Source organism: Eucalyptus grandis, chromosome 5 (genome assembly GCF_016545825.1).
Source record: "Eucalyptus grandis isolate ANBG69807.140 chromosome 5, ASM1654582v1, whole genome shotgun sequence".
Classification (NCBI taxonomy): Eukaryota; Viridiplantae; Streptophyta; class Magnoliopsida; order Myrtales; family Myrtaceae; genus Eucalyptus; species Eucalyptus grandis.
Window position 1 is genome coordinate 9444884 of NC_052616.1, and position 142694 is coordinate 9587577.

At 39.7% G+C, this 142694-nt stretch overlaps 5 protein-coding genes, 4 long non-coding RNA genes and 1 pseudogene across 10 annotated transcripts; 2 read left to right on the forward strand and 8 right to left on the reverse strand.

Moving 5' to 3' along the window:
- Window positions 1-11656: 11656 nt before the first annotated feature.
- Window positions 11657-13471, reverse strand: LOC104443954. Its single transcript, XM_010057514.3, has 3 exons — window positions 13115-13471; window positions 12237-12369; window positions 11657-12138 (listed from the first exon to the last, which is right to left on the reverse strand). Exons 1-3 carry the CDS (start codon window positions 13273-13275, stop codon window positions 12082-12084), a joined length of 351 nt encoding a protein of 116 aa, XP_010055816.2. The 5' UTR covers window positions 13276-13471; the 3' UTR covers window positions 11657-12081.
- A 420-nt stretch (window positions 13472-13891) lies between these two features.
- LOC104443955 (ABC transporter C family member 10) lies at window positions 13892-20707 on the reverse strand. Its single transcript, XM_010057515.3, has 12 exons — window positions 20478-20707; window positions 17925-19873; window positions 17383-17703; window positions 17212-17298; window positions 16448-17035; window positions 16201-16365; window positions 15778-16072; window positions 15331-15545; window positions 14948-15253; window positions 14738-14801; window positions 14413-14652; window positions 13892-14330 (listed from the first exon to the last, which is right to left on the reverse strand). The coding sequence occupies exons 2-12, from the start codon at window positions 19359-19361 to the stop codon at window positions 14206-14208; spliced, it is 3843 nt and encodes a 1280-aa protein (XP_010055817.1). The 5' UTR covers window positions 19362-19873; window positions 20478-20707; the 3' UTR covers window positions 13892-14205.
- A 4145-nt stretch (window positions 20708-24852) lies between these two features.
- Window positions 24853-30343, reverse strand: LOC104443956 (annotated as a pseudogene).
- A 10878-nt stretch (window positions 30344-41221) lies between these two features.
- On the reverse strand, window positions 41222-46822 carry LOC104443961 (ABC transporter C family member 10). The gene is made up of 11 exons (XM_010057524.3): window positions 45169-46822; window positions 44653-44973; window positions 44482-44568; window positions 43699-44286; window positions 43453-43617; window positions 43053-43347; window positions 42598-42812; window positions 42208-42513; window positions 41949-42012; window positions 41627-41866; window positions 41222-41543 (listed from the first exon to the last, which is right to left on the reverse strand). Exons 1-11 carry the CDS (start codon window positions 46597-46599, stop codon window positions 41419-41421), a joined length of 3837 nt encoding a protein of 1278 aa, XP_010055826.3. The 5' UTR covers window positions 46600-46822; the 3' UTR covers window positions 41222-41418.
- A 1820-nt stretch (window positions 46823-48642) lies between these two features.
- Window positions 48643-51331, reverse strand: LOC120293454. Of its 2 annotated transcripts, none has more exons than XR_005551257.1 (2): window positions 51153-51331; window positions 48643-49322 (listed from the first exon to the last, which is right to left on the reverse strand). It is a non-coding gene; the product is annotated as an uncharacterized LOC120293454 (long non-coding RNA). The 2 variants fall into 2 exon arrangements; XR_005551258.1 differs by lacking the exon at window positions 51153-51331 and adding an exon at window positions 49577-49617.
- Window positions 51332-54457: 3126 nt separating this feature from the next.
- LOC120293453 lies at window positions 54458-56868 on the forward strand. The gene is made up of 2 exons (XR_005551256.1): window positions 54458-55472; window positions 56717-56868. It is a non-coding gene; the product is annotated as an uncharacterized LOC120293453 (long non-coding RNA).
- A 24864-nt stretch (window positions 56869-81732) lies between these two features.
- On the reverse strand, window positions 81733-88700 carry LOC104443959 (ABC transporter C family member 10). The gene is given in 15 exon segments (XM_039312789.1): window positions 81733-82108; window positions 82197-82436; window positions 82518-82581; window positions 82783-83088; window positions 83171-83385; window positions 83607-83901; window positions 84033-84197; window positions 84272-84859; window positions 85010-85096; window positions 85182-85502; window positions 85700-86484; window positions 86487-86608; window positions 86643-86760; window positions 86763-87178; window positions 88448-88700. Coding segments are annotated over 14 exon segments (3834 nt in total). The 5' UTR covers window positions 87166-87178; window positions 88448-88700; the 3' UTR covers window positions 81733-81983.
- A 3355-nt stretch (window positions 88701-92055) lies between these two features.
- Window positions 92056-96041, forward strand: LOC104435913. Its single transcript, XR_005551254.1, has 7 exons — window positions 92056-92288; window positions 93105-93323; window positions 93429-93695; window positions 94015-94320; window positions 94434-94700; window positions 94839-95095; window positions 95480-96041. It is a non-coding gene; the product is annotated as an uncharacterized LOC104435913 (long non-coding RNA).
- Window positions 96042-96801: 760 nt separating this feature from the next.
- Window positions 96802-98976, reverse strand: LOC120293452. The gene is made up of 2 exons (XR_005551255.1): window positions 98251-98976; window positions 96802-97136 (listed from the first exon to the last, which is right to left on the reverse strand). It is a non-coding gene; the product is annotated as an uncharacterized LOC120293452 (long non-coding RNA).
- Window positions 98977-120868: 21892 nt separating this feature from the next.
- Window positions 120869-127932, reverse strand: LOC104443958 (ABC transporter C family member 10). Its single transcript, XM_018874017.2, is given in 13 exon segments — window positions 120869-121364; window positions 121453-121692; window positions 121774-121837; window positions 122040-122345; window positions 122428-122642; window positions 122864-123158; window positions 123288-123452; window positions 123527-124114; window positions 124271-124357; window positions 124446-124766; window positions 124962-126127; window positions 126130-126407; window positions 127699-127932. Coding segments are annotated over 12 exon segments (3837 nt in total). The 5' UTR covers window positions 126395-126407; window positions 127699-127932; the 3' UTR covers window positions 120869-121239.
- Between the last annotated feature and the right edge of the window lie 14762 nt (window positions 127933-142694).

The window sequence follows — 142694 nt, forward strand, 5'->3', positions numbered from 1 at the left end:
TCTTGACTTTTATTTTGCAATTTTGTGGGTCTAGGATGTGCTAACATGTCCAAATAATACGTTGGTTGTTGAATTATCTAGAAGATAATCTAGATTAAATAGGTTGTACATGATTTGTCTGATAGAAAATAAGGATGGCGCTAATTCTACACCTTAAATGACTTAATTTACAACTTTTGAACAAATTTTGAGTTTAAGAAACTAAAATTCCCATTTAAGAAATATATCTATACGAAACCCCCTCTCCCATTTCCTCTTCTTTCTAATCCATCAATCTTGAGCCTCCTCTCCTCCATCTTTCTACACCAGATAGTTTGCAAACCAGTTGTCGTCCTTCTGGTATTTGCATGTTGTTTTTTTTTTTTTGTAAGGAAAGAATAAGTATTTGCATGTTGTTTTGTCCTCATCCATAAATAAAATAAAAAATAAAAAAAAATAAAAAAAAAAAAAAACATGAAAATGGCTCAACGAAAAGTAGATTTCATTTGCTTCAAACAATAATTCAATTCTGCTATTGTAGTAAAAGTACATATAATTGAGATATATCCAATCATGGCTTTTGGGAAAGGTGAGGTGAGGATCTTCAAATATGATATACCGTCAAATATGGGCAATGTAATTACACGAATTTAAACATCTGTTTACCATGTTTTCAAACAATTTGATTCATTTGTATATCATGTTCCCCTTTTATCTAAAGTCTCTCCCCCCTCAATACACTCTTGCATAGATGTATTTTCACAACTTTACTTCTTTCATATCTACTAATGCCCATTGAAGAATAATTAATCTATAAGTTTCGTGGGAAGTTGGAAATTTATAGATAAATTGGAGCAATGTAACCATTGGATTCATTTGTGTTTTCCCTCGGTAGAGAAATGGCAATGAAAGAGGACTGGTTTTTATGTGGGCTGGTGTATATTAAGCTATTTCGGGTGGGGAATTAGCACCACCTAAACTATATTATCATCTACAACATAAAATTAAAGAAATATTTCCTCATTATATCCACATTAAGATAACAACATTAGCCGACAAAGGTAATTATATCGACGTTGGTTTAGTATGTATACTCAAGAAAAAAGTATATTAGAACAATAGGATATGAATGTAAGTCAGATTTAAAAAAAAAACATTTATAAAAAAGAAACGGAAAGATAAGAGAAGACAAGATAAGATAAGAGCGAACTAAATGCTATGAGTATGCGCTAGAATTTCACCTCCTCTCACAAGAGTACTCTCTCTATTTTTAAGGTCAAGACTTCAACCAAGTTTCATGTAAGAGATATGAGGGGGGTGCTTGTTTCTTCTTCTTTAAAAAGTAAACAGCTATTTCTTATTTCCCCGTCAAAATTAAAATATTATTTTACCTTAAAAAAAAAAACTATGGAAAAGGCATTCGAATCTACATAGCATTTTAATGCGGTGTTACAATTTCAAGTGCCTTGGACTAAAAGTAAGTGAAAATTCATATGTTACAAGATTTGGTTAAGAAAAAAGTAAAAAGTAAAAATAAGACGAATTTAATGACTTTACTATCTAAAATTTGGACATATCCATCCTTGTTGAAGATAATGTGAATCATCCCAACTTTCATCTACTTCTAAAGTTATATTTAGACTATGTACATTAAATTTCAAAACGCCTTACACTTGTTCATATTGTAAGTCTGAGAAATAATAGAAACTATAGGAGGTGAAGTTGTTCTGTTGAACCTTAGCAAATTGAAACATGGCTCAAAGCATAGTTTTTTATTTTTATGGTGAAGAATGATTTTTTTTTTTTTATGGCGTCTCTTATAATTTTCTTCAGCATTATTAATTCACGAATTTCCTGTAATGCAGTGAATGATTCTGCATGAGGGTGGTGACAAAAGAGATGGTTCTGAAACGAGAAATAATAACAGCAAAGAAGAAAACAAAGAGTAGACATTTCAATCACCCGAATATCATCTCATGGGGACAACTCCTTTGCCCCACACCACAGCCCACTGATATCGCATCGGTACTTGTCTTCCTCTCTGCAATTTGCTGACGATGCTGGTCTCTCTCTCTGATTCGTGCATCTTTTCGCCAGAACGGGGAATATTTTCGGGGTGCTCAAAGCTGATCTCTTCGGCCAGGCTGGGTCTGATGAGAAGTGCTCCGAGGAGAGAAAGACGAAGATCATGGGCGCATGCCGCGCTGGGACAGCACGGGCAGAAGATTAACTCGCGATCTTTCTTTTAGTTTTATGATTACCCAAATAAAAAAGAAAAGGAAAGGAAAGGAAATGCGAAAAATGAAAACGCCAATGAATCATTCGCAGTAAGAACTGCAGTTCGAATGACCATAAGGGTTAGCAACCTAGCGATGTAGCCACGAGCGGACACAAAAATGAGACATGAAAATGGAAAGTAGGGCAAGACAGAACATGTTCTTTCTCTTCAGAATCTTCCCCGATCTGCTCCAATTATTTCCTCATACCCATCATCGTCCATTGGGCTCTTTTTCATGGCACCACTCCCCGCACTGCTCACGGTCACGGTCTGTTTCCTTAATAATTGCACTCTTTTTTTCTCCGAAGAGAATGATGATAGAGAATATCATCAGAGCTGAAAAGAAGTTTGGGAGAAGACGTGAAATAGTATGGTATGGTTTCATAAGCGTCAAAATAGAGAGAATCACGCTAAATTAATATGAATTGCGACGTCTCTCTCTCTCTCTCTCTCTCTCTCTCTCTCTCTCTGCATTTTGGTTTGATTTTTTCTGTTTTTATCAATCAAATAAATATCTCACATATTTTTTTTTATCATTTTTCCTTTGTTATGCCATGATAAGTTTCCTTTGATGCTGAAATTAAACTCTGAATGATTATGTAGTATCTACTCGAAATTCAATGCTATATTTAAATAATTGATTATATGATTTAAAATTATACGTGCAACCATTTATGCTAAAATCTAAAGTTGTTAGAGCATGGCATGGTATTCATTACATATCAGAACAATATGCATTAATAAATTGAGCTACTTGATCAATATCTTGTAAGGATAAGCATTGTTTATATTTGTGAGAATTGAATATAAAAAAAAGGACTCATTGTGAGGACCATGAGGCATGTTAAAGACCTAGGCAGATTATCTAGTGGAACAGGCCATTTTAAGGTATATTCACAAAGCTCAAAGTTTGGAATTCAGCTGGAGATGATTGTGTCTCTACATCAACATAGAAAGTTTTAGATTGTTAAGTGGTCGCTCTCAGTTATAACAAGAATATTTAGCATAAAGCAAAGTCTTTTAATTAAGGGTGCCATCTACTTTGTTGCTAGGTCGAAAACCCTTTTGCACCAATGGGAAATGCATGTGCAATACATGGCGGAAAGGCTATACTAGCTTAGTGATGGGAGCTCGAGCTTTGTCGAGATAGGTTTTGTCAGTTTTGTCCTGGTTGTTTCCACATAAATGGAAACCCTAGGATAATGACACTTCTTTTTTTTCTTGAAACCGTAGGGTATCATCAAGATTTCCCAAATTTTCTCTCGGACAATCGCTTTCCACGTAGCAATGAATTTTCTGGTGTAGCAGCAGTTGTGTTTTCGGACTTTTTGGTGTTCCTTTTCTCTCTCCCTCTTTTTTCTTTTTTCTTTTTTCTTTTTTCTTCATGGTGTTATGGGCCCTTGTCGATTACATCAACTTTTTGAAACTTCGGCCGGGGGTTATTTGAATGGAAGTCCTTCCCTTCCTTCTTTTCATACCACCGAATTTGCAACCTAGATTCACATGTTCCCGCCTCACCCCCACCTCGTCACTCACGTCCCGTCCCGTCCCAACGTTGCCAGTAGATCGGTTGCTCTAAACAAACTGAGGAGCTATTACATGCGTACAGACACATTTATTGTGGAACTTACTGTCTTTAATATATGAATTTCGAGATGCATGAATATGATGTATATAGTAAATTTGTGGTCGAAGTATTGGGATAGAACTAGGATCCTTATGCAACATATATGAAAGAGAATATAAAAGAAATACCCTAAAAAACTGTTTTGACATGTTTCATGGAATGAATTATTATGAAATGATAACCTTGGATTAGGTGTGTTAAATAGATTGTACATGATTTGTAAAGAGTGACTCGAATAAAGCAATTCAAATAATAGGGTTTACTCAATTTATTGATCGAACAAGACGACGCGAGTGAAAACAATGAATAAATATACAATTTGGCTCTAATGACACAATTTATTTGTGAAGAGCAAAGACCTACTTGGAGCAGTGATGCTTTGATTTCAAAACCTAGATTATTAAAATTTTCACAGCTAAATGAAGTTATATATCGTTTGATTTGTCTAACAAAGAAAGACAAAGACACGAGCCCCGATCAACTAGAAAATATAGCTGAATTGAACCCAAAAAAAAGTGTCTGAAAATTTGCAACTTGAAAAACTTGTTGGAAGTCTTGTTCATCTCGCATTGCTTAGATTTTGGCATTAAGTGCACCCTCAACCACACATTCCTGCTGAAACCAGAACCCGACAGCACAATTTATGAACATTTATTTAAGCTAAAGTTACTAGATTTAACAATTAATTATTACGGAATTCATCTTTATTCATCATATACTAGAAAGAGCATATGCCAAGGAAGATAGGATTTTTTAATAATATAACGTGAGGGATAGACGCATATATACATGGCAACAATAATGAAAGAATATGAATAACTCCCGAAATTGTTTATATTATGACAAATCTCTTTGAGATTGATATGTCTTATCTATGACCCTCCTTTCTACCTATATAAAAAGACCATTTCTCTCCATTCTAAGATCCATCATCAACCCAGAAATTTCTTTCTCCATGATCAATCTCCTTCCCTTGGTCTCACTTCATCTCTCTCCACCACCTTGTCTCATCAAAGAAGGAGCTAGAGATTGAGCCAAAGTTTCAAGTTTCACTATGACCTCATATTTTGCAGTTTTTTCCCTTCAATTCTCCCTCGCCTACTCATGTTTGCAGATCGTGTGAGATCTTCAGAAGATACGTGATTCGTCCCGTCCTACTAAGTGATATGGGAGAGTGCGAAAGCTGAATGGGTTAAATTTTTATTCTATCTTAGAGTTTTTCTTCTTTTTAGGGTTTTGCTAAAGAGATTTGGTCGTCGAGATCAAAGAGAGCTTTCTTCGGTCCACACACGGGTGGATTTAGGGTTCAATTGGCTGCCGACTCATTCATCCAAATACTGAGTTTTATTCATGGCGGATGTCAAAGTGCAATGGGGCAAATTATTATTGATTGCTCAGTAAATGAGTGATTGATGCGGGAGACTTGTTGGATCTTAATCTTCCTGTCCTTGGACTGAAGGGAGCTCCCTTTTACATCAAGATCCTTTTTTTTTTTTCCAATAGGATTTCTAGAATTTTTCTTGAGTTTCAAAATCCAAGGGTTTCTTTCTTTTCTGAGAATTTAGACATGGGTCAAACTTTTTCTGTTGCTGCTTTTGTTGAACCGAGGATTGTCGTCATTTTCTTTTCTATTAGGCAAGTTGATCCTAAATCCATCTTTAGAATTCCTGCATCATTGATCTGTTTAATATTCTCCGATCACTAATTAGTGGTTTGTTCGTTTGTTATGTACTTAAGAACTTTCGTGTAGAGTTAGGGTTGCTGATCTTCCTTCCTTTGAAGCAATATGCCCTTTATAACCTTGAATTTTGTCTTTTTAAGTTTGTCAGTCACTGTCAATGGCTAAGCTTTGGAATCATTAGTTTACCTTGTTTAGTGCTGTTATTAGGTGTTTTTAAAAGTCTATATGGCATCATTTTGCTAATTGTAGCAAAAACTTTATTTCCTTTTGAAACCATGTCATAGCCATGGCTTATTGAATGATCAGGTTAGGGTTTGGCAAGTTGGATCCGAGGGAAATTCAGGAACTCTTTATATCAGTACCTATTAACAAATGTTTATTACTGAGCTCGATAAAATCTAACGGTGCGATCCTTTTTTTACTAGCTAATGTTTCATATGAACAGCATCACTTCAGGCACTTTTGGGAACAAGCAATGTCGGAGTCTCTTCACAGCAGTAGAGATGCTTAAATATTCTGGGAACTCAACTCAAATCCTAGTTGATCCGGCTGAAGCAAAAAGGGTGAATGTAATCTCTTATGAGCTCTTGCACTTTACGACAACATGAGACTTCTTGGGCCTTGTTCTTCTCTGCTGCAACAATTCCCCAGACATGTACCTTAAAAAAATAGAAATGCATATATACTCACTGTTCTGGGGCAGTGGAAACAGTTCAATCAAGTTTTTTTTTTTTTTTTTTTATTAATATTAATATTAGCCATGTTGCTAACATGGCGTCAGAACCACAATTTCAAATAATAATGTTTTGTTCTCTGGATAAATACCCCTCTTATATCCATGTTGATATATTCCGGTTCTTCAACTATAATTTCTTTGATATAGTGATTTCACATAGATATCCATGGTGTAAGTCTTAATTACACGAGAGGAGGAGAGAAAACATCTTTGATATACATTGTATAAATTTGCGAACTCACTTTATGACATCTAAGTTTTCAAGAAAACCATCTACAGTAATCGTTGGCAAAAAATAAAAAGATGTCGATTGATGCTGAATTTATTGTGATCCATTAACACAATTCTCCAGTTGTGATGGAAATCGAAGCATTGTTATGACTTGATGGGATTTCTCAAATGCACTAGAAGGCTCGGACACGAATGGTATAAAAGAGTCCACTTCGTTGATAAATCTCTAATTAGAGATCGTAATCCTAGATAAATATTCAGCAGAAATGACCTGATGACAAGAGTTTTCTTTTTTTTGGGCATGATTTGATGATAAAGATTGCCCCCGTGTTATACTCCACAATCCCTTGCACTCCCTCTGACATATTATACGTCACGATATTTACAGCGAGGAGAACTTGCTAGACTCAAGCGCCAATGCTTGAGTACGCCTATTGGACATCGAACCGTAAAGAATCGAATCTAAGCCTCGTGTACTTGAACTCCAAATAAGCAATCTGCTAAACTCCAAAATCACTGCCTGACCAAGGTTAAACTCATGTAAAATTTTGTAGTCAGTTGTTATTAGCATGGTAAACAAAAGGTGCCACAATTTATCATTTTTGTAGGATTCAATTTTTTTACTTCTTTATGAAGCCGTTCTTTTTGTTCATTCTCCAACATGAAGAAAAACGGTGATGGGAGAGATGAGGTTCTGCTTTATAGGGGTGTTCAGGAAACGGACGACACGGACAACAACTTCCCTCGTGTTTTTGGGGTCGAAAGAGGCAGATCACATTCTTATGTTTGATGACTCCAAAATTAAAATTACAGAAATTAAGTCCACGGATTTTTTCTAATATTTTCTTGAATTTATTTTATTAGCTGTATGGATCTTATGTTAAATGCAACGAATCCTCATGACCCTTATTTAATCCAATCATCTTCACTTAACAAAAATATTTTCATTTGAAAGCTGTAACTTTTAAATCATCACTTTACTTCTTCCATTCGAAAGATGTAAATATACTTCCTATGATAAGATATCTCCGTTTCTTGACAAATGAAGATATATCCCTACTTAAATTAGTGTGTATGCTAATGATAAATGCAATGGGAACACAAGACCGTTGTCAAATGTCCCAAACAACAAAAGTTAATCTTAAGTAAGCTATTCGAGATTCAAAACCCTCCTTAATATAGGAGAAAAAAAGCAAGACTTTCTCGAATCATTTGACCATAAATTCTTGTTTAGTTCTCTGTTCCCCTTGTTACATCCTATGTTATTGAGAGACAGAGATAGGAACATGGTTGCCCGCCCCCGCGCACAAACAACACCCCCCTCCAACTTATCTGCAAGCGTACTCCTGCGTCTGTGTAAATATGCATATCTCGGGCTGGTAGCAGCCAGAAAGTGGAAAGCAAATTTTCCTTGGGTTCTCCTTCTTGAATTTTTTCTTTCTTTTATTTTTTTTAATAATCAGCAGATGCAATAAAAGTTTATTGATTCTTGTAGTGGTTGCCAATTGCAATCCATCAATCACCAGTGACAATTGATTGACAGGTGCATATGCCACTCTCCACATGACTGCTGTCTCTCTCTCTCTTTCTCTTCTCCGAAATCGAATCTCATCTGAAGCAAATAGTCCCGCTGCCCGCCCAAAGCACAGGCAAAAATATATAATTTGGGTTGTCTTCTCTCTGTTCTCCTGAGTTGTCTTCCTCGTGATACGGGAATTATTATGAAAGGTATGTAGATTTTTCCGGAGAGTCACTCTCTTTCACTCTCTCTCTCTCTCTCTCTCTAGTTAATTCCGGGATCCAACAGTTTCTGGCAGTTCCAATCAAGAAACCCTAATTAGCCCTTTTATCTTCATGGATGAAGTTGAAGCCTCTTTTAACTTTAGATTGCACCACACTTTCTCTCGTGACTAGCCGAAACCATTGTAGCAGAATTAACTCTTTTATTTGTAGCATGCTCACTTGAATTTTTCTTCAATATCAAGCAAACCCTCGAGAATATGCTTTGCTACATCCGCAAATGGGTGCAAAGATCCACTCCTAGATGTTTTAGATGTTATTACGCGGTTTGGTTGTTTATTCAATATCAATGATTAAAGTTGAGATTTGACGAGTGATTAACAAGCTATAAATAGGAATCATTAGTGGCCTAAAACTTAGATTAGTTTTGCATTTATTCCCTGGGGCCTGGATGTTTCTAAACCACTTGGGGAAATAAATGGAACAACCCAAGTGAGCAAGGGTGAGTTTTTAGTATCGTAAAGTACGGCACTATCTATTTCAATCGGTTATTTCATGAGAAGTATTTGAAAAAAAAAATTCTAAAAAGTAGATAATATTTACCATGGAATGATTAAATTGAGTGGGCAGGAACACAAACAGCCTAGAATAATTGTGATCTGCTCCAGTTAAATAGGTTTGTATGCACATAAATCCCATCTAGCATTGACTATCTTTTAACAATATATCATGCAGTTAATAGTGACCCCTTGGACATTCGGTGTGTAACTTTAAATCATCCGTCGTAACATAAAGCATTGAGAACCTTGACACATGAATTTCTTTTTTTTCTCTCCAGCTTTTTAATATTGGATCAGTTTGCTTAATGGAATCGGCATAATTGATTTCTGCTTAAAGGAGAAGCACTAATGGGGACATTCTGTGGTATGCAGAGGGTCAAGATCACGTAAGCTACCATGACATCCGTTGAGTTTGGGATCCTAAGATGAGGGGAACAGGGGAAGGATTTGGTTGCTACAGGTGCAACCGAGCTGCTTAGCCGGTTATATTGGTTCACGAAGACAATTTACCATTAGCTATATCCAAGATTTTTGTTGGTGAATCTTGATGATCTCATGATCTTGTCTAGTGATCAAGCAATATGTTAAATTACTATTTTGAGTTTGAATTCAAATAGCGATTTGTAAAATTGAATTTGTTTGAAAAAAAAATTTCAAGTAGATTTCAAATTAGATGAATAAGTCCTTTTGTGGAACTCCTTCTAGCTGCACGAAAGGGAAAATAAAAAGTAAAAAGAAGAAGAAAAAAAAAAAAAAGAGCAAAGGTTTCTTCTTTTATCTGCGAGAGCCAAATCCCTGAAGGTTATCCACAGTGGGGCCCAAAGTCAAAGGGCGTGGCTTTAGCCGAAAAAGAAGAGAAGCCCTACAGAGTAGAGGGAGCCGCACAAAGCCAACGAGAAGCAGCGACTTGCCGTACGTGAAGAAAAAGATTCAAGAACACTGCAGTCTTGATTTTCGATCGTACAGGAAGAGCATTGCTTGGGCTTGAACACACGATTATTTTGGTGCTGTGAGTTTACATTATTTATTTATAATCTCTTTAGATTTATGTATTTATCACAAGTTTGCGTTAGTTACTATCTCAATTTAAACATCAAACGATGCATAAATGAGATTTACCCTAAATTTGCAGCTAGATTCAAGCTTCTTTATGTGGTCAATTAGTGCGCCCACCCAAAGCGCACGCAAAAATATATAATTTGGGTTGTGTTCTCTCTGTTTTCTTGTGTCGTCCTTGACATGTGAATTAGTATGAAAGATATGTAGGTCTTAAGGAGAGTCACTCTCTTTCTCTCTCCCTCTCTCTAGCTGATTCCGGGATTCAACAGTTTCTTACTAGTCCAATAAAGAAACCCTCGTTAGCCCTTTTATCTTCATGGATGAAGTTGAAGCCTCTTAGTTTTTTACTTTAGATTGCACCACTCGTCTCTCGTGACTAGCTGAAACCCTCGTAGGAGAATTAACTCTTTTATTTGTAGCATGCTCACTCGAATCTTTCTTCAATACCAAGCAAACCCTTAAGAATATGCTTTGCTACATCGGCAAGTTGGTGCAATAATCCATTCCTAGATGTTTTAGATGTTAAGTGGTCTTCCAGTCGTTTATTCGATGTTACTGATTAAAGTTGAGATTTTGACGAATGATTAACAACCTATAAATTGGAATCGTTAGTGCCATAGAACTTAGATTAGTTTTGCATTTATTCCCTGGGGCCTGGATGTTTCCGAACCACTTGGAGAAATTAAAAAAACAGCCAGGTGAGCAAGGGTGAGTTTTCAGTACCATAGAGTATGACGTTTTGCCTATTTCGGTCAATTATCTCGTGAAAGGTATCATTATTTCAAACAAAGAAATCTGAAAATTGATAACATGTACCATGGCATGATTAAATTGAGTGGACGGGAACATAAACAACCTAGAACAATCGTGAACTTCTCCAATTAAATAGGTTTCTATGCATATAAATCTCATCTAGTGTTGACCATCTTTTAACAATATGATATTCAACCAAATGGTGACCCCTTCGACATGTGACTTTAAATCATCTGTCAAAACATAAAGCATTGAGAATCTTGGCACAGGAATATTTTTTTTCTCCAGCTTTTAATATTGGATCAGTTTGCTTAATGGAATCGGCATAATTCATTTTTCCACGAGAACCACTAATGGAGACACTCTGTGGTATGCAAAGGGTCAAGATCACGTAACCTATCATGACATCCGTTGAGTTGGGATCCTAAGATAAGGGGAACGGGGGAAGGAGCTAGTTGCTATTGGTGCAACCGAGCTGCTTAGCCGGTCGTAATGGTCAACCAAGACAATTACCATCAGCTAAACCCAAGAAGCTACACCCAAGAATTTTGTTGGTGAATCTTGATGATCTAATGATCTTGTCTGGTGATCAAGCAACATATGCGTGATCTGAGCTTAACCTTCAGAAGTGAAATAACAAAAACCAGCATATGGAGTACGTACTCTGTCGCCATCTAAGCGAAGGATAACATCTGTTCCTCATCTCTTCAGATTATGTATTTATTAGAAGCTTGCATTGGTTACAATTACAATTTAAACATCAAATGACGCATAAATGAGATTACCCTAAATTTGCAGTTCAGCTTCCTTATGAGGTTGACCGGTGTGACACGACTTTTCATCATTCAAACCTTAGTACAAAGGGACATCTAAAAACAATTTTATTCACTGTAAACAAGCAAGAGGCATGCTTTTATGCAAGTATGTAGCCAAAATAGCGAATCTTGCAAGCCGAAGAATTGAACAATAAAAGTTTCTCTCAACACCCAGCGCAGAATCTGCAAGTGGGATATAGTGCATTAAGAATCATCATTCATGATATCCATGCCCGCCTTGAAGACCAGAGTTTGAAATCAGCATGTAGAAAAAAGACAGTAATCATTCAACTTAAATGAGAGTAGTTCATTCTCTCTCTAGATAAATGGCTTTTCAATATCACCATCATCTAGCTGAGAAGTTAACTAAAGCTCAGTATAAACACCACTTGATTGCTATCAGGCTCACCGCCGTGTGTTGCAACTACTTCACTCAATGACTTTGGGTGGCAGAGTCTTAAATATGAATTAACAGAAAGTGAGCATTACGGGACAGAAAAGAATAAAAGAACAAGACTTCGGCATCCAATGTCTTCAGAGAAACTGAATGGGCTAGGAGAGCAGCTGTGGAGTCCTGTTGCTCAAACGGTTAATCAATCAGAAATATTCAACTCTGGAACTCTTATGCAGGTTCATGAAGGCCTACCATGTGACCATCTAAGCACCGCATAGCAGCAACCTGAAGACAACCAGAATACACATGCAACTCTTTCAGATTGAAACACTAATGCTCAGGGGTTATATTAATGAAAAAGATTATTAAAGTTGATCTAGTACCTTCCCATGGATCTCATATTTGATGGGACCATCAAGCTCAGCTCCTAATGCCATTAGCTTTGTCACTGTATTGTTGATGTCAGCGACTGTGAACGACAAGAGCGATGAGTATCCCTTCTCCATGACATGATCACTGTAAATTACGCGTCATTATTAGCAGTTGTCTAAAGGGTCGTCAGAAAATGCAGATTTTGTTGTTGTTTGTATAACGCAAGATCAAAACTAAGAACAAAACCCAGATCAAGATGCAACCTTTCAGACCAGCCGAATACCAGAGCTGAACTTGTCAGACCGTCAAGTCTCATTTTGTGATTTCATAAGGCAGATGGCCTCTCAACTAATATTTGAAACTGTTACCTATATACAGGTCAATGAAGAACTCATGCAGAGTTCAACCCAAGTATACCTTTCATATTGCCACATCAAGCACAAAGAGAGGAAAGGCACCACCATAAGTCTACCGTGCATAGAAACCGCCTACCGCAAAATACTAATGAGTCTAGGACCCCTAAATGAATCCATTGTGAATTCACAGATTATGTCTGAGTCCATATGCTAGGACTGGACCCTGCGTGAATTCTACACGGGGCGATCGGCACTAGCTTAATCTAACTTGGATGACCCAAGAGAGACGTATCCGAAATTTCCACTTCCTCAACTCACCTCCCATTGCTCCGAGCCCACGAGCAGAATCATCAGAAACAACCAAGGAGAAAAGGGGGGAAAAGAAATCCAAACTTTACGAGAGGAAACACGAGACAAGCGCCACGGATATCAGCTAAAGACGTAACAAGGACACGGGAACGTCGAGCTAAAGACGACGTTGCGCTCTAATAGACAATTCATCGAACAGGAGGGGGGCGTTCGAGAAGGGTCACCTCGACGCCTGCATCAAGGCGAGCTTGAGAGGGCCCGCCTCGAGCTCGGCCCACCGGAGAGTGCAGACGCTGACGGTGAAATCGAGGCCTTGCGAATAGAAGCGAGCGGCTCTAGGGACGTCCCTGTGAAGCTGGAGTACCCACTTGAACGAGGCCGCCATTTTTTCTCCCTCTCTGGGAAGCTGACCGAGCGGGGCGGGCTGCGCCGTCCTCGTTTTGGCCTGTGCCCGTTCAAATTCGAGACAGCCAAAACGAAATGCGTTTTGGAGTTCCAAAGTTTTGTCTCTACCTTTTGCATTCAACTTCCAAGAAAACCCCGAGTAATTCGACTAGATTTGATGTTACAGCTGGTGCGGCGGAATGGAATGTATTTAGGAAACAGTACGAAAATGAAGTGAATGGTCCCGTTTGTTGGAATGAAAGTTGTTTTCCAAAAATTATTTTCCGATTTTTCGGTATTTGGATGGCCAAAAATTCATGAATTTATTTCACACGTTTTTTATTAATTAAAATTATTAAGTTTAGATTGATTGAAAACGATTTTTCCCTATGATAAAAAGGAAACCACATTTCCCAAACCACCAAATAAATGGAAACTAACCATTTTCCTTTTAATTGCTTTCCATGAAAAATATTTTCCTTTGTCATGAAGTGCACAATGAAAAACGCTCCCGGATCATGATTTTAATATCTTCATTTAGAATGAAATGATACTGTATTTTTAGTGTTTGATTGTAAGAAAAAATGTGGAGCAGGATAGAATATTGATTATAAACGTAAGAGTAACAAGTATAATAAAAATGGATTCATAAGAATCAATATTGTACAAAGTAAAATTCCCCAAAAAATATGGACATTATTGAAGATCAACGATCAAAAAATAGAACGTACCAATCAATGGGAACAAATGCCAAAAACAGAAAATAGGATTTATGCCTATAATGTAACATCGATCTGCTCGGCTTGGTCTTTTTGGCCGAGAATGTAGCAGCAAAATCATCTCCCTACAGCATTTCCGACTGCACTAAACGAAGAAACTGGCCTCAGGCGATGCATTCCGACAATGTACGTCGGCTTCCACAAGATTAACCTCAAAATTTCTCCGAGCAATTACTCGCATTTGACGTTCGAGACCAGTACTCCTTGTAAAGCTGCCCGAACAATGAATCGTCCTTGCCTACCAATTTCATAGGCTCATCATACTCCACCAGTCTCCCTGTCAAATGCAAAGAATGTCATGTATTTCTCACAGTTCCTGTCGGTTCTCGCTGAACAGTTCACAGTAAGTGCAATCGTACCTTCACTTAAAGCCAGCACCATCGTGCAGTCCATGACAGTCGGTATCCGGTGGGCCACAGTTATGACGGTGGAGTCTGCGAATTCCCTTCGTATGGTTCTTTGGAGGATCGAATCGGTCGCATTGTCAATAGACGCGGTGGCTTCGTCCAGGACTAGGATCTGGCTTCTCCTCAGCAACGCGCGTCCTAGGCAAAACAGTTGCCGTTGCCCCATGCTCCAGTTAGATCCGTCCTGTAAGACTGCGCGATTTGAGTTTGGTGTAAACTGTCAAAGAAAGACAATGAGCATAATAAAACAGGATTTGTCGTTAGATTTCGAAGTTACCTAGTGATTCCAGGCCCTTTTCTTTGCCTCGTATGGCCTCCCGGAGCTGACATTTTCCTAGAACCTTTTTCCACAGAAATTCAATCATTCATGAAACATAACAGCAGCTCTCACCAGATTCAACTTATGCACGGCAAGGTTCTATCAAGTGCGGATAATAAAAGAGAGAAGCATACGCCTATCGAATTTTGAGAGACGTGTGGAAATTACCTCCCATATTTCCTGATCGGTGTGTTCGGACAGGGGGTCCAGGTTGTATCGAACTGTCCCGGCAAAAAGTGTCGGATCTTGTGGGATGACCCCGAAACGTGATCTCAGGTCATGAAGTCCGATAGTGGTAATGTCTAGGCCATCAATGATTATTTTCCCATCAGTAGGCTCCACTAGACGGAACAAAGCACTGATGAGAGTCGTCTTTCCGCTACCAGTCCGGCCAACAATCCCAATCTTGTGCCCTCCTTCTATTTTACAGGTTATGTCATGAAGAATGAGGGGAGAATCAGGCCGATACCTGACCTGTTAATGTCTCAATGATCAAACCTAAGTGCGCAACAAGATTTATCAAAAGGTGTGTAAATGGTGCATGTGTCTACCTTCAGATTACAAATCTCGACATTGCCGGAAGAAGGCCAGTCCGTTGCTGGTAGGCTATCTTCGATGACTTCCGGAGCTTCACTTTGAATGTGCATGTACTGCTCTAGCCTTTCTACGGAAACGATCAAATTCGATAGCGAGCACTGGAATTGGACCGAAAAGACCAGGAGGACATTTAAAGATAGACCGTATGCCAACACCATTCCAACGAATCCTGCATCAAATGATAGTGAGACCCTGAACCTGCAAAAATCTTCTAATCTGGAAACCCACTTCCTAGATGATATTGAAGGGGGGAAATGAACACTGTCAATGCATAGCTGCCTTTAGTAGACTTAGACATCAGGTCAAAAAATTGCTGAAGTAAAATGGTACAGGTGCAAGAGCCAAGCTTATAAGGAAAGTCCCGATATGAAGAACTGAATTGAGCTTTTACTGATACGAACCAGAGGAAGAGGACCCGAGATCAAGGAAAGTAATTGAGAGGGCCGACGACGTTAGGACAATAGCGCACAGGACTTCCAGACGTTGAACCAGCCACTCATTGGCTGAAAAGCTGTGAAAATATGGACTCGCGTTCGCATCGATAAGGCGAAGACTTCTTGAAAAGAATCGGTCTTCTTGGCCAAATGCTCTGATTGTCATCGCTCCAGCAATAGACTCAGCTATGTGGCTAGCGAGTGTAGACTTGGTTGTGCCATCGAGTCGCATCAACTCATTGGAAGAAGTGTAGTAGTATTTCTGTAGTACAAGGAAGACAAAATCAATGCTACCTTGGAATTTAAATGATAGGAAAAAGTCTCAGGAGGTAGATGCGCAGAATTTTCCCCATTAAGGAACAACTGATTGATTTGAGGCAGAAGCATTACCTGTATGATCAGGGTAAGATAAATCATGGGTATGACAACAAATAAAACCGGCCATGTAAGAAAAGCAAGTATCAAAAAGCTCGAGTAGGCATTCATTGTGGACCCAAAGGCTAAGGTTAACTTGAAGGCCACATTGATGTCGACGATGCTTAAATCTGAAGAAACCTATAAAATTCAGCAAATCCTGTTATTCATCTCAAACATTTTGATAGCACAGCGCAAATTCAACTTGGGAGCATTGTTTTACCCGGCTGAGTATTCTTCCCAAAGGAGTTGAGTCGTAAAAGGACATGGGCGCTCGAATAAGGGAGTTCAACAACACACAGAATATGGAGATCGATGCGCCGCAACCCAAATAGACTATGAAATATGATCTTAAAAGCAAAAAGAGAGCTACGACAATGCTGATGCCAGTGTAAACAGAGTTCAACTCGATGGCGGTCACACTCGTGGTGTTGACTTCAGAAGCCAACCAATAATTCTGCACGAACAGCCCGACTATAAAGATAATGTGAGAAATAGCCGCCAAGGTGAAAAACAAAAAGCCCTTGCCGTGTTTCAGATACTGCAAGTAGGGCTTTAAACCAATGTCTCCGATCTCTCTTTCCTCCTGCTTAATCAATTGACTTCCCAGAGAGGCCTCAAGTTGTTCCTCAATACATATATTCTGGATCTCCTCCTTCAAATATCCAGGCCTTCCTGATGAAGTGATTCCAATTTGAATTCCAGAACCAGAGGTCGTGTTATGTGCGTTCACAAGGTCCTGAAATTCTTGGCAAGAGGCCATCAACTGATCGTATATGCCAGTGCTTACAATTTGCCCAGATGACATTAACTGTCAGGAAACACAACTGTTCAGGAACACCATGAATCAAATGAGAAAGCTGAAAAATAGCTCTTTCAAGGCAAAGAAATTCAATGGGGATGACATTTTCTTTCTGATGAGCCAAAGATCTAAATTCCCCAGACACCAAATATTAATTTTTTTTTGTAGAATGAGTTACTACTGACCAAGATAGAGTTAAAAGCTGGAAGGAAGTCAACTTGATGCGTAACGAGCAAAACAGTCTTTCCGGACAAAGCTTTCATGACATATTCCTGCAAGATTGAGCAAACATCACATTCATTTAGAACTTTGTCTGAAAACAAATAGAAGTTTCACTGTCCTTGAGAGGAGATCACATTAAATAAGCTAGTCGCTGTATGTGCATCCACGGCGCTGAACGGATCATCCAACAGATACACATCCGCATCCTGATACAGAGCGCGCGCAAGTTGTATCCTTTGCTTCTGCCCACCGCTCAAATTGACGCCTCTCTCCCCTATTTGAGTTTGATCGCCAAAGGGAAACATCTTGATGTCCTCGGCCAGGGAACACTTCTGAATTACTTCTCGATATCTGATAGAGTCCATGGCTGATCCAAATAGGATGTTTTCTTGTATAGTCCCAGTCTGGATCCATGCTGTCTGAGACACATACGCCATCCTACCATCAATGCGAACCTAAACATGGATTGAGGATTACCATTAAGTCTTCAATCAAATTAGTTACTAATAGATTTAATTATGACCTGATAAATTGTACATCGCAACTCACAATAGACATAAGATGAATGCGCCATAACAGGAAATAGTATGATGCTAAAGATCCCGAAAATATTAGTGGGACAGTTACAATGTATAACTAGAAACTTTCTGAAGGAGAAGATTCATTGATGACTTACTATGCCATTGATAAATGGAACTTCTCCAAGAATTGCAGCTAAAAGGGTAGATTTCCCCGACCCAACTTCCCCACATATAGCGACTTTCTCTCCTTTTCTGACTGACAAATCAATGTTCCTCAATGTCTCCTCCGAGGTAGCACTGTCCCAAGAAATTTCACATGCATCCAAGAAAATAGCCATTTCCAGCAACTCATTATGACTCTTATGCTTTGTTGGTTTATTTTCCAATTCAGGTGCTGATAGAAATTCAGCGATCCGAGACAACGAAACCTTAGCCTGGATGAAGGACCCGACCACATCAGGGATCAATCTGACTGGTTCCTGAACGATTCTTAAACTCACCAAGAACATGAAGATGTTGCTTGCACTCAAGGGAATGCTCATGAAGTAGCATGCCCAGAAAGTGATAGCAGGAACTAAAACCGCCAAAGACCAAAATACGACCATATTGTTACCCTGTTGCCACAAAACCGCCGCGATCCACCTCGATTCGTCTTTTCTCAGCTCCTCGATAACTTTCTTGAAGTGCTTCTCCCAGGCATACAACTTCAACACCTTCATATTGGCAAGCACCTCCGCAATCACCTTCAGCCTTTTATCTTGAGCCTCCATGAGCCTTCTTTGGTACTTGAGTTGCAATTTGGCCATCGGAGAAATTAAGGCAACAATCAATAAAAGTACCGCCACAGCGGCCAAAGTTGCGAGCCCCACGGCATAATAAACAATGGCTAATGCAAGGCACAGTTGAAGGCTAGTCGCCCATATTTGGTGAAACCAGTAAGGGAACTCACCAATCCTATAGGCATCTGATGCGACATAATTTACTATCTCCCCTGGAGAGTGAGTCTTTTTCGCTGCGCTGGGGAGCCGCAGTTGCTTCTGACAAATCGCTGCAGATAGAAAAGATCTTATTCGGAGTCCAATCAGTCTTGTTCTAAAAAACCATTGCCTTTCCAATAGAGATTCCAAGCATTTGGCCAAGAACAATGCTCCAGCTAGCACGTAACCCTCATACTTGAAAGCCTCTTCACCTTCGGCCACCATGATGAACGCCTTAAGGAACAAAGGCCCGGTGGAGACAGTCAAGACCTTGATCAAAGCAAAGAACCCGGAAACCAAAATACCTCTCCATTCGCAGTAACATATCACGGACAAGATAGAGTAGGTATCATAGTGGTTCTTCTTCTTTTCTTTGTGCAGTTGCTCCATAAACCTTGAGTAACATGTTTCTGCTCGTTCTTCCAGCCTGAGACGCGGAATATCATCATCTTGAAGGATCTTCTCTTTCCCCAATTTCATTAGTGGATTTAACCACCAAAATGACATCTTGCTGAGAAATCCTGCCTCGGCAAAAGGAGTGACATGATCCTTCTTCACCTTGACCAGCAAAGGTTCATACACAATGCCATTTCTGCGGTCCTCACTATTCTCCATGTAACTGTATCCTCTGAGAGCACAGAAATGCAGGAGGATAGCTCCAGGAAACAATAGAATATGTAAATCCAATGACACGGATGCAGTGGTTTCCTTTATTCACCAAAGGAAAAATAAACAGAGAAATCTTTCATACAATAAGGCTAGTTTCATATAAATCCAAGCCAATGGAATATATGGAACGTGTAGCCTTCCAATGGACACGGTCAAAACTAGCAGCAACCAACTGAACCCTTGGAACAGATAGACTAGCCACTCACGCAGAGGTACAAGAGTAGCTCCCTCATTCAATTTCCTGAAGAACGCTCAGATTCTGAGTGCGGACGAAAGAGTGGAAACTGGTTGTAATTTTCTTTGAAAGTCAAATGACCAAAATGTGGCGGTTACAAGAACGGGGATTGATAATGGATGCAAGTCCGGACCTGCTGCTATGTCCAACTTGACTTAAGCACCGAGAGTCCTTGCAGATACGGTGCAGAATTCTCCCCTGATTGTGCCTCTTTCCTGAAAGACTGCAATTCAGGAACATACTTCAAGACTATTATCATGTCACAGTTAGCAAGTCGCCTTGAATTTTGAATTGCCATATGAAGGCACGAGCGGTGGACAGTGTCTTGTCAACAAATGCCCCCGACGGCACTAACTAGGGTTACTGAAAAAAGTAAGAACATTATCGAGACACATCGAAAGCTCAAATGGTATATTCCATAAGTAATGCATTTCCAGAACATACTTAATGAGGCTTGAAAAGTGCGCCAACGAAACTCTTCATTGATTTCCTCATAATTAGGCGAATAGAAATTTGCCAAGATTATCAATCAAGAAACTAAGACAATAAATGAATCATATCGTTGCGAAAACACCGATACATACATGGACAAGAAACCGCCAAATGAACTATCTGACCAGAAAAAGGAATTGTCAGAAGAAACACCCACGAAAAGCAAAAAATCAAGAAGTTATCCAGATCCCCCGCCCACAAAAACACGCCTTCTCATGCAAATCTTCAGCAACGGCAGCACTCGAAAAGAACGGACAAAGTCTCCACGGACGCAACCCAGATCAAGACTTCAAACAGGAAGAAGGAGAAGAAGAAGGAGAAGAAGAAACACTCACTCCCAAGCTCTAGTCAGCTCATCTTTGCCAAAACAGAGCAGACGAAGGAGGCAGGGGATGACCCTGCTTTAGGCGCAGAAAACAGAGCATCTCTTCTCGCTTGCAGAATATCCCGTCGAGGAGGCTTGACCGAGGCCGCAGAAACAAAAGAGTGACGTTGACTTGCGAAAACGGAAACGCACCGAGGCTCCCCAAATCACGCATGCACAGAGAGAGAGAGAGAGAGAGAGAGAGGCCCACCTGCCTTCATATGATTGCTTGATTTTGCGCTAATATTAAATGCTACATAGATCTTCACGTTAAACAAGGCACGGCAGGTGGCATTAGCAAACGGGGAGGAAAGGTAGTTGGGTCGCCCGTCGGCCTTCTTTGCTTCTTCTTTTCTTCTTGGGGATGGTGCGTGCGTGCGTGCCAGAGAGAGAGAGAGAGAGAGAGAGAGAGCGGAGCGAATAAGGTTCTCTCTCGATCTTGGCCACAGCTAGCTAACAACTAACAAGTTTTCCTTGGATGCGACAACCTGGAACTGCAGGGATGTTTTGTTTCGTGCCGCATATATAGGACCGTCGACGTCTCAATTATTATAATCATTTTTAAAAAATTTGTGATTTTCTTTGTATGTTCTTTTATTTTCTTTTTGCTTGTTTTCTTTGTCATTCTTTCTTCACTCTTTTTACCTTCTATTTTTTTGTCATTCTTTTTTTATTTTGATTGCGTCTGTGAAAGTTCATCTGTTCTTTTCTGAGTGCTACCGTTGCTGAAGACGTGCACGGAAAGCATGTTTTGTGGGCAAAATTACTGAAAAGCTCCTCAACTTATTATATTTAGAAAAAAAAGTCATCAAAAACCCTAAATTTTATCCAAAATGACAAATTTATCCAAAACTCTTTTCTGTAATATGAAAAATCCAAAATTTTACTAACTGTGACACATGTATCCTATTAAGGGCATTTTCATCTTATTTTATATTTTTCCTTCTTCTTTTTTTTTTCATTTTTTCTTCTTTTCTCCCTCCATCGGCCATGGCAAAGGGAAGCCAGACTCAAGGAAGGGCAGCCCTCACTTGGGTGCTCTCACCAGACTAGGCCCTCGCCAGATCCGGCAAGGGCAGCTTTCGCTTGGGCCAAATCTGGTGAGGACAGCCCTCGCCCAATGTTGGCGAGGGTTGCCCTCGCCTGATCTAGTGAGGACCGTCCTCACCTGACATTGAAGAGGGCCGCCCTCACCTATGTTGGGCAAGGGTTGCCCTCGCCAGACTCAAGCCAAGGCGGCCCTCGCCGACATTGGGCGAAGGTCGCCCTCGCTAGATCCAGCCTAGGTGAAGGCCGCCCTCGCCTAGGCTGGCGAGGGCAACACTTAGGCGAGGGAGGCCCTAGCCAGCCCAAGCAAGGGGAACCCTTGCCCAACGCCAGCGAGGGTAGCCCTCACCTAAGTCCAGCTTCCCTCTGCCATGGCTAGCGAAGAGGAGAGAATAAGAAGAAAAAAAGAAAAAGAGTTTTTTTTTTAAAGTACAAGACAAAAATGCCCTATAGTTTAGGGCAAATGTGTCACACGAATATAAGTTTAAGATTTTTTGTGTTACAAATTTTTTTTTTTTTTTTTTTTGAGATTTTTCATGTCACAAAAAAAAAAAGTTTAGAGTAATTTTATCATTTTAGATAAAGTTTAAGATTTTTGGTGGCTTTTTTCCTTATATTTATGCTAATTCAATCTTGAGCATATTATTGTGGCTCATTTTTTTGGACTAATCATTTTGATTTATTTAATCATAATTTTTTAACAATTTACTAATATAGTCCATCATATCAATTTTGGATAGAAATTACTGACGTAAACATCAATTGCCTTATGTAACACACTCGACGATGACATTGATAATTTTTTTCAATTTAATTAATTAATTAATTTCTTCTCTTCTTCTATCTTTCAATTGCCTTATGTAACATAGTTGACAATGACATTAATAATTTCTTTCAATTTAATTCATTAATTAATTTCTTCTCTTCTTCTATCTTTCAATTGCCTTTTGTAACACAGTCGACAATGACATTGATAATTTTTTTCAATTTAATTAATTAATTTATTTCTTCTCTTCTTCTGTCTTTTTTTTTTCTTTTTCCTTTCACAATTTAATTCTATGTTGTTGTGGACTATAAAAGAAATCCACCCATATGCAATTTGAACTATCACATTTAAACGAAATAATGTTACCCATTGGATCAAATTGGTTAAACTAGAAAAAGCAATTGATTAAGTAGATTATTAAATATCGTTACATGATGGTTAGTGATTTCTTATCGAAAAAATTACCAGTTACAAACACGTTGACATGGCAAAAACAAGGTACTTGGAATCCGATTCTCCACGAGCGGAATCCGTTACTTCCCCATTTATGATAAAATATATTGGTGTTTCATATGGGAGGATGAAAAGAACCCCGAAAAAGAATATAAGGAAGAGAAAAGAAATCGACTTGGGTCCAGCCAGAATTTTCAGGCCAGTGAAGTAAGGTCTGGAAGGCAATATTTTAACTGGTCCTAAACCATACCGCACCAGATAGGACCTGGTTTGGATATGCATATAAAGGTCACGAAGAAAAGAGGAATAATAGAAAATTGATCCATAATTAAGAAAAAATGGTTGCTTTTGTAACATTCCAACACGCGACTTGAATATTAAGCATGCGAGAGAAGGCAGCCAAAATGAGTCTTACACTTGATTTGTGCATTGGGAATATAGTTTTGGGTTGAGTAAGTCGTGCATCCTATGGAAAAGAACGGTTTGTGTTGTGATAATTTTATTTTTTTATTTTTTTGGTAAAAATGTTGTGATAATTTCATTCCTATGGAAATCGATTTTATTTTTTTTATATTGCTTTCACTATTAACATTGTCTTAGGCTCCGTTTATTTCGCAAAAAAAAAATGATTTTCAGGAAAATATTTTCTGAATTTTCCAACGTTCGTTTTATGGAAAATGAATTATTTAAGGAAAACATTTTTCATGAAGAGAAAAAATTGTTCTAACTGGGAGAAAATGTTTTCTAGTTTTCAAACTCCTACAAGCCCTCACTTCTTCTTCCTCTTCTTCTTTTATTTAATTTTTTTTTCTCTATTTTCCCTCGATTGGCCATAGGTAAGCACAAGGCTCACTTATTTGAGCACTCACCAAATCAAGAGCACAAGTGTCAAGCTTGAGGATCCCCGATCTAGAGAGAATCAGAGCTCGTCACTCACCTGTGGCCAGCCAAGAAGAAGAGGAGGAAAATAAAGAAAATAAAAATAAAAATAAAAATTTAATATTCTATTTAAAAAAAATAAAAAAATAACCAAAATTGATTTAAACAAAATTAAAAATAGACTTTAAAAATAAAATAAATGAAAAAGAGTGTATGGAAAAAAAAAGATTTTCCTTACTGAATTATGAAAAATATTTTCCACTTTATTTTCAAGTTTCACCCGAATATCGAAAAATAATTACACTGTCCTGAAAATGATTTCCCGAAAAATATTTTCCAAAAACGCCACATTTTCTGCAAAATGAACGGAGCCTTAGTTTAGGTTATGTCTACATCCTGAGTCTAGCATGTAAAGTTGGTTTTCGCTCTAGTAGGATTATGTAAAATAATTGTGTTGGACATAAATTTTAAGATGGTTTTTATAGGACATATATTTTATTTGGACAGATGGATGGGAGTGTAATATCTTATGCATACTATAGGAAATGAATGGTGCGTTTGTTTGATTGAAAAAAAATTTCCATGAATTAGTTTTGCAATCTCACGTATGGATTGTTGAAAATAATTTTTTAATGAAAAATCATTTGCAATTAAAGAAAATATGCACACTCAAAGTTAGAAAAATGAATTTCCTAATCTAAAATTAAAAAAATATATATTTTTCTTGAAATGATTTTTCAAAAAATATTTTCTTTGGCTACCCTTGGCACAGCTTGGTATAATGATAAGCTGGCTAATGAATGGAGATGGATTCCACAAAATATGGAAAAGAGAACAACGAACACGTCAAAGATTGAGTGGATGAAGGCCAAATATTTGGTGGGAGAATGAAAAGGAGAAAATGACTAAGATAAGGGAAAGAATTAAGATACTATGGTGAGCAAATCTAGGGAAGGAATCAATGGGATTTCCCCATTACTCAGCAGTAGGGGTGTCATTGGGTCGGGTCGGGTCAAGTTTTGATATTACTCGACCCGACCCGAATCATAAGGGTCACATATTATGACCCGACCCGAAACACATTAGACCCTAATCGAAAATTTGGGTCGGGTCAGTCAGTTTCTAGGTTTTCCGCTTTTTTTTTTTTTTCACCTCCATTTTCTCTGGGGTTAGTTAAACCCAGCTTTTGCTTTCGCATTCTCTACCCAAACAATTTTGTCAAAATCTTAATAATAGCAGGAACACGAGATCCGGAACCGACGACCTCAACCATATGCACATTCTCAACTGCAAGACCAGCTTTTGCAAGAGCCTTCTACAAAGGTCCTTTTACTCGCTCCAAAATCAGGGCATCGATCTGTTCAAACTCATCCCTCTTGATAAATCTCCTGACATCCTTTTCATCCATCACGCACTCAATATTCAAAGGCACCTCAGGATTTGCACTGAGTACTTTCTTGAGCTTCTCACAGGCAGCCCTAAGCCGAAGACAAGCTCTAGCATTCTAGAAGACATCGATTTTGTATTGCTCCTTAAATTTCTCAACAAAAGAGTAGAACAAAACCTCATCAAAATCTCTGCCACCCAATGATCGATCATAAGAGTGAGCAAGGACTTTCAACTGTCCTTTTATGAAGCTTGCAATGCAGACTTGCATGCTTGTGTCACGGGCCGATTGATTGGGATTGTGACCGCATGGCGACTCGGGCACTTTTGGATCACCCAAACCAAGCCTTGCTCGATCAATCGCACTACACGCTTGCACAACCCGGATCATAGAGAGAGAAAGCTTCTAGAGAGAGGAGCTCTTGAAAGAAAAGAGCTTTGTATTAGCTGAAATGTTGGATGGATACAAATGAGGGGGAGGGCACCCCTTCTTATACTCGAGACCCTCTGATTGATCTAGAATTTATCCGGCGGACGAGATCGCACCGCCTCATCTATCGACACTAATGGCGGCTACTAACCTCCAACATAAATAAGAGCTACCAACTACCAACATAAATGAGAGGGCTTCTCGAATCAATTGAAATGATGGTGTCGCCCGCCCTTGGAAACTTCGGGAAGAAGACTTGGTGGAAATCCGAGTGAGCACGGGAGATCCTCCACGAACGTGTCACGGCCGTCTTCCAGAAACCTCTTGGATCGGCCTACTTTCGGCACGTGACATTCTCCCCCACTCAATCGAGCGACGTCCTCGTCGCTCTCAGCTTGACAAGTGGTCTTCTTGGCACGAGCGTGGGCTTTAGCACGGGCTCGCTTATTTTGATTTCGTTTGGTGCGGACGCCCACGAACGAGGGACCATACCCTTCTATTATCAACTCGGTCTTGGCATGCGACTCCATCTTCAACTTGCGCAAGTACTCAACCTCGGGGAAGAGCGCCTGAATGGGCATAGCATGGGTTGGAGTAGGATCCAACTCTTCCTTTGGCTTCTCCTCGGCTAGCTTGTTTATATGCTTTACGGTCTTCAAGCTCTTGTCGAGGCGTCGAATCATTGCGATGGTCTTGGTGTCGATCACCCCCTTTGATCATGGGAATCATCGACGGTATTTTGGATCAAGGATCATAATACATTTGGTCCTCATGTTGATCATGGCTCTCACGCTATCAAAGAATTGCATTCCCAAAATGAGATCATAATCGTCGAGAGGGATTACCTCGAATGCCATCTTGCCTTTCCATCCGCCAATCTTGATATCCACATCGAGAGTTGCTTTTACGCCATGGAAGTCGACCGAGTTGACGGGTTTGTACGACTTCCCGGATGGTTCCACGTGAAGTTCCAAGGCTTTGGCCACCTCGGTCGACATGAACATGTTCGACACACCAGTGTCAACCAAAGCGTAAAGCATTCGGCCGCACACTTTGACCTCCACGAAGAACATGTCCGTGTTCAGTGTAATTCATTCTTTTTTGAGATGGCGATTGAGCTTGAACGGCGTTGATCATCTTCATAGCTCCAAGCGGATTTGTCTCTCCTCTTCTTTGGGTTCCTCCTCCTCTTCGATGGCAAGGAGGGCGTTGATTCGACCATTCTTCGGGCACTTTTGAGTCCAATGTGGACCTTTGCAGATAAAACAAGGAGAATGCGGGAGTTGATTGAACTTACTCGTTGGGCAGTCCGTCGATTGACCCCGTTGGAAGGCCGGCTTGGAAGACCCTTCTCCCCACATCTTGACACGGCCGCTTTGCTCATGCGCACCTTGGGGAGTGTTTCTTCCCTCGTCGTCGGATCGATCCGACCTCCAATCTCTTGGCCTATTCCTTGGTTCGGTTTTGGTGAGGTCGACGAGCGACTCGGCCACGCTAAGTGCTCTCGCGAGACTCGTCACATCCTTTCGCTTCAACTCAAGTTGAGCCCATGGCTTTAATCCATCCATGAATGCGCCGAGAGCCTCCTCCTCTCCTAGGTTGCAGATTTGGAGTTTGAGCTCCGTGAACTCCTTTGCGTACTCTCGAATCATACCTCTTTGCTCGAGGCGATGGAGCTTGCTACGGGCTTCTTGTTGAGCAAACTCGGGAAGAAGTAGTCACGGAACTCTCTCACGAAGTCATCCCATGTGTCCACGGGATTGGCACCGCATCTAGTCTCATCACACCTATTTCGCCACCAAAGTATTGCGGTATCAGAAAGGAACATTGAAACGGTTCTAACCTTGATCGACTCGTCGTGGATGTTAACGGCGCCAAAGTATTGCTCCATGCTCTAGATGAAGTTGTCCACCTCCTTGGCGGATCGTTCGCCTTTGAATTCCTTGGGCTTTGGCACCTCGATTTTGGGCACCACTTGGGTGGGCATCGCTCCATTGGTGATGCTCAACTTGCATAGGGCAAGCTCGGTCTTGAGCTCTTGGATCTCCGCCTTCATGGCTTCGACCTCTTCTCTACACGGGCTTTCCTCCTCGATCACTTGGACGCGCCCCTTCAAGACATCGATCGATGCTTCAAGGGCTTCATCCTTGTCGTGCAACGGGGCGGTAGCTTCGTTGAGGCCAGTTGTGAAGTCTTCACGGAGCGAGGACTCAACCTCCATGATCCGGTCTCACACATCGTCAAGACCTTCCATGAGTTCGAGCACGGCACTCCGGACCTTCCCGATCTTCTCATTGAACGCAGCTACGACATCCATCAAGGAATCTCTTTTCTTTGTCTTGATGCAAGTCTCCTTGACTTGCACGGCCTCTCCATCCATAGCAGCTTCTTGGCTTGACATTCTCTCGAACAGTTGGTGCTCTTCAATCTCCGGAAGCATAACTCTCATTTGCTATGATATCACTTATCATGGGTTGATCAATTGGGATCGTGACCGCGCGGCGACTCGGGTACTTTTGGATCACCCAAGCCAAGCTTTGCTCGATCAATCACACAACTCGCTCGCACAACCCGGATCGTAGAGAGAGAAAGCTTCTAGAGAGATGAGCTCTGGAAAGAAAGGAGCTTTATAGTAGCTGAAATGTTGGATGGATACAAATGAGGGGGAGGGCACCCCTTCTTATACTCGAGGCCCTCTGATTAGATCCGTTGATCTAGAATTTATTCGGCGGACGAGATCGCACCGCCTCATCTACCGACACTAATGGCGGCTACTAACCACCGACATAAATAAGAGCTACCAACTACCAACATAAATGAGAGGGCTTCTAGAATCATGTGAAATGACGGTGTCGCCCGCCCTTGGAAATTTTGGGAAGAAGACTTGGTGGAAATCCGAGTGAGCACAAGAGATCCTTCATGGACGTGTCACGGCCGTCTTCTAGGAACCTCTTGGATCGGCCTTCTTTTAGCCCGTGACACTTGCATGACCAATATCAACAAACACAACATTAAGTGGGTCAACTTCGGGCAAGTTAGTCTTGTAGATACCATAAGCCAAGGCAGTTGCAGTGGTCTCATGGGTTAACTGAAGAGGGTGTAAGCCTGCAATAGTAGCAGCATCTAGGACTGCTTTTCTCTGAAGGCTGTAAAGTAAACCCCAATTCCAATGCAGCAATCCACTACTGCTGCGTTTAAATTCTTCTCAGCAATACTCTTGAGATTCAAGAACATCATACCAACTACCAAGTACGTGGGTAGGTGTGAATGTCCTTGCTTCTCCAAGATACCTCGCAAGTATCAAAGGATACCCATCAGGCCCCTCAGTGACTTGGAAAGGCAATGACTGTAGATCCCTCTGGAGTTTGGGATATGCGAATTTCTGTCCAATCAATCGCTTAATCTGAGAAATAGAATTCTTGGGGTTCATCATAGTAGAAGCAGCTCCTGCAATCCCAATAAACCGCTGCTTCTCACAAAAGCAAACAATTGCAGGGGTCTCATGTTTGGACTCATCATTGAGCACAACATCGATCCCCCTTTGCCGTGCAACAGCGACAATGCAACTCTCATTCCCAAAGTCAAAACCAACCACACTCATCTTTAGCTTGGAAAACCAATCCAGGCGACAAATACGCCGAACTGGTGCAGTAAAAAGTGTTGATCACCTGATAAATAATAACAGAAGTGAATCAATCTGTTAATTAAGTACAAAATTGAGCAGCAGACCATCTAAATGAATAGTGCAGCATCCACCAGTAAGCAAAACTCAGAGCACAAATATCGTTCAAACTCAAATAACTCCACATAGACATGCCAAGAGTCGGAAACAATCCACTTAATCGAATTACACATTCAACACAAATGCAAAACATCTAAAAGCCAAATCACGCGGGACAATCAACTGGCGTAAACTCCCCACAGTTTCAACAATCTTAATCATCGCAAATTTGCAATACTTTGATAAACCCACCGAGCCGCCTCACCAAATCAGAAAGCCACAAAAGTAAATTCCAACAACGCGGAGCTACCGAAACGCCAAAACAAAATCAGTTCTTTCCCACATCCCATGCAAGCCATCCACGAATCATGACCGCATCCCCCCCAAACCTACTCATTCCCTTCACCATAAGTTATTAAGCAAGTATTAGCACAAGCATCACTAGATTCACCACGGCATCACTTACATTAAGAAGAGCATAAATCGTGTCAGCTACATCAGAAGCCTCGGCCGTGATCCGATGCGCAATGGCCCCGGCAGAAACCCCACCCCGCCTTCAAAGAACCCCAAATCCCTCTCGAGAACTCTTGAACACATCCACGTGAACCCTGTACACAGCGTTCAACGCGGCGTCCCAAAGAAACGTGTGCTGCAGGTAGCTTGACACGGCTCGAGCCAGCACCAAAACCCCCAGCGTGAAGCCCTCACCCCTCAATTTGAAAACATCGGCGCCAGCAAAGTCGGAGGAGAGTTTGCCGATCCGGGGGACGAGCTTGGAGAGAGAGAGAGCGCGGAGAACCGCGCTGCAGAGCCAGCCAAGGAGGTAGGGCTTGAGGGACCGGAGTGGAAGGGATTTGGGAAGGGGAAGGGGAGGGGTTTTCGGGGACGGACGGCGACGATCGACTGATTCGGCGGCGGCTAGGGTTCCAGCGTTGAGATGAGGGGTGGCGACGGTGACGGCGAGGCGGAGGCGCGTCGATCGGAGGAGAGGCCGAACTGGCAGTCATGAGCGTAGGCGACGGAAGCTTCGTTGGAGATCGACGAGGGCGGCAGTGGGATCGACGAGAAGGCGCAGTCGTGGACAGCGGCGGAGTCGACGAGAAAGAGAAGGCACTTGGAGAAGAGAGCGGAGTCAACGAGGGACCGAGGGTATGTGTTTTTGGCCTTGGGTAAAGATGACTTAGATGAGAATATATTTGTGTTTGTTGGTTCGTTGAATTTGGAGTTAACGTGTTCCAGGTCCAATAACGTTTCAATCCTGACTTCACCCAAAACATATTTTTTTGTTTTTGTCGCGACCAAATTTTTTCGGTGCACCACCTAAAATTAGGCTAATGGATTGCTAAGCCTAGACTTAGCTCGGACTCTCCCTAGCCCATACCAACTCGCGACTTAAATTCAAATATCTAGCATGCAAAAAAGAGTGGCCACTAATCAATTTGCGGTAGGTCAATTAGACACCTAAGTAAAATAATGGAAGAATTATCCTACTTCTACGAACTAGAGATCTTGGATACGGGGACTTGATTACATTAGATTTCTCTAATACCCTTTCGGTACCTTATTTTTTTAATTTTGAAAAAAATATTTTGCAAGCAACTTGAATTAATTTTAATTCACTTCCCTAACATGTGAGGTAACCATACGAGTGCGCAAACCACCAATTTAACACCCAAGAAAGCAAATAAAAAAATAATGCAGGACTTACCTTATGGCAACGAAAGCATCTGCAAGGTTAAATTAGAATTCACATCAACAATCCTAAATATGATTTCTAATTAACACGCAATTTCTTTTTTGTTTTCACTTTATTTAATGGGAACCTAATCTATATGCAATGCACGCTAATAATCTAATATGACATGGCAACATGACCTAAATTACATGACATGGCAACATGATCTAAACTATATGACATGAGTAGAGTAAATCCTAAATAAATGCAATAATTAAAGGCAATCTAAATGACCTAATTTTATTGACGGGCAATTTCTAATTAAATGGGCCTAAAAAACTAAATGATGTGCATTTGATATTCTATTCCTAAAAAACATGCAATCTATCCTAGAGAATAAAATGAATCTACTCTAAGACAATTTTTATTTTTCTTTATTTTTCATGAAATTCGAGATTTAAAAAAAAATGCAAAAATGATCTAACTAAATAAAGATTCTATCAAACTTAAATTAAAAATTAGGTCGGACTAAATCCTAATTTAAACTAAGGCATTATCTTACCCTAACAATCTCTAATCTAAGATGCAACCTATCTAAAATTATCTAAACTTACAATAAACCAAAAACTATTATCTAGAATTAAACTATATGGAATTTTATCCTAAAATGCAATGACATGCAAAGAATGCCCTAATTCTAATTTTTCTTTTCCATTTTTTTGTATTTTTGTATTAATTTCTAAATTAAAAATTATCAAATAATTAAACATGCAACCTAAGTTAAAAAGAAACTAGCAACCTAAATTGATTGATTTGATTTTTTTGATTTTTTTTTAAATTTTTGAATTTTAATTTTTTATTCTGAAAATTCGAAATAAAATTCCTATTCTAAATATGCAAACCCTAAAACAAGAAATAATCCTAATTCTAGTCTACATTTTTGGATTTTTTAAAAAAAAAGATTACCTTAGACCACACGACAGCAAATCAAAGCAATATTGATATCCACGAATCATATCTCGCGCATGAGATCGGGTTGACCAATTTTACATAAAATCACGAATCGTATCTCGAGCGTGAGATTTGATTGGTAATTTTTCCATGCGATTGCGAATCGTATTTCGAGCGTGAAATCAAACCATCAATCATATGCATGTTGCGAGATAAAGAAAATTTCCCAATTACTCGAAATTACGAATATCATAGCGTATCGGAAATTTCCATCACGTGCATCAACAGATATTTCAAATAAGGAAACTAAATATTCGGAAATTAAATAAAATGAAATTTTTACCTAATCCGAATATCAATTTCTAAATTTAGACTTAGCGAAGGACGACTCGTGAATCACGATGGAGGCTCGACGTGATGGCGCAAGAACGGCTTGTTGTGGTGGTAACTTCGACTAAGGAACGGCTCTGCACAGTAGCCGGGGCATCACCGACTGCAAGCAGACTTCATTGGTCAATGAGGCAAGGAGAAGATGAGACGTGCATGGCCTGCAAAGAAAAAGAAAGTGGTCTTTCTACTCGTTTTTTTTTTATTGCTTTTTCGTGTCCTTCTCTCTCTTCGCTGGCAGACTTCAAGAGAACAATGATTTGCTGGTGCTACAGGAGGCTTGATGACGCAGCGCGTTGACACGGCGGTAGGGCAGCGTCGGAACAGGACAACGGGTTGTCTCGTGGTGGATCGCAAGTGGCTCGTCAATGTCTTCAATTCCTTGAGGCACGTTGATAGCGAAGGACAAATCAACTGCTCTGTCGCGAACCAGGATAGGGACGGCAAAGCAAGTTTGCTCGGCTTGCCGATTGTTGACGATGGCGACGCCCACGGTGGTCGTAATTTACCGAGACTGGGACTCGCGTTGAGGATCTCCGTGAAGATACTAAAGTTGTTGAAGAATTTGCAAGCGTAATGGGCCCAGTGTGTTTTCGGCTTCCCCTCTAAAAGTTTTCTTCCTGGTTAATGGGTAGTCAAGAGAAAATAAATAAATAAAAGGCTCAAACTGGAGGCATGAATCTGAAGCGATTCATGGGATCATGGCGGTGGCTTGTGATTGAAAGACAGTGGATCAAACGGTGGTGCTCGGTCATGGGAAGTCGGGGCTAGTAAACGGTGCAGGGCCTTCTCGGTTCCGAACAAATCAGCAAGGCAGGGACGACGTCAACGTGTGGCAACAGCTGGACAACTGATCAACGTGTGGTCTCGCGGCAGTAGCGTGGTTGTTTTAGCAGGGGCGGCAGCGGGTCAAGAGAAGCGGCGGCCGCGTCGTCTCACCGGAAGCGCGGCAGGCCCTCGAGACTCGCTGTGGTGTTGCTGGAATCAATGCGGTAGCAGCGGGATTCGCCGGATGAGACACCGGAAAGCTGCGGAGTGGGCGGGGACTGATGTTGCGAATGTTAGTCTTGGAGAAGTGACTTCCGAGATGTGAGAATTGCCGAGAGATAATGCCTCCGATTCACGTGTTTTGATCTCTACAAATCTCCACTCGCTAATGGTGTCTCAAAGCTTCCCTTCCTCTTTTCTTTTGGTTTCTTCTTCTCTGTGCTTCCACCGACTTGTGGCCGTGAAAGACCTCCAGAAATTTTTCTTCTTTTGTATTGTTTTTTATTTTCCCAGAAGAACGAATGAATCCCCCCACCTCCGATTTTCTCCGTATGCGGCTCTCTTATAGGTGAATAACTTGATTTTCATGAATTATTTCACTTCCTTTTTCGGCTCGCGCACGAAAATCTCCTTTCTTATTTTGAGTCAAATAATATATTTACTCAATATATGCTCCACATGCAATATTCCCTCTTGATATTCCATCCTTAAATTTCCAATCTTCAGTAATATATCACTTAACGTATAAATCACATGAATATATGAAATATTTACCGAATATTGGAAGAATAATATGAATCCTTTCTAAAAATACCAAATTGTCAACTTGTAAAATTGAAGCTCATCCCCTGTTGATCGAATGCAAAAGTGATAAACAAATAAATAAGTGCACTTAAAATTATATGCTATGCAAATTTTTATTTTTTTTAGGAGTTAAAAATTAATCCCTAATTTTTTAATGCAATAAATAAATAAATAGGTTGCCAAAATTTAGGTGTCAACAGTTTTATATTTGTTACTCGAATAGTATTAAGACCCGAAATATATATTATACTTGTTTCGTGTTCGGATCGAGTTTTTTTGACACCCCTACAGTAGTATGTCAGCCGAACTCGGCTGTTTGGGGAGGCGCAACCAAGAGTAAAAGCAAAGGGAGATTTGGGGATGCGAATCACACAAAAATGAGGGGGCTAAAATCCGAAATTCGAGTGCATAAGGGGAATTTATTGCACAATATTAAGAAAGAAAAATATTCACAATTAAAGAAGATTCCAAGGGTCCAAACTACTTATCACACGATGTCTTCTCTCAGCAATATAATGATTACTCCTTCCATACTCATCATCACCACAATTATTAAGAATTAAAAGAAAATATCGATCATCTCTGATTTTACCCTTGAAACCAGGAACTAAACCGAAATTTACCAATTCTAACTTTAAAGAATCGGGAACAAGACCAAAGACCCAGGAACCACCTAAAATCGGCCAGTCTTAATGGTTTCTTTTGCTCAACTCTACTTTTTACTAACCCTGAAATTTGGTTAGAGATCCATATCATTCCCCTTGATGATATATCAAACATAACCTCATTAAGTTGTTGGAAAAACATTAAATGATATGAAAAATAAGAATTAGATGGAAATTTGTTGGAAAAGTTGAGAAAATAATAGCAATCGTCTAGGCATGGCAGTACCATCCTTAAGGATAATTCCGCTTTTCAGAATATGAAACTTGTTGCGTAAGATTCTAGCAGCTATCCTCCCAAAGATATAACAAACATTCTTACATTCTCCATATTGGAATATTAGAAGGAATAGGAACAACGTTATGTGTATAATCCAACCAAAAAGAAAAAGAAACAAGGGGAAATTCTCTTGATTCGGAGTATTTTATTTTGGATTTTGTAATTTTATATTTAAACAAAAGGACCATTAAAAGAGCTATTAAGAAAGGGCCATAAAAAATCATTTGGCAATTAATAGATGCAAAGTCGATATAAAACGTTATATATTAATAGCGGATGGAAATCATTACATATTGATGAGGGTGGTAAAAACGTTACAAAATTTTGTAGCTTCCAATATCCAACATGACCGACAAGGTTCAACTGACAAGGTTCATCTTTCATATAGAGAGGGGGGTAAGAACAGTGAAGGTGCAAATAGCCATGATGGTAACAACAACCAAGAGTATGGGGTGGGTGATCCTCATGGTAGTTATGATATTGGGGTCATCCATCAGTGTCGATGCCGGGAGCGGGAGCAAAACTTTTCTAGGCCGGTTGGTTTGTGTTTTGCGCTGTGCCACTTCACATGCATACCTTCCATGTATTGGCAAGTGCACCGATGTCAAATTCCTTCAGGAATAAAGCACTGTGACGTTGGTTGTTTATTGTCAACTTGCCTTAACTATTATCATGGTAATAATCCTCACGTCGAGATCAAAGATATAGTGTAACTTCTTATGAGATCCATAAAACTAAGAAACTCATTGCATAGTCTTGTTCTCTTGCTTGATCTACGTTTCATTGATATATTTTAATTACAAGAGGATGATTGCTTACTAAGAATTATTTTATTTCCTTGGACTTCAATATATAGGCTCTCGTTTAAAATAATTCAATTTCAATTTTGATGTGAGTACCTTTTTAATCCTCTTGTTTTATATTTGAACTCATGAAGACACCGAGAAAGTTAGAGTGGACGTGAAGAAAATTCGAGCTTGTGCAAACTCATGCCATCACGGTTGTCAAAAAACCTATTCATTGCACTCAAGTCATTGAACTTATGTAATGCTTTTGTGGTTTCATTCCTCGACTATTAAAAAATACCTTTTTAATTATTTGCTTGACCATGAGCAAAGCACATTTCTATGAAATTTAATTTTGTGATAAAATGACTACTCTCTATTATTCGGAATTAGATTGTGAGATATAAATACAAAAGAAAAGGTAACCTCTACAAGATATTGAAGTTGGCTTTGTTTTGCCTATTTGGATTTGTGTCAAAACATGACGTATGTCCTCCCATAATCAATGTTTTACAATGTGCATAAAATTATCAATTTCTAGCATGACATGGCATGAGAGTATGACTTGGCAGTGCTGCCAACGAGACAATGAAATGATATGTATAAGCACGTCCCAAGCCAAAAGAGAAAAAGAGAATTATATATATATATATATATATATATATATATATATATATATATAATTTTACGATAAGTTAATTTTACGAATTACGTTTGGGTGGTAATTTCAAATAGGATAAGGATGTCACGGTGGAGAGTATTGATTGTCTTTTAAAAGATATTTTCAAAATGCTATGGGAATTTCTTTGTGGTCCTATCACGGTAGGATTGAGAAAGAATAACGAAGAAAAGAGATTTGGCTGACAAGGACCTCGGATATTGTGTAATACAGGAAAGGAAGGTGGGGGGTTATTGTTTTATTTTTTCTGCAAGATTAATGAAAAGATATTTCAGAAAAAAAGGCAACCCATACGAACGAGAGGAAAAAAAAAAAAAAGATATACGAGCAGGAGGAGAAAATATTAGGTAACTGAAATACTCTACGTGGGAGAAATGGTTTTGATCGACACACGTCGTCTGCGTATTGTCCAAGCCCAACGTTGAAGATATTCAAAATTCAACTCCCCTCTCCTCTGTCTCATGAACGACAATGCTAACGATGCCACCGACACCGTCGCCTCCTGAGCCTCGTCGTCGCCTGTCAAAGCCCCATTGGCGGCTCCAATACATCCCCCGTGTCCGAATGTTATGGTTTTCTATAGATTCTGCTTAGTCGAGTTTAATTTCGTGTTAATGTGAAATTAGTGACCGTGATAGGTTCCCACCGTCACTCTCGAAGCTCCCCCAAGCCGTCGCCTCCCAAGTTCTTGAAGAGCGATGTTGGTTCATCACAGGGGGATTCTTTGCTGGCTTAATCCAAACCATCCCGAGACTGCAAGGGCCAAGGCATAATTTAAGCTAGGTACCACCAATTCAAGTACAACACAAAAATGTGCCTTTCTATTTTTTCAGTCAATTATCACCTTAATTTGTTGAGTTGAGTTCCATGGTCATCAGTTTAATATTCAGATTCGTGAAGAGGGAGTTTTTTTAGTGATGCTGAATTAGATTTATTGTGGAATAGTTTTAGTTCGACAAGCAATGTCTGTCGGTAGATGAATACAGCGTATCACTGTTGGAGCGGGACTTTACTTCTATAATGATATCTTTATCCTTATAAGGATTATGCTTGCTATGAATTTCGGACCTGCTTTCCTAGGGACAACTTTCCATACTGTTGTAAGCTAAGAGATCTAGGCCTTATCACAATTGGATACATCCTGGTCTTTGTCACTGTCTTGCTTTGTGGAAATGGTTTGATTCGCAACCTGGATAGTTTGCCAATTGAACTAGGAATACTGCTTTGATGGTGGTTTCTCGCGTTCTCATCTTCTTCTTCAAGCCAGAGAACACTTCCTCCCTGGTTTCGTTGTTGTGCTCAAGGACCGCCGTGGGTGTAGTTGGAGAATCTTGTCGATGCATCCGGGAGCCTCGTCAGCGCAGCAAGGGTCACACTCTCTCCTCCTTTTTTGTGCTTGGAGCTCACGAGTCGCCGGTTTTCCTCTTGCACAGCTAACTAAAAATCTGCCTGAGGGGGGAATGAGCTCCATGGCCGAGGTTTGCAAGCATATGTAACTGTCATTTAGGGTTAAAAAACTATAGCTAAAGTATGATAAAGTAAAGATAATTATTGTGTTTTTCGGGGGGTTCGTCATTGAGTAGGCTATGGTACTTATAGGGCAAACTAGTAGCAATTGCTTCCTAACTTATCGATGATGCTTGTGCAACTTGTTCATCAAGTAAATAACGGCACCCTATTTTTTTGTGCATTTCTCTCATTTTCGCTCGAACTCCAATGCTAATTTCACTCAAACTTCAAATCCGATGCATTATTCCCACAACTTGACACGTGGCCATTAGTTACCTAGCCATCAACTCTAGAATTTGTTTCTAGAATTCCATCGACACTCGATTCAAGTCCCTTCCATGAATGATGGTTGTCCCAACTTTTACAAGCAAAATGGGGCGTTTTGTTTTTATTATTCCCTCATGCCTAGCACATGATACCGAGGGTAATTTTGGCTGTCAACAGAAGGATAGTAACAGGGAATGACGTGATATTCCTATATATGTGTCTGTATCCGTAGTAACTGTACGTTTTGCAAAATTCTTTCTACTTTATTAAATAGTAATATGTTAAAAAGCGAATCGGGAGACTAGCAATCAATTGAGGAAGTATCACAATTTTTAATACACCAACTATCTTCTTGATGTCCACAAACACAATGGAAATTCTGAAAATCGAAAATCTCATCATTAAACATCTTTAACAAATGCTTTGCACTATTTGTTACCGGGACATTTATTAAATATTTGAGAATACCTACATGCGGTCTCAATATGCAATGCATTAAATTTTGTTGGTGGGAGAAATTCAAAAAAACGAGGCTAATGTAAATTCTAAGTTAGAAAATTTTGCTATAATGCAAAAGAGTAGCTGTTGCTTGTCTAGTTGTTCCTGTAATATGTGATTGTTTAGGTTCATGTCAACGAATTTTTCTGTTGTAGATTAGATGTCACTGTATTGAATTGGAAATGAAGAAAAGATTTGTGGGTTTTTTCCCCTTTCTAACCCTTGTTTTCGTATCAAGGCATCTAAAAATCTCAAGAATAGTAATTACTTTTTAGTTCACTAGAAAAAAAAATTTATAGAAAATGCATACCCTTGTTATTTCCCTGGCTTGCGATGCCGGGAAAAAAAATAAATTTTCTGTAATTATGATCAAATGTACCCATCTACCAATAATATCATAATACTTCAATTTCTACTTGTAAATTTAATATTCATATAGTAATCTCATAAATAGTACTGCTGGATTGATGTGAAAAACAAAATAAATTAAAATAACTTCTATATTAAAAATATGTTGACAACATAAAAGTTCATTTAATAGATTTAATTAGTAATAAAAGGAGGAAATAAGGAAAATAATTAAGTTACATTCACTCTTGTGTTTGAATATATATATATATGCTTCGGCCCGAGTTGTGAGTCAAACCCTCAGCCGTCATTATAATTTGAAAACAATGTTTGTCTTCTGAAAGACTTTATTACATTTTATAGAATAATTATTCAGTGTATTTGTATTAACACTATAATATAATAAACAATTATGTCCATAATTGAAATTAATTCGTTATCCTTAATTAGTATTGATTATTTTTATTATCAACATCTTAAGTGTCCCCCAAACATTGGAATGGCAATCTTGACCATTCTGTTCCTTTGGATTACTTAAGATCAAACACGCCATAATCCTTTGACCGGTCATTCAAAGAGCATCAACAACCTTGTTTTGAATCTCATATTCACATTTAGTTCTAGGTTGTTGTGGGTTATAAAATAAGTCGATCCATATGTAATTTGGACCGTCAAATTGAAACAAAATAATGTAACTCGTTGGATCCGGAAAAATTACCAAAAAAGTCCTAAACCTATTGTAATTGTGCTAATTCAGTCATAAACTTATTTTTTTGATTAATTGAGTCATAAACCTTTATAATTATTCCCGATTAGTCCATCCGGCGAAAATTGGCCGGCTGATACTAACGTGGCAGCCGGTCGGCGCCGGCGAGCTTTTTTTAATAATATTTTATTTTAAAAAAATTTATGAATTTTTTTTTTTTTTTTTTTGCCCCTCGCGGTGGCCGGGCGAGGGGAGCCCTCGCCAAATGCGACGGCGAGCCCCCTCACCAGATCTGGCAAGGGATCGCCTCACCAAATCCGGTAGGGTTTTGGCAAGCCCCCCTCTCCGGATCTAGCGAGGGCTCGCCTCGCGCAGGGGCAATTTTCTTCCCGACCGACGCCGACCTCTCCGCTGTCGCGGGGGACGAGAATCTCAAGGGCCTCTGAGAAGAAACCCTCGCCTCTGCATCGGAGTTCAAGTTAGGCAAAGTGTCCCTCGGCGCAAGGGGCTGCCTCAACCTAGGCCTCTCCGCCTTCGGCTCCTCCCTGTAGCCACCATGAGGCGAGCTCTCACTAGATCCGACGAGGGGGGCTCGCCGAAACCCTGCCGAATTTGGTGAGGCGATCCGGCGGGGCGAGCCCCCGCCGTCGCTCGGCGCGAGCTCTCCTCGCGGTCGCTGCTAGACGAGTTTCGACGCCACTCGCGAGGATGCTTTGCATTCATGCAGATTGCAGGCGCGCGACAACCATCCTAAGCAGCCATTAACCACTCTCTGTTCCGGAGTACAGAGGAAATAAAGACGATTGCCCACCTCGGAGTTTGATCGACGGTTGCCCGCTCGATGTTTGTTTCCTTCATTTTCACTGAGGTGAAAAGATCATGAAAATCAGTGGATACCTTCATCCTTTTCAAGAAAAAGGAAATTTGATTCCCACTAATGCGATAAATTTTGTGATATGATCACATTTTAAAAAGTTATAGAACATAATATGCTTTCGCTATAAATTTTAAGACTTCCGATGCGGATATCTCCGCACATATGATGTGGCAGGCCTCAAAACAAATTACCAACGAGTCAGACTATATTTTGGCCGCCAAACACACCTCTAGATTATGGATACATGGAGTCGAGAACGCACGCTGATCAGCTTGCTCACACCAAGACACGGTCCGAGCGAAGAGGACTGAATTCTCTCTCGAAGCACCAGCGCTATCTCTTCTTCCACGCCACCGTCCCAGACCACTCTGCGACGAAGAAGCTCTCTCTCTCTCTCTCTCTCCGATGGACATTTCATTGACCTTCACTCCCTCCGCCTCACTCAACCGCCACCGCCACCGCCGCCCCTTTCCTTCCCGCCGGGGACGGCGGCTGTGCCAGCACCCGCCGCTTCGCCACTGCGGGATGCTGCTGCACAACGACGGCCGGCGAGCTCCAGACGGCGGCTGGGGTGGGAGCTACCCGGCCTCCGTGCCAGTGCACAAGGTCACCGTCCACGATAGGCAGTGAGGCGTCGTTCACGAGTTTTCCGTCTCCGAGGTGAGAATTCCGTGCGCAGGCGATGATGTAGACGGATCATTGCTTCCTTTCCACGTCTAGCGGTTACGCCGTCACGATCTTGCACGGAGATAATGTGGAGCGAGCGCGTACGAATCGTATGTAGGTTGTCAATCCTAACGTCATCGATCGGACTGAGTTGTGTCACTTCGACTGAGTTCGTCTGCGAGTTTCTTCGTGACATTGTATTCCGAGCTGCTTATTGCTCACCGCAATCGAAAAAGATAGAAAAAGAAAACGCGTGGGAATGTAGCAGCAAAATCATCTCCCTACAGCATTTCCAACGGCACTAAACAAAGAAACTGGCCTCACGCGATGCATTCGGATAATGTGTGTCGGCTTCCGCAAGCTTCATCTCAAAGGCTCGCAGGGTAATTACTCGCATTCGACGTTCGAGACCAGTACTCCTTGTGCAGCTGCCCAAACAACGAATCTTCCTTGCCTACCAATTTCATAGGCTCATCATACTCTACCAATCTCCCTGTTAAATGCAAAGGATGTCATGTATTTCTCAATAGTTCTCGTCAGTTCTCGCTAAACAGTTCTTTGGAAGTTTATCTTTACCATCGCTTATTGCCAACACCATCGTGCAGTCCATGACGGTCAGTATCCGGTGGGCCACGGTTATGACGGTGGAGTCTGTGAATTCCCTTCGTATGGTTCTCTGGAGGATTGAATCGGTCGCGTTGTCAATGGATGCAGTGGCTTCATCCAGGACTAGTATCCGGCTTCGCCTCAGCAAAGCTCGTCCTAGGCAAAACAATTGCCGTTGCCCCATGCTCCAGTTAGATCCATCCTGTACGACTGCATTTTGAGTTTGCATGAACTGTTAATGATCGACAATGAGCATAATTAAACAGGTTTTGTAGTTCAATTTTGTGGTTACCTAAAGAGTCCAGGCCCTTCTCTTTGCCTTGTATGGCCTCCCAGAGCTGACATTTTCCTAGAACCTTTTCCACAGAAATTCAATCAATCATGGAACATAGTCCTTCCTTTTGCAGGAGGTAATAGTCATACAAGATTTAGCTTAGGATCTCTCGTTAGATTGAAGTTATGTATGGCGTGTCTCTTTTTATAATGCGGATACGTTAAGTAAACGAGAGTAACATGCGCCAATAAAACTTTGAAAGACATTCGGAAATTACCTCCCATATTTCCTCATCAGTGTGCTCCGACAAGGGGTCCAGGTTGTATCGAACTGTCCCGCCAAAAAGCGTTGGATCTTGCGGAATGACCCCAAAATGTGATCTCAGGTCATGAAGTCCGATAGTGGTAATGTCTACGCCATCAACTATTATTTTCCCATCGGTAGGCTCCACTAGACGGAACAAAGCGCTGATGAGTGTCGTCTTTCCACTACCAGTCCGGCCAACGATCCCAATCTTGTGCCCTCCTTTCATTTTACAGGTTATCCCATGAAGAACAAGGGGAGAATCGGGCCGATACCTGACCTGTTAATGTCTTGATGATCAAACCTAAGTGCGCTACAAGGTAAGTCCTAAATAGAAAGGTGTGTAATTAGCGCACGCGTCTACCTTCAGATTACAAATCTCAACATTGCCGGAAGAAGGCCAGTCCACCGCTGGTAGGCTATCTTCGATCACTTCCGGAGCTTCACTTTGAATGTGCATGTACTGCTCTAGCCTTTCTACGGAAATAATCAAATTCGATATTGAGCACTGGAATTGGACCGAAAAGACCAGGAAGACATTTAAAGATAGACCATATGCCAGCGCCATTCCAACGTATCCTGCATCAAATGATAGTGAGGCTTGGCACCAGCTAAAATCTTCTAAGCTGGAAACCCACTTCCTAGATGATATTGAAGAGGGAAATGAACCAACATGTCGATGCACATAGCTGTCTTTAGTAGAGTTAGAAATCGGGTCCAAAAGTGCCAAAGTAAAATGATAACAGGTATAAGAGCCAAGCTTCTAGGGAAAGTCCCCATATGAAGAACTGAATTGAGATACTGAATTAAGATACGAACCAGAGGAAGAGGACCCAAGATCGAGAAAAGTAATTGCGAGGGCTGAGGATGTTAGGACGATAGCACACAGGACTTCCAGACGTTGGACCAGCCACTCATTGGCTGAAAAGCTGTGGAAATTTGGACTGGCATTCACATCAATAAGCCAAAGACTTCTGGAAAAGAATCTGTCTTCTTGGCCAAATGCTCTGATTGTCATCACTCCAGCAATGGACTCGGCGAGGTAGCTCGCAAGTGTAGACTTGGTTGTGCCATTGAGTCGCATCAACTCATTCGAAGAAGCATAGTAGTATTTCTGTAGTAAAACAAAGACAAAAACCAATGGTACATGATAGGAAGAAGTCTCTCAGGAGGTAGATTTGCAGAAATTGACTATTATGATTTGAGGCATAAGCATTACCTGAATGATCAGTGTCAGATAAATCATGGGTATGACGACAAATAAAACCGGCCACGTAAGAAAAGCAAGTATCAAAAAGCTCGAGTAGGTATTTATCGTGGACCCAAGGGCAGTAAATAAATTGAAGGCCACATCGATGTCGATGATGCTTAGATCTGAAGAAACCTACAAAATTCAGCAAATTATCCTATTCATCTTGAACATTTTCAAAGCACACATAAATTCGACTTCGGAGTACGTTCTTACCCGGCTGAGTATTCTTCCCAGAGGAGTTGAGTCATAAAAGGACATCGGTGCACGAATAAGGGAGTGCAACAACACAGAGAATATGGAGTCCGATGCGCCGCAACCTAAATAGACTATGAAATACGATCTAATAAGCAAAAAGAGAGCTAGGACAACGGTGATGCCAGTGTAAACATAGTTCAACTCGACAGTGCTCACACTCGTAGTGTTGACTTCAGAAGCCAACCAATAATTTTGCACGAACTGCCCAGCTATAAAGATTATGTGAGATATAGTTGCCAAGGTGATAAACAAAAAGCCCTTGTTGTGTTTCAGATACTGTAAGTAGGGCTTGAAACCGCTGTCTCCTGTCTCTCTTTCCTCCTCCATAATCAATTGACTTCCCAGAGAGGCCTCGAGTTGTTCCTCTATGCATATATTCTGGATCTGCTCCTCCAAATATCCAGGCCTTCCTGATGAAGTGATTCCGATTTGATTTCCACAACCAGAGATAGTGTTATGCGCATTCACAAGGTCCTGAAATTCTTGGCAAGAAGCCAACAACTGATTGTACATGCCGGTGCTTACGATTTGCCCGGATGACATTAACTGTCAAGAGACACAACTGTTCAGGAACACCATGAATCGAATGAGAAAAGTTAAAATAGCTCTTTTATAGCAAAGAAATTCATCGGGGATGGCATTTTCTTTCTAATGAGCCAAAGATCTAAATTCCCCACAGACAACTAATAACAAGTTTTTTTTGTTTTCTTTTTTTGGGGGTGGGGGAGATGAGTTACTGACCAGGATAGAGTTGAAAGCTGGAAGGAAGTCAACTTGATGCGTAACGAGCAAAACAGTCTTTCGGGATAATGCTTTCATGACATATTCCTGCAACGTCAAGCAAGCATCACATTCATTTAGAACTTCATACCAAAACAAGTTAAAGTTTCACTGTGCTTAAGAGGAGATCACATTAAATAAGCTTGTTGCTGTGTGTGCATCCACGGCACTGAAGGGATCATCCAACAGATACACATCCGCATCCTGATACAGAGCGCGCGCAAGTTGTATCCTTTGCTTCTGCCCCCCGCTCAAATTGACACCTCTTTCCCCTATTTGCGTTTGATCCCCAAAGGGAAACATCTCGATGTCCTTGGCCAGGGAACAGTTCTGAATTACTTCTCCATATTTGATGGAGTCCATGGCTGATCCAAATAGGATATTTTCTTGTATAGTCCCTGTCTGGATCCACGCTGTCTGAGACACATACGCCATCCTACCATGAACTTGCACCTATACATGGATTAAGGCTTACCAGTAAATTTTCAATCACATTAGCTGTTAATTGTTTTAATTATGACCCGATATATCATACAGCACAAGTCATTATAGGCATAAGATGAACTGGCCGTAACAGGAAATAGTACAATTCTCTCATTACAATGTATAACTAGTAACTCCCCGAAGGAGAAGATATTGATGACTTACCATGCCATCGATATAAGGAACCTCTCCAAGAATTGCAGCTAAAAGGGTAGATTTCCCTGACCCAACTTCCCCACATATAGCTACTTTCTCTCCTTTTCTGACTGACAAATTTATATTCCTCAATGTCTCATTTGAGGGACCACTGTGCCAGGAAATTTCATGTGAATCCAAGAATACAGCCATTTCCAGGACCTCATTATCAGTCTGCTGCGTTGTTGGTTTATTTTCCAATTCAGGCGCCTCTAGAAATTCAGCAATGCGAGACAATGAAACCTTAGCCTGGATGAAGGACCCGACCACATCAGGAATCAACCTGATTGGTTCATGAACGATTCTTAAACTCGCCAAGAACATGAAGACATTGCTTGCGGTCAAGGGAATGCCTATGAAGTAGCATGCCCAGAAAGTGATGGCGGGAACTAAAACTGGCGAAGACCAAAACAGGACCATATAGTAACCCTTTTGCCACAAAACAGCTGCGATCCACTCTGATTCATCTTTCCTGAGCTCCTCGATGACTTTCTTGAAGTGCTTCTCCCAAGCATACAACTTCAACACCTTCATATTTGCAAGCACCTCCACGATCGCCTTCAGCCTTTTATCTTGAGCCTCCATGAGATTTCTTTGATACTTGAGTTGCAATTTGGTCATCGGAGAAGTCACAGCGACAATCAATATGATAACCGTTACAGCCGCCAAAGTGGCAAGGCCCACAGCGTAGTAGACAATGGCTAATGCAAGGCACAGCTGAAGGATAGTCGACCATATTTGGTGAAACCAGTGAGGGAACTCGCCGATCCTATAAGCATCCGAAGTGACATAATTTACTATCTGGCCTGGAGAGTGAGTCATTTTCGCTGAACTGGAGAGCCGCAATTGCTTGTGACAAATGGCTGCAGATAGAAAAGATCTTATTCGGAGTCCAATCAGTCTTGCTCTAAAATACCATTGCCTTTCCGATAGAGATTCCAAGCATTTAGCCAGGAACAATCCAACAGCTAGTACATAACCCTCATACTCAAAAGCTTCTTCTCCGTCGGCAACAGCAATGAAGGCAATAAGGAACAAAGGCCCGGTGGAAAGAGTCAAGACCTTGGTCAAAGCAAAGAACCCAGAAATTAAAATACCTCTCCATTCGCAGTAAAATATAGCGGACAAGATGGAGTAGGTGTCATATGGGTTCTTTTCTCTGTGCAGTTGCTCCATGAACCTCAAGTAACATGTTTCCGCTCGCTCTTCCAACCTGAGACGCGGAATATCCTCATCTTGAAGGATCTTCTCTTTCCCCAATTTCATAAGTGGATTCAACCAGCAAAACGACATCTTGCTGAGAAATCCCGCCTTAGCAAAAGGAGTGACGTTGCTGTTCTGTTCTTTGTCCAGCAAAGGTTCATACACAGCGTCATTTTCGTGATTCTCGCTATTCTCCATGTAATAATCCTCCAAAAGCACAGAAAAGCAGAAGGATCGCTCCAGGAAATGATACAATTCCCCGCACCAATGACACAGATGCAGTGGTTTCCTTTATTTCCCAACGGGAAGATATACATAGAAATCCCGTTACAATGCGGGTAGTATTAAATAAATCGGAGCCAATGTGATGTATGGAAGGTGTATCCTCCTAATGGTCATGTTCAAAGCTAGCAGCAACCAACTGACCCCTTGGAAAAAGATTAGCCACTCATGTAGAGATGATAAGAGTAGGAGGAGGACTCACTTCCAAGCTCTAGTTAGCAATGTTTGCTAAAACAGAGCAGACGAAGAAGGCACATGTTGACTTTGCTTTCCCTGCAGAAAACAGAGCATCTCTTCTTGCTTGCAAACCATCCTTTTTGTTATGTCCGAGGAGCTTGATCGGGTAAAAAAAGCAAGAGTAACTTTGATTTGTGAAAAAATCAAGAAAAACCAGGCTCCCCAGGTCATGCATGCACACAGAGAGAAAGAGAGAGAGAGAGAGAGAGAGAAGCCCAGCTGGCTTTTTTAAGTTGCTGAATATGTTACCGTAATTTTCACGTTAGGTGAGGCAGTAGCAGGTCGATGAGTAGACGGCACGGTTGGGATCACCAGATCGCACCTCTTCTTGGTCCATGGAAACTTGTAACATGGAGAGAGAGACAGAGAGCAGAGTGAACAGTCATCTCTCGATCTTGGCCACCGTAGCTAGGTAACAGTTTTAATGCTAGGCGACAAGGTACTTATGTTGATGTTTTGAATTATTGCAGACACATTTGCTCAAAAAAAAAAAAAAATTATTGCAGACACAGGAGACCAGGCCAAGCGATCACCGACTGCATGATGATTGACGGTAAACTGCATGATGTCTCTCAAATCAAGGATGGACTATTAGCCTGTTCATATAGAATTTTCTCCAAACCAACGGTGGCCGCTTCACATTTTACTTGTAAAAATTCTAGTGAAAGACTGAGGCAAGCAATGGCACGGTCTAAAGTTAAATCAGGATGGCCAAAACCGACCTAATCAGTTCGGATTTAAACCAGTCCTCAAGTAGAATCGATTTCATTCTCGGTTCCACCTCCCACTCCATTTGAGGATCGACATTCTAGAGTATGGGTGGCATGGACCAATTCTAGTCGATTTTTTTCATTGGGAAAAAGCTGAGGTCGATCCGATTTTCAAAAAAGTTGCCAAACATTAATTTCTACTTGATTGTTAAATTTTAGTTTTATCAACTCAATACTTTTAGAAAATTTGATTCTTGCTAGATAAGAGAATCGGCTCTTAGTTGGCGGACCATCCAATCATGGGACTATTGAGAGCACGTGCTTTCATCTAGGAAGATCGCTAAGAGAAAACTTAAACTCATTAACATATCTATTTAAACTTATTTTCATTCAAAAATTTAAAGTTAATGAGTTATGGCCAACTAGAATATATTAACTACACCACACCACATCACTTATCTAATGTCGGATTCTCCAACACAACTCACATATATATCCTAATAGAGACATTAAGGGTGTGTTTGGTAACGTTTCTGTTTAAAAATTGTTCCAGGAAACAGAAATAGAAAAAAATGTTTATATTACAGGGAATAATTTCTAAACAAAAAACGCGTTTGGTAATCTGTATAAAATTTCTGTTTCTAAAATAGAAAAAACATGTTTGGTAACAGAAACACGTTTGGTAATGTACAAAATTTCTATTCCAATTTTTTTTTATTCAATTATTTTTTTTTTTTTAAAATAAAGTGTAAACTTAGTATTGAATTATCATTCTCATGAAATGCTCATCAATTTAATTTTGTTCATATTAAGTGAAAACAAGCATTCTAAACTTGATCATATTTGCTTACTTTGAAGAAATTTTTTTAAGTTTGTACCAAAATTTTCCCTATTTTTTTTTAAAAATAAAGTGTAAACTTGGTTTTGAATTCTCATTATCATAAAATGCTCATCAATTTAATTTTGTTCATGGTGAGTAAAGTCAAACATTCTGAACATGGTTATAAGTGCATACTTTGAAGAAAATTTTATAAATAAACTTTGTACCAAATTTTTCTCACCATTTTGTTCACAACACACATGACTAGAAGTTCCTCGTGTTTTGCATACAAAGACAGGCATGAACTCCCACTTTCGACTGTGTGGGTCTCTTACATTTTAGTCCTCCGCGCTCCAACCCGCCAAAGCGGGGGCAAAAGAGCGGGAAACATGGCGAGAGACAGATGTATGTTTCTTCGGGAGCAACAAAATTTGTTGAGGTTACGTGCTATTAAGTGTAAAAGTAAGCTAACATGACCTATGGCTCTCTTCCAATGAATGACGGCTTGCTTCGGCCATTTAAAGGCATATGTATGGACTGGACACTGCCGTTCAGAAGAATCCTCCCTCTCCTCAATCAAAATCGCAAAAGGAATCGTCAGCCCTCTACACTTCTGCTCATCAGCGAGCTCCAGTTGCTATGCTCCCGGTGGTTCCTCTGATAGTGTACCGGTTACACTAGGCGTTGAGGAGGAAAGAGGAAGCTCGGTCCTGGCACCATGATTTACCAGCGCCGTGGAACCTCACCTCAATGCATCAAACACGTTTGATCCCAAGCAGCCTGAAAGAATCCGGACCCACTAGAAACACATGCCGTGGTGGTGAATACCGGGAGATTACTGCTCCTTCATATGCTGTCCTTGGTACACCATCCTGCACGTGGGAGAAAGCATCATATCTTTTGTGCAAGTAAGAGAGAAAGAGAGTATCCAACTCTAGAATCATTAATACAGGCAAGGACAATGTGTAAGGGAGCCGTTATAAGCCCTCTACCATGAGCATGGCCGTGAATAATCAGTTATAAATTTACATACTATATTATACATGCAAAACTTGCAAAGTAACTACACAAGACTGAAGTGACCACACATCAGAGTATACGTGTTCTGGCCGAATAAATTGTCGACCTTGGTGGTTCTCTTGTAGCCTCAACCAGTCATCCCAGAAAATTAGTGTTGTCAAAGAAAATTTCGGGAGACACATGAGCTATAAACATATGTGATCTAAAACCAATATATCAAACCAATAAGGATATGCCTTAGGCCACTTTGGGGATAATTCCTTCCATGTAGATCTGGTCAACAGCCATCCCAGTCCAGGAAAGAAATCAGATCGATAAAGGATTTCCGCAAAATGTATTTAAAGATTACAAGAAAAGAGAGATGGAGAAGGAAACACATATCTTCGACAAGAAAATGTTGATAAGGCTGTGAAGATGAATAAAAGAAGCTTCAAACTTGAAATAAAATGAACTATAGCATCCTCTGTCTAAACAGGTCCCCCATTAAAACTTCTTGGATCAATCATTAAACACAATACATGGGAATTACTAGCATCATTTAAGTGTGAATCCTCTCGAAGCTACTCCTCCCGAAGGACAGCAGCACAATAAAACCATCCGAAGAAAAAAACTAACCAAATAATGTAATGGATCCACCATTAGTACTTCTTGACTAACCATAAAAACACAATATATGAGAATTACTACCATCATTTGATGGGGTATAATATTCTCACTTGAACGGATTGACTCTTCCCAATAAAACACAATAAAGGGCTAAAAGGCAGCAATTGAAGGTGAATCGACAAAAAAGATAGTTTAAGTGTGGTTATAGAAAATTAGTATGTTTTAGGATTGGATTACTATAATTCTTGATGGTAACTTGATGAGTTAAAATTTATGAATGGGGCACAAGGCCATACAATTCTGTACTCAATCATAAGATGTCCTGTCCTTTACTAGAAACCAGACCAGCGAGAGGAAAGAAAAACGAGTTTCACCAAAAATACTACAGCTACAGATCAAATACCTGAGTTAATGGACCCATATTTTGCCTCTTGAATCAAAGCATCTCTTAATTTTCCTGCTGAAATTCCTAAAGTACCACATGTCCATGGTCATCAAAGCAAAATTCCTACAAAGTAACCCCACAACAGAGCACGAAGGCAACGAACATCTAAAATCACGCTATTCTATAGTTACGAGACTTTCTGCAATTAATAGACGGCCCACAACCACTATAATTTTCTACATCTTTACTAGGAGTAGACAATCTAGTGCTATCAACCCTTCTCATTTGTTCTACATCGAACACTTCTTTCACATGTTAGGAAAGAAGCCTTAGTCCTTCTATCTCGCATGATTTTGTAAATTACTTTAGTTCAGCGACCGATGCAAGCACGCGCAAAAGGAACAGAATCTCTGGTCAAAATACATAAGCTAAGATAAAGGTGCAATTGAATTCGCCCGCATTTTCAGTCCATCAGCATTAGCAAATTGAAAATTCAGCAGACGAAACAACTTTTGTTCCATTCATTCGCATTAGTCTTCTATTTTACACGCGAAATGGCGTTTAAGAAAGAAGCGAACAACAAAAACCTACAAAACCACACAAAAGCAACCGCGAGCACATATGCACGTGGATCGGTCACACAAAACCGCAAAAATTCCAGATCGCGTGCAAATCGGGACCAAGGAATCACCTGGATGTGGATCAACGCCACCGCCGCGGCGAGGAGGAGGAACCACCGGAAGTCGTAGAGGAACTTGCTCACCATCGTCTCTCCGGAGCCGGTGGGGGAAACCGCCGTAGCAGCTGAAGATCACGCGGCGAAGGCGTCGCGAGCACCGAACATGGCCGAGCTAGTGAGAGGAGCTTGAGGATTTCGAGAAGGCTTTGATGGTGAATCTCGAGCGTCGAAGGTGGGGTGCTTTGTTCTCCTTGAAGCGACGACGGCGACGGCGACGGCGGCACGACGGCGACTAGGAGCGGCGAGTCAACAAAGCCGAGCCGAGGCGGGAGACCGGCTTCCGGCCGGACGATCGGTGCCGGCCGACCGAAGCCTGTTTGGAGACGAGGCTCGTAGGAGAAGAGGCGGTGTTCGAAGGGCTGAGCAAGAAATAGAAAAGGTTGTGTTCCTTTTTTGTTCTTCAAATATGTTTCAGAAATAAGAAACACAAATTCGTTGTTTCTTATTTCTATTTCTTTTTGTTTCTGAAACAAAAGAACAAAAAGTTTCTATTCATTTTTTGTTCCCAGGAACAAAAGAATAGAAAAAGTGTTCAAAAACAAAAAAAAGAAATGCAAACAAACAAATCCTAAATCATTTTTACATAAATGTCTATTTCTATAGTGAAGGTACGTTTTGCCAAAAAAAAATCTACTTTGGCTTGGGTGGGATTGGAGAATAAAGAGTTCCAATGTGGTAGAGGAAATTTATCATCTCACAAGAACTGATTGAGAGGCCGGTAGTTAATAACCGCCTCATCTTTCCTTTGTTTTACTTAGGCTGCGCATGGCAACACTTCTCTTCCTTGGAAGAGTTTTTTTTTTTCATAAATGATTCTTTTCTATTTCCGCTCCTAGAACAATTTCTGAGTAAAAGAACCCGTTTGGTAACGACACAAAATTTCTACTCTTGGAGTAGAAAAGAATAGAAATGCGTTTGTAACGCAACAATTTCTTGTTTGTATTTATTCATTTTTTATTCTTGCTGACGGATCGCCGCCACGCGGCCGCCGCCCGCCCGCCGCCGCCGACTTACGACCGCCGCCGCCGACTGTCACCGCCACCGCTAACCGTCACCGCGGGCGGCCGCGGGAGGGGGCGGCCGATGGGCTTCCGGCGGCCGGCGGTGACGGCCGGCGGCCGGGCGGTCGTGGCGGCTGCAAGCGGCGGTTGGCGGCCAACGGCCCGCGATCAGCGGGCAAAGCGGCGGTGACGGGCAGCCGAGTGACCGGCGGGCAGCGACGGGTGGCGGTGACGGCAACGGCGGGCGACACCGAGATGGCGGCGGCCGGCGACCGGCGGGCGCGCGGCCGGCGACCGGCGGGCGGCCGGCCGGCGGCGGGCAAGGTTCGGGCGGTTGACGGTGGTCGCGGCAAGAAAAGGAAATAAAAGAAAATTAAAAAGAAAATCAGCTTATTTCTAGAAATTGTTCCCGGGACAAGAAGCAAATTTTTTTGCTTCTCATTTCTGCTCCAAATCTATTCCTCGGCTAACTTTCTATTCCCGGAATAGAAAAACAACTTGGCGTTACAAACGGGTTTATTTCTTTTTTGTTCCGAACCAAAGAACAGAAATTTTGAGGAACAGAAATGTTGCCATGCAGCATCTTATTTGTTAATGAATATATAGAAAATTGAAATTATTTATCAGTAAGCATCTTTAACAAATGCTTTGGGATATTCATTAACATGACACTAACTAAAATATTTAGGGTTAATACTTTAAAAAATCCCAAACTGGTATACCTGCAACAAATTTACCCCAAACTATTTTTTTGACCACAAAAAACTCCAAACTGGTACATATATGACAGATTTACCCTTCGTTAGCTTCCGTTTGATTTTGCCGTTAACCTTGCTGACGGAGTTGCTAACGTGGCAAGCCATGTGGAAATGAATAAGTTTAATACCATTAAAAACCCCAAACTGGTAGATTTATAACAAATTTATCCCAAACCGATACATTTATGACAAATTTACCTCAAGTTGGTATATTTATGACAAATCTTCTCTAAATTAATTTTTTTGATCATAAAAAATCTAAATTGGTACACATGCGGCACATTTACCCTCTTTCAATTTTCTCAAATTTGATCGAGTTGTGATGTCCAATCAATTTTATTTTCCAGATTACTCTAACATTGCCTCCATATCATTAATACTTGATTTTATTAGAAAACTATTCAAAGACTACCAAATGTGCACTTCATTCATGTGTCAAGAGGATGCCCATTAACTAAAAGATGTATAGATCAATTGCGCACATATACAAAAGAAGTGCACATATCGCGGTTGCTTCGCTCGTTTTTTGTGACATCCTGAATTTTCAAAATTCGTTTTCTATTAAATAAATCGGGCCTTTCGTCGACGCGTCGATAGTGCTATTCTCTGAGCTGATCACTCATGAGATAACTGGACTATCTGGGGAAGCAATTAGGGAATCTAAATGCAATTGGACTTGAGAATTCGACCAATAATCGATTGCTCAACCGTGTTGATCTGCAAGGGTCATTACGGCACCGTCAGAGATCGATCAGAAATCAGAGATAGGTCGATTCGACTGAGATATGTGATCAAATTATGGGTGATTCCACTTGATTGAAAAATTCTCATCGGCGACACTAAATTGATTTTCTCTCGTCGTTTTGGTACCCGTGTGCCCGTAATTGAAACCTCGAGATTTTCACGACAATTGAGAGTCACTAATGTGTCGAAGATGTACTTTGTGACTCGAGATAAATCGATCACGAGTCAATTGCACTAAAATTCCTAAAAGTTACCCGATAGACTAGGTCACGCTAAAAGCACGGAGTGAAATTAACCGCGACTTTGAACCCGATTTCGAAATTGAAAGTTCGATGTGTCACAAGCTATTTTAGGAATATCGACTCACTCTCCGAGAAATTTTCAGAGATTCCGCTATTTTTACGGAAAATCGATTCGGAAATTGAACGGAAATTCAGACGCTCGTTTGAAGGAAACTTTGATGTGCAAGCCAGCTCTTGGGATGGGAATTGATGGACATGCGCGGATTTTTCTTCGATAAAATTGGATTTCGAAATTGAGAATTTGAGGATGAAATTGAATTCTAAAATCAAATGAAATTCGGAGCATGGTTTGGGAATGATTTTAGCATCAATTGGGTTAATTTTTGATTATATTTGTTAGAAAAGGAAATGGGGACATGGTGATATGCATGAAAAACCAAAGTGGGGACCAAGCATTAAAGGTTCAAGATATTTTCTTTGACTTTTTCTTCCTTAGCTGCAGCTTCCTTCGCACGCCTGTCCACCGCCTCTCTCCCTCATCCGATTCTCTCTTCTCCTTTGGCCTCCTGCGCACGCCAGCTCCTTCGTCTCTCTCTCTTTCTTTGTGCGACGCCTTCAGCTTCTTCTCCATGATCATTTTCCCTCCATCTCCTCTGCCATCTACCGAAGCCACTCATCCCCTGCTCCACTCACATACGCCCACCTCCACTCACGATTCTCCATCTGCTTCGGTCAACAGCAGCAACAACTGAAGCTCCTCGGTTGACCGCAAAAGCCCAGCAGCAGCGACGTCCACGAAGCTGCTCCATCGTCCGCACGTCCGCGCCACTTGTCCCTGCACCGCGACTCTTTGGTCAAGAGCCGCAGGTTGCTCCCATTTGGTTGACCACCGAACGAAGTCGAAGCAGCTCCGTTCTTCACGGCGTCTTCTTCAGCTCGTGCGAAGCGACCCAACCCAGCAACTTCACGTGCGACACCTCCTGCCGTTACCTCGAGCAGCACCGTTCGAAGACCACCCGCCAGCTGCTTCCTCATCCGTTGATCTTCGTGAAGCGGGTTCAACATCTTCGAGAATTCCAGCGCCCGCATGCCCCGATCCCAGCTGCCAGCAATTGCGCGAAGCTGCACGCGTGCAACCGAGCGGCCCATCAGCCCAGCGTCTTCAGGTTTCGGCCCAGCTCCTTCTGTCTCGCGGGCCCAAAGAATTGAGTCCATCCAGCCCTTAAGTCAGTGAAGTCAGTCCAAATTCGGCCCATCTCCAGCAGTCTTCAGCCCACTGATCAGCCCAGTTTCCTTTGTGCAACTTACTCGGCCCTATTGCAGCAAATCAAGTGAAGACCGGCCCGCGAAGAAAGCCCAAGCCCACGACCAGCAGCCCTGCAGAAGCCCAAGACCAAAACTCAGCCTTGCTGAGTTGTGTTGGGCCCGTTTTAGGCCCGGTCCGAGAGTTCGCCGACACTGCCGAAAATTAACATTTTGGCCGCTGTCGCGTCGTCGTCGCGGTGAACCGGTTTCCACAATTAACCGGTGAGTTTATGCTCTAAACTCTGCTTAGTAGGCTAATGACATTTAAGGGGTGTTTAGATTTATTTTATTAGGAATTAGGCGGTTAGTTAGATTAAATTATAAATGTAATTATTTAATTGAGCATGTTAGGTGGTTAGCATGGTTTAGCTAAGGCCTAAATAAATTATACTATTTATCTAGAAGGGTTCGGGAATTTTCCGGGTTCGTATTGGTATTTAATTTAATAATTTTTGCCAAGGTTAATATTTTTAGAAATTAAATTGAATTAATTAATTATTAATTATTTTTCCGGAATTTAGGCGGGATAGCCTAGTGACCGGAATTTCGTGCTGATTGCAATGGTGTGGTTAAATTCTGCAATTGAGTGTTAAATTATGCAAATTGAGTTATGATTGGATTTTTGTTATTTAATTCCAAAAATTGTGAATTTCCAATATTTATTCAGAAAATCCGGGTGTCGGGTTTTAACACCGAAAATGAATTTTAAGTACTATATCAAACAAAGTGGGGTTTGAAAGAGATAGGTATCAGTCTTCTGGTTCAAATTGACCGTGTACCCACACACGACTATTTTCAGGATATTTTTAATACGAAGGAAATAGGCCAGGATCACTATTTTAATGGAGGCATTTGAGTGCAATGCACAAAGGTCCCGGGCCGAGATTGAGTGGTCGTGTGTTGGTTAAGAGAACCGTCTCGAGCAATTATGCCGGACGTTACTAAATCCCTTTTCGGGTTACCCATGCATTAGGGTAGCGGGTCTCAGTAGATTCTGGACCTACGCCCCTTCGGGGAAGCCGTCTAATTGAGAGATGTAGCCGTGATCAAAGGAGGTGAGACGACGCCTGGCAATGCCAGAAGACCGCCAATAGAGTTGGCCGTACCCTTGAGGGGTGTAATTAACAATTGGAACGCATGATTGTTGAGTTTGATGCACCCGATTATGAGACCAAAACTGTGTGACATGGAATGGGACGTGTCATAATGGTTTGGCCTTATAATCAGGACCTCGGTGATTAATTGAATTGATGAGGTGTTCCAGTTGTTATGTGCATTGATTATATGCATTGCGATATGAACTATACTGACGTGCAGGGAAGGAAACTGAGGCGAGGTAAGTCCTCTATGCCAATTGAGTGGTTGTGTGGTTAGGACGCTTCTGGGCGTATTTCCCTCCTAATTGGGGTTTAGAGCTTAGACTCGCTAAGATTTTATCTCACCCCGTTGTGGGACAACATTTTCAGGGTCGTCGAGTGGAGGACTGGGAGCCGAGAGAAGGTGATGTGAAGTGTAGGTCAGCTAGGACCATTTCTTTTTGGAAAGTGGTTCTTTTGTGGCCTTTTGGTCATAGACCTTGTACTTGACATTATGTGAATATAAAAACATGTTTGTTCTAAGAATTTGTATCCTGCTTGTTATCCCGAGATGATTACTGTCAGGGGATTTCTTTTCGCTTCCGCATGTGCAATAAAATGGAAAGGGTCGGCGACTCGTCCTAGGAAGTCGCAATTTATTATCGACCAGAGAGGGATGGACACGCGCTCGGGGTTCGGGGCATGACATTTTTGGTTTGTAACAAACTTAGCTTTATATTTATATGTCTTAGCCCCACATGGTTTACTACGTGTCTGCAATCTGTTTGTATGCTTACATATTACTCTTGCTTTGTTGGTCATTTGTGGTAGTCCATGTCCTTATTAGCGTTACGTAGTCTTTCCTACTTTGAATCGTAAGTGTCAAAATTTTAACATGGAACTTGCATGTGAATGGTATGATTGACTCGTACTTCACACGCTCGTTGAAATGCCAGAACCAAAATCACTTATGTTTGTCATTGATTTTAGGTGTACTTTGAGTGTGATTCTTTTGTATATGTGCGCAAGCAATCTATCCATCTTTTAGTTAATGGGCATCCTCTCGGCACAAGAATGAAGTGTACATTTGGTAGTCTTTGAATAGCTTTCTAATAATGATTCCAATAAAAAGAAAAAAAAATCAAGTATTAATGATATGGAGGCAATGTTAGAGTAATCCGGAAAATAAAATTGATTAGACATTACAACTCAGTCAAATTTGAGAAAATTGAAAGAGGGTAAATGTGTCGCACGTGTCCCAATTTAGATTTTTTTATGATTGAAAAAATTAATTTATGGTAAATTTGTTATAAATATACCATCTCGGGTAAATTTGTCATAAATATATAATTTGTGGTAAATTTGTCATAAATATATTAATTTTTGGGTTTTTAATGGTATTAAACTTATGAATTTTCACATGACTTGCCACATCAGCAACCACGTCAGCAAGGTTAACAGAAAAATCAAACGGAAGCTAACGGAGGGTAGATCTAGCACATATGTACAAGTTTGGAGTTTTTTAGGGTATTAACCTTAATATTTAAGAATACCTATACGCAGTCTTAAAACACCACGTAAATTTTACTGATGGGAGAAATTAAAAAAAAAACCGAGCAATAACATAGTCCACAAATCACGCTTTTGTGCTTGAAAGTTGGAAGTAAATAAATATCATTAAATAGATTTAAAAAGTAATACAAATGAAAATGAAAAAAGTTAAGCTATAAAATATAGTACGTTTGTTTGGGAATAAAAGGAAGGAGAATTTTTCTTTAAAGAAAATGACAAACGGAACAAAAAAAAAAAAAAAAAAACGATGGAATCACCAAAGATGGTTGCTCGGAAGCTTCTCTCGCTACACCAAATTTGTCCAAGATGTGTTACAATATATGATGAATTAAAAATGTCCGACTTATTGTATATTATATTTATATTGAGTATATAATCTACTAAAATTTTGTGTAAACTCTAGACAACTGAGTGTATGGGTGAAAAACAATTACATCACGTGATAGGTTTTGCAATAATCTCTATCAAAAGCTAAATTGTTATCACATCTACATCATTCTTTTTGTCTTCTCATTGTTGCTTAATTATAAATTGAAACGATCTTAAATTTATAGACCTATCACTTTGGTTCCAAACTTAAATGTAAGTTTCACTATTTCGAGATTATTATTTTGTCAAGATTTGTACTTAAATAAAATTACGCAATTTCATGGTACATGCTTACATTTTCTACGTACAATCTTCAACAAAACTACATGTATATAACGTTCTTGAATCAAAATTCGCAATTTTCAATACCAAATTATAATGCGTGACATGTGAAGATATTATGTAATAAAGCCTATAGAATATATATATAAAAGGTAAGAAGCACATCATATTTACAAGAGAAAATTCTAAATAAGGACCCGAAGTGAATCTATTTTCTCAAATAATGACCCAAAGTAAACTTTGTGTCAAATAAGGACCCAAAATAGACTCATTGTTTCAAATAAGTACTCAAGTGATCAAGTTAATCTCTATTGAGGACCTTAGCTCACCAATACATTTTCCAACGATTAAAATAGGGGCAATTTTGTCGGAAATTTGTGATAGGAAAAAAATAGAAAATTCTAAATTAATTAAGTTTAGGTTATTTATTTAGATGTTTACATTTTCTTCTTTCTTCTTCCTTGCTGCTCCTAAACCAAATCACTACCCGGTGTTGACACCCGAAATTTTCGTCGACATTTTAAATAAATAATTTGCAAAAATAAAAAAAAAATTGAAATGAAAATAAATAAAAAGAAGAAAAGGGAGAAAAGAGAGAAAAAGAATAAAGAGCCAAAAAGATTAAAAAAATGATGAATGAATGAATGAAAACATAAAAAAAAAAAAGAAAACAAAAGAAAACAAAAAAAATGAAATGAAATGAAAAGAAAAAAAAAAAAAAGAGAAAAGGAGAGAAAAACGAAAAAAAAATATATATAAAAGGGAGGCCTCTTTTCCTCGCTCGGTGAGGATGCTCGCGGAGGGGCTCTCTCTCTCTCTCTCTCTCGTCTGGCTCTCTCTTTGGGGGTTTCGCGCACGACGGACGCTCGGGGGAATTCTCTCGCTCACGGGACGCTCTCTCTCGCGAAGGAGGAAAAAACGGATGGTCTTCATCTCTTGCTCGGCGGAGAGCTCATAGAGAGGAAAGAGAAGGGGGATCGAGGAGAGGAGGATCGATTGATCGCCATCGCCTTCCCCGTTTGCGTGCGACTTGAGTCGATAGGAACCATCGTCGGCGGCGACGACGACGACGACCAGTCGTGACAGCCGCTCTCGATCCAGTATCTCTTTGTTCTAGTTCGGCGCAAGTGACAGCGACGAGGACGACACCAGCGATTCTGGTTCCGCCGGATCTCGAGTCTCTCTCGGCGGACCTCCCTCGGTTCATTGGTGCAGAGGCCCGTCCGACTCGAATCTCTCGGGATTGGGCTCACCGGATCGGTGAGTTCTCTTTCTATCACTCTCGATCCGTTAGGGTTTCGTTTGCGGTTTCAATCCGTTCGGGTTGTGGATTCTGAACTCCCTCCCTCGGTTCTGTTTCGCTGTTCTTTCCCGAGCTCCGGTCGGAGGTAAAGGTTTTCCTCCATTGGCGAGCGATTGAAGATCAAGTGCCAGGCGGTTGAAAGTTGTGAGGACCTGATTTTGTCTCGGAGATCATACGCTTGCTTGCTCGATCGGTGTTTCTCTCTCTAGATCAGGTTATTTTTCCTTTTGGTCCAAAAGGGTCGCTATTCACAATTTTATTGAGCTGAAGATAAGTTTCTGTTCACATGATGGCCGTGACAAAGAAACTAGATGCTGAATTTCTGCTTTCGTTGCCATAGAGCTGTAGAAAACTGTTCACCTGATGGTTCTGGACAAAGAAACTAGATGCTGAATTTCTGCGTTCGTTGCCATAGAGCTGTAGAAAATTATTAGAGCTGATGGTTCTGGATGAACTTAAGTTTGATGCTTAACCTTGTCAGATTTTACCAAATTTTGAAACTGAGCATGATTCCTATTGTTTGCATGATGAAGTGGATCCTACAAAGTAAGTATTACTCGAGGGAAGTAGAAATGGTTGTTCTGGTTGTGGTAATAGGAGTTGTTGTTTGCACTATTATGGACGTTAAAGTCAATGCCAAAAGTTTTATATGTGCTTGTGTGGCTGTCTTCTCCACATTGATGCAGCAAATTTCAATATGCTCCTTGCAAAAGAAATATTCGATTGGATCTTTTGAATTGCTGAGCAGGACAGCTCCAATTTAAGTTGTCTTTCTCCTTACTTTTGGCCCAAATGTTATATTGATTTCTTGATTTGAGATACTGCTGCTTGTAATATGCTGTTTTGCTTCTTTTTCTTCTGTGGCTAGCTGCTGTTAGTATTGAAATGGAATGGTCGATGTGTCGTGATTTCGTATGACTGATAGACTTTTTGTTTTGGCTTAAATGAATTGATAGATAAGGTTTTCTGGTCTTGAGCCCTTCTAGACACAAAAAATACACTTGTAGAGCTTCGATTTGATATGTCGCACGTCCTGAATAGACATCATCTGGTCATCGAAAAACACCTACAAAGTCTGTCAATTCTGCAGTAGTTTTTTAAGTTGATTTGCTGTTTTGACCTACTGCAATTTTCTGTTTTAACTGGAACGAGCTGGAAGATGATGTTATTAGGACTTAATGTCTTCTAGAGATTTGTAATAGGCTTCTCAAACTTTCCATTGACATATTATATGTGCGATTTGGTCATCATTTGCCCTGCCTTTCCTTTTTTTCAAATCGAGCTTTGAAATCTGGAATTTGTCTTGAACTGCAATGCTGTCTTTTCAGTGGCTAGTTGTTGTTAGTCTTAAGATGAGATAGTAGATTTGTCCAAATTGTTTTCAATATGTTATGGAATGACGGTGTGACATGCTACTATGATCTATTCTTGATTGACTTGTTCATGTTCTTAATATTTTTAGAAATTCATGCGTTAGGAATCTTGAGGTGCTTTCTTCATGGAATGACATCCTTTATCAATTGTCTACAAAACGGTTTTAGGTACCATGTGGGTTACACATTGATTGTTCAGTTTGCCTTAAATATATATGTTGAGTGAATTCAATGGTGCATGTTTTGGAATAAGTGATCTTTAGTTGGTTCATTCATTGTTTTGGGTTGATTGAGGATCAAGGTCATGTGGCTTGAATGTTTGTCATGTTATATGCTTTGTGTGTGATCGTTAGATAGATGATTTAGGTGTAATACATAATGATGCTAAATCTTGGGATTTCACTTAGAATTTGGTGTAAAGACTTCATGACTTTAGTCACCATTTTTGAACACTAATAATGTCCTGTTCTTTGATGTTTTGATATGTTTGTTTGTTTCCTTCCACTGCATATACCTAGTTATAGGTTTATTAGATTAGGTTTAGATTAGGATCCCGAAGATGGAGAAGGCGTGAAGATGGTGAAGGTCGATGTCCACTCCGACTGTTATCATGTAATGCTCATTTTCCCAACATATGTCTCAGGTTTTATGCATTGTATAAAGCCCGACGAGTTGCGGGTTTCCTTTCTTTCTCGATTGTTTTCTCTTTTATATTCTTTAGAATTGCATGATTAGGTTTACTGTTTTATCTTGATTGTTTACTTCATGTCTTGCAATTTAATTTTCAATTTCATTGATTGTTTTCTTTTCTTTCATTTTTTTTAGAAATAGAATAGAATGAAAGTAATCCACCACGCATGATCACTTAGTCTAGGAATTCATAATCCTGAAAAATGTAAAAAGAAACGTATGGACATGTTAGGAAAAACACAACATACTGTTTAGGTACCGAAAGGGCGCTAATAGCAATATTAGCGTAACCCAAGTCCCTGAACCTAGATATCTGGTTGCGTAGGAATCGAGGGAACACTCTCGACCCTCGATTGGGTTTCTAGCCGACCTCCAAAGTTGAGGCTAGTGGCGACTCCTGTATATTCTTAGGTTGTTAAATACCTAGATCATATAAATAAATCCGCTGTCGCGTGGGGTATGAGCTTGGGAGAGCTTGTGATCTCGTGAGGAAACTCTCGAGATCAAATACCTCTAAATCCGACCTTTCCCCTCCTTGGATACCATTTCGAGGGGCGGCGAGATCGGGTCGCGACACCCGGTCATCATTGTGACTCAATTCTCATCACTCCTCACCTTGCTCGACCGATGGAGAATTTGGGTCTTTGACTTTGCAGAGGATGGGTGCAATGAATGGGGAGAACTTCGGTCTTTGACTTTGCAAAGGATTGGTACAAGGAATGGGGAGACCGTAGAAAACCTAGGCTTTTTTTTTTTTTCCTGTTTTAGGATTTGTTAATTTTTCCTGTTTTTTTTTTAACAAAATTTCCCAAACTCCGGTCGTCGGAAATGTCACATGCTTGACAGCCGGTGAATATTTGGTTAACCAACAAGCTCAGGTCCTTATTTGGAATTGATTCAACCACTTCGAGTCCTTATTTGAGACAATAGGTCAATTTTAAATTTTTATCCGACACAGTTAATTTCGGGTCATTATTTGAGAAAATGGGTCCACTTCGGATCCTTATTTGGAATTTTTCCTATTTACAATGGATTTTGGCCTTTTTTTTTTTTTCCTAAAGACAGAATAAAAGGAGAAGGAATAAAAATATGACAATTTTTTTAGTTTGGGGAAAATAAGAAGAAACTGAAAAGAAAAATGGTTGCGATCGAACTGACCCCTCCATCGAGAACCAAAACTACTAGTTTTTATCTGAATTTTGTCCTAAATTTCGTGATCTAGTAAATCTAAACAAAATTTAAGATATTACTACCGGATTTGGTACGACTTTCCTCATATGAGAGATTCCTAATGACCTTCTAGACGGGCTTGACTTTCTAGTTGCAGCATCTGCATGTGAATAAATCGAAAAGATGGCCGACAGCGTTTGACTCTATCTTTTGATAATTGCGTTGAAGATTACAGAGATTGATGGACTTAGAACATGAGATTTGGAGTATCTGAATATTTAAGTCTTCCGTCAGTATAAATGATTGATAATAAAATAACCTTTTAGACGTCGATATTTGCAAAGGCTTGGTTATTTTAACTAGTCTTTAGTTGCCCCCACGTCGTCGAATTTTAGTGCTTGCAATTGGGGTCATTTTACCATCTCCATTTCTTAACAAATTCAGGTTTAAGCCAAATACGGTAATTTCAATTAATGTTGTTGTATCAATGAGTTTGCACAACGACGTCTTTATCAAACGGGACACACGATTTAACTCATTTAGCACGTTGAAGATACAAAACTCCTATAAATGTGTAAGAATGTCTTTAAACGCAGATAAACAAGTCTAAAATGTATCGAAACGAGCATCGTCTCAACAAGAGAAGCACACTAATAACCCATTTTTCAATTGACGTGTTTGAGCGTGTTATAAACAAGTTGAAATGCTCAACCATACAAACGACACTTTTATGCTTCATGTATAGATAGATTGACCTATTTATGAATCGACCGTGCATGATTAAATTCTAACTGGACACGCTGAATTTCGTGTCGTGTGAATAAATTGATATCGATAACTTTCTTGAAGTGCTTCTCCTAGGCATACCACTCCAACACCTTCATACGGGCAAGTGCCTCCGCAAGGGAAAATAATTTAAAAAAAAAAAAACTTAAATTTATTGTATTTGTGCTAATTCAATCATAAACATTTTAACTTGACTAATTTAATCATAAATATTGTGATGATTTATCAATATAATTCATCAAGCTAATTTTGATTGGAAATCACTGACGTGGACCGCTAGTTGCCCTATATGGCATGATCAACGCTAATGTAAATAATCGTTGAATTTTTTAAATTCAAAAATTTAGAATATTTTTTTTTCCTTTCCTATCCTTTTTTTTTTCCGCCATAAGGGTGGCCAGCCTCACTTGGATGAGGTGAGTGCCAATGGAGGGTCCCCCTCGCCAAACATGGTGAGGCCGCCTTGGCCTAGGTGTCAACCTTGCCAGTGCTTGCCTTCACCAACCATTAAACACTTGCGAAAAGAAAAGGGAAAAACAAAGAAAGGAAAAAATAAAAAAATTATTTAGAATTTGTACAAATTATCAACATCAATGCCAACTGTCTAATAAGCACCGATCATTTCACATAGGACAGTCGGTGTCCATATCAGTAATTTCCGATTAAAGTTAGCTAAATTGATACATTGATAAATCATTAAAAGATTTATAATTTAATTGACTAAATTAAAAAGTTTATGATTAAATTGATATAAATGTAATGATATATTTAGGATATTATCGGTAATTTCCCTCCTCTACAGTCACCTTGACCCTTTTATCTTGAGCCTCCATGAGTCGTCTTTGATACTTGAGTGGCAATTCGGCCGTCGGAGAAGTCAAGGCGACAAAATCTACAAGTGCCGCCATAGTCGCGAGCCCCTTGGCGTAATAAACAATGGCTCGTTTAAGGCACAGTTGAAAGCTAGACGACCTTATCTGGTGGAACCGGTAAGGAAAACTCAACGATCGTAGGCCTCTCGCGCGACATGACGTACCATCTGGCCCGGAGAGTGGGTCATTTTCACCGCACTGGAGAGCCGCAGTCGCTCCGGACAAGTCGCTGCAGATGGAAAAGATCTTGTTCCTGAGTCCAATCAGTCTTGGCTCAAAAGTAGCGTTGCCTTTCCGAAAGAGATTCCAAGCATTTGGCCAAGAACAATCCCCACCCAGCACGTAACCGTCACGCTCGAAAGCGTCTTAACCTTCCGCAGCCATAATGAAGGCGCCAAGGAACAAAGGCCCGGTGGAGAGAGTCGAGACCTTGGTCAAAGCAAAGAAGCCAGAAAGAATGACGACACAAAAGATTTCTAAATTTTAATTTAATTTATAATATTATCTTTAAAATTTTAAATTATTTAATATGATTTATGAACTTTAATTCAATATGTAATGCCATTCCTGAATTTTAAATTTGTTCAATATAATTCCTAAACTTTTAGTAAATGTTCAATTTAATCCCTAAATTATATAAAAATATATAATATTATCATTTTGTTACTTCAAGTTTAGGGACAACATTAAACATTTTCCGTATAGTCTATGGACTTGCCACGACCTTTCCAAAAATGAACCACCCAGGGAAGGCCGATGGATTACTAAACAGGAACAAAGATTCCTCACATGAGACAATCGCTCTCATTTAGTGTGGACTCTCCCAAGCCCTATCAGTTCCAACTTAGTACTCGATTCAACATGTATTGTAACTTATCTTTTGGAGCCACAACTAATCAGTTAGGGTCGAGACACCAGGTAAGTTCCACAAACCAAGGATTCATTAGATCCACGGATTTAATTACGCTAGAATTAAGTACCGATACAGTTTCTCTTTTATTTCTAAAATGTTTTGCATGCAATTGTAGTCAATTTTAATCATAAACTAATAACGTGTGAAAAGTGACCATACGAGTACACAAGCATTATTGAACACTCAATAATTAGGGTTTCCTTATTTATAACTCAATTTAAATGACATGAGATAGAATTAACCATAGATTAATCCTCCAATGCAAGCTATATAAAATATTATTTTGTGTATTTTCTTTTATGCTATGTGAGCTCTACATGCAATTTACATGATTCTAATAATATTTTTTGTTTAATTAAAGCTATGGATTACTCTAAATCTATATGCATCCTAATTAACGTGCATTGACCCAACTATAAAAACCCAAAAAATACAAACTATGAATGTACCCTAATGAGGTGATATGTAACATGTAATGTTCACGTGATAATTAATGCAATTCATGGAACTTTAAAAGAATGCCGCTCAGAAAACTTATCAATATATTTTAAAACATATTGTTCCGAGAAACCAAGATTCATAATATATCACACATGATGAATCATATTTAGGGTCTGACCTTAGTGTCTAAAGGTTTAACGCATTAATATATCTTGACTAATGCAAAGAAATAAACAAAATATAAATGATATAACCTATGGTTTAATACTAAATAACCTGCATGAAGCTATAAATCAAATTGCCCACATAAAAATGCTTCGAACCTACCTTAGTCCGTACTTAACCTTGGGGCACCGCGAGGAATCAAGACGCAGTGAAAGTGCAGTCGTCAGCGGGAGGAATAACCAACGAGGAGATCAAGGAAGGTGGCTACGAGTGACCAATGCTCGCTGGAAAACGCCACAAGTAACCGATGCGATTGTAGGGTGATAGTAGTTGGATTTAGAGTGTGTGGAAAGGGATATCATATCAATGAATAAACACAAATGAATGATAGAATACTACCAGAACAAGGCATACAGGACGCGCCACTAATAGAGGATCAAAATCAGGATTTATGAAGTTTACTACCAAGGCTTATAGGATAAACCACCTGCTAGGAATATAGGACTTCGGATAGGAGAAGCTCCCCACTAGAGCCTACAGAAAATCATCAGCCGAGGATACAATACTTCTTGGCAAACCACCAAGGAAGAAATCCACCTTTCAAGGATACAAAAATCGGGTATAGATATTTGCTCACATAGAGACAAATCTCATATTCTTAATATTAAAAAAAATGATTGACTTAACTTAAAATCGCCTCATTATATGAAGGGATCATTACATATGAAATAGACCAAACATTGAAGACAAGGGAACTTCCCAACATTAACGTCATGGGAACTACAAAACACAATAAAGACCTATGAACTAAAAATGCATTAAAACACTTAGAGACTTGAACTTTGAGTCTGTGAATCTACAACACAACTAAGACTCCTAAAACTAAGACTAAAGATATTTGACCAAATGCAAGTAATTAAACTTAGACTCTAAATTCATTCATCATCTTGGGTAGCTCAATAGACATCTTCAAAGATCACCAAACAACAAATGAAATTTGCCAAATCAACCTTCGATTGCTAGATAGTTAATTAGTAATCTCGAAATCGACGGCAAGCATGTAAATTGATATCTTGGTTCAATCAGCGCAAGCATAAATTGACAACCATGAAATCAACAACTCGTTGACCAAATCCATAACTCTCCCACCTAATCGGAAATCATTCTTATGTATCGATAACCAACATGTAGAATAGTTGACCGACTGAGTTTGATGCTCCTAGTTGTGCCTTTTCTTTGACCTGAGTGATGGGGTTGTAAGGATCATGTGAAAGCTCCTATTAAATTCATTGTCGGTTGTTCTTCCTTGACCTTCAAATGTAGATAACCAAATTAAGATTTATTTAGACACCTGAGTTGTCATTTCAACGTTTTGAGCTTCTTTACCATTGTAAACGTTTTGGATCCTCTAAATTCCTGTAGCCAGCAAGCAGAGACCATTGGTAAGAAATCAGGGCTATCGGTCCAAAAGTAAAATAAATGAGGGTTTCCTTCTTCTAGAGGTTGTGTCAGTCGCCCAAGCACAGGGAATGATCCGAAACAATGGGAAGCAGGAATTCAACTGAATAATGATTATATTTGTTTTGCCATTCTGCATTAATTAGTTTTCTGTCAATTCTTCTCTCTCTAGGATCCCAAACTTTTGTTTATCCAAGCGAAAAAAGGTCCTGTCGACAGAGGTTCAATCAGTGCAAGCTCATCAATCATGGCATTTAGTTCCTCTATACCAAAAGTGCAACAAGCAGCGAAGCCAATTCTTTCACAATTGTATCCCTCGTTTCATTGAAATCCCATCTAATAACTAAGGTAGGTTTCCGGTATCGTGGGTAGAGAAATTTGCTATGTTGCGCCATAGAATATCTCGTTCTTCAGTGGTCTTTCCATGAAAGGCAGAAAGTGGAAAGGGGTCAGCCCCGGGTTTTTAAATTATACAATGTTCAACTTGTGCGGAGACTTCCATCCCTGTTACACTGAGAATGGACGGTTTCTATAGAATCCAGATCCTACCTAGGCTATTGCAGATATAGTTATGAATGTAGCTCCAGCCTCGTCAGCTATTATCAACGACAAAATCTGCATTCACTTCTTATATTTTATGCTCAGTAAAAATAAGGATATGAGGATCTTGGGCGTAAAGCAAAATCCACAAGCTCCTCAGAAGCTATTATTTTTTTGAAAAATATTTTATAAATAACTAATTTTCCACGAAATGAATGCAATTGTTAAATTTCATTTTTATCAAATTAAAAGTTGTAGATTAGAAGTTTTAGCCAAAAAAAAAATAAAAATTGATTCTTGCTAGATAAGAGAATCGGCCTTCAACTAGCAAGTCTTTGTATCATTTTTACTCTTGGAGGATCAGTTAGGGTCGAGTAAGGTCCTATTTGGTAACGTTTCTATTTCTCCTAATTTCTATTATTTTATTCCCTAGAATAGAAAAGTGACTGAGGAATAGATTTGTAATAGAAATAAGAAATAAAAAAATAACTTCTTGTTCCCGAGAACAATTTCTAGAAATAAGTTATTTTCTTCTTTCTTTTCTTCTTTTCTTCTTATTTGCCGACCGCCACCACCCCTGCCGCCTGCCCCTAGCCGACCGTCGCCACTAGCCAACCACCGTCGCCGCCACCCACCAACCGGCAAACTGACTATTGGAGAAAATTCCTTTACTATTTTGAAGTTGACAAAACATTTCCAAAGTCTAGTTTGAAAACTTCCAAACTTTAGTGTCAAAGTATGAAGACCGCTAGACTTTAGGTTCAAAGTTTACCCACACTGACAGATTCCAAACTGAATGCTACCGAAGAATGAAGACTTATCCAGATGCAAGATTATTTCTATTTCTTCAAGAATTTGATTCGTATGGCATATGAATGAACTTTTGGTTGGATATAGCACCTATATGATTGACTATCTTTATTGAGAATCAATTCTGATATTCAAATCTTTTGGAAAACAAGCAAATTTTGAAGATTCTACTTATGGAAACCAAGATCCTGATTGTATGGGCAAACATGATTGACAGGCTTTCATCACAAATCTTCAAACAACTCGAGATCCCCTTGATTGATTCTGTCCAACGGGTAGATTGGAAGAATTCATTTGGAAAGTGCCAACGGTCGAAAATGCATGAAGGAGTATTTAAGGCAGACTCTCCAGTTGTTCGATAGTATGCATGAAAGAAAATTTTCAAAATCTGAAATTCCTAGTTCCTTGCTATTTCATTCACTGAGCCCAAAGTTGTATACAAAAGAGATAAACTCATAGTGAGACTTTGTGAGAGACTAGTAGAGACTCTTCACTGTAAAGTCGAAATCACAAGACTGTAAAATCTCTTTTATTTCTTAATGAAATCTAGCCAGTGGGCTATCAGAGTGGAAAAGTGGACGTAGGCTTGATCTAAGCCGAACCACTATAAACCTTGTATTCTTATTCTCTTCCATGAACTCCTTTATTATGTTCATAATTTTATCTAACTACTATAATTTGAATTCATTCATAGTTTATCATTTTCTAAAAACAAACTATTTCTAATGTTCATTGCAAAAAATTGTCTTCACACCTATTTACCTCCCTCTAGGTGTTCATACTAGCCATTTCAATGGGTATCGAGCTAGTGTGCTCATTTTATTGAAGTGTTTTTACTTCTGAGTTAAAGATCTATAGCTAGTATTTTGGCTCTAGGTTTGGTTGAAGGCTAAAGCAACACCAGATCTCCTTACTTTAATGGGAAGAAGTGCAATGTGTGGAAAAACAAGATGAAGGCTTTCCTGAGATCGAAAGATCCCATGGAATGGGATGTGGTAGAAAAATGGATCAATCCCAAAGTTACATCAACCTCAGAAAGACGAAAGGAAATTGTAGATGCTGGCGAAATGACACAAGAAGAAATAACCAAGAAACAAGCTCTTGATGCTAAAGTTATCTACTCTTTATATCGTGCCTTATCTCTTACTGAGTATAACCGAATTTTTTCTTGTGAAACAGCGAAAAGAAGTTTGTGACAGACTACACGTTACCGATGAAGGAACTGATCGAGTAAAAGAAACCAAAATCAACATTCTACTCGACCAATACAAAGCCTTCAAGATGAAGCTTGGAGAATCCTTCACTGATATGTTTAGTCACTTCACAGAGATTGTAAATGATCTGGCATATCAAGGACAACCAATCTCAGGACTAATGAAGGTCAATAAACTATTGCGTGGACTCTCCAAAGTCTGGAATCACATGAAGACATCAATTAGAGAAACCTAGAGGATCATACCTCTTTCAGTAGATGAACTTGTTGGCACACTTCAATTATATGAAGTGGAGCAGATCGATGAGGAAGAAGATCCTAAAGGTAAGAAGTCAATTGCTTTAAAATCTAACGATGATTCTAATGATATAGATTCAAAAGATGAAATGGACGATGAGAAGCTAGCAGTTATGATTAAGAAGTTCAGAAAGTTGAATAAGAAGGGTAGAAGATTCAACTGGAAGAAGCAAAGCACTCAAAAATTCCAGAATAAACCAACTAAGGACAATGAAACCAACAAAGATGTGATGTGTTTTGAATGCAAGAAAAAAAGGACACATCAGATCTAACTACCCTCTATTGAAGAAAAAAAAAATGAAGAACAGAGAAATACAAAAAGGCTCTCAAAGCAAAAACTTGGAGTGATACCGAATACGAGGAAAGTGATGAAGAATATGCAACATATGTTTAATGGCAAATTCAAAATCAGACTCAGACTTTAAAACAGATTCTAATTCAGACTCAGATAAAGAAGTTGAGGTTAGCAATTTAAAAATTCCTGTTAAAGTCTCGAAGTATATAGATGAACTCAGTCTCAGTCTCAAAACCTCTCTTAAAAGGATTTCTGAATTAAAAAACAAAAAAAAAAAGAAGAAGATAATTCTAAGCTAAGGTAATAGGAAACTTCTTGGAAAGAAAAGTTAGAAAAGTTAGAAAGTCTAGATAAAAGTTTTGTTGATTTAAAAAAAAAAAATTATGATTCTCTTTCAAAGGAAAATGCCTTTTTCAAAGAAGATATTTCAAATATCACAAAAAGATTTTCAAAATGATCTAAGAAGTTGGAATTTTTTTTTTCTGTATAAAGACCTTATTTTAATAAATATGGTTTGGTATGACTTCAAAAATTATTTCTTTAATTGATTTTCCCAAAGTTAAAGAAAGAATCAAATAAAGACTTACAAAGCCATTTTACACAAATCATTTTCAAAGAGTCTTTATAAAACCTATTGGCCGAAATGCTCTCAAATGTTCAAAGTGTAACAGTTCAGAACATTTTGAGAAGAAATGTCCCAAGGTTTGGATACCTGTTAAGAGGGATTGGACAAAGACTATTTTCAACACTAACTCTCCTAGATCCAAGAAAATATGGGTACCAAAGAAAGCTTGAGTTCTTCTTTTGATTACAGGTCACTATCAAGAAGAAGATTAAATGGTATTTGGATAGTGGCTGCTTGAGGCACATGATAGGAGATTCAAGTTACTTTATAAAACTTGTTCAAATGAATGATGGAAAAGTTTCTTTTGGTGGGAACAACAAATGAAGAATTATAGGTTGTGGAACTGTGAAGATTGGAAGCTTGACTATCTACAATGTCTCCTTGGTGGAAGGTCTGAATTACAATCTTCTCAACATAAGTCAACTTTGCAATTAGATTCTAAATAAATTTCCAAGAAGGCATCTAAGTCCTTCTATTGATTGCACTTTTGGGACAAGTAAAGATTTCTCTCAATCTTTCAATAAGTTTTAAGATTTAATTGTATTTTTAAAAGTTTTATGACGAATGCATGAGAATATTTACCTTATGGATATAAAACTAGAAAGCTCTCAATGTCTTATATCCATTCAAGGTGAATCCATTCAAGGTGAAGCGAATCTTTGGCATCAAAAGTTTAGCCATGTCAACATGAAGCAAATTGTCAAGATTTTTTCCAAGAAGCTCATTCGTGGTCTTCCCAACCTGACTTATCAAAAGTCTGAATTATGCACTCCATGTGTCATGGAAAAATAAGTTAGAAGTTCCTTTAAACTTATAAATCAAGTTTCCACTAATCGAGCTTTGCAACTTCTACACATGGACCTCTTTGGACCAACTAGAACTCAAAGCATTGGTGGGAAGAGATACTACCTAGTAATTGTGGATGATTACTCTCACTTTACTTGGGTTTACTTTCTGGCAAATAAGTTTGAAGCATTTTCTCACTTCTTAAAGTTTGCCAAGAAGGTTCAAAATGAAAAATGATATGCTATTTCAAGCATACGAACATACCATGGAGGTGAGTTCGAAAAACAAGACTTTGCAAAGTTCTTTGATGAATCTGGTTTTCAGCATGTTTTCTTTTCTTCATACACTCTAGAACAAAATGGGGTTGTGGAAAGAAAAAATAGATCCTTATAGGAGATGGCAAGAACCCTTTTAATTGAGAGCAAAATTTCCTCTCGATTTTGGGCTAAAACAGTTTCTACAACTTGCTATATCATCAACAGAGTGTTCTTGAGGCTTATTCTAAAGAAAACTCCTTATGAAGTGTTTAAAGGGAAGAAGCCAAATGTTTCTTACTTCCATATGTTTGGCTGTAAGTGCTATGTTTTAAAAAATGTAAATGATCGAACTAGGAAGTTTGAAGAAAGATCAGACGAATGAACTTTCCTTAGCTACTCAACCTCAAGCAAAGCATATAGAGTTTTCAACAAGAAAACTCAATCTGTGGAAGAATCTATGAACATCAAGTTTCAAGATTATATGTAGAATCAACTAGATTAGACTTAATTTGAAGAATAACCTGCTCTAGACTTTACAAAATCTACTTCCCTTGAAGTGGTTCAGAATTATGGAGATAAGCAACAAGCAGAACTAGAAGATTCAACTGAAGCAGAGGATCAACAAACTCTCAAACCAACTAGCAACTTGAAGCATAAGTCAAGTCATCCCAAAGAACTCATCGTTGGCAACATTGATGAAGGAATTCGCACCAGATCCAAAAGACGAGAAGAGTCTAGTGCTTTAGCACTTGTTTCTGAGATAGAACTCAAAAGTATAGAAGAAATCCTGTTTGATGAAAGCTAGATCAAAACTATGCAAGAAGAGCTTAGATAGTTTTGCATCAATGATGTTTGGGAGTTATTTTCTAAACTTAAAAGTAAGTTTATTATAGGGACTAAATGGGTTTTCGGGAACAAGGTGGATGAAAAAGAAAAAGTGGTCAAGAACAAAGCAAGACTTATGGTCAAAGGATATACGCAAGAAAAATGGATAGACTATGACGAGACCTATGTACCAGTAGCTAGGTTAGAAGTAATTAGATTATTACTTGCTTTTACTTGCTATAAAGATTTCAGGTTATTCCGGATGGATGTAAAGAGTGCATTCCTAAATAAATTCATCCAATAAGAAGTTTATGTGGAACAACCATCGGGATTTGAAGATTCAAGAAAGCCAGATTCAGTCTACAGACTGAAAAAGGACTTGTATGGATTGAAGCAAGCACCTTGAGCTTGGTATGAAATGTTAAGTAAATTCCTAACCCAAAATGGTTTTGTTAAAGGAAAGATAGATACTACTTGGTTCATAAAAAGATAGGGTAAATATTTTCTAATAGTTCAAATTTATGTTAATGATATTATCTTTGGATCCCCTAATGAAAATCTATGCAATAAATTCTCTAGATGTATGTAGGATGAATTCAAGATGAGTATGAAGGGTGAGTTAACTTTCTTTCTGAGATTGCAAGTTAAACAATCGAATAAAGGTATTTTTATTCATCAAGAGAAGTATGCAAAAGATCTCATCAAGAAATTCGGATTGAAGAATTATAGAAAGACAGAGACACCAATGTCAAGTTCTTCAAAGTTAGACAAAGATGAAGGAGGAAAGAAAGTAGACCAGAAGCTTTACAGGAGCATTATTGGTTCACTTATTTACCTTACTGCAACTAGACCTGACATTTTGTTTAATGTTTGTATTTGTACTAGATTCCAATCAGATCCCAAAGAATCTCATTTAAGTGATGCAAAATGCATCATCAAATACATTGCAACTACTCTAAAGCTAGGTCTGTGGTATCCCAAAGAATGAGACTTTACTTTCCTTGGATATTCAAACGCAAATTTAACAGATTGTAAAGTTGATAGAAAAAATACTTCTAGTACTTGTCAACTTTTGGGCAGCATCCTAATATCTTAGTTCTCTTGGAAGCAGAGTACTGTAACTCTATCAATAGCAGAAGCAGAGTATGTGGTTCTTGGGAATCGTTGTTCTCAAATTTTGTGGATAAGACAACAGTTAAGAGATTTTAGAATTGAAGAATCGTGCACCGAGATCAAATGCGACAACACCAGTGCCATTAATCTCACAAAGAACCCAATTTTTTATTCAAAGGCAAAGCATATAGAGATTTGACACTATTTCATAAGAGTTCATGTTCAAAATGGAGAAATTATGATTCAGTTCATTGACTCGAATAATCAGTTAGTAGACATAATTACAAAGCCACTGGAGAAAAATATATTTGAGTCTATTTGCACCAGACTGAATATTATACCGGTTAAAGTCTGAAGTTGGTCAAACTCAGAATGTCTAGAAATTACTTTAGTAAGTTAATATCTCTTCAATACAGGTTATTTAATTTTAGTATGAAGAATTCGAAAAGGTATGTTGATATTTGAATCATTGCTTGCCTATTTTATTTTTAAATCAACTTTTTCAAATTTTTGAATTTTTAGCAGTTTTTATTTTTTTGAAAAATGCAGTTTTCCTTTTCCTTATGACGGTTCGTTTACCCCATTTTACTTTCTTTAAATACTGTCGAGTTTTTCTTCTTCATTTACGATATCTCAAACCCTAGAATACATAATTTCTACTCTCTCATTTCTACTCTCAAGTTTGCTCTCCAAGTTTTCATCTTTTTCACTTGAACGTGTTCAAGAAATCCTCATCAACTGTGAAAATGTCTTTCCAAAGGAAGTTGTCTCGGATTTCAAGCAAGGGACCAAGGAATATGCTTGAGGATCTTACACATTTTGACTTGACCAAGGAAGAAGATTCTCCACAACAACATTCTCCACAGTGTGCCACTCAAAATCCTTTGTGCCAGCTAGTAAAAGAGGAAATCGTGGAAGATGTCGAATCTGTAAGGACATTAAAACCCCAGTTTCTTTTTAAACTCTACAATCAATTGAAGCAGGGTGGTACTGCTATGACTTTTATTGATGAATTTCTGAAAGAAAGAGGATAAAAAAATGAGACTCTATTCTTATGATCAATGGAAAGGTTAGGCATAGCGCCTGAAGGAACGGCAGACAGGACGTTTGCTAACTTTCCAGTTGATCCTCATTTTAGTTCTTTTAATTAGCCAGAGGTCAAGGATGATGATGAGAGAATATACATGAATTTTCAGCCTAGAATGGGCGTTGCTGCTGAAGTGCGTAGTGATGGAACGAGTTGGTTTTGTTCTAAGGATCACAAGAAGACTTACTCGAAATTGTTGAAAAGAGGGGTGATGAACCCTCGATTGGTAGACTTTGATTTCTTGGATTCAATACAGGTGAACCTAAGGGATCTTACCCAAAAAAAAAAGAAGAAAAAACCTAAGGGAGAAGCTGACTCTCCTTCCACTTGAAAATTTTGCTTTGAGACTTCTATTGCTTATCTTGAGTTAATTGCATATTTTTATTCGAACTTGTCTTTTCTTGACGCGAATAGATTTCGTTTCATTGTGGGGGAGAAAGAGTACGTGGTGGATGTAAACACGTTGGCTGATAATATTGGTGTGGAAAGAGGTGGTTTCCAACCAATAAATGTGTATGTTGGTCATTCAACAGGAATTCTTGTTAGGGACAAACTTTCTGAATGCAACATTACCTATTCCAAAATGTTTGCCTCAAATATTTTGCTACACAAAGTCGTGATCAACTGCATCCAACCAAAGTCAACCTCAAAAACGGATGTCTCTCGATGTAAAGCCAAACTGATGTTTGCTATCAGTAATGGAATAAAGTTCTCCCTGCCACACACAATCCCGATGCACATGTACAGGACTGTTGTGAAAGATAAGGGATAGCTCCCTTACTCAGGAATGGTCACTCAATTGTTCAAACACTTTAATATTCAGTTTCCAGCCTCTTTATGTGTTATAACTATTGCTCCTATGGTTATAGGATTGAAGATGGTGTCCAAGATGAGGTTAAAGGAACTGAACAATGTCTTGGAACGCTTGAAGGAAAATTCCCCTAGCAAAACCAAACAAGACTCTACTGCAAAAAAAAAAAAAAAAAAAAAGGAAAGGCAAGGAACCTATGTGTGAACCTACAAAGAAGAGAATATCTCTTATCTTGCAAGACAAAGAGGATGAGAATGATCTTACTCTCTCTGCATTTGCCTTGAAAAATCTTCGAAGTTTTGTTAGTTTTGAGCAGCTACAGAATAAAGAAGAATGAGAAAGAGGAGAAACAGAGCAGGAAAAATAAGAAAGAGTAGAGGAAAGAGAAAGAGAAGGAAAAGAAAGAAGAAAAGAAAGAGAAGAAGCAGGCAAAGAAGCCAGAGAAAAAAGGAAGAACAACTGAAAATGAGGAGGGACAGGATGACTCCGTTGAACCAACCTTTGCAATCTCCTTATCTGAAGATTCAAAGAAGACTAGGAGTGGAACTGTAGGAGATGGAAGAGAAAAAGAACATCACTTTGGAAATGAAACTGAGAAGGAACAAGAAAAAATAGGTACTTCATTTCTCCACCTGTAGCCACAGAAACAGGGGGAGCTTGTGAGAAAATAGGTACTTCTTCTTCTCCTATTTTTACCAATGATGATGTTAGTAGATCTCCTGCCGATCCAGAAGATGTCTATGCCTCTCATTTTCCTGAAGCTGATATTGAGGCATCCTCTCAAAGTCTTGGTGTTTGACAAGCTGAATTTCCTTCATCTATCAACACTTCACAAACTGAACACGCTGAGGCTAGTACTCAAACAACAACTTCTATAGACTTTCAAAGGCTACTAGAGCTTCTTTTGGAGTTAAAAGCATAGTAATATGGAATGGAGTGTGAAATTCAGAACCTCCAATTTGCTTTGAAATCTACTTCAGTTTCTCTTCACGAGCAGGTACAGGACCTTAAGCTTCAAATTCAAAAGACTGCCAAGACTAAAGATGTTGAGAAGGTGCATGAGTCATTACGAAAGCTGGAGGAAACAGTTCAGTCGATGGGAGATTTCTACCTCATTCGCATTCTCAAACACTCTTGATTTCTTTAAACTTTTTATTCTTCTCCACCTTTTGCTGCTGACAAAAAGGGGGAGAATGTGCAGATTTAACTTTTATGCTGAAATTTGTTGAACTACTATTTTGTTTGACTCCGTTTGACTTTGATGCTTGCAACAACTTACTTTTGTGGTGATTATGGATGAATGGTTGTTTAAGTCTTGATATTTCTCTTATCATTTCAAGATTAACATGTTTTTTGTGGTTGCAGAATCGATACTATCCAGATCCTAATCAATTTTTTTTTTTTTATAAGATATCATGTACTGCTTAAAAGTTGTTTTGTAGGTTAAAAGTTCTTAAATCTGCAAGAGAGTTTTGTCACCATAAAAAAATGAAGAGATTGTTAGAGAAAATTCCTTTATTATTTTGAAGTTGACAAAACATTTCCAAAGTCTAATCTGAAGACTTCTAGACTTTAGACCGCTAGACTTTAGGTTCAAAATCTACCCACGCTGACAGATTCCAAACTGAACATTACTGAAAAATAAAAACTTATCCAGATGCAAGATTATCTTTATTTCTTTAAAAATTCGATTCATATGGCATATGGATGGCCTTCTGGTTAGATATAACACCTATATGATTGACTATCTTTATTAGAATCAATTTCGATATTCAAATCTTTTGAAAAGCAAGCAAATTTGGAAGGTTTTACTTATGAAAATCAAGATCATGATTGTATGGGCGAACATGATTGATGGGCTTTCATCACAAATCTTCAAACGACTCGAGATTCCCTTGATTGATTATGTCCAACGGGTAGATTGGAAGAATTCCTTTGGAAAGTGCCAACGGTCGATAAAGCGTGAAAGAATATTTAAGGTGGACTCTCTAGTTGTTCGATAGTATGCGTGAAAGAAAAAATTTAAAGTCTGAAGCTTTCTAGTTCCTTGCCATTTCATTCACTGAGCTCAAAATTGTATACAAAAGAGAGAAACTCATAATGAGACTTTGCGAGAGACTAGTAGAGCCTCTTCACTGTAAAGTCAAGATCGCAAAACTATAAAATCTCTTTTGTTTCTTAGTGAAATCCAGCTAGTGGGCTGTCAGAGCGGGAGAGTGGACATAGGCTTGATCTAAGCTGAACCACTATAAACCTTGTGTTCTTATTCTCTTCTCTTAACTCATTTATTCTATTCATAGTTTTATCCAACTGCTATAATTTGAATTCATTCATAGTTTATCGTTTTCTAAAAGCAAACTATTTATATTGTTCGTTGTGAAAAATCGTATTCACACATATTCATCTCTCTCTAGGTGTTCATACTAACCCTTTCACCAACTACTACCCATCGCCGATGATCGTTGACACTGCTACCCACCAATTGGCCAACCGACCACCGCCGTCGACAACCATCTTTGCCGCCTCCACTGCTTGCCGATGACCGCCAACAATGTCGACCGCCACCCATTGCCATCGACCACCATAGTTGACACCATTGAGCCGACCGTCCAGCCCTGATCAATAGTCAACTGTGACGATCGATGGCGATTGGCAATGGTCGGCATCATCGATGGTCATCAATGGTTGGGGTCAGCGGCGGGCAGCGACAGTTGGCAACGACAGTAGTCGGTGATGGTAAAGAAGAATAAGAAAAACATTAAAAGAAATTCTACATTACAAAAATTTTTGTGAATCATACCAAATGTATTCCTATTCTTTTTTCATTCCGAGAATAGAAATTTTATATAGTTACCAAACACGTTCTTTTATTGTGAAATTGTTCCGAAGAATAGAAAAAAAATTATTTCTGAAAAGAAATTGTTCCTCAGAACAAAAACGTCACCAAACGGACCTTAAGTTTCCAATTCCAGTTGAAACCAGACCACCCAATCATGCGAAGAACATTGCACAAAGTCAAAATCCTATTAAAGGATTTTTTGGTGTTCCTATTCTTTTCATGTTGAATCATACTAAAGAAACAACAAGACAAAGCCCATGTTTGAATAAGAGAGCTGATTAATTAATTTTCATGAAGTCAAGATTTAATGATCGAGTCATTATATATTCACGATAAACTAAATAGAATTGGTAAGTAAACTTATGAATAAATTTTTTATTTGAAGAATAGTAACCAACGGAAATGACGTGATATTTTTATATAGGTGTATGTATCCATAGTAAATGTACATTTTGCAAAATTCTTTCTACTTTATTATATAGTAATTTGTTAAAAAGCAACTCGGGAGATTAGCATTCAATTGAGGAAGTATCGCAATTTTTAATACACCAACTATCTTCTTGATGTGCACAAACACAATGGAAATTTGAAAATTGAAAATCTCATCATTAAACATCTTTAACAAATGCTCTACGGTATTTGTTATCGGGACATTTATTAAATATTTGAGAATACCTACATGAGGTCTTAAAATGCCATGCATTAAATTTTGCCGGTGGGAGAAATTCGCAAAAACGAGGCTCATGTAAGTTCTAAGAAAATTTTGCTATAATGCAAAAGAGTAGCTGTTGCTTGTCTAGTTGTTCTTGTAATATGCGATTGTTTAGGCTCGTGTTATCGAATTTTTCTGTTGTAGATTAGATCTCACTGTATTGAATTGGAAATGAAGAAAAGATTTGTGGTTTTTTTCCCTTTCTAACCCTTGTTTTCTTATTAAGGCATATAAGAGTCTCGAAAGTAGTCATTACTTTTAAGTTCACTAGAAAAAAAAATAAATTATAGAAAATGTATACCCTTGTTATTTCCCCGGCTCGCGATGCCAGGGAAAAAAAAATCTATGAAATTAGGATCAAATGGACCCATCTACCAATAATATCATAATATTTCAATTTGTACTTGTAAATTTGATTTTCATATAAAAATCTCGCAAATGGTACTGACGGATTGATGTGAAAAAACAAAAGAAATTAAAGTAACTTCTATATTAAAAATATGTTGAAAACATAAAAGTTCATTTAATAGATTTAATTAGTAATAAAAGGAGGAAATAGGGAAAATGATTAAGTTACATTCACTCTTATGTTTGATTAGGAATAAAAATATGTTTGATTGGTAATAAAAGTACATTAGATAAAATGAATATAATAAATATTCATTCATGTATTTCATAACAATACATATATATATACATATATATATATATGGTACATTTATATCATACATTCTAAGTATATCTCCCTAAACAATGACTGTTTATCTCCCTATTCAATACATTGATATTAATGATAAGTACATCATTATTTTCTTATAAATAGGAGCTTAGTTTTTGTCATAGATATACAGTGATATACGGTGATACACTAGAAATAAAATTCTCTCATTTAGCTTTCTCCACTATATTTGGTGTTTACCTGTTTTCTCTTCTCAATCTCTTTATTCTCTCTATTATATATTTGCAACGCAATATTTTACAACATGTATGTATATATTACCAACAAAAGAAAAAGAGTTGAAGTGCCAGAGTTGCGAGTCAAACCCTCACCGTCATTATAGTTTGAAAACAATGATTGTTTTCTGAAAGACCTTATTTATTCTATAGAATAATTATTTAATGTATTTGTATTAAAACTATAATATAATAAACAATTATGTCCAAAATTGAAATTAATTCGTTATCCTTAATTAGTTTGATTACTTTTATTATCAACTTCTTAAGTGTCCCCCAAACATTGAAGTGGCAAGCTTGACCATTCCATTCCTTTCAATTACTTAAGATCAAACACACCATAATCCTCTGACCAGTCATTCGAAGAGCATCAACAACCTTGTTTTGAATCTCATATTCATGTTTAGTTCTAGGTTGCCGTGGGCTATAAAAGAAGTCCATCCATATGTAATTTTAATCATCAGATTGTAACGAAATAATGTAACCTGTTGGATCCAATTGATTACATCGATAGAGGAACTGATCTGTGATTTCTTATAGAAAAAATTGCTAGTTATTGAGATGTTGAAACATACATTTCATTAAAACTAAATGAAAGGAATATATATATATATATATATATATATATATGTATGTATGTATGTATATGTATATATAAATAAGAACATCTTTTGGAAAAACCCATTATTTACTTACGGTAGTGTTCGAGAGAGATTTCGCAATAAGCCATTTGTGTTAAATAGAGATTATAACGGGGAAATAGTAATAATTATACATGCATTCATAAAAATTGCATATTGAATATAAAAAAGTATAATTTCTGATAAATATTGGATATTTGCAGTAGAAAACAACTAATGATAGAAGCACCGATCAATAGGGAGAAACGCAATAAACAAGCCTCACTGGAAGTAGCGTCCATGTTTATGATGTCATACCGATATGCTTTGGTTAGTTCGGGCTTCTCTGTCGGCTGGTCTTTCGACAGGGATGTAGCAGCAAAATCATCTCCCTGCACCATTTCCAACTGCACTGAATGAAGAAACTGGCCTCGCACAATGCATTCGGATAACGTATGTCGGCTTCTGCAAGGTTCATCTCAAAAGTTCTCGGAGTAATTGCTTGCATTCGATGTTCGAGACCAGTACTCCTTGTAAAGCTGCCCGAACAATGAATCTTCCTTGCCTACCAATTTCATAGGCTCATCATACTCTACCAACCTCCCTGTTAATGTTGAATGCAAAGAATGTCATGTATTTCTCACAGCTCTTGTCGGTTCTCACTAAACAGTTCTTTGGAAGTTTAAGTTTACCGTCGCTTATTGCCAGCACCATCGTGCAGTCCATGACAGTCGGTATCCGGTGGGCCACTGTTATGACAGTGCAGTCTGCAAATTCCTTTCGTATGGTTCTCTGGAGGATCGAATCGGTTGCATTGTCAATAGACGCAGTGGCTTCGTCCAGGACTAGGATCCGACTTCGCCTCAGCAACGCTCGTCCTAGGCAAAACAATTGTCGTTGCCCCATGCTCCAGTTAGATCCGTCCTGCATAACTGCAATTTGAGTTTGTGTAACTGTTAATGATGGACAATGAGCATATTAGGACTAAATTTTGCTGTATGATTTATTGTTACCTGGAGATTCCAGGCCCTTCTCTTTTGCTTGTATAGCCTCCCGGAGCTGACATTTTCCAAGAACCTTTTTCCACAGAAATTCAATCAATCATGAAACGTAACCGCAAGTGCTTCCTTTTGCATGGGGTATAGTCATTCAAGATTTAGTTGAGGAGCTCTCATTAGATTCAACTTATGCGCGGGGCGGTTCTTTTTATAATGCCAGTGCAGTCAGTAAAAGAAAGACCATGTGCCAATTGAACTTCGAGAGACGTTCAGAATTTACCTCCCATATTTCCTCGTCAGTGTGCTCAGACAAGGGGTCCAGGTTGTATCGAACTGTCCCACCAAAAAGTGTCGGATCTTGCGGGATGACCCCAAAATGTGATCTCAGGTCATGAAGTCCAATAGTGGCTATGTCTAGGCCATCGACAATTATTTTCCCGTCGGTAGGTTCCACAAGACGGAACAAAGCACTGATGAGAGTTGTCTTTCCGCTACCGGTCCGGCCAACGATCCCAATCTTGTGCCCTCCTTTTATTTCACAGCTTATCCCATGAAGAACGAGGGGAGAGTCAGGCCGATACCTTACCTGTTAATGTCTCGATAATCAAAACTAAGTGAACTACAAGACAAGTCCAGAATGGAGAGGTGTGCTAATAGTGCGTGTCTACCTTCAGATCATAAATCTCAACATTGCCGGAAGAAGGCCAGTCTGGCGCTGGTCGGCTATCTTCGATCACTTCTGGAGCTTCGCTTTGAATGTGCATGTACTGCTCTAGCCTTTCGACAGAGATGATCAAATTTGATAGGGAGCACTGGAATTGGACCGAATTGACCAGGAAGACATTTAAAGATAGACCGTACGACAGCGCCATTCCAACAAATCCTGCATCAAATGATAATCAGGCCTGACACCCACTAAATCTTCAAAGTCGGAAGCCCATTTTCTAGATGATAATGAAAAGGGAAGTGAACCAACATGTCGATGCATAGCTGCTTTGACATTAGATTAAAAAGTGCCGAAATAAAATGATAAATCTATAAGAGCCAACCATCTAGGGAAAGTCTCAATATGAAAAGCTGAATTGAGGTTTTACTAATACGAACCAGAGGAAGAGGACCCGAAATCAAGAAAAGTAATTGCGAGGGCCGAGGACGTTAGGACAATAGCGCACAGGACTTCCAGACGTTGGACCAGCCACTCATTGGCTGAAAAACTGTGAAAATACGGACTTGCATTCGCATCAATAAGGCAAAGACTTCCTGAAAAGAATCGGTCTTCTTGGCCAAATGCTCTGATTGTCATCACTCCGGCCATGGACTCAGTGAGGTGGCTTGCGAGTGTAGACTTGGTTGTGCCATCGAGTCGCATCAACTCATTAGAAGAAGCGTAGTAGTATTTCTGTAGTAAAAGAAAGATAAAAGCTAATGCTGCATTAGAATTTGAATGATAGGAAGAAGGCTCTCAGGAGGCAGGTGTGAAGAATTTTGCCTATTAAGGAACAATTAATTGATTTGAGCCATAAGCATCACCTGTATGATCAGCGTCAAATAAATCATGGGAATGATGACAAACAAAACCGGCCACGTAAGAAAAGCAAGTATCAGAAAGCTCGAGTAGGTATTCATCGTGGACCCAAGGGTAATGGTTAACTTGAAGGCCACATCAACGTCGATGAAGCTTAAATCTGAAGAAACCTACAAAATTCAGCAAATAATGTTATTCATCTTAAACAATCTAAAAGTACGGCGACTTCAGAGTATGTTCTTACCCGGCTGAGTATTCTTCCCAAAGGAGTTGAGTCATAAAAGGACATTGGCGCTCGAATAAGGGACTTCAACAACACAGAGAATATGGCGTTCGATGCGCCGCAACCTAAATAGACTATGAAATACGATCTGAAAAGCATAAAGAGAGCGAGGACAACACCAATCCCAGTGTAAACGGAGTTCAACTCGACGGTGCTCACACTCATAGTGTTGATTTCAGAAGCCAACCAGTAATTTTGCGCGAGCTGCCCAGCTATAAAGACTATGTGGGATATAGTTGCCAAGGTAAAAAGCAAAAAGCCCTTGTTGTGTTTCAGATACTGCAAGCAGGGTTTGAAACCACTGTCTCCTATCTCTCTTTCCTCCTGCTTAATCAATTGACTTCCTGGAGAGGCCTCCAGCTGTTCCTTTACATATATTTTCCGGATCTCCTCCTTCGAATATCCAGGCGTTCTGGACGAAACCATTCTGATTTGATTTCCAGAACCAGCAGTCGTGTTATGTGCGTTCACAAGCTCCTGAAATTCTTGGCATGAAGCCATCAGCTGATCGTATGAGCCGGCACTTACAATTTGCCCAGATGACATTAACTGTCAAGAAACACAACTGTTCAGGAACCCCATGAACAAATGAGAAAAGCGAAAAATAGCTTCTTTTTCTTATTAATGAGCCAAAAATCTGAATTCGCCAGAGACACCGAAAAAAAAAAATTCTTCCTTTGGGTTGAATGAGTCACTGACCAAGATAGAGTGAAAAGCTGGAAGAAAGTCAACTTGATGCGTAACAAGCAAAACAGTCTTCCCCGATAAAGCTTCCATGACATATTCCTGCAACAACAAGTAAACATCAATTGCATTCATTTAGAACTTAATGCAAAAACAAAAATAAGTTTCTCTGTCCTTGAGAGATCACATTAAATAAGCTCATCGCTGTATGAGCATCCACGGCACTGAAGGGATCATCCAACAGATACACAGCCGCATCCTGATATAGAGCGCGTGCAAGTTGTATCCTTTGCTTCTGTCCGCCACTCAAATTGACGCCTCTCTCTCCTATCTGAGTTTGATCGCCAAAGGGAAACATCTCAATGTCCTTAGCTAGCGAACACTTCCGAATTACTTCTCTATATTTGACAGGGTCCAGGGTGGATCCAAATAGGATGTTTTCTTGTATAGTCCCAGTCTGGATCCATGCTGTCTGAGACACATACGCCATCCTACCATGAACGTGCACCTAAACACGGATTAAGGCTTACCAGTAAATCTTCAATCACATTTGCTGTTAATTGTTTTAATTATGACCCGCTATATCATATAATGCAAGTCATTATAAGCATAAGATGAACTGGCCATAACAGGAAATAATACAATTCTCTAGTTACAATGTATAACAAGTAACTCCCCAGAGGAGAAGATTAATCAATGACTTACCATGCCATTGATATATGGAACCTCTCCAAGAATTGCAGCTAAAAGGGTAGATTTCCCCGACCCAACTTCCCCACATATAGCTACTTTCTCTCCTTTTCTGACCGATAATTTTATGTTCCTCAATGTCGCCTTGGAGGTACAACTGTCCCAAGAAATTTCACGTGAATCCAAGAAAACAGCCATTTCCAGCACCTCATTATCCCCCTGTTGCTTTGTTGGCTTATTTTCCAATTCGGGTGCATCCAGAAATTTGGCAATCCGAGACAATGAAACCTTAGCCTGGATGAAGGACCCCACCACATCGGGGATCAATCTGATTGGTTCCTGAACGATTCTTAAACTCGCCAAGAACATGAAGACATTGCTTGCGGTCAAAGGAATGCCCAGGAAGTAGCATGCCCAGAAAGTGATGGCGGGAACTAAAACCGGTAAAGACCAAAACACGACGATATAGCAACCCTTTTGCCACAAAACGGCTGCTATCCACTCCGATTCGTCTTTCCTCAGCTCCTCAACGACTTTTTTGAAGTGCTTCTCCCAAGCATACAACTTCAACACCTTCATATTCGCAAGCGCCTCCGCGATTGCCTTCAGCCTTTTATCTTGAGCCTCCATGAGTTTTCTTTGATACTTGAGTTGCAGTTTGGCCAACGGAGAAGTCACGATGACAATCAATATGAGTACCGTCAGAGCCGCCAAAGTTGCAAGGCCCACAGCATAGTAAACAATGGCTAATGCGAGGCACAGCTGAAGGCTAGTTGACCATATTTGGTGAAACCAGTAAACAACTCACCGATCCTATAAGCATCGGAAGTGACATAATTTACTATCTGGCCCGGAGAGTGAGTCATTTTCGCCGCACTGGAGAGCCGCAGTTGCTTCTGACAAATCGCTGCAGATAGAAAAGATCTGCTTCTGACAAATCGCTGCAGATAGAAAAGATCTTATTCGGAGTCCAATCAGTCTTGCTCTAAAAAACCACTGCCTTTCCGATAGAGATTCCAAGCATTTGGCTAAGAACAATCCTCCAGCTAGCACATAACCCTCATACTGAAAGCCTCTTCACCATCGGCAACAGCAATGAAGGCTCTAAGGAACAAAGGCCCGGTGGAGAGAGCCAAGACCTTGGTCAAAGCAAAGAACCCGGTCATCAAAATACCTCTCCATTCGCCATAAAATATAGCAGACAAGATAGAGTAGGTGTCATATGTCGTCTTCTTTTCTTTATGCAGTTGCTCCATGAACTTTGAGTAACATGTTTCTGCTCGTTCTTCCAACCTCAGACGTGGAATATCCTCATTTTGAAGGATCTTCTCTTTGCCCAATTTCATTAGTGAATTCAACCACCAAAATGACATCTTGCTGAAGAATCCCGCCTTGGCAAAAGGAGTGACGTTATCATTCTGTTCTTTGTCCAGCAAAGGTTCATACACAGCGCCATTTTCGCGGTCCTCGCTGTTCTCCATGTGACTGTATCCTCTGAAAGCACAGAAAAGTAGCAGGATCACTATGGGAAACGATGAAATATCCCACGCCAATGACACAGTGGTTTCCTTTATTTACCAAAGAAAAACTACACAGAGAAATCCTTCACACAATGAGGCTAGTCTAGTATCATATAAATCCGAGCCAGTGGAATGTGTGGAAGGTGTAGCCTCCTAATGGTCACGGTCAAAAGTAGCAGCAACCAGCTGACCGCTTGGAACAGAAAGACTAGCCACTCATGTAGAGGTACAAGAGTAGCATCCTCATTCAATTTCCTGAAGATCACTCAAATTCTGAGTGCGGAAGAATAAGTAAAAAGTGCGTCTTTGTGGACGACTTACGAAGCAAGACAAACAGGATATCAAGTCAAATGACCAAAATGTGGCTGCTAAAAGAATAGGAATCGATAATGGACGCGACCCCGGAGCTGCTGCTATATCCAACTTGACTTAGAGCACCGAGAGTCGTTGCAAAACACGGTCCACAATTCTCCCCTGATTATGCCACTTTCCTGGAAGACTGCAATCCGGGAACATGCTTCAAGACTATTATCGTGTTGTAAAGGGCAAGTTGCCTTTAAATTCGAATTGCCATATGAAGGCATGAGCAACCTATAGCGTCTCGTTAACAAATGCCCTTGAGCGCACCAATTAAGGTTACTGAAAACAGTGAGAATCATCACGACAGCACGCCGCCGGACGCGACGATGAGGGGTGATTCGGCAGGAGGTCGAGTGGTCGAGGAGCGTGGAGACTGCGTCGAGCTTCGTTTGCAGCGAGATGGCTTGAGGCGAAGCTCGAAACTCGAGCGCTACCCAAAGCTCCGGGTTTGAGGTCGAGCTTCATGGCCAAAGCGGCCATGGATGAGTGTAGTCCATGGCTGGCCGCGAGCGTCGTCCATGGTGGATGGTAAAAAACGATTCCCAGGGATCAATAGCGTACCCGAACGACGCCGACGACGGCCATGGACGAGCGTTCGCGTGCTCGTGAGCAGGTCGTCCATGGCTCTCCGCTGACGCTGCAATCCACAGCGCAAGCGTCGTCCATGGCCTCAAAAGGCAAAAAGAAAAAGAATAAATGGTGAGAGAGAGCGCTTCGTTGAGCGTGGGACGGAGCTTAACCGGAGAGAGAGGGTCGTTTAGAAATTTTGAATAATCTAGCATTTAGGCACTCGAAAATACCGGATGAAGTTTCATAGACGCAACCAAAATCAAGACTTCAAACAAGAAGAAGAAGAAGACGACGACGACGACGAAACACTCACTTCCAAGCTCTACCCAGCAATCTTTGCCAAAACAGAGCAGACGAAGAAGGCAAAGGTCGACTCTGCTTTCACCGGACAAAACAGAGCATCTCTTCTTGCTTGCAAAGAACACGTTATTTGTGTCCGAGGAGCTTGATCGGGGTGCAAAAACAAAGATTAACTCCGACTTGCGAAAATCAAAGAAACGCCAGGTTCTGCAAATCATGCATGCAGAGAGAGACAGAGAGAGAAAGAGAGAGAGAAGCCCACCTTTATTCGTTGCTACAGTTTATAATATCATGTACCCACACGATTTTCGCGTTAAACGAGGGCCGTGGTAGGTGAGATAGGTAAATGGGACAGTTGGATCCCCCGGTCCGCACTCCTCTGTTCTCCTGACTGTTCTTGGAGACGACGTGGGCGCGCGCGGCGCGACAGCGACAGCGACAGAGACGGAGACAGAGACCATAGCTAGTAGCCAAAAGTTTCGACGCCGCTCGCGAGGACGCTTTGCATTCATGCAGATTGCAGGGGCGCAACAACCGTCACAAGCGGCCATTAACCACTCTCTGTTCCGGAGCACAGAGGAAATAAAGACGATGGCCTGCCTTGGAGTTTGATCGACGCTTGCCCGCTCGATCTTTCTGAAATTCAAGTGACGGTGTCTGCTTATGCTTCCATGTAAAAATTCTCAGAGGAAAACTAGTCGAGCAATAATAGCATGGTCCAAAGCACACTTGCTAGAAAGATTAGTTGAAAATAATTGAAGTAGTCATTGAAAGGGTTTTAAAAGTAATAAATGGATGAGGTCCGAGGACCCTATGCAAGTGCCGGTGACCCTTGCCCCTAGGCGAGGGCAAGTAACCCTCAGCAGCAGTGCTGTCGCCTTGATTGCCAACCCTTGTCTAGGCGCCAAGAACTCCATTGGTCATCACCACTACCCCACCGACAATGGGGTGGCAATCATAGGTGGATGTGTTTTTCCCTTTTTTTTTTGTGTGTAAAGTTTTAGTTTGTTTTTTACGAAAAAATATAAATAATAAAGAAAAAGAAAATTTTTTAAAAGACGAAATTACCCTTCACAATTAATGAGTTTAGGCTTTTATTTGAGACCGATATGGTCACTTCAGACTCGTATTTAAAATTCTAAAAAGATGAAATTACACTTCAAATGTTCATTTAAAAAAATGAGGGTACTTCGGACTCTTATTTGAAAAAATGACAATATTTTGGGTCTTTATTTGAAATAATATTCACTTTAAACCTTTATCTGAAACATTGAGGGTACTTCAAACTCTTATTTGGAATTTTTCCAAAATAATGTTTTCTTTTGGGAATAAAAGGAAAAATAAGTTCTTTTTTAGGAAAACAATGACAAGCGGAATTTTAAAAAAAAAAAAATGGAAGCCCCGAGGGTGGATGCCATTGATTTTTTCAAAGATGTGTTACAATATATGATGAGTTGTGAATGTCACAGGTATTGTATAATACGATATTATCAAATATATTTTATACTGAAATTGTGTCCGTCTCCTAGACAACTAACTGTATGGGTAAAAAGCAAGAACATCGCGTACTTGCTTCTTTCAATAATCTCTGTATACGGCTAAATGGTTTTCGCATCTATAGCATTCTTTAGGTCTTCTCTTTGTTGCTTGATGATAAAAATCGAGATAATGATAAAATATATAGACCTATCACTTTGGTTTCAAACTCAAATGCATAAATTTCACTATTTCGAGACAATTATTTTGTTGAGATTTGTACTCTTATAGAAGTTACGCAATTTCATGATATGTGTTCACATTTTCTACCCATAATCCTCAATAAAATTATGTACATATAACATTACTCCAAATCCACAAATTTCACAATCAAATTATAATGCATGAGATATGAAGATATTACGATTAGAATAGTCTATAGAATAGAGAGAGGGAGAGGGGGAGAGAGAGAGAACCTAAGAAGTATATCATAATTACAATGGATGTCGCCCTTTTTTTCTAAAGGCATGCTAAAAGGAAAAGGAATCGAAAAAAAAAATGACAAAATTTCTTAATTTGTGGAAAAAGAAAGAAAGAAGAAATTGAAAAGTAAGGATTGGCTGGCGGCACTAGGAAGGATCTAATTTTTGTCTTAGATTTCGTGGTATAATAGATCTATAATTTTTGTCTTAGATTGCTAATGAATTTGGCAGTAGCGCGACATTGCTCATAGGAGTGAGCATTGGTCTAGGGTTAACCCTGGACTGTCTCTGGATTGGCCCAACCCTGCCAGTTCTAGTCCGATTCTCAGGGAAACTGGGTCAGTCTTTGGTCCTGGAATTCTTAGACATGTACTGGTCGGTTTTCGGTCCTGAGAGTTCCGGATCAGTTCAACCCAGACCAACTCTAACTATATTATATAAAACCTAAAAATAAACGAAGTCAACAACATTAAACAGCTCTTTAGTGAGGAATTCAAATAATTTTACATCATTCTTTAATAACTTAGGTTTTTAATGTTTTTTACGGTGTCAATAGTCATAAATTACGAATGAGGAAAATGTTTGTGTGAAAAGTTCCCCCCCTCTAATATTCGTTCTCCTCTGTCTTATTTGTCCTCTTAGTCTTCAATTTTCCAAAATGGAAAGAAACAATTTCTCCGCTCACAACTCAACACTAGCTTTGCTCGCTTTGGGTCACTCGTGCCACTCACCACTTAATGCTCGCATGGCTTGTTACTCCCCGTTTAACATTCGATGCTCTTTATGTTCGACACTCACTCTACTCGACCATCATCGCTTGCCTTTTTTAGCTGATCTCGTTCATTATCGAACCCATTAGGTCGATAATCCCGCTTGCCTTTTCAAGAATTACAAAAATGAAATAAAAATTATTAGTTAGTCATGGGTTGAAACCGAATTGAACTCATTGGGTGATCCGGTCCCTCAATCTTTTTTAAAGAGTATAAAAATTGAAATAAAAATTATCTGTTGGTTTCGGGTTGATCCAGGGCTGCACCGAACCCATTGGATCGGTTCGGTCCTCGGTCCCAAGCTCAATAGGATCAATTCTCAATCCTAAAAATTGAGAACTAGTACTATGCGAGGTGGGGGTAGACCGCCCATTTCAGACCACGTTCACCTCTAATTCTCTTGCTGAGAAAATATTGGGTACGTCTTATGTAGCCAGCGTGGCAAACAAGAAGGCACTGGGAGCGCGACACGTGTCCTCGGGGACCCATAATTTCAGGCGCCATTTTGAAAATTTTTGTGTACTGTAGCTCGTGGAGAGAGGTTTTTTGTTGCGACTTCTTTCTTTGCGCCTCTCTACCCTCGCTCTCTCTCCCCGACGAAGTCCCTCTCTCTCTCTGCCCTCTCTCTTTCCGACCGGCGACCCACCGCGAGCAACCGACGAACCAGAAGAATACCGGCGAGAGGACCGCGAGCAACCGACCGACGTGCTACCTCCCTCTCTCTCTGCCCTCCCTCTTTCCGACCGACCGGCGTGCGACCTCCCCTCTCTCTCTCTGCCCTTCCTCTTTCCGACCGACCGGCGTGCGACCTCCCTCTCTCTCTCTGCCCTCCCTCTTTCCGACCGGCGAACCACCGCACCACCCCTCCGGCTCCGGATCTCCCCTCCGGCTCGTCCGTCCCCTGTTCTTTCTCTCCCGTTGCGTCTCTGTCTGCCCTCCCTCTCTTCGCGGCGAACCAGCGCGTGACCGGCGAACCACTGGCCTGAACACTGATAATGTTTAGTTTTTTCATCAGTTATTAATAAAATCTTCTGTTCCTTATTCTTTTTCAGCAAACAAGTTCTGGGGATACCACTGGCATGAACACTGGAACTTCTTCGGACATTGGAAATGCAGGTTTACTTGGGTGAGTTCATTCTTCTTTAGCAGTGCATTGTGCTTACATGGCAAATTATTGTGGTTGGAAAGTAAAATGAAACGGCTTGGAGGCTCTCTTTGTCACTTTGATGGAAAAAGTTCATTCTTTGTGATGCATATTAGTATTTATGCCTTGCACATCATACCATGCAGAAAAAGCGAAAATAATCCCAGCAGCAATCTAGGAAACAGATGTCTGTAGATGTAAATGGAAACAAGCAGTTTATTATCGTTTCAACAGTCCGAAATTAATTTTTCCCTGCAACCAGTCAAGGTTGATATAAATCCTTACACCGAAAAAAAAATAACAGATCGCCTGACCATGTCATCAATGCTTGTCTTTATTGATCATTCATGTGTGACACTAAGCCCCTGTTATACCTAAATTCTTTCAACATCGGACTAGAATACTTCCAACTTATGTGATATTTATTTGACATTGTTTAAAATTTGGAAGATCTGATATTTGGATGAAGTTTTTCCTACTCCTGAGTTTGTGCTCTGCTTTATTGATTTTGCATGCGTGGGTCTATGTGCTGGCGCAAATGTGTCATAGACAGCTGATATCTCAATACGCATGACATGAATATCTCATTTTGGGGTTCACAACTTCTGGATAAATTTTTAAAATTGAAATTCTGCCACTTTCTTCCTTTAGGGTAGTTTCTGCAATGTTTTGTGGCTTTCGTTTTGTGGCAAGGTTAATCTTTTCTTATTGTGATTCATATGGGGAAGACTGATTTGAGGATTCAGCTGGTAACCATTCTCTGATGAGATGTCTGACTTTGAGTTTTGGTTTTTATAGACAGTAGAATCTGTTGAGGCTCCCAAGAGGCCTACGCAAGTTCCTGATGCCATTAAGCATGGGGGATTTATTGCTTATGAGCGCGAAGATGTTAAATATAGGGACCCTAATGTTCGGATGAACGATTGGAAGGAAGTCATGGAGGAGTCCAAACCAGGTCCCCTGTTAAAAACTCAGTCTGCCCGGTGCATGGACTGTGGCACTCCATTCTGCCATCAAGTAAGAGTTGTAATGATTTTATTTTATAATTGTGTCTGTGCGTATGTATGTATGTATTCTAGATGAATTTTATTGTTTATCTGTTCCTTTGGCTTTACTATGCAGGAAAACTCTGGATGTCCTCTTGGAAACAAAATACCTGAGTTCAATGAGCTGGTATACCAAAATAGGTGGCAGGAAGCACTAGATCGACTGTTGGAGACAAATAATTTCCCCGAGTTTACAGGCCGTGTGTGTCTTGCACCGTGTGAAGGCTCTTGTGTTCTTGGTATCATTGAGAATCCTGTTTCCATCAAATATTGAATGCTCGATCATAGACAAGGCCTTTTGAGGAGGGTGGATGGTGCCCCGGTCACCCCAGAAGAGAACAGGGTATGCTGTCTCTTTATTCAACAACATTAACCAGTCAATTATATCTGTGCTTTGCTTACTATGCTCTTGGAGAATATGATTGGTAGGCGTTGCTTGAAAAGCTATGTCAAGGCTGTCCATTATGTTCCCTAGAGATGTTTCTTTTCTCTGGGGTTCCTGTTCAAGTTACATCCCTCCTTTCCTTAATTCACAATGCTTAAGAATTAGCCTGGTTTTCCATTGAGTCTTTTGGCTTAAACCAGTCAGATTTCAGGGTTGGTTGTGACAAAAGATGTTGCCTATTCGAAAGTTAATATCATCAATTTCTTTATGCGCTCAGGAAAAAAGTTGCGATTGTGGGAAGTGGACCAGCTGGATTGGCTGCAGCTGACCAGCTGAACAGGATGGGCCATTTTGTGACAGTGTATGAGCGTGGCGATCAAATTGGGGGCCTAATGAAGTATGGTGTGCCAAACATGAAGACTGACAAAGTGGATGTAGTTCAACGGCGAGTTAACTTGATGGCTTAGGAAGGTGTCAATTTTGTGGTGAATGCCAGCGTTGGGAAGGATTCATCATACTCTCTTGATAGGCTCCAAAAGGAAAATGATGCTATTGTTTTAGCTGTTGGCGCCACAAAACCAAGGTAAGTTCATTGTGACTTAACTTTGGGGACATGTTGTAGGAGTTTTTGCACCATGTTCTGGTTGATGAGAAAAGCGATATTTATGCTTGTGGATTGAATTTTCCTTCTTGCAGGGACCTTCCTGTACCTGGACGCGAATTGTCAGGTGTTCATTTTGCCATGGAGTTCCTTCATGCAACACAAAGAGCTTGCTTGACAGCAATCTCAAGGATGGTAACTACATATCTGCAAAGGGAAAGAAGGTAGTGGTCATTGGTGGAGGTGACACTGGCACGGATTGCATAGGAACATCTATCAGGCATGGCTGCTGTAGAATTGTAAACTTGGAGTTGCTTTCTAAGCCACTGGAGAAGAGGGCTCCAGGCAACCCTTGGCCACAGGTACAAATATTACATAAGTTACCTTTTCTCTTGACAACCACAGGAGTACTCTTGCTTATTCCATTATCGTTTATTTTATAGCATGCGCAGTGTAATATTTGCTCACCGTTCTTTTCCTCTGTTCAATGCTGTTTATAGTGGCCTCGCGTCTACCATGTTGATTATGGCCACCAGGAAGCTGCAGCTAAGTTTGGGAAAGACCCAAGGTCTTATGAAGTGCTAACTAAGCAGTTTATTGGTGATGAAAATGGGGTCGTTAAAGGGCTTGAAGTAGTGCGTGTTAGGTGGGAGAAGGATGCTAGTGGGAAGTTTCAGTTCAAAGAAATTGAGGATCTGAGGAAATCATTGAGGCTGATCTGGTTTTACTGGCCATGGGATTCCTTGGTCCAGAATCGGTGAGTATTTGAACCGTTCTCTCATATTTGTCAAATAGTTGGAGCTGTGCTAAGAAAGGATTTGGCATGGGAAAGTCAAATTTGCATGTAAATTAGTTGTTTTTCTTTCCGTCGTAACTGTATAACTTGGTTATTCAGTGTATGTGCTAAAGTAAATTTGATTGGCATGTGGGCCTTTAGAGGCTTACTATTGCCCTAGGAAACCTTATATAATATGGAAAAGTCGAACTGGTTAAAAATGAAGAATGTGAAGATACCTTTTAACCCATACTTATGTTTATGTGCATAGGGCTAGTGCCGGGTGGATGTAAATCTGTTCTCTTTTTCTGGACAGTTTATTGACAGCATTTGTGCCTGTTGTTTTTGCTGGTTTGCCCTTTCCAGACTATTGTAGACAAGTTGGGTCTAGAGAGAGATGGCAGGTCAAACTTCAAGGCTGACTATGGCCGGTTTGCGACCAATGTGGAGGGAGTTTTTGCTGCTGGGGATTGCTGATGTGGTCAGTCTCTGGTGGTGTGGGCCATCTCCGAGGGAAGGCAAGCTGCGGTGCAGGTCGATAGATTCCTCATGCCAAAGGAGGAGGATCTCACCGTCGACCCTGAGGCATATATCTTCTTTCAAATTATTCAATGCGGCATCAATTGCTAATTGTATCATGCTCGCCTGTGGGGGGAGCCATCTTCAAGTGCTTATTGTTCTTTTATTAATGTAACAAGATTCTCATTGCCACCCAAAGTCACTTTTCATCATTGAGGCAATACTTTCGTTCGGGAAGAAGGTGGGTGTAAAATAGAAAAAGCAGAGAATGTCATTTTTTGTCATGTCCTTTCCACAGTTGCCCGTGTTGGAAAATAGGCATCTCGAAGCTTTGATTCGTCTGTTGTTATTTATTGTGCAGTATTGGAAAATAGGCATCTCGAAGCTTTGATTCGTTTGTTGTTATTTATTGTGCGGTATTTTGTTGTTTGATCACAAGAATGTAGCACTTTTGAACTTAATTCAACACTTAAAGGTTGAATACAGAACAAGCTCATTGGTCAAGCTTAAGTCGATGCCTTTATTACTGTTCCCACAATTCTCTTGCAAATTGTCAACAGATCTCTCATCAACTCAAGGCTCTACGGAAAGCATTTCCCGCACGTCGATTAATTCTCTCTCACACTATTGATAATTGAAACACACTATTGATAATTGAAACGTGATGTTATGTTCTTTGTATATCGTCAAATTCAGAGTCGACGGGGTTGAATTATTGCCACTTTTCGATTTTATACTAAGTAGCAATCCCTTGGAGCCGCAGTTTGCCAAGATTGGTAGGGCAGCGAGAGCTTTGCCTAGCAAGGTAACCGGCCACAGTTTGGATCAGAAATAAAATCAACATCTGACGACGTCATTTAATACAAAGCTTTGTTCTGTCAAAGAAAGCTGAAGGTACTCGAACCTGAAATTGAAACATCATAGTCCAAACATGAAATTGTTATTCATTCAAACCGACAATCCAATAAGCAAAAAGCTTTCCTTATGTTAGGTACTCCAAGAGATTTATGCACACGCAAAGTAGCCCCGTGAAAAACATTGCGTCTCAATCAGCATTATATTGGACAAATTGGCCATCTTTCTTGGTTCGACTCTTGCCGACTCATCTTCTCATGAAAGGCAATACTCACATTATCAAAACATGCCAATACCTTCTTTCAAAACACATAGAACTCCAAAAGAAAAGTAAACCCCTCGAATATCTTTGCGAGTGCATGTAGAACCAACCTTGGTAACAAGAACTTCCTTGAAGAATTCTTCTGAAGAAATCGTATGAGCAAAAGAAAAAAACATAAACTAAACCATTCAATCACAAAGATACATCTAACCAAAAAAAAAAATCGTAGTATACAAAATAGTCATCTTTATCCACTCTTTCTGTAGATGATCCATAGCAAAAGACCTCGTATTTCTTCTAGTCAAATATTTGGTTACGCCTCTTCATCATCCTCAACCATAATCCTCTTGCACGCTTCATAGCACATGAACATCAGGTAGGGAAAACCTTAATGACAATCGACACGAACATCAGGTAGGGAAAACCATAATAGATACATTAGCTATTTAGATTACATGGATGCGGGATAGATTGTAAATATTGTAACGTAGGAGCCAATCCATGTGACCTCCTGAATGATCAAGTCATTGGCAATATTTTTATATATCAAGATGATAACAAGTACAATTTTCCTACCATTACTACCAATTCAGTACACAAGAAGGTGATGGTCTCAAAAGTTCATTACTTGATAGGTTTCACATGCACCGAGAGATTTGTATTGCCAAACCTACCTAACACTTTACATCAGTTTCAACGCCACCGAGTCATTATCATTTCCAACTGAGCTATGAGAACTAAGAAAAATGTTTAGCCTACATGTAAACAGCTGCATTAAAGGGGACACAAATGATCATTAAAGATGTCCATGCATCAAGAAGGCCCTGGTTTCTAAAGTATTAAGGAAGCAGAATATGAGAAACAAGATGTACAGATAAAAGAGTTCAGGAAGTCACAAGCCCGATGGAATTTACATATTCAGAGTGTGATAGGAAACACTACTGCTAAACAAATCGGGCAACGTTCTGCACATAGAAGAATAAGAAAAAGGCAGGTTCAATTTAAGATACCAAGAAAGTATTCTGCCTGTAGTATCTGTTATTTTGCAGTAAAACATGGCAAAAGCAGTTCACATGCATAAAGAATCGACAGAAAATGTCCTCTGGAATGACTATGCTAGTTATATTACAAAGGGAGAAAAAATGAGAATCAACAAATTGGTATTCAAGAAAAGGAGGAAGTGATTCAAGTCAATCTCCCAGCAGTTTGCATAGTTTTCAATAATCTCCCAGGAAACAGGGGGAAGGAGACTTTTCACAATGGACTACCGAAAAATAAAAACAGAGGCTTTTCCCTGTCTTCTCCTCCCCAAGAACAGCCAGGTGATTTTTGCCCGTGAAGAAGGCAATTATACCAGGCCTCTAAGCATTTTGCATCAATACATGGCCAATGAGACCGAGAAGGAGTATATCAAACTGCGTTTGTTACTTTAATGGAAAACAATCTAATATGTGACTGATTCCTTCCCACCAAAATCACTGTATTCCCCTGTGACTTTTACCTGAACCAAAGCACTGGCGGGATCTTGATGCGAGCGGAACTGGAGATCAACAGGCTGGCGGGTGTGAGACGGTCGGGCACCAACGTTCCAGCGTACAAGACAAGCCGGTGTCGGATCTGGAGCTGGAGGGGGACGCGGTAGTTCGCCGGTCACGCGGTGGTTCGCCGCGAAGAGAGGGAGGGCAGACAGAGAAGAGCGGGATCGTGATGCGAGCGGAACTGGAGATCAACAGGCCGGCGGGTGTGAGGCGGTCGGGCACCAACGTTCCAGCGTACAAGACAAGCCGGTGTCGGATCTGGAGCTGGAGGGGGGCGCGGTGGTTCGCCGGTCACGCGGTGGTTCGCCGCGAAGAGAGGGAGGGCAGACAGAGAAGAGCAGGGGACGGACGAGTCGGGGCCAGATCCGGAGCCGGAGGGGGTGGCGCGGTGGTTCGCCGGTCGGAAAAAGCGAGGGAGGGCAGAGAGAGGGAGGTTGCTCGCAGTCGTCTCGCCGGTATCCTCCTCGTTCGTCGGTTGCTCGCAGTGGTTCGCCGGCCGGAAAGAGGGAGGGCAGAGAGGAAGGTCGCACGCCGGTTGGTCGCTCGCGGTCGTCTCGCCGGTATCCTGGTTTGTCGGTTGCTCGCGGTGGTTCGCCGGTCGGAAAAAGCGAGGGCAGAGAGAGAGAGTTCCTCGGGAGTTCGTTCGGGGAGAGAGAGCGAGTGTAGAGAGAGAGGCGCAATAAAAGAACCCGCGGCAGAGCTACAGTACAGGAAAATTTTCAAAATGGGCGCCTCTGAAATCGTGGGTCCCACGAGACACGTATTTGCTCGACCGCCTTCTTGTTTGCCACGCTGGCTACATAAGACGTACCCAATATTTTCTCCTAATTGCTCATGTGTGAGATCTCCAAAATCTCACTCCTCGCTCCTATGCTGACCTTCTAGCCGTAGCTTCTGCATATGAACAGATCGAGAAGATGGCCTACAGTGTCTGGCTCTCCCCCTCTCTCTCTCTCTCTCTCTTTCGGTAGCTGGGTCGAAGATTGCAGAGATTGACCAGCGTGGAACACGGGATTTCGGAATATCTGAGTACTTTAATTCTCTGGTGGGTATAATGATTGACGATAGAATGACCTTTTGGATGTCGATTTTTGCTAAAACTTTGCTTATTTTGACCTACTCTGTTGGTGCCCGCGTCCTCGAATTTTAGTGCTGGCAATTGGTGCCTTGCGCAGATCTCATTATAATTCAGGCGTGTTGTGAGCATGTTCAAGCGCCCAAGAACGAGTCGAAAATCTATCAAAACGCCCGTTATCTCAATAGGAACAGTATGCTAAGTGCGGGTTCAAGCGTGTCATGAACGAGTTAGCAACGCTTTTATGGGTTACGAGTTACGTATAGACAAATTGACCCATTTATAAATGGATTGTGCATGATTAAATTCCGTCTGAGCATGCCAAATCCCGTATGGTGTGGACAAGTCAATAGTAGAACGTTTTCATATTTAAACCAAACATGATCTAATCAAAGGCATTGTATCATCAAGATATGCATAATTGATCTAACTCATTTAGCACGTTGAACATAAAAACTCAATACAAACGTGTAAAAGCGAGTTTTAATGAATACCAACAAATCTAAAACTCATTGAAATGTGTGTCGTCTCAACAAGAGTAGCACGGTCATAGCCTGTTTTTCAATTGAATGTGCTTCAACGTGTCACGAACGAGCCAAAATGCTCAACCATACCAACAGCGCTTTTATGATTCACGTACGAACAGATCAACCCATTTATGAATCGACTGCGCATGATTAAACCTCCAGCCGGGAATGCCAGATATGGCATGTGGTGAATAAGTCCGCGTTAGAAGGTTTTCAGCCACGTCTTTTCAATGGCAGTAATAATTCGGCCATGGGTTGCATGATTATCTAGGAACCAGGAAAAACCGACTTCTCTGTTCAAAAATCTCAGTTCTTAGGACCATTGTCTCGATCAAGATAGGATGGATGGTTTTATATTACGAGCGCAAAGCGAAGAAATCTGGCATGAAAAAGGGAAAGAACGAATTTGACCCATTTCTTCGGTCAACAACTACCGTTCATGCTCCCGTCCAAATCCAGCGGACATTCAATAGATGCGCACGAACATGGTCCAATGATGTTGCTACTTCACTTGAGGAGAGAATCTTTCCAGGAGAGAATCTTTCGAAAATTTATACTTACTGGGATTTCAAGTGGTGTAGGCTTACTCCAGAGGTCGTATTCAGGTTTAATAGAAAATCACTGGATTGTTCAAGGGCTTTTGGAATTTGAAACTCACGCAAGGAGCCAACATTTGACCTGATATATCGTTACGATATTTAACTGGATTCGCTGTTTAGCCATTTAAAAATTCCGTTTCATCTTTCTTTTTGTGGTATAATATGTCCAACGAACGATTAGATTAGAGTTTCGCTTTTGTTGAACATATCGTTTTTCATCCATCAAGACACTAGTCGAGCACGGTTTTAGATATGTTGCCATCAACAGTTTCTGCACTGCTATTTTGTGTTTGAATCAATCTTGTCTCTCCTTCCTCCTCTCTCGTGACCGTGTTTTAGTTCCGGGTTCACTTCTTCGATCCGCTTGGGGTTTTGGTTTTTCCAGCTACACTCCCAGTTTCGGACCGGACTTTGACCCTGATTCCTCGATTGGCTTTAGTTCAGTCCTTTGTATCTTTTCTAAGAAAACCCTAGGATGGGTAAATGACGATGCTTTGGACGAGTTACACATACACAAGTCAGCGGCATTTTTGTCCAAAGGGTAAGAAAACAACGCATGACTTGGGCTCTTCCTGTGCTGGTGCTGACAGTTTTCACCGGTCTCTGACCATTATTTATTCCTCTTTGGGTGTGCAAACTTGATTTTTCTAACCACCAACGTCATTTTTTTTTTCGAAAAGTCACATAAATAATCATTAAATTTTAGCAGGATCTATAATATCATCTCTAAATTTTTAACTTATTTAATATGATTCCCAAATTTTAATCCAATATAAAATATCATTTCCGAACATTTAATTTGTTTAATATAATTCATACATTTTTTATTCATGCTTAGTGTAGTTCTTGAACTATATGAAAAATGTTCAATATCATTTCTAAACTTAAATTAGTAGAATAACAACATTGAATATTATCATAGAGTTCATTGACTAGATTGAATAAGAAGATTATATTGAATAAATTAAAATATTAAAAAACGTTTACCTAATGCCCCTATATCCCCCCCAAATCATGCACATCCTTACCAGGATTGATTATGACCATACAAGATTGTAGTTGATTTTGCCTCCTTCGTCGATCGAGACAGGTCTGGCTATATTATGTTTTTTTTGCATGTCGTTGGTACTTGTCATGTCAATTTTTCTTATATGCCCGACATGTTGTAATATTGTAATATATTTATTAGTATTCTAAATATGATCCCAATATTGTATTCCCAATTAGTTTTGATTTATTGCCCAATTTATTACCCACATCTATTACGTGATATTTGCCCGTTAATATGTTACCATAACGGTCTTGATAGAAGATGTCAGTAACATAAGAAATGGAATAAAACGTCAAGTCGTCTAGTTTAAACCCTATCACTACAGAAAAAACTCCATCAAGTTTGAGGGTTATTGGCTAGTAGAATAGGACGTACAAATTTGGTGGTTCTCATATTGTAGATTGATTGTGCTACATGGATCCGTCCGAGGTTTTAAGGTTTTCTGCTTTTGCAGATTTCATCAATGGCTGGAGGTATGTTGATCTTTACGTTTCCACAAATCGATCCCGAATTCTGTATGAATTTATCTGTGATTGATAAATCGAAATCATCAGGTTTTAGTTTATATTTAATCTAACAATTGGTATCATAGCATGTTTACAATCTCTACCTTGGTGAAATTTTTGGAATTTCTATTTATTTTCATTGAATTATGTATGGATAAATTCGAGTGACCCACCACGCAATAATGGATCGGCATGATCACACTGCCATTAGGAAGAAAACCCTTAAATTTTCCGGTATATTACTGATCGTCAAAGGTTAATCGAGTGGTGAAATTTTGGTGGTTAGGATTTTTAGGGCAGATCATTTTAGGCTTAATTCCGATCAATACGTTAGTTGTTTTTGCCGGTTCTTGAAATTATTCGTTCATCCCGACATTCTCTTTGAAACCCATAAATCAATTTGGTCGGATATGGGCTGTGGAGGAGACCTAGGTGGCAAAACGAAGCTGGTCACGGTGGAAGGAACAGCGGAAAAGAAGAAAGCCCGAAAAGAAGGCTTTAGGCGCGTTGCACGCGTGCCTCTCTGCTTGTGCAGAATTACAATTCTGCCATTGAAATTCCCTCTGCCCCTACTGTACTCCAGCTCGGTAGTTTCCACCGCCTATCCAAGGTTGAGCCCTAGGATTTGACGGTGGACTTAAAAAGCCACCTACAGACGCTTTACGTCCAATCATTCCGGATAACGCTTGCATCCTCTGTATTACCGCGGCTGCTGGCACAGAGTTAGCCGATGCTTATTCCCTAGATACCGTCATTGCTTCTTCTCCAAGAAAAGAAGTTCACACCCATGGGCCTTCTACCTCCACGCGGCATTGCTCCGTCAGGCTTTCACCCATTGCGGAAAATTCCCCACTACTGCCTCTCGTAGGAGTCTGGGCCGTGTCTCAGTCCTAGTGTGGCTGATCATCCTCTCAGACCAGCTACTAATCATCGCCTTGGTAAGTTATCGCCTCACCAACTAGCTAATCAGATGCGAGCCCCTCCTCGGGCGGATTCCTCCTTTCGCTCTAGTAGGATTATGTAAAATAATTGTGTTGGACATAAATTTTAAGATGGTTTTTATAGGACATATATTTTATTTGGACAAATGGACGGGAGTGTAATATTTGATGCATACTATAGGAAATGAATGGTGTGTTTGTTTGATTGAAAAAAATTTCCATGAATTAGTTTTGCAATCACACGTATGGTTTGTTGGAAATAATTTTTTAACGAAAAATCATATGCGATTAAAGAAAATATGTAGACTCAAAGTAGAAAAATGAATTTTCTAATCTAATATATATATATGAAATTTCCTCGAAATGATTTTTCGGAAAATATTTTCTTTGGCTGCCCTCCGCCACAGCTCGGTCTAATGATAAGCTAACTAATGAATGGAGATTGGATTCCACAAACAAACACGTCAAAGATTGAGTGGATGAAGGCCAAATATTTGGTGGGAGAATGGAAAGAGGAGAAAATGACTAAGATAAGGGAAAGAATTGACATACTATGGTGAGCAAATCTAGGGAAGGAATCAATGGGATCTCCCCATCACTCAGCAGTATGTCAGCCGAATTTGGCCGTTTGGGGAGGCGCAACCAAGAGTAAAAGCAAAGGGAGATTTGGGGATGCCAATCACGCAAAAATGAGGGGGCTAAAATCAGAAATCCGAGTGCATAAGGGGAATTTATTGCAAGATAGAAAGAAAGAAAAATATTTGCAATCAAAGGAGACTCGAATGTTCCAAACTACTGATCACACGATGTCTTCTCTCAGCAATATAATGATTACTCCTTCCATACTCATCATCACTGCAATTATTAAGAATTAAAAAAAAAATAATCATCTTCGAGTGGGCAGTTTTACCCTTGAAACGGGAACTAGACTGAAATTTACCAATTCCAACTTTAAAGAATCGGGAACAAGACCAAAGACCTAGGAATTGCCTAAAATCGGCCAGTCTTAACGGTTTCTTTTGCTCAACTCTACTTTTTACTAGCCCTGAAATTTGGTTAGAAATCCATATCATTCCCCTTGATGATAGATCAAACATAACCTCATTAAGTTGTTGGAAAACATTAAATAATATGAAAAATAAGAATTAGATGGAAATTTGTTGGAAAAGTTGAGAAAATAATAGCAATCGTCTAGGCATGCCAGTACCATCCTTAAGGATAATTCTGCTTTTTGGAATATGAAACTTGTCCCATAAGACTCTAGCAGCTATCCTCCCAAGATATAACAAACATTCTTATATACTTCATATTGGAATATTGGAAGGAATAGAAACAACGTTATGTGTATAACCCAACCAAAAAGAAAATGAAACAAGGGGAAATTCTCTTAATTCAGAGTATTTTATTTTTGGATTGTGGTTTGTAATTTTATATTTAAACAAAAGGGCCATTAAAAGAGCTGTTAAGAAAGAGCCATTAAAAATCATTTGGCAATTAATAGAAGCAAAGTCAATATAAAACGTCATATATTAATAGCGGATGGAAATCATTACAAATTGATGAGGGTGGTAAAAACGTTACAAAATTTAGTAGCTTTCAGTATCCAACATATCTGACAAGGTTCATCTTTCTTATAGAGAGGGGGTAAGAACAGTGAAGGTGGAAATGGCCATGATGGTAACAACAACCAAGAGTATGGGGTCGGTGATCCTCATGGAAATTATGATATCGGGGTCATCCATCAGTGCCACTAATTGGGGCTGGAGAACATCTTTTCTAGGCGAGCTTTTCTGTACAATGTCCTATGCCACTACAAATCCACCTCTTCCATGTGTCTCCAAGTGCTACGAAAACAGGGATCAGTCCAGCGAGTCCTTGACGTCTGCGGGAATAAAGCACTGCGACGTCAGTTGTTTATCGTCTACTTGCCTTAACTACTATCAAGGTAATAATCCTCACATCGAGATCAAAGATATAGCGTAACTTCTTATGAGATCCATACAACTAAGAAACTCGTTGCATAATCTTCTTCTCTTGCTTGATCTACGTTTCATTGATATATTTTTATTACAAGAGGATGATTGCTTACTGAATCATTTCATTTCCTTGGACTTCAATATATAGGCTCTTGTTTAAAATAATTCAATTTCAATTTTGATGTGAGTACCTTTTTAATTCTCTTGTTTTATATTTGAACTCATGAAGACACCGAGAAAGTTGGAGTGGACGTGAAGAAAATTCGAACTTGTGCAAAGTCATGCCATCAGGGTTGCCGAAAGACCTATTCATTGCACTCAAGTCATTGAACTTATGCTATACTTTTGTGGTTTCATTCCTCAACTATTAAAAAATGCCTTTTTAATTTTGTGATAAAATGACTACTCTCTATTATTCGGAATTAGATTGTGAGATATAAATACAAAAGAAAAGGTAACCTCTACAAGATATTGAAGTTGGCTTTGTCTTGCCTATTTGGATTTGTGTCAAAACATGATGTTTGTCCTCACACAATCGATGTTTTACGATGTGCATAAAATTATCAATTTCTAGCACGACATGGCATGGCATGAGAGTATGACTTGGCAGTGCTGCCATTGAGACAAATGAAATGATATGTATAAGCACGTCCTAAGCCAAAAGAGAAAAAGAGAATTATATATATATATATATAAAATTTACCAAAGTTAATTTTATGAATTATGTTTGGGTGGTAATTTCAAATGGGATAAGGATATCACGGTGGAGAGAATTGATTGTCTTTTAAAGGATATTTTCAAAATGCTATGGGAATTTCTTTGTGGTCCTATCAAGGCAGGATTGAGAAAGAATAACGAAGAAAAGAGATTTGGCTGACAAGGGCCTCGTATATTGTGTAATACAGGAAAGGAAGGTGGGGGGTTATTGTTTTATTTTTTCTGCAAGATTAATGAAAAGATATTTCGGAAAAAAAGGCAACCCATACTAACGAGAGGAAAAAAAAAATACGAGCAGGAGGAGAATATATTAGGTAGGTGAAACACTCTACCTGGGTTAAATGGAAAATCATTCATTGATCGACACATGTCGTTTGCGTATTGTCCATATCCGTTAAACGGGTGGATTGGGTCATAAATGGTTCGACCCAAATCGATCCATTTAACCCGTTTATTAGGGGTGTTAGTAATCGAACTGAAAAATTTGATTTTTTCGATTCGGTTTTCATTCGGTTCGGTTTCTATTAAAAACCGAAATCTTTCGGTTCTGATCGGTTTAACAAATCAAAAAATAGAACCGGTAAAGGGCCAACCCTATTTCTAATTCTCTCATGTCTCTTCTCGTCTTGAAGGTGTGACAGTGACAAAGACGGCAACTGTGACTGCGACAGCAATAGGGACGGCGATGGCGGCAGGGATGGCAACGACAACGGTGACAAGGACGGCGACCGATTGAGGGACCGGTTGTTCCACCATACCCTTTTCTCTTCTTCTTCTCCTTCTTTGTCGGTAACGGTGAGCTATGTGCTGTGCTGGGTTGAGCAACAGCACTTCGAAGACTGACCCTTTTGTCCTCACAACGCCGCTCTACTACGTCAATGCCCCTCTTCACATGGGCAGCGCATACACCACCATTGCTGTTGATACCATCGCTCGCTTTTAGGTTTGTCTTCAGACATTGTTCATCTTTCATTGCCGACGTTCCTTTTTGTTTTTTCGTTGTTTTTTGGTTGTATGCGAGTTATGGGCGTCAGTAAAGGCAAAACCCATGTTTCTTGATCCCCTTTTTGTGTCATTAAGAGTAAAGATTAGTGTCAATGGTCGGTTGTTTCTTTTATCATAGTAGATACGAATAAAGAGTACCGGTTTATTGCGGTTGAACTTTTGCCTTGATGCAAATGAATGAGTCTGCATGTAGCCAGGGGGGATGAGTTTTGTTCCTCAGACAAAGCTATTGCTTCATAATCGTTCTTTAGCATTGGTTGTTCGTGGTAAACTAATGCACTTTATTCATCAAGATTTGATTTTTCTTTTCTTTAAGCTGGGGTTGGATTGGAAAATTGGCTCCAGGAATCACTTCTACATAAACAATGACTTGGTTCTAACTTCTGTTACTTCAGATTAAAAGGCTTACAATTATAATTCTTTTTTTTTCATGGGCTATAATCCATTTCGAGCGTGAATTCATTTGGAGCATGAATTTATTTTCCTCGGGTGCTCCGCAAGAATCCTTCCTGTTTATGTGCTTGAACAACTTCATGGGTTCTAGTTTTGGTTACTAGATCCGGAGTCACTTCTGACGTTTTGTTTCTTTAAATTGAGTCGACCCAAAAACCCGAGCTGTCCAACACGAAGGTAGGCTTTCCTGATGCTGATAAAGTTTGTCTAAATTACTCTGATCTCTGAGCTGAGAATGGAGACAGCTGCACTTGCGATTTTTGAGCCATTTTGTTTTGGTGAGCTTGTTCATTAGGTAGGTGAGAACCATAGTTTAATCGCTTAGGGTTTTGGCTTAAGACCAATGGCCAAGGTAATTGATTTTGGGGTATCTTTCAAGGTAGTGAGACACTGGATATGTTAAATATCCTATCGCCCATGATTTACCTTTGTTCTCCTCAGCCATGCCTCAAACCTTCAGCCTGTTGAGGTAATTCATTTCTTTATGATGCATTTTGCCGATGCAACGTTGTTTGTGCACTCCATGTTTATCTTGTCCTTTCTATCACTGGTTTACCATTAGTACTTCTTTCAACAGTGAATAGAAGCAAAGATGCATATTACCGTTGAGTGTCGTGTATTCAAGCATCTTTCGCAGAACCTTGATCGTAGCTACAGTTTTTAAATTAAACATTTCCTAGTATGCGGGGGAAAAGCTATTCCATTTCTCGTTTTGATGCCTGATTGAGCACCCGAAGCTCTAAGATTGCACGAATTGGGTGTTGTTACAGGGCTTCTTGCTGATGTTAAAGGCTCTCTACAACATGAATAGAGCAAAAACCTTTGTTTCAGTTGGAGTGCATGATGTTAAAGGCTTTTTTGACATTGTTTGCAACCAAAAAAAAAAAAAAAAACTGTCTTCACCAATATCAAGCCTTTTCAAATTGATCTTGTTCTTAACTTCTGTACATCAAGACTCATGCCATATTTTACAGTATGCGGTGTGCGTATTTTGAATTGGTTGAGTTTAGAAAGCCCTTCCCTGGCATGAGTTGCATCTATTAATGCTTGAAGCCCACAAGTTATGTGCATTTAGGGCCAGGTTTGAGTGGAGAACATATTGGAGGTCTTCATTTGTGTGATTTCTAATCATAGTGGATTTCGCTTTGTACAATGTTGCTGTATGGAGAGTTTGCTTGCCAAATTTAATGTGTAGAGAAGAATATTGACTAAGGCCCCTGCTTTAAACTGTGTTGTCTTTCTTATACGTGTATCTGTCATTGTATGTATGCAATAAGAAGAGAAATGTTCATTGTACAGGTTTTGCTGACACAATTCAAAAGTATTTGATGTATTTCGTAGCTCATTGACCCTAATGATGGTAGAGGCTCTTATATGTACTCAAGATTGACTACAATCCGCACTACTTTCACAATTGATCGAGGAGGACTTAGATGAACTTGAAAATTTTAAATTGAGTGAGAAAAAAAATAACCATTGAATATTTATATTTTTCAATATTACAATTGATATTTCAACTTTCATTTTCATTATGAATTTAATGTAGAGTTGTCATCTATGACCACAGACCTAAATTCAATAGCAATTTCTCTTGATGATTGACGAACTTAGATGTAAGAATTATCCATATTTATATCTTTCAATATTACAATTGATATTTCAATTCTCATTTTCATTGTGAATTTAATGCAGAATTGTCATCTACGACCATGGACCTGAATTCAATAGCAATTTCTCTTGATGATTGACATGTAAGAATTATCTATATTTATATCTTTCAATATTACAATTGATACTTCATTTCTCATATTCATTGTGAATTTAATGCAGAGTTGTACCCAGGTCAGGAATTTGGTCAATTTTCCAGTTTTTATGTTCTCTCTTTGAAAGTTTGGAGGGCCATTATGCAATTTCTCTTGTTGATAGAGCTCCTAGAGATTGAGAGATAAAAAGTTACCTGGGCTTGTTCTATTTTTAGAGCAATGACATTCCCCCAATTTTATAATGTAGAAACAAGACTGAATGTTTCAACTATTGGTTGATCAATCCCTATATAAAGTTTTTACGGTTAATGAAGAAAGAATATCGGTAAATTCCCTTCATATTTTCATGATGTGGCTTACTATAAACCTTGTATTGTTTAATTGCTCAATGATGACACATATTTCGTGATTTAGTTCTAAATTTGTTTTGCCATTCCCGACAATAGAATTACTCAACAATGCTTACGCGATAGGACCATCATTCTCTCTCCGCCTTAAGTTTTGTTTAGCCAACTTGAGGAAAGATTTAGTCGTTTTGACCTTGCGACATCCTGAATTTCCAATACTATTTTCAACTGAATAAATCAGATCTTTCATCGACGCGTCTATAATGCTATTCAGAGCCGATCACTCGTGAGATAACTAGACTATTTGGAGAAGTCATTAAAAGATTTTAATGCAATGGACTTGAGAATTCGACCAGAAGTCGACTGCTCGACTGTGCTAGTCTGCAAGAGTCATTACGGCATTATCAAAATCGATCCGAGATTAGGGATATATCGATTCGACTGAGATGTGTGATCAAAGTGTGGGTGATTTCACCTAATTACAAAATTCTCGTCGATCGGCACTAGATCGATTTTCTATCGTTTTGGGTACCCCATGCCCCTAATTGAAAACTTGAGATTTTCACGACCACCAAGAGTTGCCAATGTGTCGAGTAGGTTCATAGTGGCTCGAAAAAAATCGACCACAAGTCATTCACACTAAAAACCTCTGAAAACTACTCGGTAGCCTAGGTCACGCTAAAAACGCGCCCGAGTGAAATTAATCGCGAATTTAGGTCCGATTTCAGAAATTGAATGTTTTGTCATGTCATAGGTCATTTTAGAAACGTCTCTTTCGAGGAATTTTCGGTGAATTTGAGATTTTTACGAAAAATCATTGCAGAAGGTTCGGAAATTAGTGGAAATTCGAATGAGCCAACTTAAAGGAAATTTTGGCTTCCATACCGAGTTATATGGTGTTGGGGACTTGTAGAAAATGGTGTGGGCCTTTTCTTCGAGGAAATTGGACATCGAATTTGGGGAAAATTGTTAAAGAAATTGAAGACCAAATAATGAAATTCGAGCTAAGAAAAGGGGTACAATTTTGGACTTCAAAATTTGGATTATTGATTAATTTTATGCAAGAAAGTATTAAGAGACATTGAGATAAGTTTGAGGGATAATTGGGGGACCAAGCATTCAATTTTCTAGATAGTCTTTATTGACTTTTTGGCCATTTCCTTTCAAAAGCCTCCTCAGCACACCTAGCCACCGACTCCTCCTGCTCATGTTTCCACTTTGCTTTTCATTTTCCCTTGAAATTCCGTCCAAGCAGCATCCTCGCACGAAGATCGCCTGCCCCTTCTTTCATTTCCTTCGCCCGCAGCCAACCCCTTCGCCAACAACACCCATTCTCCACTCACTGAAGCTTCACGATTTCATCAGCCTCTTGCCAGCAGCAATTTGAGTCAACGAAGCAGTGAAGCCCTCCCAAACGAAGACCACCAAACAACCGCACTTGCACCTCCACGCGTCCAAGTCCACTGAAGACATCAGCAGCTTCGGTCTTAACGTCTGCAACTCGTGTTTCTCCATCAACTCAGCTGCACGCCTTCACCAACGAAGCCCCCTCTCCACGGACGTTCTTCACCACTAGCTGCTTTTGTCCGTTGTCTTCAGCCACGCGTCTTCACGGTCAACCAGCGAAGCCATCACCCACCGAAGCAACAATCCAACGTTTCCTTGGTCTTCCTAGCTCGACGCCAGCCCACTCACGAGCTTCTTTACTTCCTCATTCGCTACTCCAAGCCTCAAAACCAGCAAGCTGCAAGTTCGGCCCAATTGTAGTCCACGAGCCAGCGAGCTTCAGCCCACGCCATTCTCTCCCAGTCCAGCATTTTGGGCCCAATTCAGCAGCTCCTTCAGGCTTTCTTGTTCAGCCCATTTGAAGCTCAGCCCACTTGCATGTGAATTTCAGCCCATTCCAGCAAATTTGGTCCAGCGAAGCCCAACAAGTTTCTGTTTTCAGCAAGCCCAAGTGTTCAGCCCGTTGAGTCCAACTTTGAAGCCTGTATCTTCGGCCCATTTTCAATCTTGAAGTCGGCCCAAGAAGCAAGCCCAAGCCTAGCTTTTTGTTGTGGGCTTGAGACACTTTTAGGCTCAGTCCAAGTGTCTACCAACACCGCCGAAAATTTGGATTTCGGCCGCGTCGCGCCGTCGTCGCGGTGATCCGTTCATAAAACAAGTGAATTTAACTTACTAATCTCTGCTTAGTTTTCCAATGATGCTTAAGGGTTGATTAGATTTAATTAAGTGCAATTAGGTGGATAGATTAGATTAGAATAATTAAATTAGGGATTTACCTATGCATGTTAGGAGAATGGTTAGTATAATTAGTGAGTAGACAAGTCCTAGTATTTATTGAACGAGTCTCGATAATTTTCTATGGTTCATCTTGGCTTCAATTAGGCATTACGGGCCTAAATTGGATTTATTGCTATTTAATAATTAATTTTCGAAATTATTTATTTATTTATTTATTTATTTTCTGGAAATTCAACCGGGATGGTCGGTGACGGAGATTTTATGCCGATTACCATGGTCAATCCGTTTATTTAATTGAGCTTTATTTTGTGCTGAAATGAATTATTTGTGAATTTAGGATTTATTTCCTAAATTAAATAATTTTGGGAAATTAATTGAAAAATAACCAGGCATCGGTTGATAATGCCAAAAATGTTTTGGTAGACTACAGAAAATGGTGAAATTTATAGAAAAGTGAAATTATGATATTTTGGTTAAGGCCAACCATGTACCCACACATGATAAATTTTTATCGGATATCGTTAATACGAGGGAAATATGCCAATTATTGTTTTGATTAAGGATTCTAAGTGTGAAGCACACAATCCTTGGCTGAAAGTAATTAATCTTGTGAGAGTTATTAGTCGCATTGAGAAGACTATTGAAAGATGAAATGATGTATGATTGGTGTGTGATAGAGTGGAATAGGGCATGAATCAGTTATGCTCGCTGAGCCGTAATTCTGCATTACCACCAAATTCTGGTTATATCCATTGGACCATAGGTTACCACCTAATCTAGGTTGTACTCGTTGAGCTGTAATTCTACACCACTACCGAACTTGGAATCGATTGTGCACACTAAACTGTAATTCAGCATTACCACCAAATTTGAAATTGGTTGTATCCGCTAAGCCGTAATTCAACATTAACCGCCGAAGAATTAGTGAGTCATGCCTACTGAGCCGTAATTCAGTATTACCGCCAAAGTTTTAGTAGGCCGTGCTCATTGAGCCGTAATTCAGTGTTAGGGTTGAGTATTTGAGAGGACCGTGTGGACCATGCCCACTTAGCCATAATTCAGCATTGGAGTTGAGTAATCGAGATGAGCCGACCAAGAAAAGGGTCGAGATGATATGTAATCGACTAGATCGATTATTCGATGATTCAATCTAAGTGTGGATTTAATGTAATTAATGATTGAATGATTTGATGTTATGAATTGATTGAGTGATGTGATATAAGGTATCTATAAATAACGTTAATTTGTAGGATGGAACTGAGACCAAGGTAAGTCCTTTGACTCGTGTTGTACTTAGGCAACCTTTAGAGCATATTGGCTTCCTAATCGAGTCTTAAAAGGTAAAATTTGCTGAGACGTTGTTTTACTGGTTATTGTATAACCATTTTCAAGCCCCTAGTTAAAAGCGGTGGGGAACCTAAGGTCCGAAGTTCAGAAGGTGAAGCCCAGAGAATCAGAGAGTATGTCTGACTAGCTAGTCCTAGGACATTTCTCTTTTGTTGAAAGCCCATTCCTTTTTATAGGTTTTTGTGTATAAACCTGTGTGTTTATAAAAATGTCTTTTGTGAAAAATTGGTCATAATTTCCTATCCGATTGTTTTATTGTCTAGGGATTTCATATGCTTCCGCATAAGTATATTAAATGAATGGATCAGCGATGCGTCCTAGTATTTCGCTATTAATCAACCAATGAGGGATGGGCATATGCTCGGAGGATCGGGACGTGATAGACCCATTAATTGCAGTGCAAAATTTTTTACCCATACCCGACCTGATCCGTACTCAACCCATACCCGATCCATTTAACAAAACCTAAAAAAATTTTATATATATTTTAAAAATGGTATTGCTAAATTGGTTTTATACAACACAAATTTAATGGACAATTTTTATAATTTTAAAATAATTAATTTTAAAAAATTGAATTTTAATTATTTTTACTATTTAAAATTTTTAAAATTTTTAAAATTTTCTTTTTAAAAATATAATATTTAATTTTCTTTTTCTTTTTCTTTTTTCTTCTTCTTCTTCTTTGGCCAACCGTTGACCACGACTACAGCCGGCGACCGGCCACAGTGAGCCTCGAGCTTGCCCGGCTCGCCGACGCCGTTGAGGCCTCCACCTTACCAAATCCGACGAGCTCGAGCTCACCCCTCGCCCGAGATCGGCGAGGCTCGAGCCTCGCCCGACGTCGGTGAGTTTGAGTCTTGCCAGATCGGCGAGGCTTGGGCCTCACTGGACGTTGGTGAGGCCTCCTCCTCGCCAAATCTAGCGAGCTCGAGTCTCACCTAGCCCATTGCCGACCATCACCGTGTCGGCCATCGAAAGAAGGAAGAAGAAAGAAAAAGAAGGAAAGAAAGAAAAGAAAATTATAATAATTTTTTTTTATTTTCAATTTTTATAAAAAAATTATTTTTTTCTAAAGTTAAATAGGGAAGAGGGAGATTGTGTGGTTTTGGTTGAAAATGGGTTTTAAATCCAACCCATTTAAAACTCACTTAAGACCCACCTATCTTAAGTTTTTAATTATTAAACCCATTTAATTAGTTTCTTCAAAAAATAAGTAACCATATATAACTTATTTATGATTTAAATGGTTCAATATGGGTCTAAGACCCATTTTGCCACCTCTATATGTCCAAGCCCCGCATGTTTTTTTTTTTTTTTTTGTCGGTTCCAAGCCCCACTTATTGTCCAAGCCCCACATTGAAGATATTCAAAATTTAACTCCCCTATCCTCTGTCTCTCTTCAAAAGCTCTAGCCCACTTGCAAACCCTCTCTCTCCCAGTTAGGGCCTGCATAGTAACATTTATATTTCTCTCAATTTATGTTCTTTTAGGGCGTGCATGTTTGTGTTCTTTTTATCTATTCATGAACAGATATTCAAAATGCGTTTGTTTATGTTTTTGTTCAAAATCTATTTTTTTGTTCCTGGAACAAAATTGAAACGGAAATGAGAAACAAAAATATAGTTGTTTTTTTGTTCCAAAAACACTTTTGAATAACATTTTTTTCTCTCTCCTTTCTTTTCTTCTCTTTTTTTTCTTCTTCTTTTCTTCTTCTTTTTTCTTTGGCCGGTCGTCGGCCTCAACCATGATCGGCGACCAACCGTCGAGGGCCGGCGACCTCGCCGGAGTGTCACCGACCCCCAGCGACGCTCAGCCTTGCCGGATTTGGGCGAGGCCAAGCTCACCTAGCCAAGGCGAGGCAAGCCTCACCCGAGGCCGATGACGCTTGGCCTCGCCCAGCCAAGGTGAGGCCGAGCCTCACCGTGGCTAGGTGAGGTTGTCGACCCCGTCGGCCGATCACCGGCCTCGGCATGGCGGGCGACCGACCAAAAGAAGAAAAAAAAAAAAAGAAAAAAGAAATGAAAAAAAGGAAAATTAAAATTAAAAATTAAAAAATAAAAAGAAATAAAAAAATAATATAAATTTACCAAACGTGTTTCTATTCATTTTTTATTCTCAAAACAAGTTTATCAAATGTGTCTTTACGGTCAAAAATTGTTCCCGGAACGAATGAAATAGTTTTTATTTACTTTCCTAGAACACTTTTTGAACAAAACACAAACAAACATGCCCTTATTCCCCGAAACAAAAAAGAATATAAATTCATTTGGTAAAACTTTTGTTCCCAAGAACAGATTTGGAACATAAATAAGAAACAAAAAAAATATATATCTTCTTGTTCTTAGGAAAAATTTCTAGAAATTAGTCAATTTTTTCTTTTGTTTTTCTTGCTTGCTACGGCCTTGGGTGGCCACTTGCCAATTGCCGGCCACCTCTGACCGGCCGCGGCCATCATCGGCCGACCATCGGCCGTTGCCGACCATTGCCGCCGCCGTTTCATCGTTGTCGCTACCACCCACAGCCCACCAGCCACCCTCGACCTTCGATGACCGCCACCAACTGTCGTTGCCGTTTGCCAACCACTGGCCTCTGCCACAGGACCGCCGACCGCCCGTCATCACCGCCCCCTGACCACCGTCGCAACCGCCGCCCAGCATCGCAATCGTCACCACCCCCCGACCATTGTCACGGTCCTACAATGGTGGGCAGCAACAACAAGCGGCAAGTAGCGGTAGGCGGCTCATGAGCAAGAATAAAAAACAAATAAATACAAAAAATAAAAAATTGTACCAATTGCATTTCTATTATTTTTCTATTTCAATAATATAAATTTTGTATAGTTACCAAACATCTTATTTTACTCAAAAATTATTCCCCGGAATAGAAATAAAAGAGAACTATTTTTAAAAAGAAACTATTCCCCGGCCAAGAAATGTTACCATGCGCACTCTTAGACCCTTCTCCATTACGGAGCGAAAAAAAAAAATTCCCTTCATTTATTAAACCTAGTTCAAAGCACTTTCTCTCTCTCCTTTGCGCTTAATTAATCCGCTCCCCCTCTCTCTAAAACTGCTAGCGCCCTCCGGCTCCGCACTGAAGCAATCTGCTCTCTCTCTCTCTCTCTCTCTCTCTCTCTCTTCTCCCGCCCCCCCCTTTGTGAAGTGATGAATCTGCCAGCGAACCATGACGCCAACGCGCCTCTGCCTCTGCCTATCACCTCTCAAGCCGCTGCGCTGACGGCTCCACCTCCGCCTCCACCTCCGCCTTCGCCTACCCAATCTATCGTGTTTTTCCCTCTCTCTCGTGACCTTTGCTCTATTCTCTCTTTCTTTCCTCCGCGAAGCACCCCTGCTCATGAACGACGATGCTAACGACACCACCAACACCGTCGCCTCCTGAGCCTCGTCGTCGCCTGTCAAAGCCCCCATTGGCGGCTCCACTACATTTCCTATGTCCGAATGTTATGGTTTTTTATAGATTCTGCTTAGTAGAGTTTAATTTCATGTTAATGTGAGGTTAGTGACCGTGATAGGTTCCCACCGTCACTCTTGAAGCTCGCCTACGCCGTCACCTCCCGAGTTCTTGAAGAGCGATGTTGGTTCATCACAGGGGATTCTTTGCTGGCTTAATCCAAACCATCCCGAGACTGCATGGCCCAAGGCATAGTTTAAGCTAGGTACCATCAATTCAAGTACAACACAAATATGTGCCTTTCTATTTTTCAGTCAATTATCACCTTAACTTTTTGAGTTGAGTTCCATGGTCATCAATTTAAGATTCGGCTTCGTCAGTGAAGATAAAAGAGTTTCTTTAGTGGTGCTGAATTGGATTTATTATGGAATAGTTTTAGTTCGACAAGCAATGGCTGTCGGTGGATGAATACAGCGTCACTGTTGGAGCGGGACTTTACTTCCATTATGATATCTTTATCCTTATAAGGATTATGCTTGCTATGAATTTCGGGCCTGCTTTCCTAGGGACAACTTTCCATACTGTTGTAAGCTAAGAGATCTAGGCCTTATCACAATTGGATACATCCTGGTCTTTGTCACTATCTTGCTTTGTGGAAATGGTTTGATTCGCAACCTTGGTAGTTTGCCAATTGGACTAGGAATACTGCTTTGATGGTGGTTTCTCGCGTTCTCATCTTCTTCTTCAAGCCAGAGAACACTTCCTCCCTGGTTTCGTTGTCGTGCTCAAGGAACGTCGTGGGTGTAGTCGGAGAATCTTGTCGATGCATCCGGGAGCCTCATCGGCGCAGCAAGAGTCACACTCTCTCCTCCTTTCTGTGGTTGGAGCTCACGAGTCGCTGGTTTTCCTCTTGCACAGCTAACTAAAAATCTGCCTGAGGGGTGGAATGAGCTCCATGGCCGAAGTTTGCTAGCATACGTAACTGTCATTTAGGGTTAAAAGAAATTGAGTTACCTTCTCCCTCTCCCTGATTTCCTTGTACTATTTGAGGGTTTGCAAGCTAGGACGATGCGCGAGTCGACTCACTTCCAAGCTTCAGTCAGCAACGTTTGGAAAAAGAAGAAGAAGAAACCACTCACCTTCAAGCTCTAGTCAGCAACGTTTGCTAGGACGATGTGCGAGTCGATTCTACTTTACTTTCACTTGTGAAAATAAAATTTACTTTAAATTGACAGTGTATACTTTTTCATTTACTTGAAAATATATAGATGAAAGACTAGGGCAAGAAATAGCACAGTCCAAGGCAAAACCGGGGTGGCCAAAATTGGCCTAATATGTTCAGGTCGAAACAAGCCTTCAAGTAGAATCGATGGCATTTTCGGTTCCACTACCCATTCTATACGACTACCAAATTTGTAGGGTATAGGCGGTGTGGACCGATTCTAGCGATCTTTTTCAGATGAAAAAATGGAAGTTTGATCCACATTTATTTCACAGAAAATGATTGATTTGGAAAACATTTTCCCAAAAATAACTACTTTTGTCTTTTTAAAAAAAATAAATGAATGGATAAACTTTTCATCACCCACGAAAATAGGTAGGTACAAATTGTTATTGATGATGAAAATATTTTATGTTGACTAATTTTTCTTAATGATATAAGAAATCACTTTTCGAAAAATATTTTATAAATAACTCAATTTCCACGAAACGAATGCACTTTTAATTGTTAAATTTTACTTTTATCAAGTTAAAACTTTTAGATTAGAAGTTTTAGCCAAAAAAAGTATCAATTCTTGCTAGATAAGAGAATCGGCCTTTAACCGGCAAGTCTTTGTATCATTTTTACTCTTGGAGGATCGGTCAGGGTCAAGTAAGTTTCCAATTCCAATTGAATCCAGACCATCCAATCATGCAGAGAACATTGCACAAAGTTGAAATCCTATCAACGGATTTTTTGGTGTTCCTATTCTTTTCACATCGAATCATACAAACGAAACAACAAGACATAGCTCATGTCCGAATAAGAGAGCTATCTGATTAATTAACTTTCATGAAGTCAAGATTTAATGACCAAGTCATTATATGTTCACGATAAAGTAAAAAGAATTGGTAAGTGAACTTATGAAAAAAATATATATTTGAAGGTGTTACACCGGTTTTGATTCCTGTGAAAAATCTTTTACCAAACACTGCGTTTTGATTTTATTATAGAAGACTCAGGTTCTATGTTGAACTTGAACAAAGAATGTCAAATGCAAGGAGAAATATTATTCTCAACTTGTATATACAACCCTGACAATTGATACTTGAATGGCTTAAAGAGTAACCGCTTCTAGCACAAATCACACCAGAATCTATTCAATAATGTAATCTAGACACAAGTAGCTAATAGCCTATGTTTTAAACTCAAATTATGCTGGAATTTAATTTACGACACAGCTTGTGAAGAATTTAACCAACGACACTGGATTTGTGAAGAAACATCGGAATTCAATCAACGATGCTGGACCGGATAGAGATATACGTCGGAATTGAATCAATGACAAGAATCTTGAAAATTTACAGCTAAAGAACGATAAAGTAAAGATAATTATTGTGTTTTCCGGGGGTTCTTCATTGACTAGGTCGTGGTACTTATAGGGCAAACTAGTAGCCATCAATCGGTTTCCTCTCCTTGGGCGTTACTCCTAACATTCTCCACATTTTATATTTTTTCTTGACACCATGAACAATCGCTTCCTGACTTATCGATGATGCTTGCGCAACTTGTTCATCAAGTAAATAACGGCTCCCTATTTTTATGTGCATTTCTCATAGCAGTCATTTTTGCTTGAACTCCAATGCTAATTTCACTCAAACTTCAAATCTAATGCATTATTCCCACAACTTGACAGGTGGCAATTAGTTACCTAGCCATCAACTCTAGAATTTGTTTCTAGAATTTCATTGACACTCGATTCAAATCCCTTCCATGAATGCTGGCTATCCCCAACTTTTACAAGCAAAATGGGGCATTTTGTTTTTATTATTCCCTCGTAGCCAGCACGTGATACCGAGGGTAATTTTGGCTATCAACAAAAGGATAGTAACAAACGGGAATGACGTGATATTCTTATATATGTGTCTGTATCCGTAGTAACTATACGTTTTGCAAAATTCTTTCTACTTTATTAAATAGTAATTTGTTAAAACGCGAATCGGGAGACTAGCAATCAATTGAGGAAGTATCGCAATTTTTAATACACCAACTATCTTCTTGATGTCCACAAACACAATGGAAATTCTGAAAATCGAAAATCTCATCATTAAACATCTTTAACAAATGCTTTGCACTATTTGTCACCGGGACATTTATTAAATATTTGAGAATACCTACATGCGGTCTGAAAATGCAATGCATTAAATTTTGTTGGTGGGAGAAATTCGAAAAAACGAGGCTAATGTAAATTCTAAGTTAGAAAATTTTGCTATAATGCAAAAGAGTAGCTGTTGCTTGTCTAGTTGTTCCTGTAATATGTGATTGTTTAGGTTCATGTTATTGAATTTTTCTGTTGCAGATTAGATGTCACTGTATTGAATTGGAAATGAAGAAAAGATTTGTGGGTTTTTTCCCCATTCTAACCCTTGTTTTCGTATCAAGGCATCTAAGAGTCTCAAGAATAGTCATTACTTTTTAGTTCACTAGAAAAAAAAATTATAGAAAATGCATACTCTTGTTATTTCCCTGGCTCACGATGCCGGGAAAAATATAAATTTTCTATGTAATTAGGATCAAATGTACCCATCTACCAATAATATCATAATGCTTCAATTTCTACTTGTAAATTTGATTTTCATATAATAATCTCATAATTGATGGATTGAAGTGAAAAAGCAAAAGAAATTAAAGTAACTTCTATACTAAAAATATGTTGAAAACATAAAAGTTCATTTAATAGATTTAATTAGTAATAAAAGGAGGAAATAAGGAAAATGATTAAGTTACATTCACTCGTGTTTGATTGGGAATAAGAGAAAATAATATATATATATATATATATATATATATATGTATATGTCTATGTATGTATATATTACCAACAAAAGAAAAAGGGCCGAAACGCCAGAGTTGTGAGTCAGACCCTCACCGTCATTATAGTTTGAAAACAGTGATTGTTTTCTGAAAGACTTTATTATATTTTATAGAATAATTATTCAATGTATTTGTATTAAAACTATAATATAATAACAATGATGTCCAAAATTGAAATTAATTCATTATCCTTAATTAGTTTGATTATTTTTATTATCAACTTCTTAAGTGTCTCCCAAACATTGAAATGGCAATCTTGACCGTTCCATTCCTTTCCATTACTTAAGACCAAGTCTGACCAGTCATTCGAAGAGCATCAACAACCTCACTTTGAATCTCATATTCATGTTTAGTTCTAAGTTGTTGTGGGCGATAAAAGAAGTCCATCCATATGTAATTTTAAACGTCAGATTGTAACAAAATAATGTAACCCGTTGGATTTAATTGATTAAATCAATAAAGGAATTGATAAGTGATTTCTTATAGAAAAAATTGCTAGTTATTGAGCCATTCGTGTTAAATGGAGATTATAACAGGGAAATAGTAATAATTATACATGCATTCATAAAAATTGCATACCGAATATAAATAAGTATAATTTCTAATAAATATTGGATATTTGCAGTAGAAAACATCTAATGATAGAACCTTTACCAAAAAAAAACATCTAATGATAGAACAACTGATCAATAGGGAGAAATGCAATAAACAAGCCTCACTGGAAGTAGCGTCCATGTTTATGATGTCATACCGATATGCTTTGGTTAGTTCGGGCTTCTCGGTCGTCTGGTCTTTCGACGGGGATGCAGCAGCAAAATCATCTCCCTACACCATTTCCAACTGCACTAAATGAAGAAACTGGCCTCGCACAATGCATTCGGATAATGTATGTCGGCTTCTGCAAGGTTCATCTCAAAAGTTCTCAGAGTAATCGCTCGCATTCGATGTTCGAGACCAGTACTCCTTGTAAAGCTGCCCGAACAATGAATCTTCCTTGCCTACCAATTTCATAGGCTCATCATACTCCACCAACCTCCCTGTTAATGTTGAATGCAAAGAATGTCATGTATTTCTCACAGCTCTAGTCGGTTCTCACTAAACAGTTCTTTGGAAGTTTAAGTTTACCGTCACTTATTGCCAGCACCATCGTGCAGTCCATGACAGTCGGTATCCGGTGGGCCACTGTTATGACAGTGCAGTCTGCAAATTCCTTTCGTATGGTTCTCTGGAGGATTGAATCCGTTGCGTTGTCAATAGACGCAGTGGCTTCGTCAAGGACTAGGATCCGACTTCGCCTCAGCAACGCTCGTCCTAGGCAAAACAATTGCCGTTGCCCCATGCTCCAGTTAGATCCGTCCTGCACAACTGCAATTTGAGTTTGTGCAACTGTTAATGATGGACAATGAGCATGTTAGGACTAAATTTTGCTGTCTGATTTATTGTTACCTGGAGATTCCAGGCCCTTCTCTTTTTCTTGTATAGCCTCCCGGAGCTGACATTTTCCAAGAACCTTTTTCCACAGAAATTACCAATCAATCATGAAACGTTACCGCAAGTGCTTCCTTTTGCATGGGGTATAGTCATTCAAGATTTAGTTGAGGAGCTCTCATTAGATTCAACTTATGCGCGGGCGGTTCTTTTTATAATGCCAGTGCAGTCAGTAAAAGAAAGACCATGTGCCAATTGAACTTCAAGAGACGTTCGGAATTTACCTCCCATATTTCCTCATCAGTGTGCTCAGACAACGGGTCCAGGTTGTATCGAACTGTCCCACCAAAAAGTGTCGGATCTTGCGGGATGACCCCAAAATGTGATCTCAGGTCATGAAGTCCAATAGTGGATATGTCTAGGCCGTCGACAATTATTTTCCCATCGGTAGGTTCCACAAGACGGAACAAAGCACTGATGAGAGTTGTCTTTCCGCTACCGGTCCGGCCAACGATCCCAATCTTGTGCCCTCCTTTTATTTCACAGCTTATCCCATGAAGAACGAGGGGAGAATCAGGCCGATACCTTACCTGTTAATATCTCGATGATCAAAACTAAGTGAACTACAAGACAAATCCAGAATCGAGAGGTGTGCTAATAGTGCGTGTCTACCTTCAGATCATAAATCTCAACATTGCCAGAAGAAGGCCAGTCCGGCGCTGGTCGGCTATCTTCAATCACTTCTGGAGCTTCGCTTTGAATGTGCATGTACTGCTCTAGCCTTTCTACAGAAATGATCAAATTTGATAGGGAGCACTGGAATTGGACCGAAAGGACCAGGAAGACATTTAAAGATAGACCGTACGACAGCGCCATTCCAACAAATCCTGCATCAAATGATAATCAGGCCTGACACCTACTAAATCTTCAAAGTCGGAAGCCCATTTTCTAGATGATAATGAAAAGGGAATTGAACCAACATGTCGATGCATAGCTGCTTTGACATTAGATTAAAAAGTGCCGAAATAAAATGATACATCTATAAGAGCCAAGCATCTAGGGAAAGTCTCAATACGAAGAGCTGAATTGAGGTTTTACTGATACGAACCAGAGGAAGAGGACCCGAGATCGAGAAAAGTAATTGCGAGGGCCGAGGATGTTAGGACAATAGCGCACAGGACTTCCAGACGTTGGACCAGCCACTCATTGGCTGAAAAACTGTGAAAATACGGACTTGCATTCGCATCAATAAGGCAAAGACTTCTTGAAAAGAATCGGTCTTCTTGGCCAAATGCTCTGATTGTCATCCCTCCGGCGATGGACTCAGCGAGGTGGCTTGCAAGTGTAGACTTGGTTGTGCCATCGAGTCGCATCAACTCATTAGAAGAAGCATAGTAGTATTTCTGTAGTAAAAGAACAATAAAAGCTAATGCTGCATTAGAATTTGAATGATAGGAAGAAGGCTCTCAGGAGGCAGGTGTGAAGAATTTTGCCTATTAAGGAACAACTAATTGATTTGAGGTAAGCATTACCTGTATGATCAGCGTCAAATAAATCATGGGAATGATGACAAACAAAACTGGCCACGTAAGAAAAGCAAGTATCAGAAAGTTCGAGTAGGTATTCATCGTGGACCCAAGGGCAAGGGTTAACTGGAAGGCCACATCGACGTCGATGATGCTTAAATCTGAAGAAACCTACAAAATTCAGCAAATAATGTTATTCATCTTAAACAATCTCAAAGCACGGTGACTTCAGAGTATGTTCTTACCCGGCTGAGTATTCTTCCCAAAGGAGTTGAGTCGTAAAAGGACATTGGCGCTCGAATAAGGGACTTCAACAACACAGAGAATATGGCGTTTGATGCGCCACAACCTAAATAGACTATGAAATACGATCTGATAAGCAAAAAGAGAGCAAGGACAACGCCGATCCCAGTGTAAACGGAGTTCAACTCGACTGTGCTCACACTCATAGTGTTGACTTCAGAAGCCAACCAGTAATTTTGCGCGAGCTGCCCGGCTATAAAGACTATGTGGGATATAGTTGCCAAGGTAAAAAGCAAAAAGCCCTTGTTGTGTTTCAGATACTGCAAGTAGGGTTTGAAACCACTGTCTCCTATCTCTCTTTCCTCCTGCTTAATCAATTGACTTCCTGGAGAGGCCTCCAGCTGTTCCTTTACATATATTTTCCGGATCTCCTCCTTCAAATATCCAGGTGTTCTGGACGAAACCATTCTGATTTGATTTCCAGAACCAGCAGTCGTGTTATGTGCGTTCACAAGCTCCTGAAATTCTTGGCATGAAGCCATCAACTGATCGTATGAGCCAGCACTTACAATTTGCCCAGATGACATTAACTGTCAAGAAAAACAACTGTTCAGGAACCCCATGAACAAATGAGAAAAGTGAAAAATAGCTTCTTTTTCTTATTAATGAGCCAAAAATCTGAATTCGCCAGAGACACCGAAAAAAAAAAAAAAAAAATCGTCCTTTGGGTTGAATGAGTCACTGACCAAGATAGAGTGAAAAGCTGGAAGAAAGTCAACTTGATGCGTAACAAGCAAAACAGTCTTCCCCGATAAAGCTTCCATGACATATTCCTGCAACAAGAAGTAAACATCAATTGCATTCATTTAGAACTTAATGCAAAAACAAAAATAAGTTTCTCTGTCCTTGAGAGGAGATCACATTAAATAAGCTCATCGCTGTATGAGCATCCACGGCGCTGAAGGGATCATCCAACAGATACACAGCCGCATCCTGATATAGAGCGCGTGCAAGTTGTATCCTTTGCTTTTGTCCGCCGCTCAAATTGACGCCTCTCTCCCCTATCTGAGTTTGATCGCCAAAGGGAAACATCTCAATGTCCTTAGCTAGCGAACACTTCTGAATTACTTCTCTATATTTGACAGAGTCCAGGGCAGATCCAAATAGGATGTTTTCTTGTATAGTCCCAGTCTGGATCCATGCTGTCTGAGACACATATGCCATCCTACCATGAACACGCACCTAAACACGAATTAAGGCTTACCAGTAAATCCTCAATCACATTTGCTGTTAACTGTTTTAATTATGACCTGCTATATCATATATTGCAAGTCTATGAGCATAAGATGAACTGGCCATAACAGGAAATAGTACAATTCTCTGGTTACAAAGTATAACTAGTAACTCCCCAGAGGAGAAGATTAATCAATGACTTACCATGCCATCGATATGTGGAACCTCTCCAAGAATTGCAGCTAAAAGGGTAGATTTCCCCGACCCAACTTCCCCACATATAGCTACTTTCTCTCCTTTTCTGACCGATAATTTTATGTTCCTCAATGTCGCCTTGGAGGTACAACTCTCCCAAGAAATTTCACGTGAATCCAAGAAAACAGCCATTTCCAGCACCTCATTATCCCTCTGTTGCTTTGTTGGCTTATTTTCCAATTCGGGTGCATCCAGAAATTCGGCAATCCGAGACAATGAAACCTTAGCCTGGATGAAGGACCCCACCACATCGGGGATCAATCTGATTGGTTCCTGAACGATTCTTAAACTCGCCAAGAACATGAAGACATTGCTTGCGGTCAAAGGAATGCCCAGGAAGTAGCATGCCCAGAAAGTGCTGGCGGGAACTAAAACCGGTGAAGACCAAAACAGGACGATATAGCAACCCTTTTGCCACAAAACGGCTGCTATCCACTCCGATTCGTCTTTCCTCAGCTCCTCAATGACTTTCTTGAAGTGCTTCTCCCAAGCATACAACTTCAACACCTTCATATTCGCAAGCGCCTCCGCGATTGCCTTCAGCCTTTTATCTTGAGCCTCCATGAGTTTTCTTTGATACTTGAGTTGCAGTTTGGCCAACGGAGAAGTCACAGTGACAATCAATATGAGTACCGTCAGAGCCGCCAAAGTTGCAAGGCCCACAGCATAGTAAACAATGGCTAATGCGAGGCACAGCTGAAGGCTAGTTGACCATATTTGGTGAAACCAGTAAGGGAACTCACCGATCCTATAAGCATCGGAAGTGACATAATTTACTATCTGGCCTGGAGAGTGAGTCATTTTCGCCGCACTGGAGAGCCGCAGTTGCTTCTGACAAATCGCTGCAGATAGAAAAGATCTTATTCGGAGTCCAATCAGTCTTGCTCTAAAAAACCACTGCCTTTCCGATAGAGATTCCAAGCATTTGGCTAAGAACAATCCTCCAGCTAGCACATAACCCTCATACTCGAAAGCCTCTTCACCATCGGCAACAGCAATGAAGGCTCTAAGGAACAAAGGCCCGGTGGAGAGAGCCAAGACCTTGGTCAAAGCAAAGAACCCGGTAATCAAAATACCTCTCCATTCGCCATAAAATATAGCAGACAAGATAGAGTAGGTGTCATATGTCGTCTTCTTTTCTTTATGCAGTTGCTCCATGAACTTGAGTAACATGTTTCTGCTCGTTCTTCCAACCTCAGACGTGGAATATCCTCATTTTGAAGGATCTTCTCTTTGCCCAATTTCATTAGTGAATTCAACCACCAAAATGACATCTTGCTGAAGAATCCCGCCTTGGCAAAAGGAGTGACGTTATCATTCTGTTCTTTGTCCAGCAAAGGTTCATACACGGTGCCATTTTCGCGGTCCTCGCTGTTCTCCATGTGACTGTATCCTCTGAAAGCACAGAAAAGTAGCAGGATCACTTTGGGAAACGATGAAATATCCCACGCCAATGACAAAGTGGTTTCCTTTATTTACCAAAGGAAAACTACACAGAGAAATCCTTCACACAATGAGGCTAGTCTAGTATCATATAAATCCGAGCCAGTGGAATGTGTGGAAGGTGTAGCCTCCTAATGGTCATGGTCAAAACTAGCAATAACCAGCTGACCGCTTGGAACAGAAAGACTAGCCACTCATGTAGAGGTACAAGAGTAGCATCCTCATTCAATTTCCCGAAGATCACTCAAATTCTGAGTGCGGAAGAATAAGTAAAAAGTGCGGTGGCAATTGTAATTTTCTTTGTGGACGACTTACGGAGCAAGACAAACAGGATATCAAGTCAAATGACCAAAATGTGGCTGCTAAAAGAATAGGAATCGATAATGGACGCGACCCCGGAGCTGCTGCTATCTCCAACTTGACTTAGAGCACCGAGAGTCGTTGCAAAACACGGTCCACAATTCTCCCCTGATTATACCACTTTCCTGGAAGACTGCAATCCGGGAACATGCTTCAAGACTATTATCGTGTTGTAAAGGGCAAGTTGCCTTTAAATTCGAATTACCATATGAAGGCTTGAGCAACATATAGCGTCTCGTTAACAAATGCCCTTGAGCGCACCAATTAAGGTTACTGAAAACAGTGAGAATCATCACGACAGCACGCCGCCGGACGCGACGATGAGGGGTGATTCGGCGGGAGGTCGAGTGGTCGAGGAGCGTGGAGACTGCGTCGAGCTTCATTTGCAGCGAGATGGCTTGAGGCCAAGCTCGAAACTCGAGCGCTACCCAAAGCTCCGGGTTTGAGGTCGAGCTTCATGGCCAAAGCGGCCGTGGATGAGTGTCGTCCATGGCTGGCCACGAGTGTCATCCATGGTGGATGGGAAAAAACGATACCCAGGGATCAATAGCGTACCCGAATGACGCCGACGACGGCCATGGACGAGCGTTCGCGTGCTCGTGAGCAGGTCGTAGAATGGCTCTCCGCAACGCTGCAATCCACAGCGTAAGCGTCGTCCATGGCCTCAAAAGGCAAAAAGAAAATGAATAAATGGTGAGAGAGAGCGCTTCGTTGAGCGTAGGACGGAGCTTAACCGGAGAGAGAGGGTCGTTTAGAAATTTTGAATAATCTAGTATGTGGGCACTCGAAGATACCGGATGAAGTTTCATAGACGCAACCAAAATCAAGACTTCAAACAAGAAGAAGAAGAAGAAGAAGAAGAAGACGACGACGAAACACTCACTTCCAAGCTCTACCCAGCAATCTTTGCCAAAACAGAGCAGACGAAGAAGGCAAAGGTCGACTCTGCTTTCACCGGACAAAACAGAGCATCTCTTCTTGCTTGCAAAGAACACGTTATTTGTGTCCGAGGAGCTTGATCGGGGTGCAAAAACAAAGATTAACTCCGACTTGCGAAAATCAAAGAAACGCCAGGCTCTGCAAATCATGCATGCAGAGAGAGACAGAGAGAGAAAGAGAGAGAAGCCCACCTTTACTTCGTTGCTACAGTTTATAATATCATGTACCCACACGATTTTCGCGTTAAACGAGGGCCGTGGCAGGTGAGATAGGTGAATGGGACAGTTGGATCCCCCGGTCCGCACTCCTCTGTTCTCCTGACTGTTCTTGGAGACGACGTGCGCGCGCGCGCGCGGCGCGACAGCGACAGCGACAGCGACAGAGACGGAGACAGAGACCATAGCTAGTAGCCAAAAGTTTCGACGCCACTCGCGAGCACGCTTTGCATTCATGCAGATTGCAGGGGCGCAACAACCGTCACAAGCGGCCATTAACCACTCTCTGTTCCGGAGCACAGAGGAAATAAAGACGATTGCCTGCCTTGGAGTTTGATCGACGCTTGCCCGCTCGATCTTTCTGAAATTCAAGTGACGGTGTCTGCTTATGCTTCCATGTAAAAATTCTCAGAGGAAAACTAGTCGAGCAATAATAGCATGGTCCAAAGCACACTTGCTAGAAAGATTAGTTGAAAATAATTGAAGTAGTCATTGAAAGGGTTTTAAAAGTAATAAAAGGATGAGGTCCAAGGACCCTATGCGAGTGCCGGCGACCCTTGCCCCTAGGCGAGGGCAGGTAACCCTCAGCAGTGCTATCGCCTTCTCAGCAGTGATTGCCAACCCTTGTCTAGGCGCCAACAACTCCATTGGTCATCGCCACTACCCCACCGACAATGGGGTGGCAGTCATAGGTGGATGTGTTTTTCCTTTTTTTTTTTGTGTAAAGTTTTAGTTTTATTTAGTTTGTTTTTTACAAAAATATAAATAATAAATAAAAAGAAAAAGAAAATTTTTAAAAGACGAAATTACCCTTCACAATTGATGAATTTAGGCTTTTATTTGAGACTAATATGGTCACTTCAGACTCTTATTTAAAATTCTAAAAATATGAAATTACACTTCAAATGCTCATTTAAGAAAATGATGGCACTTCGAATCCTTATTTAAAAAAATGACGACATTTTGGGTCTTTATTTGAAATAATGTTCACTTTAAACCTTTTTCTAAAACATTGAGGGTACTTCAAACTCTTATTTGGAATTTTTCCAAAATAATGTTTTCTTTTGGGAATAAAAGGAAAAATAAGTTCTTTTTTAGAAAAAACAATGACAAACGGAATTTAAAAATAAAATAAAAAAATGGAAGCCCCGAGGGTGGACGCCATTGATTTTTTCAAAGATGTGTTACAATATATGATGAGTTGTGAATGTCATAGGTATTGTATACTACGATATTATCAAATATATTTTATACTGAAATTTTGTCCGTCTCCTAGACGACTAACCGTATGGGTAAAAAGCAAGAACATCGCGTAATTGCTTCTTTCAATAATCTCTGTATACGGCTAAATGGTTTTCGCATCTATAGCATTCTTTAGGTCTTCTCTTTGTTGCATGATGATCAAAATCGAGATAATGATAAAATATATAGACCTATCACTTTGGTTTCGAACTCAAATGCATAAATTTCACTATTTCGAGACAATTATTTTGTCGAGATTTGTACTCTTATAGAAGTTACGCAATTTCATGATATGTGTTCACATTTTCTACCCATAATCCTCAATAAAATTATGTGCATATAACATTACTCCAAATCCGCAAATTTCACAATCAAATTATAATGCATGAGATATGAAGATATTACAATTAGAATAGTCTATAGAATAGAGAGAGGGAGAGGGGGAGAGAGAGAGAACCTAAGAAGTATATCATATTTACAATGGATGTCGCCCTTTTTTTCTAAAGGCATACTAAAAGGAAAAGAAATCGAAAAAAAAAAAGACAAAATTTCTTAATTTGTGGAAAAAGAAAGAAAGAAGAAATTGAAAAGTAAGGGTTGGCTGGCGGCACTAGGAAGGATCTAATTTTTGTCTTAGATTTGGTGGTCTAATAGATCTATAAATAAATAAATAAATATATATATAATTGCTATATAATATATATATATATAATTGCTAATGAATTTGGCAGTAGCGCGACATTGCTCATAGGAGTGAGCATTGGTCTAGGGTTAACCCTAGACTATCTCTGAATTGGCCCAACCCTGCCGGTTCGGGTCCGATTCTCAGGGAAACTGGGTTGGTCCTTAATCCTGGAATTCTTGGACCTGCGCGGGTCGGTCCTCAGTCTTGAGAGTTCCGGGTCGGTCCAACCCAGACCAACCCTGACTATATATATATAAAACCTTAAAATAAACGAGGTCAACAACATTAAACAACTATTTAGTGAGGAATTCAAGTAATTTTACATCATTCTTTAATAATTTAGGTTTTTAATGTCTTTTACGGTGTCAATAGTCATAAATTACGAATGAGGAAAATGTTTATGTGAAAAGTCCTCACGGTGTCCAAAAAGACACCTTATGACATCCCCCTCTAATTTTCGTTCTCATCTGTCTTATTTGTCCTCTTAGTCTTCAATTTTCCAAAATCGAAAGAAACAATTTCTCCGCTCACAACTCAACACTAGCTTCACTCGCTTTGGGTCACTCGTGCCACTCGCCGCTTAATGCTCGCATGGCTTGTTACTCCCCGCTTGACATTCGATGCTCTTTCTATTCGACACTCACTCCACTCAATCATCATCGCTTGCCTTTCTTAGCTGATCTCGTTCATTATCGAACCCATTAGGTCGGTATGATCCCAGTTGCCCTTTCAAGAAGTACAAAAAATGAAATAAAAAATTATTAGTTGGTCATGGGTTGAAATCTTTTTTTAAGGAATACAAAAACTGAAATAAAAAATTATCGGTTGGTTTCGGGTTGATCCTGGAACCGGATCGAACCTATTGAATCGGTTCGGTTTTCGGTCCCAAGCTCAATAGGGTCAATTCTCGATCCTAAAAATTGAGAAATAGTACCATGCGAGCTGAGGGTAGACAGCCTAATTCAAACCACGTTCACCTCTAATTGCTCATGTGTGAGATCTCCAAAATCTCACTCCTCGCTCCTATGCTGACCTTCTAGCCGTAGCTTCTGCATATGAACAGATCGAGAAGATGGCCTACAGTGTCTGGCTCTCCCCCCCTTTCTCTCTCTCTCTTTCGGTAGCTGGGTCGAAGATTGCAGAGATTGACCAGCGTGGAACACGAGGATTTCGGAATATCTGAGTACTTTAATTCTCTGGTGGGTATAATGATTGACGATAGAATGACCTTTTGGATGTCGACTTTTGCAAAAGCTTTGCTTATTTTGACCTACTCTGTTGGTGCCCGCGTCCTCGAATTTTAGTGCTGGCAATCGGTGCCTTGTGCAGATCTCATTATAATTCAGGCGTGTCGTGAGCATGTTCAAGCGCCCAAGAACGAGTCGAAAATCTATCAAAACGCCCGTTATCTCTACAGGAACAGAATGCTAAGTGCGGGTTCAAGCGTGTCATGAACAAGTTAGCAACGCTTTTATGAGTTACGAGTTACGTATAGACAGATTAACCCATTTATAAATGGATTGTGCAATTAAATTCCGTCTGAGCATGCCAGATCCCGTATGGTGTGGACAAGTCAATGGTAGAAAGTTTTCATATTTAAACCAAACATGATCTAATCAAAGGTGTTGTATCATCAAGATATGCATAATTGATCTAACTCATTTAGCATGTTGAACATAAAAACTCAATACAAACGTGTAAAAGCGAGTTTTAACGAATACCAACAAATCTAAAACTCATTGAAATGTGTGTGTCTCAACAAGAGATAGGATGGATGGTTTTATATTACGAGCGCAAAGCGAAGAAATCTGGCATGAAAAAGGGAAAGAACGAATTTGACCCATTTCTTCGGTCAACAACTACCGTTCATGCTCCCGTCCAAATCCAGCGGACATTCAATAGATGCGCACGAACATGGTCCAATGATGTTGCTACTTCACTTGAGGAGAGAATCTTTCCCGGAGAGAATCTTTCCAGGAGAGAATCTTTCGAAAATTTATACTTACTGGGATTTCAAGTGGTGTAGGCTTACTCCAGAGGTCGTATTCAGGTTTAATAGAAAATCACTGGATTGTTCAAGGGCTTTTGGAATTTGAAACTCACGCAAGGAGCCAATATTTAACCTGATATATCGTTACGATATTTAACTGGATTCGCTGTCTAGCCATTTAAAAATTCCATTTCATCTTTCTTTTTGTGGTATAATATTTCCAACGAACGATTAGATTAGGTTTTCGCTTTTGTTGAACATATCGTTTTTCATCCATCAAGACACTAGTCGAGCACGGTTTTAGATATGTTGCCATCAACAGTTTCTGCACTGCTATTTTGTGTTTGAATCAATCTTGTCTCTCCTTCCTCCTCTCTCGTGACCGTGTTAGTTCCGGGTTCACTTCTTCGATCCGCTTGGGGTTTTGGTTTTTCCAGCTACACTCCCAGTTTCGGACCGGACTTTGACCCTGATTCCTCGATTGGCTTTAGTTCTCTCCTTTGTATCTTTTCTAAGAAAACCCTAGGATGGGTAAATGACGATGCTTTGGACGAGTTACACATACACGAGTCAGCGGCATTTTTGTCCAAAGGGTAAGAAGACAACGCATGACTTGGGCTCTTCCTGTGCTGGTGCCGACAGTTTTCGCCGGTCTCTGACCATTATTTATTCTTCTTTGGGTGTGCAAACTTGATTTTTCTAACCACCAACGTTATTATTTATTCCTCTTTGGGTGGGGACGCGTAAGTTTTAAGAGTGGGTGCCCTGCAAGAGCATATGAAAATCCGAGAGCCGAATGTGAAAGAAGAATAAAATAAGATCGACTAAAAAAAAAAAAAAAAACCACCAACGTCATTTTTTTTTTCTCGAAAAGTCACATAAATAATCATTAAATTTTAACAAGATGTATAATATCATCTCTAAATTTTTAACTTATTTAATATGATTCCCAAATTTTAATCCAATGTAAAATATCATTTATGAACATTTAATTTGTTTAATATAATTCATACATTTTTTATTCATGCTCGGTGTAGTTCTTGAACTATATGAAAATGTTCAATATTATTTCTAAACTTAAATTAATAGAATAACAACATTGAATATTATCATAGAGTTCATTGACTAGATTGAATAAGTATAAAACATATAAAGATTATATTGAATAAACTAAAATATTAAGAAACGTTTACCTAATGCCCCCCCCCCCCCCCAAATCATGTACATCCTTACCAGGATTGATTATGACCATAGAAAATTGTAGTTGATTTTGCCTCCTTCGTCGATCGAGACAGGTTTGGCTATATTATGTTTTTTTTTTTTGCATGTCGTTGGTACTTGTCATGTCAAATTTTCTTATATGCCCGACATGTTGTAATAATGTAATATATTTATTAGTATTCTAAATATGATCCCAATATTGTATTCCCAATTAGTTTTGATTTATTGCCCAATTTATTACCCACATCTATTACGTGATATTTGCCCGTTAATATGTTACCATAACGGTCTTGATAGAAGATGTCGGTAACATAAGAAATGGAATAAAACGTCAAGTCGTTTAGTTTAAACCCTATCACTATAGAAAAAACACCATCATTATTGGCTAGTAGAATAGGACGTACAGATTTGGTGGTTCTCATATTGTAGATCGATCATGCTACATGGATCCGTCCGAGGTTTTAAGGTTTTCCGTTTTTGCATATTTCATCAATGGCTGGAGGTATGTTGATCTTTACGTTTCCACAAATCGATCCCGAATTCTATATGAATTTATCTGTGATTGATAAATCGAAATCATCAGGTTTTAGTTTATATTTAATCTAACAATTAGTATCATAGCATGTTTACAATCTCTGCCTTGGTGAAATTTTTCGAATTTTTATTTATTTTCATTGAATTATGTATGGATAAATTCGAGTCACCCACCACGCGATAATGGATCGGCATGATCACACTGCCATTAGGAAGAAAACCCTTAAATTTTCCAGTATATTACCGATCATCGGAGGTTAATCGAGTGGTGAAATTTTGGTGGTTAGGATTTTTAGGGTAGATCGTTTTAGGCTTAATTCCGGTCAATACGTTGGTTGTTTTTGCCGGTTCTTGAAATTATTCGTTCGTCCCGACATTCTCTTTGAAACCCATAAATCAATTTGGTCGGATATGGGCTGTGGAGGAGACCTAGGTGGCAAAACGAAGCTGGTCGCGGTGGAAGGAACAGCGGAAAAAGAAGAAAGCCCGAAAAAGAAGGCCGGGCGCGTTGCACGCGTGCCTCTCTGCTTGTGCAGAATTACAATTCTGCCATTGAAATTCCCTCCGCCCTACCGTACTCCAAAATTGGTAGTTTCACCGCCTGTCTAGGGTTGAGCCCTAGGATTTGACGGTGGACTTAAAAAGCCACCTGCAGACGCTTTACGTCCAATCATTCTAGATAACGTTTGCATCCTTTGTATTACCGCGGCTGTTGGCATAGAGTTAGCCGATGCTTATTCCCTAGATACCGTCATTGCTTCTTCTCCAGGAAAAGAAGTTCACGACCCATGGGCCTTCTACCTCCACGAGGCATTGCTCCATCAGGCTTTCGCCCATTGCGGAAAATTCCCCACTGCTGCCTCTCATAGGAGTCTGGGCCATGTCTCAGTCCTAGTGTGGCTGATCATCCTCTCAGACCAGCTACTAATCATCGCCTTGGTAAGTTATCGCCTCACCAATAAGCTAATCGATGCGAGCCCCTCCTCGGGCGGATTCCTCCTTTCGCTCTAGTAGGATTATGTAAAATAATTGTATTGGACATAAATTTTAAGATGGTTTTTATAGGACATATATTTTATTTGGACAAATGGACAGGAGTGTAATATTTGATACATACTATAGGAAATGAATGGTGCATTTGTTTGATTGAAAAAAATTTCCATGAATTAGTTTTGCAATCACACGTATGGTTTGTTGGAAATAATTTTTTAATGAAAAATCATATGCGATTAAAGAAAATATGTAGACTCAAAGTTAGAAAACTAAATTTTCTAATCTAAATAATATATATAATTTATCTCGAAATGATTTTTCAGAAAATATTTTCTTTGGCTGCCCTCCACCACAGCTCGGTCTAATGATAAGCTAGCTAATGAATGGAGATTGGATTCCACAAACAAACACGTCAAAGATTGAGTGGATGAAGGCCAAATATTTGGTGGGAGAAGAAAGAGGAGAAAATGACTAAGATAAGGGAAAGAATTGAGATACTATGGTGAGCAAATCTAGGGAAGGAATCAATGGGATCTCCCCATTACTCAGCAGTATGTCAGCCGAATTTGGCCGTTCGGGGAGGCTCAACCAAGAGTAAAAGCAAAGGGAGATTTGGGGATGCGAATCACGCAAAAATGAGGGGGCTAAAATCAGAAATCCAAGTGCATAAGGGGAATTTATTGCAAGATAGAAAGAAAGAAAAATATTTGCAATCAAAGGAGACTCGAATGTTCCAAACTACTGATCACACGATGTCTTCTCTCAGCAATATAATGATTACGCCTTCCATACTCATCATCACCGCAATTATTAAGAATTAAAAAAATTAATCATCTCCAAGTGGACAATTTTACCCTTGAAACGGGAACTAGACTGAAATTTACCAATTCCAACTTTAAAGAATCGGGAACAAGACCAAAGACCTAGGAATTGCTAAAATTGGCCAGTCTTAACGGTTTCTTTTGCTCAACTCAACTTTTACTAACCCTGAAATTTGGTTAGAAATCCATATCATTCCCCTTGATGATAGATCAAACATGACCTCATTAAGTTGTTGGAAAACATTAAATAATATGAAAATAAGAATTAGATGGAAATTTGTTGGAAAAGTTGAGAAAATAATAGCAATCGTCTAGGCATGCCGCACCATCCTTAAGAATAATTCTGCTTTTGGAATATGAAACTTGTCCCATAAGACTCTAGCAGCTATCCTCCCAAGATATAACAAACATTCTTATATACTCCATATTGGAATATTGGAAGGAATAGAAACAATGTTATGTGTATAACCCAACCAAAAAGAAAAGGAAACAAGGGGAAATTCTCTTAATTCGGAGTATTTTATTTTTGGATTGTGGTTTGTCATTTTATATTTAAACAAAGGGCCATTAAAAGAGCTGTTAAGAAAGAGCCATTAAAAATCATTTGGCAATTAATAGAAGCAAAGTCAATATAAAACGTCATATATTAATAGCGGATGGAAATCATTACAAATTGATGAGGGTGGTAAAAACGTTACAAAATTTAGTAGCTTTCAGTATCCAACATATCTGACAAGGTTCATCTTTCTTATAGAGAGGGGGTAAGAACAGTGAAGGTGGAAATGGCCATGATGGTAACAACAACCAAGAGTATGGGGTCGGTGATCCTCATGGTAGTTATGATATCGGGGTCATCCATCAGTGCCACTAATTGGGGCTGGAGAACATCTTTTCTAGGCGAGCTTTTCTGTACAATGTCCTGTGCCACTACAAATCCACCCCTTCCATGTGTCTCCAAGTGCTACGAAAACAGGGATCAGTCCAGCGAGTCCTTGACGTCTGCGGGAATAAAGCACTGCGACGTCAGTTGTTTATCGTCTACTTGCCTTAACTACTATCAAGGTAATAATCCTCACATCGAGATCAAAGATATAGCGTAACTTCTTATGAGATCCATACAACTAAGAAACTCATTGCATAATCTTCTTCTCTTGCTTGATCTACGTCTCATTGATATATTTTTATTACAAGAGGATGATTGCTTACTGAATCATTTCATTTCCTTGGACTTCAATATATAGGCTCTTGTTTAAAATAATTCAATTTCAATTTTGATGTGAGTACCTTTTTAATTCTATTGTTTTATATTTGAACTCATGAAGACACCGAGAAAGTTGGAGTGGACGTGAAGAAAATTCGAACTTGTGCAAAGTCATGCCATCAGGGTTGCCGAAAGACCTATTCATTGCACTCAAGTCATTGAACTTATACTATGCTTTTGTGGTTTCATTCCTCGACTATTAAAAAATGCATTTTTAATTTTGTGATAAAATGACTACTCCCTATTATTCGGAATCAGATTGTGAGATATAAATACAAAAGAAAAGGTAACCTCTACAAGATATCGAAGTTGGCTTTGTCTTGCCTATATGGATTTGTGTCAAAACATGATGTATGTCCTCACACAATCGATGTTTTACGATGTGCATAAAATTATCAATTTCTAGCACGACATGGCATGAGAGTATGACTTGGCAGTGCTGCCATTGAGACAAATGAAATGATATGTATAAGCACATCCTAAGCCAAAAGAGAAAAAGAGAATTATATATATATATACCATAAGTTAATTTTATGAATTATGTTTGGGTGGTAATTTCAAATAGGATAAGGATATCACGGTGGAGAGAATTGATTGTCTTTTAAAGGATATTTTCAAAATGCTATGGGAATTTCTTTGTGGTCCTATCAAGGCAGGATTGAGAAAGAATAACGAAGAAAATAGATTTGGCTGACAAGGGCCTCGTATATTGTGCAATACAGGAAAGGAAGATGGGGGGTTATTGTTTTATTTTTTCTGCAAGATTAATGAAAAGATATTTCGGAAAAAAAGGCAACCCATACTAACGAGAGGAAAAAAAAAAGATATCCGAGAAGGAGGAGAATATATTAGGTAGGTGAAACACTCTACCAAGGTTAAATGGAAAATTATTCTTCGATCGACACATGTCGTTTGCGTATTGTCCATATCCGTTAAATGGGTGGATCGGGTCATAAATGGTTCGACCCAAATCGATCCATTTAACCCGTTTATTAAGAGTGTCAGTAATCAAACCGAAAAATTTGATTTTTTCCGTTCGGTTTCCATTTAGTACGGTTTCTATTAAAAACCAAAATTTTTCGGTTCGGATCGGTTTAACAAACCGAAAAATAGAACCGGTAAAGGGCCAACCCTATTTCTAATTCTCTCCTGTCTCTTGTCGTCTTGAAGGTGCGATAGTGACGACGACGGCGACTGTGACTGCGACGGCAATAGGGATGGCGATGGCGGCAGGGATGGCAACAGCAACGGCGACAAGGACGGCGACTGATTGAGGGACCGATTGTTCCGCCATGCCCTTTTCTCTTCTTCTTCTCTTTATTTGTCGGCAACGGCGACTCGTGGAGTTGTGTGCTGTGCTGGGTTGAGCAACAGCACTTTGGAGACTGACCCTTTTGTCCTCACAACGCCGCTCTACTAAGTCAATGCCCCTCCTCACATGGGCAGCACATACACTGCCATTGCTGCTGATACCATCGCCCTCACTTTCAGGTTTGTCTTCAGACATTGTTCGTCTTTCATTGTTGACGTTCCTTTTTGTTTTTCCGTTGTTTTTTGGTTGTCTGCGAGTTATGGGCGTCGGTAAAGGCAAAACCCATGTTTCTTGATCCCCTTTTTGGTGTCACTAAGAGTAGAGATCAGTGTCAATGGTCGGTTGTTTCTTTTATCATAGTAGATACGAATAAAGAGTGCCAATTTATTGTGGTTGAACTTTTTCCTTGATGCAAATGAATGAGTCTGCCTGTAGCCGGGGGGGATGAGTTTTGTTCCTCAGACAAAGCTATTGCTTCGTAATCGTTCTTTAGCATTGGTTGTTCGTGGTAAACTAATGCACTTTATTCATCAAGATTTGATTTTTCTTTTGTTTAAGCTGGGGTTGGATTGGAAAATTGGCTCTAGGAATCACTTCTACATAAACAATGACTTGGTTCTAACTTCTGTTACTTCAGATTAAAAGGCTTACAATTATAATTCTTCTTTTTTTGTGGGCTATAATCCATTTGGAGCATGAATTCATTTGGAGCGTGAATTTATTTTCCTCGGGTGCTCCGCAAGAATCCTTCCTATTTATGCGCTTGAACAACTTCATGGGTTCTAGTTTTGGTTACTAGATTCGGAGTCACTTCTGACGTTTTGTTTCTTTGACTTGAGTCGACCCAAAAACCTGAGCTATCCAACACAAAGGTAGGCTTTCCTGATGCTGATAAAGTTTGTCTGAATTACTCTAATCTCTGAGATGAGAATGGAGATAGCTACACTTGCGATTTTTGAGCCATTCTGTTTTGGTGAGCTTGTTCATTAGGTAGGTGAAAACCATAGTTTAATCGCTTAAGGTTTTGGCTTAAGACCGATGGCCAAGGTAATTGATTTTGGGGTATCTTTCAGGGTAGTGAGACACTGGATATGTTAAATATCCCGTCACCCATGATTTACCTTTGTTCTCCTCAGCCGTGCCTCAAACCTTTAGCTTGTTGAGGTAATTCATTTCTTTATGATGCATTTTGCCGACGCAGCGTTGTTTGTGCTCTCTATGTTTATCTTGTCCTTTCTATCATTGGTTTACCATTAGTACTTCTTTCAACAGTGAATAGAAGCAAAGATGCATATTACTGTTGAGTGTCGTGTATTCAAGCATCTTTCGCAGAACCTTGATCGTAGCTACAGTTTTTAAATTAAACATTTCTTGGTATGCAGGGGAAAAGCTATTCCATTTCTCGTTTTGATGCCTGATTGAGCACCTGAAGCTTTAAGATTGCACGAATTGGGCATTGTTACAAGGCTTCTTGCTAATGTTAAAGGCTCTTTACAACATGAACAGAGTAAAAACCTTTGTTTCAGTTGGAGTGCATGATGTTAAAGGTTTTTTTGACATTGTTTGCAACCAAAAAAAAAAAAAAAACTGTCTTCACCAATATCAAGCCTTTTTAGATTGATCTTGTTCTTAACTTTTGTACATCAGGACTCATGTCATATTTTACAATATGCGATGTGCGTATTTTGAATTGGTTGAGTTCAAAATGCCCTTCCCTAGCATGAGTTGCATCTATTAATGCTTGAAGCCCACAGGTTATGTGCATTTAGGGCCAGGTTTAAGTGGAGAACATATTGGAGGTCTTCATTTGTGTGATTTCTAATCATAGTGGATTTCGCTTTATACAATGTTGTTGTATGGAGAGTTTGCTTGCCAAATTTAATGTGTAGAGAAGAGTATTGACTGAGGCCCCTGCTTTAAATTGTGTTTTCTTTCTTATATGTGTATCTGTCATTGTATGTACACAATAAGAAGAGAAATGTTCATTGTATAGGTTTTGCCGACACAGTTCAAAAGTACTTGATGTATTTTGTAGCTCATTGACCCTAATGATGGTAAAGGCTCTTATATGTACTCAAGATTGACTACGATCCGCACTACTTTCGCAATCGATCGAGGAGGACTTAGAAGAACTTGAAAATTTTAAGTTGAGTGAGAAAAAAAAATAACCATTGAATATTTATATTTTTCAATATTACAATTGATATTTCAACTTTCATTTTCATTATGAATTTAATGCAGAGTTGTCATCTATGACCACAAACCTAAATTCAATAGCAATTTCTCTTGATCATTGACGAACTTAGATGTAAGAATTATCCATATTTATTTCTTTCACTATTACAATTGATATTTCAATTCTCATTTTCATTGTGAATTTAATGCAAAATTGTCATTTACGACCATGGACCTGAATTCAATAGCAATTTCTCTTGATGATTGACATGTAAGAATTATCTATATTTATATTTTCAATATTACAATTGATACTTCATTTCTCATATTCATTGTGAATTTAATGCGAGTTGTACCCAGGTCAGAATTTGGTCAATTTTCCAGTTTTTATGTTCTATCTTTGAAAGTTTGGAGGGCCATTATGCAATTTCATCTTGTTGATAGAGCTCTTGGAGATTGGGAGATAAAAAGTTACCCGAGCTTGTTCTATTTTTAGAGGAATGACATTCCCCCAATTTTATAATGTAGAAACAAGACTAAATGTTTCAACTATTGGTTGATCAATCCCTATATAAAGTTTTTACGGTTAATGAAAAAGAATATTGGTAAAATCCCTTCATATTTTCATGATGTGGCTTACTATGAACCTTGTATTGTTTAATTGCTCAATGATGACAAATATTTTGTGATTAGTTCTAAATTTGTTTTGCCATTCCCAACAATAGAATTACTCAACAATGCTTACGCGATAGGACCATCATTCTCTCTCCACCTTAAGTTTTGTTTAGCCAACTTGAGGAAAGATTTAGTCGGTTTGACCCTGTGACATCTTGAATTTCCAATATTGGTTTCAATTGAATAAATCGGGCCTTTTATCAACGCGTCTATAATGCTATTCGAGCCGATCACTCGTGAGATAACTAAACTATTTGGAGAAGTCATTAAAATATTTTAATGCAATGGACTTGAGAATTCGACCAGAGGTCGACTGCTCGACCGTGCTAGTCTGCAAGAGTCATTACGGCATTGTCAAAATCGATCAGAGATTATGGATATATTGATTCGACTGAGATGTGTGATCAAAGTGTAGGTGATTCCACCTGATTGCAAAATTCTCGTCGATCGGCACTAGATCGATTTTCTATTGCTTTTGGTACCCTGTGCCCGTAATTGAAATCTTGAGATTTTCACGACCACTGAGAGTTGCCAATGTATTGAGTAGGTTCATAGTGGCTTGAAAAAAATTGACCACAAGTCATTCGCACTAAAACCTCTGAAAACTACTCGAAAGCCTAAGTTACGCTAAAACGCGCCCGAGTGAAATTAATCGCGACCCAATTTAGGTCCGATTTCAAAATTGAAAGTTTTGTTATGTCACAAGTCATTTTAAACGTCTCTTTCGAGGAATTTTTGGTGAATTTGAGATTTTTACGAAAATCGTTGCATGAAGGTTCTAAATTAGTGAAATTCGGATGGGCCAACTCAAAGGAAATTTTGGCTTCTATACCGAGTTATATGGTGTTGGGGACTTGTAGAAAATGGTGTGGCCTTTTCTTCGATAAATTGGACATCAAATTTGGGGAAAATTGTTAAAGAAATTGAAGACCAAATAATGAAATTCGAGCTAAGAAAAGGGGTACAATTTTGGACTTCAAAATTTGGATTATTGATGGATTTTATGCAAAAAAGTATTAAGAGACATTGAGATAAGTTTGAGGGGTAATTGGGGGACCAAGCATTCAATTTTCTAGATAGTCTTTATTGACTTTTTGGTCATTTCCTTTCAAAAGCCTCCTCAGCACACCTAGCCACCGACTCCTCCTGCTCATGTTTCCACTTTGCTTTTCATTTTCCCTTGAAATTCTGTCAAAGCAGCATCCTCGCACGAAGATCGCCTGCCCCTTCTTTCATTTCCTTCGCCCGCAGCCAACCCCTTCGCTAGCAACACCCATTCTCCACTCACTGAAGCTTCACGGTCTCATCAGCCTCTTGCCAGCAGCAATTTGAGTCAACGAAGCAGTGAAGCCCTCCCAAACGAAGACCACCAAACAACCGCACTTGCACCTCCACGCGTCCAAGTCCACTGAAGATATCAGCAGCTTCGGTCTCCACGTCTGCAACTCGTGTTTCTCCATCAACTCAGCTGCACGCCTTCACCAACGAAGCCCCCTCTCCACAGACGTTCTTCACCACTAGCTGCTTTTGTCTGTTATCTTCAGCCACGCGTCTTCACGGTCAACCAACAAAGCCATCACCCACCGAAGCAGCAGTCCAGCGTTTCCTTGGTCTTCCTAGCTCGACGCCAGCCCACTCACGAGCTTCGTTACTTCCTCATTCGCTACTCCAAGCCTCGACGCCAGCAAGCTGCAAGTTCGGCCTAATTGTAGTCCACGAGCCAGCGAGCTTCAGCCCACACCATTCTCTCCCAGTCCAGCATTTTGGGCCCAATTCAGCAGCTCCTTCAGGCTTTCTTGTTCAACCCATTTGAAGC

Excerpts from the sequence above, each read along its gene's own strand:
- LOC104443961 (XM_010057524.3), bottom strand. The coding sequence starts at position 46,599 with ATGGAGAATAGCGAGAATCACGAAAATGACGCTGTGTATGAACCTTTG. Across the intron at positions 44,569-44,652 it reads CAGCAACAAGCTTATTTAAT|GAATATGTCATGAAAGCATT; the intron begins GTGATCTCCTCT and ends TTGACGTTGCAG. Across the intron at positions 43,348-43,452 it reads ATCTGACACTGATCATTCAG|AAATACTACTATGCTTCTTC; the intron begins GTAATGCTTATG and ends GTTTTACTACAG.
- LOC104443955 (XM_010057515.3), bottom strand. The coding sequence starts at position 19,361 with ATGGAGAATAGTGAGGACCGCAGAAATGGCATTGTGTATGAACCTTTG. Across the intron at positions 17,036-17,211 it reads CAGCTTTTAACTCTATCTTG|TTAATGTCATCTGGGCAAAT; the intron begins GTCAGTAGTAAC and ends GTTTCCTGACAG. Across the intron at positions 16,073-16,200 it reads ATCTTACCCTGATCATACAG|AAATACTACTACACTTCTTC; the intron begins GTAATGCTTCTG and ends CTTGTACTACAG.
- LOC104443954 (XM_010057514.3), bottom strand. The coding sequence starts at position 13,275 with ATGGCGGCCTCGTTCAAGTGGGTACTCCAGCTTCACAGGGACGTCCCT. Across the intron at positions 12,370-13,114 it reads GCCTTGATGCAGGCGTCGAG|TGATCATGTCATGGAGAAGG; the intron begins GTGACCCTTCTC and ends CGTAATTTACAG. Across the intron at positions 12,139-12,236 it reads AATATGAGATCCATGGGAAG|GTTGCTGCTATGCGGTGCTT; the intron begins GTACTAGATCAA and ends GGTTGTCTTCAG.